This window comes from Microchirus variegatus (assembly GCF_963457635.1).
Source record: "Microchirus variegatus genome assembly, chromosome: 5".
NCBI lineage: Eukaryota > Metazoa > Chordata > Actinopteri > Pleuronectiformes > Soleidae > Microchirus > Microchirus variegatus.
In genome coordinates this window covers 19,095,499-19,239,677 of record NC_139806.1, presented here as the reverse complement: position 1 = coordinate 19,239,677, position 144,179 = coordinate 19,095,499, and the positions used below count along the sequence as shown (strand labels likewise).

At 39.8% G+C, this 144,179-nt stretch overlaps 8 protein-coding genes across 10 annotated transcripts in view; 3 read left to right on the top strand and 5 right to left on the bottom strand.

Moving 5' to 3' along the window:
• ube2v2 (ubiquitin-conjugating enzyme E2 variant 2) overlaps nucleotides 1–4,621 on the bottom strand; it is a 6,844-nt gene extending 2,223 nt beyond the window's left edge. The window contains exon 1 of the mRNA XM_083889076.1: nucleotides 4,576–4,621. Coding sequence (XP_083745202.1) covers nucleotides 4,576–4,591 — 16 coding nt within the window. The 5' untranslated portion in view covers nucleotides 4,592–4,621. The remainder of the gene's footprint in view (nucleotides 1–4,575) is intronic.
• Nucleotides 4,622–6,316: 1,695 nt separating this feature from the next.
• mcm4 (minichromosome maintenance complex component 4) lies at nucleotides 6,317–14,666 on the bottom strand (the record flags this gene model as incomplete). The annotated part of the gene is made up of 16 exons (XM_083889468.1): nucleotides 6,317–6,412; nucleotides 6,700–6,833; nucleotides 7,623–7,851; nucleotides 7,931–8,138; nucleotides 9,461–9,588; nucleotides 9,685–10,050; nucleotides 10,321–10,580; nucleotides 11,009–11,129; nucleotides 11,270–11,490; nucleotides 11,650–11,788; nucleotides 12,711–12,806; nucleotides 13,582–13,677; nucleotides 13,760–13,861; nucleotides 14,005–14,168; nucleotides 14,287–14,445; nucleotides 14,603–14,666. 16 exons carry the CDS (start codon nucleotides 14,664–14,666, stop codon nucleotides 6,317–6,319), a joined length of 2,583 nt encoding a protein of 860 aa, XP_083745594.1.
• A 6,238-nt stretch (nucleotides 14,667–20,904) lies between these two features.
• On the top strand, nucleotides 20,905–22,346 carry cebpd (CCAAT enhancer binding protein delta). The gene has a single exon (XM_083889088.1). It carries the CDS (start codon nucleotides 21,115–21,117, stop codon nucleotides 22,012–22,014), a length of 900 nt encoding a protein of 299 aa, XP_083745214.1. The 5' UTR covers nucleotides 20,905–21,114; the 3' UTR covers nucleotides 22,015–22,346.
• A 125-nt stretch (nucleotides 22,347–22,471) lies between these two features.
• spidr (scaffold protein involved in DNA repair) lies at nucleotides 22,472–58,810 on the bottom strand. Its single transcript, XM_083889249.1, has 20 exons — nucleotides 58,651–58,810; nucleotides 58,147–58,308; nucleotides 56,800–56,857; nucleotides 56,326–56,526; nucleotides 55,486–55,631; nucleotides 52,336–52,565; nucleotides 50,488–50,597; nucleotides 48,560–48,779; nucleotides 43,640–43,808; nucleotides 42,735–42,979; nucleotides 36,365–36,523; nucleotides 31,822–31,909; nucleotides 30,748–30,888; nucleotides 30,589–30,648; nucleotides 29,839–30,037; nucleotides 26,031–26,225; nucleotides 24,920–25,013; nucleotides 24,724–24,835; nucleotides 23,790–23,846; nucleotides 22,472–22,963 (listed from the first exon to the last, which is right to left on the bottom strand). The coding sequence occupies exons 1-20, from the start codon at nucleotides 58,663–58,665 to the stop codon at nucleotides 22,844–22,846; spliced, it is 2,781 nt and encodes a 926-aa protein (XP_083745375.1). The 5' UTR covers nucleotides 58,666–58,810; the 3' UTR covers nucleotides 22,472–22,843.
• A 515-nt stretch (nucleotides 58,811–59,325) lies between these two features.
• Nucleotides 59,326–66,373, bottom strand: mapre2 (microtubule-associated protein, RP/EB family, member 2). The gene is made up of 7 exons (XM_083889223.1): nucleotides 66,120–66,373; nucleotides 64,346–64,473; nucleotides 63,429–63,574; nucleotides 63,095–63,311; nucleotides 62,152–62,294; nucleotides 60,813–60,971; nucleotides 59,326–60,619 (listed from the first exon to the last, which is right to left on the bottom strand). Exons 1-7 carry the CDS (start codon nucleotides 66,239–66,241, stop codon nucleotides 60,542–60,544), a joined length of 993 nt encoding a protein of 330 aa, XP_083745349.1. The 5' UTR covers nucleotides 66,242–66,373; the 3' UTR covers nucleotides 59,326–60,541.
• Nucleotides 66,374–73,916: 7,543 nt separating this feature from the next.
• dtna (dystrobrevin, alpha) lies at nucleotides 73,917–95,184 on the bottom strand. Of its 3 annotated transcripts, none has more exons than XM_083890392.1 (23): nucleotides 95,015–95,184; nucleotides 90,720–90,787; nucleotides 89,853–89,933; nucleotides 89,540–89,753; nucleotides 89,140–89,225; nucleotides 88,499–88,653; nucleotides 88,292–88,397; nucleotides 87,659–87,825; nucleotides 87,295–87,419; nucleotides 86,096–86,179; nucleotides 85,692–85,760; nucleotides 82,365–82,460; nucleotides 81,184–81,265; nucleotides 80,772–80,866; nucleotides 79,896–80,009; nucleotides 79,641–79,737; nucleotides 77,740–77,763; nucleotides 76,982–77,141; nucleotides 76,138–76,227; nucleotides 75,949–76,048; nucleotides 75,302–75,419; nucleotides 75,170–75,208; nucleotides 73,917–75,071 (listed from the first exon to the last, which is right to left on the bottom strand). In XM_083890392.1, exons 2-22 carry the CDS (start codon nucleotides 90,784–90,786, stop codon nucleotides 75,191–75,193), a joined length of 2,148 nt encoding a protein of 715 aa, XP_083746518.1. In that variant the 5' UTR covers nucleotide 90,787; nucleotides 95,015–95,184; the 3' UTR covers nucleotides 73,917–75,071; nucleotides 75,170–75,190. The 3 variants fall into 3 exon arrangements, 2 of the variants coding, with proteins under 2 accessions (XP_083746518.1, XP_083746517.1); XM_083890391.1 differs by lacking the exon at nucleotides 95,015–95,184 and adding an exon at nucleotides 93,272–93,411; XR_014592842.1 differs by lacking the exons at nucleotides 73,917–75,071; nucleotides 75,170–75,208; nucleotides 75,302–75,419; ... (6 more) ...; nucleotides 80,772–80,866; nucleotides 95,015–95,184 and adding an exon at nucleotides 93,272–93,411 and having other exon boundaries at nucleotides 81,224–81,265; nucleotides 85,699–85,760.
• A 4,285-nt stretch (nucleotides 95,185–99,469) lies between these two features.
• Nucleotides 99,470–121,129, top strand: ccdc178 (coiled-coil domain containing 178; the record flags this gene model as incomplete). The annotated part of the gene is made up of 19 exons (XM_083889596.1): nucleotides 99,470–99,527; nucleotides 103,250–103,386; nucleotides 103,472–103,530; nucleotides 103,629–103,708; nucleotides 104,090–104,293; nucleotides 104,387–104,607; nucleotides 105,240–105,382; nucleotides 106,654–106,807; nucleotides 106,895–106,990; nucleotides 107,270–107,406; nucleotides 107,498–107,681; nucleotides 107,793–107,855; nucleotides 108,160–108,288; nucleotides 108,379–108,492; nucleotides 108,589–108,734; nucleotides 108,887–109,046; nucleotides 114,094–114,243; nucleotides 118,343–118,477; nucleotides 121,013–121,129. 19 exons carry the CDS (start codon nucleotides 99,470–99,472, stop codon nucleotides 121,127–121,129), a joined length of 2,487 nt encoding a protein of 828 aa, XP_083745722.1.
• Nucleotides 121,130–131,180: 10,051 nt separating this feature from the next.
• On the top strand, nucleotides 131,181–143,865 carry klhl14 (kelch-like family member 14; the record flags this gene model as incomplete). Its single annotated transcript, XM_083890116.1, has 8 exons — nucleotides 131,181–132,058; nucleotides 133,792–133,913; nucleotides 138,841–138,930; nucleotides 139,348–139,426; nucleotides 140,353–140,543; nucleotides 141,500–141,658; nucleotides 142,390–142,547; nucleotides 143,725–143,865. The coding sequence occupies 8 exons, from the start codon at nucleotides 131,181–131,183 to the stop codon at nucleotides 143,863–143,865; spliced, it is 1,818 nt and encodes a 605-aa protein (XP_083746242.1).
• Nucleotides 143,866–144,179: the final 314 nt, after the last annotated feature.

The window sequence follows — 144,179 nt, the reverse complement described above, 5'->3', positions numbered from 1 at the left end:
GCGTATTTATAAAGCTGCAGATTGTTGAAAACAGTTTAAACTTTCATGCTTTCAGGATATCAGATCATGTTCTTCTCTCTTACATGATTATAGTGACTGTTTTGATGAGGTGTACCCAAACTTAACTGTCAGCAAATTTAAAATTCTTCAAGTGTAAAAGCAACAATTTTCTGGTTAGACTGCTGACCAGAAGTCTAAAGGCCTGATACTGTGAATCTTACTAACGTCTGTCTCTTCCATAAACAAGTTGGTATGTGCCTTCATTTAAAATAGGTTGTTGGATAGCTTGTTTTGCTACTGTTAAAAGGTCATAGATCCATTGGCTTCATGATTTGGGAATTCTGGAACAAATAAGTTTAGTGAGTCATTACAGGTGGGCTAAGTGATTGTGATGTAAATAACTGACAAGGAAAGTGAACAGGAGCAACAATTATTTTCAAAATCAATTACTTGATGTGGATCCACAAAATGTCACCACATTCTGAAAAATGATCAGTGTTTCCCAAACCTCAAAATGATGTTCCCAAATGTCTCGTTTTGTCTACAAACCAACAATTACCCCTTTCAATAAGTTCTTTGTTGTATGGAACAAGAAAACCACAAAATATTCACATTTCAGATGCTGAACTCTTGTTCAGAGCTTGTAAAACAACAACAAAAAAAAAACTGATTAATAATCAATAGCCTTAGACGTCATCTTTGTATAAGCATCTTTTTTCTTTCTTTTTTTTACATGAAACAGGACTGCAGCATAATTATCCAAGCCTTCGGGAATTGTTGGTGCTCCAACTGTGCATCCTTTCATGAAAACTGATGCAGACACACATTCATCTCTCCATTCATAGAAAACCAATGCATCCAAATGACTAGCATCATGATCCATGTAAAAAACAAACAAAAAAACAGGACTGGCTGGTACAGGAATAATGACCTGGATTAATGCACTATATACTAGTTGCAACAGTATATATCAGTGTCTCACCTACCTGCTGGAAAACTAATTTGATATATTGCTCACATGATATTCTTTCTTTCTCTGCTGCTGCTGAATGTCAGAGCTTAATGAAATTCTGCACTCTTGACAGCAGGTTGAAAACAGTCATGAGATTTGAAGCACATGGGCCCGTCCTGCTGATTTTTAACAAATGATCCAGTTGTCTTATGACCAATGTCATAACAGCTGAGTTAATAATGACATAATTCTTAACTAGTCAAAAATGTTCAGCTAATGGAAAAATGTTCATGGAAGATGATTCAAATGTAAAGACACATCTTGACAGGCACTCATGGTGGTGTAAGTGATGAACCACTTATAGCTCATCGCTGAAGGAGTGGTGGCGGCTGAGGGGACAGCACTTAAGTTAAGGCTACTGCTATTCGTAATAATGATTATGCCGTCAAATTCACAGGGAAGCAAGTAATGGGAGCATTTGAAGAAGGCCACAAGCCTGAAGCTGCCCAAAGCCATATTACCTTGCCAGTGGGGCATTAATTTAACTTTTCCAGTTTCACATAACATTAAATCAAACTCTACATCCAAAAAAAAAATCAAAATCAAATAACCCTTCAAATCATTTCAGATTATCTGGTGTGCATTTTAAAAATTTTAGTTTGACCTCTCATGCCTCAAACGCTAGAGAAAGACAGTGATTATGGATTTCGTTTAGCTCAGCACATTGTAGCATAGGCATGATCTGCGAAAAATAAAAAATCAGCAAAACTGTAGTGAAGAAAGCTAGTGATACTGGAGCTCAAAGAATGCTTAAGAGGCTGAATGTGTTGGGGAAACTGTGTCATTGAATTTCTTAGACAGATATTGCAATTGCAAATTTTTTATATATATATATATATATTTTGCTGTCACTTCATTTCTCTTCCAATTGCTATTTTTTACGCATCTTTTATTGCTTTTTTTCAGCTACCTTTTGTGCTGTCAATTTAAATTGCACATATTCCAGATCAATTCAAAAAATGAACTACTTCAATTAAAGTATATCTCATCTTGAGATATACTTTAATTGAAGTAGTTCATTTTTTGCAATATTTTTTAACACGTCACCACAAAAACATTAAATACTAAATTGTATTGCAAGGATGATAAAGATATGAAGTGTTTCCTGCATGACTGAGTTACATTTCTAATTTGCATAGAAGATGGAACAGTGAAAAATAGAATTCAATTGCAGCCTTCGTAATTAGCTAATTGCATGTTTTCAAATTGAGTTTGTTTTGAAAATAATGAATGGTTTAGCTCTAATAGTTAAGATTATCAAATAAACAGCTTAGTGTTTTCTTGTTTGAACATTCAGTTTCCTAGAAGATAAGGACATTGTGAACATTTCCTGGACTTCTTTTTAACTGTTGTTGCTTTGATAACCAAAATACTACTAATCTTAATACAGTGCACAAGGCATTTTATGACTGAGTGTTAGGAGTGGCATTTTTCATTGTTAATTAACACCGAGCTAATAAAAACTATAACAAAGCTTTAAAATGTGAATTTTACATGAACCAAAACAGGTTGGATTCCCTGCCTAACACAGCCTATGTAATAACGGTCTACTACTACTACTTCATAGGGATCAGCTGTGTAATATTGTCCATCTGTGCTCAAGAGTCACCAATTCCTGCGGGGTTTCAATGTTTTCCCTTTGGACCAAAACATGGCTGACTCCTGCTTTGTAATACATCAACTATTATGGGTCACCCAAAAAAAACAAATTATATTGACACATTTTCAGAAAACTTATTGAAATAACATTTAAACCAGTTAAAATCACTACTTTTTGATTTTTGAGGTTTGGGAAGCACCAATCAAGTTTTTTTCTTTCCTTCTTTAATTTTTTACATTTTCTGGCATTTACCGGACCAAATAACTACTAGATTCAGAAGATACACATTAGCTACTTCTGTTAAAATCCTTGTTTGTATTCAGTTAAGCTAAACATGTCAGTTTCAGATTCAAAGAACTGGCATTTTACTATTACCATTAGGGCTGAAACACAATTACGTGATTTTAAATCGTTTAATAAATTGTTTACTAGATCATCAACTATTTTGTTGATTGATTAATCGGTTTACAAAATCATTAAAACAGAGTTATTTTTGAGAACATCATTTCCAGGTTTGAAAGACACTTCACACATCGTTAGTTGCGGCCCTAATTACCATTATAAAAATAAAAAATAAAGAAACATCATACTATTGTACATGACTAAAAAATAAAAGATGGATTTTGATTACATTTTTTGGACATGCAGGTTAGACCCATGACAGTGTGGTAAAAGGGTCATCAGCAGAGTCTAGTACTCTCAGTCCTATCTCTAGTTATTACAGTGAACTGCAAAGAAAAAGCACACAATGTACACATTGGAACTTCCATCAGAATGATGCATACGGTGCAAGTTAAATTCAATTACACACTGACATGCGCAACATTTGCAGAGCCATTGCTGTTTTTATTTCCTGGTCCTACTTTCACTTCATGTTATCTGTGACACTGAACCATGCTAGGTTAAAAATGAATCAGCAGCAGTTCGTAACCAGCTCGCCCTGAGATTCGATTGTGGTTAAAAAAAAACACTTCCCGTTTTTGACCGTGCAGTTACATCCTCTGACGTACATTGTTAACGCACACGGACCAAAATATATATTTCAATGTTCTTTCTATGATTTTGAGATAACAACGCTTCCCGTGGAGCAGTTAGACTGACACGAGCTCTCTGACTATTTGCTGAGCAAAGCATGGCAACTACATTACTCTCGCTGTAACATTATAGCAGTCGAGTGTGTTCCTCCGTCCCCCACCCAACAATATCAAACACCTGCCTCGGACAAAGACGACGACTTCTCACACGCATGTCTCTAAAATTTCGAGAGACAACACTCCGCTGCGTTTAGAAAATACCGTTAGCAAGTTGGTTGCTAATGAGAGCAGCGGGCTCTAATGCTATCGAGACGATTTCACCACGATCATGCTGGTCACCGCAGAGAAGCCATTTTACCGTTATTTTTTTATTATCAATATGTTAGTTTAAGTGGAAGCAAAAATACGATTCGAACAGATTACACTATTATTTAGATTATTTAGAGTAAATATACGGGGCTGCAGTGGGATCGACAGTCGCTGTCGCGCCGCACTGGAATATTCTAGCAACTAGCTTATTTGCTTTCGCAGCAAATAGAGCTATCACCGCATTCAGTAGTATACAATTGATATTATTAAACGGCTGATTATAGGTTCACGTCGCTTTGAGTTGGCTACGTGGTTAGCTTTAAAACACAAAGATGAATGTGACGTTAACAGCGCAGATGTCATTGTGCACACACTGAGGTATTTCAGCTAGCTCACAAAGACAAGCTAGCAGTCACAACGCCTTAGCCAACAACACGCTCCCTGTGATCATCGCCACTGTAGCGAAAGCACGTATTTGCGACAAATTAAAGAACTCCGAGCAATTGTGCGAACGCGTTGGGTTTGGTTAACGAGCACCCTCGTCGGTTCGGATGCGCACGAGGCCTCGGCTTCGCCCGCGCTCCGTTATTCAGTACATGTTAGTTTGAAGGCACACAAACCTGAGGAGGCCGCCATCTTCTTCTTCAGTCAAGTCCAGAAGAAGCACACACACGGGTGTGACGTCACAGCCGTGGATACCAAGCGGTGGATCACTGCACTGCGAGCTGCCCGCTGCTGCACTCCACACCCTTAATTAATAATTGCAAAAAGATATTTTGTGAATTTTTGCGAAATCGAGTTGCCTCCACAGAAAGTGCCAGTCCTCTGACTTTAATCTCAGAATTCTAACTTCCACCTAAGAACCCTGACTTTTGTTTCCCTCAGAATTCTGACTTTAATCTCAGAATTATAGCATTTTTATTGTTTCCCAAAAACGTTTAATTTGGCACTAGTCCTCTTCAATGCTAGTTTCTTCCTTCGCAATTTGCAAATATAGTTTTATCAAAAGATAAGTTGTACATTTTCATTATTTGTTTAATCCCTTAATTTGCAACGTTTCTCAGGGAATTTTGTTTTGCTTGTTTTGTCTGCCTCTTCTCGAGATGCCCCAATTAAGAAATTATTAGATTTTGGTGGTGATATATTTATTTTTGTTGGACATTTTCATTTTCATTAACAATTATATGATGTTATAGTAATCTCTGTTACTGTGTAGTTAAATTCTGGATTATGAGCATTCTTGCTTTTGCAGAAAGAAGACCTGGGTGTGTATGTGTGTGGTGGATTTCTCCAGGTTCTGCAGTTTCCTCCCACAGTCCAAAAACATGCAGATTTGGGGATTAGACTAATTGGACACTCTACATTGACCATAGGTGAGAGTGAATGACTGTAACCCTGCGATAGACTGGTGACATGTCCCCCTGCGTGACCCTCAAGTGGAGGATGAAGCAGTCGATGATGATAAATGAGGATCTATACAGGAAGCATGCGATTGTCTCCATAAATAATACATTAAAAGGACCTTCGTGAACACAACACTTGCAGAATAGGCCTTGAAGATTTGGCAACATCCAAAGGCACTGAATGAAAGACTGAGAACAGTCGTGTTTGTGAAAGCACCACATTGCTTCATTTCCACCAAGACTGCCGTTCCCCTAAATCCTCACCACCAACATCTACATTTTTTTGAATCCTTCAGCCATAACCTACATTCCCAGAATTTTTTTTCAAAATCAGTCGCTTATTGAAAACGAGAAGACAAACTTAGCCAAAAAAAAAACCTGACCTCCTTGAAAGAGGTAAACAAAGACCCTGGTGCACATCATAAGATGTGCTATCAAGTGAAAACATTAAATGATACACATAACCTGATTTAAAGTCACCCACACATAAAAATAACAACTTACCAAGCTTGAGTGAGCAACATTTTATTTTCTCTCTATTAACAAATGGCCAATGCAAGCTACAAGGACATTTCTAATCTGGTCATAGAAATATGGTACAAAAACAAAGACTTTCTATAACACAACAAAAACAACTTATTTAGATAACAAGAGCTTTTTACCTTCACAGAGAACTTCACATGAAGAGCATTCATTTGAAAACAGACAAACAATCACCTCAGTTAACAGCAAGGCAAACTTACATTTTCCACCTTTTTTTCCCCCAATCAAACCAACATTCAAGTTTGAATGAGTCATCTGGTGGTAACTGAATCATCCAGGATGTTTAAATGTCTTATAAACCCAGAAAACATTTGGTGGTTCAATAATACTTTTTTTTTTTCTTTTTACAGCAAAGCAGAACAACAAAAAAAAGATTTTTAAAATTAAAGACTGTACATAATTGCAGGGTGTGGCTTTAGGCAAGGAGACGAACAGTCTTTCCAGTAACTGTCAAGTAATCGTCGTCAGCTAAGGCTCGGAGCGCCTCATCAAACAGCTCCTTAGTGATTGCCTGAAAGTGACGTGACGGAGAAGAAGACGTTAGAGGAAGTGGTGACGTTGATGGAAACATGCAAAAAAAAAAAAAACATCTGCTCAAAAGTTCAAGTACTTTCACAGCTTTTTTTTTTGTTAAGACTAAATTAAATTTTATCCCCAACATTGCACAGCAGTTGTGGTAAATTCATTTTGTCATTGTTTAGTCACGTATTTTGCATTACTATAGAAAAACATTTAACAACTCTGCTTTTGCCTGGCAAAACTTGTCATTATTTCTCTTCATGCTAAATAAATACTCACAGTTTCAGACTGTCCTCTGAGATCATTGAGGAGCTGCTGGTACTTCATAGCAGGAGTCTTTCCCTTGGCCTGGATCAGTTTCTTCAAGGCTTGGGCGACGTCCTCTTTACGCTTGCGGGCAGTAGCACTCATACCTGTGAACGGAAATCAACACACTGACTGACATGCACTGCTTCCATTTGTAGATCCAGCCAGACCTGACAACATGAGTTGAATAATCTATAGACAAAAAAAATCTATCGAAGTAATCATTCAAGTGATTGTGTAAACACAACTAGCAGCCCTTTAGTGGTTTTTAACGTCTCCAGTGTCAGAGTTGTTTTCCTAGACTTCCATAGACTATATAATGAGCGGACTTAGTATTCTGGTTCTGTTCTGTAACCTTGAGATTTGCAATTTGACGGAGCTCTATGACAGCTTTTCACCAAGAAATTCTGGCATCACCTACAACCAGGCTCCTATTGGACAATGCAGCTGTCAATCACACCAATGTCCTTTCATATTTGCTGTACATCTAAATTTTATCTAAATGGGAATTTACAAAATTGACATCACATGCAGACCTAAAACTATTGATTGAGACCATTAACTCCTCTGGAAAATTCCCACTCAAACCGAGTTTGCCAGGAGTGGAATTGCGCCCTGGTGGCTCATTGCTACTTCCGTCCAGCTTCATGGGCTTCACTTTTCAAAGCTTTGTATATAATGTATACCTGTACCACAATAAATGCATTATATTGTTCTTGCTTGAACGTTCAAGACAGATTTCTTTGTCACCTACTTAATATATCAAATAAATGATCAGTTGCAGACTTGATTACAACAAGCAATGAAAGCTACTAATATTTTTCAAGCACACAATGAAAAACTAGTTGGGTTTATTTTCCCCCCACAGAGGTAGGCCCTTTGCCTGATATACATACCTGTTGTGAGGATTGAGATGTCAACAAAACCTGTCCTGGGGTCTGTTGCAGACTGTTTGAGGGCCTCGCGGTGAAGCCTCTTGGCCTCTTCGACATCAATGGTCTCCACCTTCTCAGAGAAGCGCACTTTGGCGTGGGCCTCCGCCAGACGAATCAGGGACTCCAGCTGCCTGGGGTAGGCTGACACCATGCCTCTACCACTGCCTATCTTCCTCATGTCCACATAAGCCTGCGTACCAACACGCGAGAGGTCAGCAATGTTTGACATAATGTTTATCAAGTGCGGGAAAGGAGGAGAACTAACAAACCTCAATGAGGGCCTGGCCTGCTTCCTCACTCAGTCTTGGATTAATGTATGTTCGTGCATATGCGATGTAGTCCCTCAACACTGCCATGTCGAGGAACTCCTCCTCCATCTGCTCCTCACTCTGGTAGTACAGGGACACCAGGTGGTGGGCCAGCCTGCGGTCATAAGCCTCATCTTGGGGATCCAGCATCAAGAAAATGAGATCAAACCTGGTGGAGCACAAGGTTAAAGGTCATGAAAATTGGGAGAGCAGGTCGACATTAGGATGTCCAACAAGTAATAACTTTAGAGCCCCATTAGTGTTAGCTGTGGTATGACAATAGTGTAAATGAAAATCGATGTGGTCTTCCGGTTTAGTTTGCCACCTGAGACCAGCCTGGAATTAACCCATTGATGGCGGGAAAGCATTGCTGCATGTCTACCATTGACGCCGGGAGCTGCGTAATTCTACCATTGACGCCAAGAAAGAAGATAAGTCAATTTTCAGGGGTGTATAAAAGGGTTCCTCGCGTCATTGTTTAGAAATTTCTTCGAGCAAACATGGAGGACTTTGACAGCGAAGAGATCTCTGAAGGCAGTGATTTTAAGGAGTTTCTCAACTTCGATGACATCATTGCTGATAACTTTGAACACGCTGAACAAATCGACCGAGATTTATGGTTAAGACATAATTATGTTTGAAGACGAGATGAGTTTGAAGGTTTTGAAAGTGACGGAAGACGGAGAATTACCACCGTAATTGACAGAGTGTTTTCAACCGCACACCAGGGGTGAAAGTGGATAAACCTGCAGATGCTGTAAGTACTATCACCGTCACATGTGAAGCAGACCGTTACAGTAATTACATGCTGTTCTTGTTCTTCATACTCCATCAGGAGTAAATCAAGGCACCGACACAAGTTTATATTACTTTATTTTCTTACTGTTTTTTAATTGAAAATAGTTATTCACTTTACTTTGACATTTTTTGTATCTAAATAAACTAAATTCCCCAGGAAAGCCACAGGTGTATGCTCTCAAATACGTTTTGAATTGTGTTCCTATCTGCTACAGAGGCTGAGAAATCAGTCATTCAGCTGGCATTGAAGCTCAGGGTTTAGAGGCATTTTTCCAGGCGTTTCAGGCCTTAATGGGTTAAGAGTACATTGAATAACCACCAGGCGAACTGTCCAGGCTGTGCTCCACCTATCGCCCTATGTCAGCTGAATGGCACAGCATGTGCGCCCGCGACCCTCCAGTGGAGGATAAAGTGGTAGAAAATGGATGGATGGAATAACCACCAGGGTGTGACAGATTACAAAAAGGGAAACATTGTCTTCTGCCTCACTTGATTTATAACACGAGTAACCATGTTCTCATTCAGTAATTTCAGTTAGTAAAGTTACTTTGAGTTCAGCATTTTTTCTGGAATTGCCATTTTTCAGCAAAGATGAAGCCACATCTCTTCTGTAGATGCTACATGGTGACAGTGACAGATCTCGCTTGATGACACATTAACAAAATAGTGATTGTCCCGAGTGACCGCACTCACCTGGACAGCAGCGTGTGAGGCAGCTGGATGTTCTCAATGGTCGTCTTCTTCGGGTTCCACTGAGACTCAACGGGGTTGGCGGCGGCCAACACTGCAGTGCGGGCGTTCAGCTGACAAATGATGCCAGCCTACAGACAGAAAAATATAACAGATTGAGATTCAGCATTCACATGCTGAGGTTTCCTCCACACCTTTATAAAAAAAAAAAGAAGTGTCAAACGTACCTTGGCAATGGAGAGGGTCTGTTGCTCCATGACCTCGTGCAGCACCGAGCGCGTGCTGTCGCTCATCTTGTCAAACTCGTCGATGCAGCAGATGCCGTTGTCGCTCAGCACCAGCGCTCCAGTCTGCAGCACCAGCTGCCTGGTCTCCGGGTCCTTCATCACATAGGCGGTGAGACCCACGGCGCTGGAGCCCTTCCCCGACGTGTACTGGCCACGAGGCACCAGGTTGAACACGTACTGCAGCAGCTGGGACTTGCTGGTGCCAGGGTCTCCACAGAGCAGGATGTTCACCTCGGCACGGAAGTGACCGCGGCCGGTCTGACTGAAGTCCTTGCGGGTGCCGCCGAACAACTGCAGCAAGATCCCCTGGGAGGAAGAGAGAAAATAAAGACTTTAAGAGATGCTAATTTCTTTATAGTTTATCCTTCCTGACAGTGGAAGATATTCTGTGTGATTCTATCTCATTTGAGATTCTCATCGTTAACAGCAGCTGTTCGAGGTTGCGCAGGAAATGTGAATGTACAGCACCAAGGAACCTGAAACTTGTTCTTCCTGTGTATACCCTACATTTAATGAACCAACTGTTGGCTTTTCCTAGAAATGTATGCCTTTTGGCTTGTGTCCATTCTCACACACCTTTTTGATGTCCTCGTGCTCATAGATGCTCGGCGCGAGGGCCGAGGAGAGGCGCTCGTAGACGTCCGGCTTGCCCGCCAGTTCCTTCAGGGTCTGCACTCTGTCCTCGGTGAAGAGCTTCTGCTCGGTCTCCTCGTTCAGACCGTGGAGACGCTTCTCGTCCGTCTTGCGGAAGTGGATGGCGTCTATGTGCGTCTTGTACACGGACTTGACGTTGCTCTGGCGCGGGTTCATGCGCATGGGGACGGCTCTGTAGATGCCTGCAGGGTCATTTGAGAAGGTGTGAGGGTTTCTATTGAGTGGAAGATTTGCTGGCCTATTACAAGTCCATTTGCAGATTTATTTTGTATTATTATTTCTACAGAAGGTTATTTTTTACATTTAAAAATAATATATGCTTGAACTGTATAATGGAAAAGCAACAAAAGTGAATGGCACTAACAAATTGGAGTCATTGTTACGCAACCACACACTGTGCCTTGAGCTGCTTTCATTAGCCACAGTGAAAATTAACAAACAGCCCTTTTTATTTAAAAATAACACTATATATTTTTTTTATTTTACAGCACTCCCCTAGTTTTCTGTTATTAAGATGTCAAATACTCAATTTGGGGAAACTTGATTGGACAAAACTGTGAGAGTAAAGTTAAGAGTTGCCATCACAGCACAGATATTTAGGAGAGCTTACCGGTGATGTTTATTCTGTCTCCTGGCTGCACTTTGTCAACCAGGTCATTATGACCGTAGACAATAGTTGTGTGAGGCGTCTGACCAGCCGGCATGTCTTCTGGAGACTCCTGAATTTTGATCTGTTGCACAAGAGGACCGCACAAATAAGCCGATGTCATGACTTCGACATGTGACCAATTACCATTTGACATATTCTGACATTAGGTGTCAGCTACTGTAAGCAATCTGCCCCCATTACCAACCCCCACCAAACTCTCACCATCTGTTTGTCTGAAAAGAGTGAGCGATTGTGAATGAGCGCCAGGCTGTGGGTGGTGTTGCAGTTGCGACACACAGCCGGCTCAGCGATGCGCCCACGATCCACCTCCACACGTGTGCTGTAGGCGCACACCTGGCACTGGAAGAACGCCTCCTGCATCTCTGGGATGAGCTGAGACGTGCGGATCACCATGCCACTGATAGTGATCAGCTGATCGATGTCTGCGGAGACAACACAAGGCATCGACGAAGTGTTAGTCTGAAGCGGATACCTCACATTTTATCAAAAGGAAGAAGGTGTGAATATCTTGGCCCTAATACGTGTGTGATTTGAGTTTGCAGGCATCTGGTCACATGGAGAAGGTGAATGTATCCACACACCTTCTGGGTTCAAGCTCCTCATGTTCCTGGTTTTTAGGGCGTTGTAGGGGCGGACTTGGATCTGGAATTCCAGGATGGAGTCTGGGAAACGCTCAAAGAAAAGCTCGTTGACTGCCATGTCGAAGGTTGGGATGACTTCCTGCGGAGGAAACGGATGAGTCGATTATTGGTTACAGCGTGTCACAGAAGTCACTGAAGAACAAGTTTCATTTGAACTTTCACAACATTGACAAATGGTGCTTCAAACTTGGGATGGGAATCTTCAGGTGCCTCATGATTCGAATACGATTCATGGGTCACAATTCGACTATAAAATGATGATCGACGCACTTTCAATCAATCCTTTGAAAGTCTTTGTCTCACTCACACTGCTCATTTGCAATAAGAAACAAGAGTTTAACTCATTTCCACTATCATCTATTAAACTAAATGAAATGTGTAAACTGGAAAGTTACAACTGCATTGCAGTGAAGTGACATCTTGAATGAAAATTCACATATTTAAGACCAAATATCAACTGAATTGTCTGTTGTAGTGACGTGGAAGCGCCATTCTACCGGACCCTCTTTCACCCGTGATTTTTGTTTCGGTTTTATTGTTGAGTGTCCCGATTGCCTACTCAATAAAATAGCGCCAGTGTATCTCGGCTCCATGCTTCTTTGTTATGTGCTCCCCAAGTGTCCTATTTTACGTTATTTAACATTTAGATAATCAGAATTTGGACATTTGCGAATGCATCTAATTGCTGAATTGATGTTTTCCCCACCCCTACTTCAAACTGATGTGTGCATCATCCTGTAGATAATGCTGACTGAAAGTCATGACCCTGATAGTAAGTTCACACGACAATCACAATGCAACATTTCACATGCGCACAAGGACAAAGGTAAATTATTTTAAACTCCCTCTTTGCGTCTTTCAACCCTAAATTGCAATTCAGTGGCGAACGTTTACGAACGTCAGCACTTAAATTTCTGTTCCTTTGAACTTCAGGAAAACTGGATGAATTCCCATGACGCAACAAGAATAATGTTTGGTTTGAAATAGCGTACGTGACTTACCTGTGGGTAACTGATGAGCTGCCTGTAGAGCTCTGCATCAAATGACTGCACATGCAGGCAGCTCACATTCAGCACTGGATCACCAACAACACTGATCTGTGAGACACAAAAGGCAACATTTTGTTAAAATAATAAAATATATATATATATATATATATATATGTAAAAAAAACACAATTTTCTCTCAACTATTATTTCCTGTCAGCTCTGTCTAATTAAAGCAAGAGTCCAAAAAGTAGGTAAAATAAAGGAAATGGATATAAACCAGTGTTTTGACTGGAATCATCTTATCAGGTATTTAGGAAAGCGTAGCTCTATTCTTTGAGTTTTAGCTTTCATATGCATGCAAACTGAGAGACAAATGCATAGTTTGGAGAAAATATTTTCACAATCTCCGTTCAGTGTTTGCAGGTTTTCTGGCTTGTATCTATGCGTCTCCTCTGTTTGACATCAGCTTGGAACATCATCACATTTGTTTACATGAGGCGAGTTGTGTCACGGCATCATACGCTTCAGCAACTTTATTTACCCGCACGATGTTGAGGAATAGCTCAAGTTCACCGTCTGTCCAAACAAACCATTCTCCTTTCCTGCGGTTGCGCTATCGTCGTTTGCCGACCAAAACAAACAGAGATATTTTTGTGTCTTGTGATTGGCCCACAGGGCAATTCAATTATGGTTCCATCGCCACCACTTGACATGCTTCTGACAGCACTAAACATGGGGTTTGGGGTTTTCATTTGGACAAAGATGTTATTGAGAACGTGGTGTGTGTGAACATGATTATTTTGAGAAAGAAAATCTCTGTTATTAAGAACAGTGGACCAGGTCACAGAGCATGATGACATGAACCCTTGTGTCAGTAAACTACCTCTTCCAGCTTCTGCATGTACAGCGGCTCATTCAGGTCCAGACCTGCGTTCTCATCTTCAGTGGAGGTCGGGTCAATGAACCTCTGCAGGAACCTCTGCAAGCAAAACAGTAACAGTACAAAACGTGAAGGTCTAGTGGACTTTGTAAAAAGCTTAAATCTGTGATTATATCCTTACCTGAAACTTCTCCTTGCAGGTGCCGACATTGACATCAGTGCCCCAGATCACCAGCCTCTGGCCTGCGTTTACTTCACTGGCAACTGCTCCCTCAGCACTCGGCTGAAAAACAAACATGAACAGTTTTTGTGGTTTGTTTCTTAGACTTGTTATTTCTTTACAGTGACAGTTTGTGTTTATTTATCCTGGCTTATGCAAAAATAATGAGACTAAACATCACTATAAACAGAGAATACTTGACTGACCGGCTCAGACTGAAGGTCGACTTGTGGAGCCTTCCGCACTGATCCCAGATCAGGGCGCTGTCTCGCTGGTGTGCCGCGCACTCCACTCCGAGGAGTCCCTTCCACTCTGGAGCTGGGGGTTCCATACATGAGAGGGGAGCTCATGTCCACTTCATTGGGCGCGACTGTTTGAAAAGAGGCCACAGTATTTCCGCAAAGTGTTAACCCAGATGATCGAAATGTGCCTACACCTGTGCTGGATTAAGATAAAACAGGCAGAATTAAGATAAAGTGCAGTCTTACCTGATGGTCTTGGGCTAGAGAACAAAGATGTGTCCTGTGGTGCTGAAGGACTGAGGACGTCTGTGGCTGGAGACATGGGCATCTGCATGAGGTCTCCAGTAGAGGAGTCCTGACCTCTGCGCTTTTGAGAGGGAGGCGAGATGGGGCCCTCGCTGCTGGCTGAGGTTAGACAACGCATCAGAAGTTAAACCAAATATTAGAGAAAGACAGCCCTTACAATATTAGTCATCTCAGATAGACATAATTGTTGAAAATCAAAAGCAAAATGTTGAATTCATCTTGGGTGTAAAACAAAATAAAAACACAATGAGCTTACGTGTGGAGGGGTTAGTGTTTCTGCCGCGCTTGCGGCCACCAGGAGTCGACGTTGGAGAAGACATTGTTGCCAAAAAAACCTATAAACAGCAAATGGATTCAAATCAACTGCTGTCAGTATAATCATTTGACATTGTAATACTCTGAAAAGAATATCACGAACAATTCAGACCTTTCTGTGCCCCACCTCTCCGCTGTCCCTTATTTTTCCCCTTTCACCCTAACCGACCGAGGCAGATGCTGCTGCACATCTTTGAGTCTGATTGTGCCAGAGATTTGTTCCCGTTAAAAAGAGGTTGTTTCTCTCCAGTGATGCCAAGTTGGTGGGTTTCTCATCTCTCTCTATAATATTGTTAAGTCTCCAACTTAGTATGTAAAGTGCCTTCAGATAATGTATGCTTTGATTTACCTGAGATTAGTTTCACTTTGAAAAGTGTATTATTAATATCATTATTATGCTTTATGATGCCTTTTTTTAAAAGGCAAGGTTCAGGTCAACCTTGACTTTATAACAGATTCACAGCATTAACCGCTCTATAGTTTGCGTCAAAGATGCATGAGTTACTTAAAACCTATATTTTTACTCTTGCCTTCCACCAGTGTTGCATTTTTAGTTTATTTTAAAGTTTTAAAAAGGGTTTTAATCTCTTGACTATAGCCTTTTCTCATTTTATTCCACCCTGTGTTGTATTTTACTGTTTACTGTTTAATGTTCATCTATTGTTTTAATTCAAAGTTAAAACAGGGTTTTGACTTTAGGCTATTTTAAATTAATTGTATTTTCCTTTTATTGTGAAGCACTTTGAGCTGCAATCAAGTTATGAAAGGTGCTATACAATTTACTACATTTGCATACAATAACAGAGGCACTTCGTTCTTTGTTTCATGGTATGTTTCCTGGCAGTTTAACTTTTCCTACACCTGAGGTCGTTTCCTTTACATGGTTACTGCGTCATATGGCCTGTAGATGAAAAGGGCAGAGGGACATACTACTACTACATACTACTGACATACGACGTACTACTTTGCTGCATAAGATGATATTTATGTTAATTCCCTTTCTCAGTGTAGGCTACATAAAGTGCAAATCCCTAATGAGAAAAAGACAAGTTAGGATGTATACTAGAGTCCCAGAGTTATGGATATAAGAATATTATATTCCTATAATTATGTTCATCCTGGCTTTTTTTTAACTTTCAGTTTGTCCATAGGTAATCGATCACCAGCGTGTCCTTGTTTCTTTTGTCAAAAACCGCTGGTCAGTTAACAATAACTTTTCCACCATTTGACATGTGGCTGCAGGAGGAAACAACAGACTCGAACTTCCGTGCACTGATCTATCGCTAACCGCTGAGCAGAAACACACAACAACGCGATGAGACACACGCGAGTAAACGTGTTCTTCAACCGACGCGTAAATTCAGCCACAGAATCCACAGTTTAATGAGGATTAAAGTCACTAAAGTCGCTTTGCTCTTACCTCTTCTTGTGTACGCGTTCGAGAGCTGCAGATGTGGCGCGAAACTGCGAGTGACGTTATTTTCGCGGGGAACTTTGGACCAATGGGAGACCAGAATGTTGCCTCTCTTTCCCGGTGAGTCGTCCACTGCAGAGGGGGGGATACATGTTGAATTTGTAACAGTGCGACTTTATTCAACATAATGACGTCTTTCAAAGGACATGAATACTTTCAAATAACAAAACAAAACGATATACGTTTATTTGTATGATAATTAACTTAAACTTATATTTGCTTTGCGTCATCTTAGTTTCGCTGTTACCCTGAGCTGATTTGGTTTGGCCCAGCAGTTTTCCCCCCGCCCCTGTCTTTATTGACAACGTTGAAGAAACAAAAACACAGAGAAAGCCTCATGTAATCATGTAACATAAACCAGTCAACCATCAGCTTGAGATAGAGAACGACCTCATGTTAATATTGAATTGCAACATTTTTGTTAATTTCTTAGTTTTTTTTATTTATTTATATTCGCAAATGTTATTATAATATAAACTGTACATCAGCAAATATCTTAATTATTATTATTTATGTACCTAAATGTAATCCCTTATTGTTTTGAATGATTAAGATATTATTATATGTTAGTTTAATATATTGTGTTGTGTGCCGGATGCCTTCACTGTAATATTGGAATTTAACAATCAAAAAAGTACATCTATCAATCCATACATCTAATATCACTTTAAAAATAAAACTGTATTAATTACATCTTTGAAATGAATAGTTATTCCCGTGGGAAAGTTTTTCTTTTAAATTGAATAAGAAGACTATTGTCATCGACAAGTGTGTTGTGATTTCAACCAGCAGGTATGTTAGTTGGCCACTGGGTGGCACAGTTTCCATTCAAGACGTGGCTAAGAAGAGGAAAAGTACAGCTCGCATTCCAAGAGGAACATTTCAAGTATTTCCGAGAAGTGTGTCAGTACATGTCAGTACATCATGTGTCTTATAGGGTGGGATTTTTCTAATGGACAATATTTTGGGATAAAATCACCAGCATCAGTTATTTTAATGATCTCAGGGAGATTTTAACCACCTTCACTGTAATCTCTGACCATATTTGCACATTATTTACCACATGTAGTTTTTACTATAAAGCAGCTTAAAGGGATACTTGAGTAAAAGTACAAGTGTCTTACCAGAAAATGGTAGGAGTTATATATATTATATTATAATATATTATATATTATATATATAAGTGTCAAAGGTAATTTTCTGATATATAATGTACTTAAGTTTCATATGTGTGTGTGTGTGTGTTTATAAAAGGTGAGGAGTCAGGGTTGAGCCATGGTGGATCAGTGGTAGGGTCAGTTGTCTTTCAACTGGAAGGTTGTGGGTAGTAACGAGTAACAAAGATAGTTAGAGGAAATGCAGTGGAGTAAAAGTAAGAGCTGCTAGAGATATAAATAAAGTACAGATACATGCATTTTGTACTTAAGTACAGTAACAAAGTATTTGTACTGTGTTACATTACAACATTGTAAAGAACAAATAAGTGTCCATCCATCCATCCCTAATGTATAATCTTGTTTCTTAAACTTACAGAGTAAATGAGTAACTTATTAACCACACTGATGCTCCACTCCTCCTACACAGTGACATTGTCACCTGGATATTCAGCTCTTACCTGCATGAGGCGTCTTAAAATCGATGAATCCTGAAGTGATGCTAATAGGAGGAAACATTGTGCTTCTTACTTGACCGTGTACATTTGGCGTTGTTGCTTTACGGTTAAAAATAGAGTGATTTTTTATAACATAATAGTTTGTGGTAGACTAAATAAAAAGAGGCATGGATGGACTGGTAAACTGTTCAGGATGCGAACCCGCTTTTGCCCCATGTCAGCTGGGATTGACTCCAGTGACATTCACACGGAGATTGTTTTGATTTGTGCCCACCATCACCAACTACAACACTAAAATACAGTGCATAACTGATCAATATTCCATTTTTTATCATTACATACAGACTTAACTATAATATAAAAATCCTACACTTTACTTCAGTTCGTATGTTTTACTTGAAGTACACATTCAGTGGAGGACTTTTAATTGTATTTGAGTATGCAACTGTTGCTTTTCAAACAAGCTGTAATAGTGACTCTTGTTATGGCAAACCTTTATTTCTACAAACACCTAATTGTGTCTCTCTTGTCACATCTGTGTGAAATTCATCAGCATAAATGCACCTTTAAATATTGACTGTATAAGCTTCACGGTATTTGAAAAACGTGCGAGAAAACATACAGGTTTGTAAAATTTGATTTAATACAATGTGTATTTTGGATTATTCTGACAGAATGATGGGGCATGAGATTGAACGGGTAGTGTGGAGGACTTTATAATAATAATAATAATAATAATAATAATATGTAGAACCTGGGACAGAAGACTAAAATCTTTAGTGTATATTACATTATCTGACAAACATTTCAGATTATTTCACAATTATTTGAGACAATGACCAAAGACCCCCATCCCCTCTGTGTCAGCCTCCAGGCAAAAGGAAATGTGTTTGTGGCCATTTCTGGCTCTTCATTTCTCACTGTGAATACTTTGTGTGCCTCCTTGGGGTCTTTTGTGTGTTTCTTTTTACGGTCATTCTGCGTCTTTGTGGAAATGTTGGGTCTCTTTGTGGTCATTTGGTGCCTCAGCTGAGGAGGGATAGCTAAGGTGTGCAAAGGAAAGAGAAGAGGAGGAGGCAATAACACAACACCACAGATGCCAACGGCTGTAAAACGCACACAAAAAAAGGACAGTTTATATAGAAATATCCTCTTAATGGTCATTCTGCGTCTTTGTGGTCGTTTCACATCTTCATAGAAATGATCGATTCCCTTTGCAACTATTTTATATACATTTTCATGTGTTTCCTGTTATTTGGGATGTGTTTCAGTCACATTTTTGCGTGTGGGACCTCTGAGCCCCTGGATCTGTGCCCCATGTGCCTTGTGTAACTAATAAAACCCTGGTCCTGCTCTGCCCTCTGGACTTCACTGTGGAAGTTGGTGAAAGGAGGCTGTTGACAAAGCTAAGACGCATCCTGGACAAGAGACCTCTCACCCCGACACAAGAATGTGGGAGCTTTGAGAATCTCACACAGCTCATTCAGCAGCAGAGTGAAGCACCCACAGTTACAGGAGCGCTTCCTGGGTATCAGTTAGTATCAGTATTGGTCAGATATAAATGTAAAAAAACGATTAAAAAAAATGGGGGGCAGAGGAGAGGTGTATAAGGTTGTATAAATGAGTGTGACACATTCTCATGTACACTGCATACTGCAAGCTATACATTGTATATCATGTTAATATCTTAATTATATTTTCTTGACCTCTTCCTGACCTCTGACCTCTGACCCTTCCCTGCTCTAACCAGTGAATTTCTCTGGTGTGGTGACAGTGAAGCCTAATCTAGATGTAAGACTCAAAGTGTTTATCGTCATGTGTAGAGTAAGAAAAAACACGTTTCTCTTTGCTGTCCACACAAATGCCGAACTAAAAAAAGTTCACTAACCTACTGATTTAAACGGTCGACCGTGGGTGTGAGAGCGAATGGTTGTTTTTGTTTCCATGTGTCCCTGTGATGGACTGGCGATCTGTCCAGGGTGAACCCCGCCTTTTGGCCTGTCAGCTGGGATTGGCACCAGCGCCTCCTGCAACCTTGATGTGGAGGTTAGAGCGGTAGAAGATAAGCGAGTGAGTGATTGAAACTCACCACCAGAACCTTAAATCACAAAAAAAAGATGGGCATAAGCCACATAAAATACATAATAGGCAGAGGCGCAGCTTGTGAACAGGCAAGGCAGGCAACTCCTCCGGGCCCCCGAGCTGATAGGGGGCCCCCCTGACACTCGGAGTCTGAAGGCTGTTTTTACTGAAATGTGCAGTGACCAGCCGCCTCCCCGTCCCCCTTAAAAAACAATGGGTGATTTGCAATGACATCTCAGTAGGAAACCTCCCTAAAGGGGCCCCACCTCACGTTAACCTGTATGAAGTTATCGTTCTGCAAGTTGGAAAATGAAGAGGATTATTTTACAGTGTAATGCATATCTTTTTTACTCAGTTTATATATGTTTTTTTCAGTTATTTACAGTATTTTATTGTTCTTTATATTTATATTGTTTTATAATGTGGGTTCTTTACAGTGTAATGTATTTTTTTTTACTAAGTTTATATAGTTTTTAAAAAAGCTATTTACAGTATTTTATTGTTCTTTACATCTATAGTTTCACATACTTTTTAATTACAAGGTTTTTCCATGTTATTTCATTCATTTCGGGAAGAAAAAAAATGAACTCATACATTTTTCGTTGGTGTCAGATTATTTATAGCATAATGGCGATGAACACTAGTTGGAAGGGCCCCCTGGGAATTTTTGCTTAGGGCCCCTACAGACTCTAGAATGGCCTCTGATAATAGGAATATAATGGTTTACTTCTACAAGGGAGATCTTGTATTTTGTGCTTTAACATTTTAATAGAGACGTTTCATGCTGGAGAAGCACCACAGTTTCACCAGGACGTTTATAGACTGACAAATATTGAAGACAAATCCAGAACAGTCTACAGCATGTAAACAGCTCTGAACCATTCATACTGTGATAGTAAAGAGTGGGTGGCAGGAGCAACACGCCCCTCTCTCCTCAAATGGGAAGTTAAGGGAGGCCACGTGACCTCCGTTTGGACTTGACTGGCTCCTGAGAGGGCGGCACGTGTGACGTCAGCGGGGGAAACGATACAAAACACTGTGCGAAACTTCACTCACTTCAGATGAGTGACAACAAGTGTGAAAGTGGGAGTAACTGACAGCAGCCTGACAGGCAGCGAGACATCACAGCGAATCCAAATCAGACTTTAGACTTCACGGCGCAGCAGCTGCAGAGTCACTGTGCTACACAGAGAGCTGTCACACCTGACTTAAAAAAAAAAAAAAAGGGTTTAAATAACACGTTTATCTCCTTCTCGCCCACCACGTGGACAAGTCACCAGAGTTCATGTGTGACATATACAACCTGGACACCCACTGCGCGTCTCCACAATGCAACATGAGTTGGGCGATGGAGCCTGCTAACTTCTACGAGTGCACCAAGCTGAGCAGCGGCCCGCAGCACGGCGGGCTCTGCAAGCCGGGCAGCAGGAGCTTCAGCGCGGCTGAGGAGAGCCAGACCATGGTGGAGCTGAACACCGCCCCGGCCATGTACGACGACGAGACCGCCATCGACTTCAGCCAGTACATCGAGTCGATGACAGCCGTGCCCAACCTGGAGCTGTGCAACGACGAGCTCTTCCTCGACCTGTTCAACAGCGTCAAGCAGGAGAAGACGGATTACTACAGCATGCAGAGCTCGTCCGTGCTGCCCAGCAACATGCAGCAGCTGACAGCCGCGTACGCAGCGGACAGGAGAGCTGACAGCGAGCTGGACAAGGGCGCCTTCTGCGCGCCCATCAAGCAGGAGCCCGACTGGAGCGACAGTGACGTGTCCTCGTCATTGCCTTCCCAGATCGAGAACTGCGCGCAGACTTCTGTCAGCCTCACCACGGGACAACCCACTCCCCCGACAACCCCGGAGCCTGGCTCCCAGGTCAGCTCGGCCAAGTCCTCCCCGCGGAAGATCGGCGGCAGGGAGAAAGGCAAGAAGTCGGTGGACCGGTTCAGCATGGAGTACCGACAGAGGCGAGAGAGGAATAACATTGCAGTGAGGAAAAGCAGGGACAAAGCCAAGAGGCGCAACGTAGAGATGCAGCACAAGCTGATGGAACTGGGCTCCGACAACGACAAGCTCCACAAAACCATCGAGCAGCTCACCAGAGAACTCACCGGCCTTAGAGATTTCTTTAAGCAGATGCCCAACTCCTCATACGCGGCTCTGTCCACGAGTGTGGAGATCCGGTGACAAACCTATGAACTAACTTCTGTGAACTAATTGCGCTTTTTTTTTAGGAGACATACCTCAAACTTTACCATCTGTACCAGATGTATTTTAAGCTTTCCATAATGGCACTGGAAAATATATGATGTTGCTGCCATATTTTTTGTGGGATTTTCTCTATTAAATTATTTTACCACTGCATTTATATGATACAATGATGATATACGTGATATGGTACATTTTTTTTATAATTCCAAACTTTGTATAAGAGCCAGAGCATGATCTTTTATATAGTTTGTATGAAACCGTGAAAAAAAACATTTTATTGTTAATGGAATATGCAATAAAATCATTGAAAAGAAGCAGAAATGTCCTGGTCTGAGTAGTTTTTGCATGTGTAGCCTCATAACATGTCTGAAAGCATAACAGGAAATAGAAATGTCAAGTCAGCAAAAAATATGTTTATTGACAGTGTCAGTAGCCTTAAATACAGAGGTAGATGATTTGGTCTGAAAGGGGGTTTTAAAGACACTTAAAGATGTGTTGTAACTCAAAAGTTGTCCTCTGAAAGTCAGATCCAAGTTGATGAACCACGTGGGCTGCTTTGACAGACTGCATGCCACTGGTCTACCCTTGGGCTGTCAACTCCTGGTGCACAGGATCACATATCATTAACACAAACAAGACCTTGTCTCCTTGCATGCAGCCTGTTGACTTCAGCAACAGCCTGAAGCTGTCACGGAGGCCTTGAGAAGGGGGCGGTGCACTAAACTGGCTCAGACCACGGCCTAGTGTGCATGCAGATCCTTGGAGCCTGAGGATTGATATCATTAGCTACTTGCCCTGACAGCCATTAGAGGCAGATCTCTTCCAGGCCGATCCAGGGGGCAGGTTTCTTGGTGATGACTCGGACGTAAACTGCAAGGGGGCCCACCTCTTTTCCCAGGACATTCTCCACATCGTAGCCTGGGAACTGAGACACACAGTCCATCAAAAAAAAAAAAAAAGAGAAAAACTGGTACCTGGTACATAAATCGTACGGTTTCACAAAATGTATTTATTATTTTTGACTATTTTAGGCTGAGAAAAAAACCTAAAAATTGTTTCAATTGCAGCTGCACAAGGAAACGTGAGCGTCTGATTCAAAAAGTGAAACTCACTCTCTGATTTGTCAGTTTAGGGCTGCGACAGAAACGTGTCGGTGCAAGATGGCAGCCTGCGTAAAGCACGGCTCTTGCCTTAAGTTCTGATAATTTTACTAAGGCTGTAAAAAAAAATAAAAATAATTATGACTACAATCAATATCTGCCAATAAACCCTCCTTAATGTTATACACGGGACCTTTAAGTGCACTTCAGGTTCTGATCATTGAATTCTAATTGGTCAGCATTGATACCACTCTCTAGGAAACACAAAAAAAATAACAACTTCAACTGCTGCTACTCACATATTATTACTTCCTTCATTGAGGAATCTTTACATTATTGTCTTTTACTATAAAACACTAAACATAAGACATTTAGAAAAATAGTAAGGTTTAGTCAAACCAAACCTAATGCAACTAATGCTTTACCACTTGTAGGCAAAATTAGAAAGATACGTTAACGTGAAGACTGTGTCTGTATTTTGAAGGCACATTCTTTCAGTTACATCAACGACCAGTATGACTCAGGGATTTTTTTTCAGCTTTATCTCTGTGACGTGCAGATGACTGTGCTTTCAGGACATATTGACAGATGATCAATGCACCGTGCAGTCCAGCCAAGCCTTATGTAACCGTTTGTAAAAGCAAAACCTACCTCATTACCCTCCAGCGCTGCAGCGTTAAGAATCGACATGATCGTCTTTTTCTGCAGCTGTTGAGTAGATCAGAGAGTGTGGAGTCGTTAATGTCTTTTTAATTAGAGCCCCGATGTTGAAAATGAGGAATAAAACCAAACTAAACTGCTGGTTCACACATTGAAAGGAGGACATTTTATCACTATAGAGTCATAGCAGGTTTTCTAACATAAAGACACTATTGTGCACTGGGACGTCTTATCAATGCAGTTTTAATGTGCAGAATATTCATGCAGGATCTTATCTTTACAAGTCAATAAAATCTGCGGAGTCACTGAAGGACAGCACTCAGGGAGCATGAGAGAGGATTCAGTGTTGTGTTCAAGGACACTCCTGCAGGTTTCAACAAGGTCTGAACTGAGCTTTCAGTAGCTGCACCACCCTCATAGCCTGCATTTGACTTTACATTTACCTCTATCTGTCTTAATGCAACAGCTAAACACGTTCAAAAATACTTATTGATGAGGGTGATGTGAGAAAATGGCTCTCGCATACGTACTGCAAATAGGAACCCTGACAGCAGCAGAGGTTGGTGGTGCGCTCAGATTAGCATAAACACAAGAAACAGCTGACCCAGCTTAGTCCTTTAACAAAATCCCCTAAATCTCAGTGATTAACACGTTACATTTCCTTTGTTTAATCCATGCAACAAAATGAAAATGTGAAAAGAGTCATAAACAAGGGTGAAGAGAGAACTGCTGGGGGGATTTTGTTGGATAGAGTGGGTCAAGCTGTTCCCCTTTATTTCCAATCTTGATGCTAAGCTTAACTAACAATTTTCTTTGTGTTGCTTTGTACTTATCAGGGGTACGAGTGTGTTATCAATCCTTTCATCTTTAAACTGAGGGAGGGGGGGCTAGTCATACTTAAAAATATCAAAAACAAATGTCTCACCTTAACCTTTAAAGTGCAATTGCTTAATGAAGAACTGAGAAACACTTCCAGTTGAATCTTTGTGTCGGGCTTGTTCACGACTAACTTACACGGAACGCAGTAGAGGTTCTGACTGTGGAAAGAAAATGACAAAATGAAGAGCTGACTTAATATAGTGATTAATATGAAGATGTTCTGATTTACTGTGAACACTTACTGCCTTTCAGCCGACATCTCCAAGTTGTCACTTCCACAGACATTGCAGACAGGCCAGGAATAAGCCGTGTCCTCATCTACACCAACGATCACCCCTGCGGACAGAAACAAACACGCTAAAATCAACATCGACATTCACTCTCACCATTAGAAATCATCCATATAAACCCGACTTTTCATTTACTCTTCAGCAACAACCTGCTTATGGTTTAAATTAGCTTTATTTATGCTTCTTACGGTTTTGAACTGGTGTTACGCCAAGTAAAAACATTCATGCCCAACTAGAAGAAACACTGATAAATGATCTAAACATAAAGTGTGTGCATGTGTCTGACAGGAGATAAACACATCCAGAACATTTTTTATCTGAGATTGCAGTGATAAATGCAGCAGAGACATTACTCCCTGCCTCTGCATCATTTCACCCGACACGCAGAGCTACTTTGTAAAAACACACATACGAGACCTTTTAATAAGACACTGAGTTTAACACGTTCTTCTCGTACCTTCTAGTCTGAGGCTTTTTCCATTGGTCATTTCCAGAAGATTCTGTTTGCACACGCGTACCAGAGATAATATGTTTGTTTTATTTTTTTCCAGCCACCTGACCAAACATTAACAGCCAGAGGGGCCAGAACCAAGAGGGTTCACAGTTTGATCTTTGCCCTCAACTGCAGCACAAACGCGACAGATGCAGATTATTCTCTGATTTAAGCCTCTCCGTTCTGCACCATTTTGACGAGGTTTCAAAGAATTTAGGGAAATAAATATTTCTGCAAATGAGTTAAAATCAGAAAAAGGCCTAGATTTAATCAATATTTTAATTACACTGTGAGAAGTGTAGTTTCTTTCACACATTTTTTTATCTTAATTTCACGAAAAATTATATAGGAATTGAAATGAATGCTATGATATTTCATGTGTTTTTATTTCCTTGAGCGCCAAACAATGCAATCCTGAGAACAGTGAATAAGAAACAGAAGAAAGTTTTTTTTCAAACCACATCGAGACCTCTTGCTGAGCTGTAAAGTTATATATGAAAAAAACAAGCTCTTTTCTTTCCCCGAGTAAAAAAAAATCTTCAGGGCACAGTGACAAGGGGAGAAACTGACCTGTGAGAGTACAGAGGGAGTTGGGCGTGGTTTCTAGACTCAGGGGATCCAGTCTCACAGGTTGGGGCAAGGTCTTTGCCTGAGGCTCGGTCGACAACTGAGAGAGTATCTCCGGCCTGGTTGTGGACTGGAGGCTGCCTACAAGCTCTGCAGAGGAAACCTCAATGACCGAATGCTCGTCACACAGGAGGACACCTAGGTGTTAGAAAGGAAAATACAGGTGTATAAACACTCAACAGTCGCGTCTGTGAATTCTACTTTGATGAACAAGATTCTAAAACATGAACTACAGCGTAAACTCAAAGCTTTATCAGACACAGTCTACTGATATGTTTTCTGAATAATAATGAATTCTTAGAAATAAAAGTGCTAAGTAGACCCATATAAGGTTCTTCGGCTTGTCCTCATAGGGGAACCCTTTTCGGCTCCAGGTAGAACCTTTTCATAAATTCCATTCTTACTGGAACCATTAGCGCTACCAAGAACCCTTGAAAAACCCTTTATTCAGGAAAGGGTTTTTCAGAAGCAAATGGTTCCAGGTAGAACCTCAGCCATTGTAGAAGGACCCTTTTGGAACCCTTATTTCTAAGAGTGTAGGGTCAACAATTAATCAGTGCAGCTTTAGCAAAACACCATCTAGGATAAAGATCTTTATAAACAAACATTTTGGCTCCTAACAACATTGGTGTCAACCTCTTTAAATGTGTAAGGATTCTAATGGCCATCACAGAAAAGTTCATTTCACTGCCCATGGCTTTGGCAAGATTACTTTTGCTTGTTTTGCATTTTTAATAAATCATTTCATATCCAAATAGTTTGGGTATGTCAAAAAACGAATAGTTAATTAATAGTTACAGTTGTTACTTCGGTATGAAGTTGATAAATGCACAGAAAGACATTTAGTGGACCCTGACAATGTCAGTCAAAGGGTGACCATAACTCTTTGTGTATACATTATTATCAGTTATTCATTTGATCCAATTAGAAATCTGTGTAAACTTCTAAAAACTAGCTATGGTCAGAAATGTGTTTGTGAGGTCAGACTGACCTTGAATTTTGACCATTAAATTCTCAAGAGTACTGCAGCATCAGTGCGTCATAAACACAAGATGAAACTCAAGATAAAGACAAGTGTCTGTCTGTCTCAAAACCAGAGGATTTGTGGTGATAAACATGGCAGGACAAAAGAAAACAACAACAACAAGTTTCCTTGCACAAATGTGTATTCCCTTTTCTTTTGGAGTTTTCCCAGGACTTTTTTTTTCTGACATATTGGATAATTTTACCTCGTTGGGCCTCGACTTCTTTAAATGAAAACATGTGAGAAGTTTAGGGGAGAGATGTCTCTGTAGAGATATCTGAGACATGACAAAGGGCCCCATTCAGCCCCACTATTTGTGAGGAACCACAAATTTGCTGTGAACCACTGGTTTAATCTTCATTGTACAAACTTATTGTAATTATGGTAATTTTATAGTTTGCCTACCAACTGTTAAATTACTACTTGACCAGTGGTACTTTTCAATTTAAGTTTTAGATGTCGATGACAAGTTTCCCACTGTCCTTGTTTTTATCCCGAGGATAAAAACGCAGGCTTGGTTTGCTGCACCATTTAACTTACTAACACCACACACATCCACACACACAATAATGACTTCTGCCCAACTTTAAACACATTACAGTTATTTTTAACTACTATTTTAATTTAATATCCTATTTTTGAGGGGCCTCTTTTTTATTGTTCGCCATGTGTTGGTTGATAAAACACTCCCCACATTGTTTCTCTTCAATAACTGCTCAAATTATCCAATATTTCACAAAAATCCTAAGGTTAGAGAAGAATAACACATTTCTGTTGCACAGCTGCATTTTATTTTCTTTCTTACCTCATTAATCATCTCATGACCCCCCTCAGATTTATCTGGTGAACATTTGGAGGGGTCTAACCCCAAGGGTGTGGACAACTGGACTAAGGCCCAGTCCTAAATACCCCCCTTGGTCTTACCCCTAGAAGGGATTGAAATGTTTATATTACTCCTTTTGAAAAGAATCATGGGATTTTTTTTTTTGCTCTGGAGTCTTTATCTGAAAACACATTGGAGGGATAGATGGCCACTATTCCTCAGACTCCAAAAGAAACAGGATACCCACGATGTAGCAGTGTGAAAACGATGTTATAGTGCTCGGTGTAGGTCCACCTTTAACAGCTACAACAGATAAATTGTGCTTTTACTGCAGAAATATTTAAAATGCAGGGACCTAGATGTAAGTACTTATCTCACAAAGCCTAGCTACCACGTTTATGAAGTAATGGTGTAAAAGTCAGCGGAGTAGCGGAGTAGAAATATGGCGTTTTTTCACGAGGGCGGCTCGACTTGCCTCGGCCTTGCACAGCTATTTTGCGTTTTCCATTAGCGATAGTACCTGCTCAGGCAGAGCTTCCAAGCGAGCTGAGCTGATACTATGCGCGACGTCGTCAGACTGCCGGCCACTGATTGGTCAGAGTGCCGCCACAGGAAGAGGCACAAGAAACAAGCGAACAATGCTGAACTGTAGATCAGTTAAAAAGAATATAAACAATCGTGGAAACGTGTGTTGACATCTAACATTTAGCAAGGAAAAGAATCTCATCATTTACCAGAGGAGTCTGATGTATCTATGGCCAGCACTCCTGAAAGCTTGTGATCGCGAGTGGCGAGACTGTGTCAGACAGAGTCATGCAGGAAGTATTGAACAAATCTTTTCAATCAACTGATTTAAATGATTCTGTAACATCGAAAACAGCTGCTTTACAAGTGACTTGTCACTAGTTTGTGTGTGTCGCGGATAAAACAAAGTCACGGCAGTTTCATGCAGCCGTGTTGTGATGACCCCGCCCACGTTGAGGAGGAACTATAATGTAATGGAAATGCGACCAAACCGTGTAGCGTCCAGCTGAGGAGGTACTATGTAGTGGAAAAACGCCAATAATTTAGCATATTACAGGTGCTCCACAATTACTATGAAGGAATTACATAATGGTGACACATGTACACAGATTAGTCCTGTAAAATAGACAACATAAAAGGTCCAGTGTGTAAGAATTCATATACCAGAAAGCATGGCAACCTTTGTTTGCATAGTGGCCTCCCACTGAAAAATGCTGTTTGGGCTGCTGTAGAAACATGGCAGCCTGCATGAATACATATAACAAAAACTAAATTATTTTAAAATAAGTACTAAAGGAAATGTAATAATTGTGGTTAATAGGGATGTCACTTTTTTCCAAAAATGTCTCCCCCAATACTCCACAAATGTTTTCTTTACTTTATTTAAGATTTTAATCATTTTTACATTACAATTAATTTGTTACATTATTAACTAGTGTTAGAGAATGAATGGCATAGAGCAGTCAGTCAGTAGAGTGGAAAGAAATAAACACTCCACACTAAAATGTAATAATGTTAGATCCAGTCAGCATTTGTCAATGCGAACATTTCTGATATTAATTGACAGAAACACAGATCTTGAGTGTGGCTCTCTTACACATTTACATTATTACCCATGGATGAGCCTCTAGCACTGCGAACGCTGTGTGTTTGTACACAGGTGCTGTCTTGCATATATTGCGTTCAAACGCGTATAAACAGTTTGAACATGATTTTTTTAAACCCACATTCGAAAATATAAATTTGAATTTCGTACAAAAAGTGACAGCCCGAGTGGTTAGTTTATTTGATTTTTACAAGTAAAACTGAAATGTAACACACTGGACCTTCAGTAGTAGTTAAATGGCATATCACAATAAGTCATGTTATATTTTATCTACCATGTTCCTTGATGGCATCTCTGAATGACACATGACAAGTAGCGGGGGAGTGAAGTGCTTCGAGGACAGAGGAAGTGAGCACACAGGAAGTGCCCACACGCAGGGTGACTGTTCGCCTGCACGGTCTGTCAGGCTGCTCCTCCTGAAGACTTGGATCTGTCAGCACCAGCCAAACCTCACCCTGGCCTACATCACAGCTCTGATGTTTGAAACAAGGCAAACAAAGAAATTAAATTAAAAACACACACACAGACCGAGGAATACTTAGAAAGCCAGAATGACCTAGAAAATAAGCGTTTAATGGAAACAGAACATAACAAAACCTCACAAAGCTGCAACTAGATGCACAGCGATTTTTCTGAAAACAGCTTTGATGAGTTAAGTCACTCTGCAACAAGCTGCACACAACGCTGATTTACTACAACAGCTCTGAAACGAGTATCTATGTTTCAGTATCGTAAACATGTCACAAAGTCCACCAACTTGTCCTGAGCCACTATCTCACCCTGGTCAAAGTTTAAAGGTTGAACCAATCAATGATGAGGAACACAGGGGCCTGACACAGATTGTCTTACACACAGCGATATGAAAACTGCTTAACGTCAGAGCTGAAATCTTATCAGTTTGTTGGTTCAAATGATCTGTAAAGCAGCTCCAGAAGACACTATTTATTCAGAATGTTTGGTTAAAGTCAAATTAAATCAGTGGTTTTTCTGATATAAGACAAAGCCAAAAAAGAAAATACAATACCTGCACTTTCTTGTATATCACAGTGGCAACAAAACTGCAGCGACCAGGTTTCACCTCACTCTGAAAAAGAAAAACGAATGTTTGAGATCCAACTACTGAAGTCTTAATCTTGCAAAGTTTATAAACGTGTACATGTGTGTGCTCTGAGAAAATGTTCACCTGCACTATGTCTCGTAAGGTTTGTCTTTTGGGGGGAACATACAGTGTGGACACGCTCTGTACCTCAGTGGGTTCCACAGAGCTTTCCCGACCCGACAGCAGGTAGCAGAAACTCGGAGCTGGACCTGCAGCTCTGACCTCCTGCAAACGGTGAACACTTTTAAATGCTTGATGTAGATATTCTTGTCAATAGGTCATTATTGCCTCAAAGAGCTGTGAGTTCTCCTCAGATCTTCAGATGGAACATGTTTCTATGGCTGCTCTGAGAGTGCAGTTTACTGCTTACTACCGTCCTTATTTTTGAAGGAAAATCACCTTTTTTCAATGAATATGACATTAAATGAATCAGAATTACACATACATTGTTAATGGGGTAAACAACTATTCTAGCTGCAAAAATCTGGGTTTTAATGGGATATGTACATGGGTGTGTAGAGGCCCATTTCCAGAAACCATCTCTCCAGTGTTCTAACGCTGAAAACAGTTTTGCTGGTTCTTTGACAAAAGGGCAAAATTATTATTTTGAATAAACATCATTATTTCTAATCTTATCAATGTCTTGACTGTATTTTCTATTCATTTTGCAATTCTTTTGATTAATAAAAGTGTGACTTTTAATGAAAAACACAAGGAAATTGTATAGGTGACCCCAAACTTTTGAACGGTGGTGTATGAGTCTCTGTGCACATCTTGATTTCTTAGAAGCGTCGTGTTTTGCACCCTGTTGAACATTGTCTCCAAGTAAAAAATGGCCAATCACGGCTTTGTGGGTGGGGCTAAGAATAAGCTACATGAGGTGTGAATGAGACTGAAGCAGTTGTACAAGTTGATATACAGACATAGAAAAACTCTTAAAAGACTTATTTCCTTTGTTCTGTAAAATGTCAAAAATAGTGATAAATGTGCATCCCTTGTTTGGTCTGATTTTCTTACATTTTACACACCAAATTATATTTAATTAATTTGTCCAAAAAAATCAGCAGCTTAAAAAAATTATAGAAATGAAGTCATATTCCCAAACCAATCTAAGGCTTCGAGGAAGCTATATGAATTCTTATGTACTTATGAACTTACCGTGGACGTGCTTGGAGTATTTCCATGATCTCTGAGAGGAAGCACTGGAGGCCAAAGACTGTCAATCAAGCTGAAAAGCCTCGAGCGCCTAAGAGTCAGACACAGAGTAGAATGATCTCCGAGCAGCTGTACACGTCTCATTGTACACATTTTTACCACAAAAACAAACCTAGTTATTTTATGTTCAGGAAGCCAGTCACAATTTTTGTGAGGTGACAGTGATCTTCACCTACCACCACCTAAATCTAGTAACATATTTGCGCGAAATGTGAAAGGATTCCCTGCAAGTGTTAACTGCGATAGCGCATTCACAACGCAACACACAAAAACAACTAGATTGTCGACCAATAGTTTGTTCTCAAGTCCAACTGAATGTTTGTGCCAAATCTGAAAACAATAGCACAACCCTGGCTCTCTGTCAACTGGAGTGAAAAGATAATTAATGTTATTGGTAAAATCTGTGTTTGTCCTTTTTCATGTGAAAAAGGTCGACTACGCCAGATTTATTCAAGACATGCTTGAGCATTACATACACATGTTGTACGAGTTAAACTCATTGACAGTTTAGTAATATAAAAGACTTTCAATCATTTCTATCCAAAAGCCCATGATCACAGAATTTGACAGACATCCAAACAACAAAGCCGCTTGTGCCCTAAGACATTTGCACAGTACTACTATATGTAGTAAGTACATAGTGGACATATGAATGGACATCCTGAAAATACAATGCCTCCAGCCTTCTACTACCAGCGGGCAATGAGGAAGGAAACAGAGTGAGAAGGGGGAGGGTAAGAAGGAGAAACTGTTGAATCAGGGACAACAGACAGAAAGTTTCAAAACCAGTTTCACTTCCACTGAAAACATGAATCTGATAGGATAGTGCTTGTTCTAACATCACCTAGAATTTACTGGGAGCATGCTCGGGCTGGCAGAGCATATACATGCAAAAACAGTTTTCACGCAAGCCAAGTTTAGCAATACTGAAAGCTGGGAAAAGTGTTCACACCCTATGGAAATCCCTTTACTATTATGGTGCAAATTTACCCCGGTTTAGAAAACCAATAACATGCCAGTTTAAATCACAATGCGTCATTTGCTACCTTTAATCTACATAATGACAGAGCGGAGTTATGTCTCATGATGTTCTGTTTATATTAAACGGATTCTGGTAAGAGGGATTTTAAAAATGTAAAAAGAGAACAAAGTCGCAGCTCTGTCAGAGCATGTCAATCTTCTGATTCATTGTCTCTGTCTTAAGTCATGCATGTTGTTGAGGGTGGCTGGTCAATAGTTAGTTATTCATCCATGTAGGCGCTGTCATATCAGCTTGTGGTTAACAACCTGTTAGTCAGCCTGTAATCACAGGGCTTTTTGTGTGGAACTGGTTCTGCAGCCCATTCAAGTCCAGTGACGCCCGCTCCAGGAAGAGTAACAGCAAAGTGACAGGACTCATTCTGCACACTTTGATAGTGAACTGACATGGCAAACAAGTGCGTTTGTTTCACAGTTGAGGGTTTGAACTGGTTAAATAAACTAACTGGCCACTTTATTAGGTTCAAAGGACACCTAATAAAGTGGCAGGAGTGGCACACGCAGTGGTCTCTGCTGCTGTAGCTTATCTGCTTTAAGGTTTGACAAATTGTGCCTTCGGAGAAGGTCTTCTGCCTACCTTCAATATAAGAAGTGGTTCTTTAAGATACTCTTGTGAATGTCTATCTTTGGCCCTTTTAACATTTTTGAAGCAGTCAGGCCAGTTTCCTCTGACCTCTGGCATCGACAAAGTATTTTCACACAAAGAGAGTTCCATGGGCACACATCCAAAATCTATCTTTCCATGTCAGTAATAATGACGGGGAGGAACTCACACAGGTGACTGAGTGCCTTCTGATCATTTGATTAGAGATGAGATTTGGCAAACAAGTCACATTTTTTTATTTAGCCAAGACAAAGCCCTATTGAGATCAGGGACCTCTTTGAAAAGCAGAGGCCTCAAACTTCCGACTGCGGGCCACATGCGGGCCCCCTATCAATTTAATACAGCCCGCCACTTAATATCAAGTTATAATGACTCATTTTTGTATGTTCATTTCTGCATTCATTTTGCAACTACTTATCGTTCCATATCAAAACAAACACTTTTATTTTGAAAGTATGTGAAATATCAACATAAATATGCTTTCCATGTCTTTCTCTGAAGAAGTTTGATTTTTTTTTCCCACTACTGACCAAACTACACACTCAGTGCCCGCAGCTCATTTGAGACCCCTGTTTTAAAGGGAGACCTGGCGAAATGACAGGCAACTCTAGGAGTTGTGAGAATGTTTTTGACACATTACCTTGACAGGCAGCTAAGGAAACTGATCTTTTTGACTGAACCAGGTGTCACTCACATTGAACTGGTCATGAACCTGTATTTGTACCCTTTTCCTTGATTATAATTATCAATATTATTTTTTGCACATATACATTTAAGTTCTAACAATTGGATAAAAATACTATTTAATAGCCACAACCATCAGAGATGGGATGGCAGGGTGAAATCAGCATGGGTGTAATACCACTCTACAATCCAACAACAACAAATCCCCAGTGGGACATCTTTGCACTTCACGTCATTTATAGTTATTGTTAACAATGCTGGGTTAATTATTGTGATCAACCAACACCAATGGACGATGCATTTGTGTATTGGCCATCCTAATAACAGGGCTGGGAACTATTATTAAGAAATGCTTAGAAGTCTGGTTGCTTCTAAGAAACTGGACGTAAAATATGAATGACTGATTTGTCACCACCAGCCCCACGTTTTTTTCCACTTGAGCTATTAAGGCAGCTCATGTGTGAGCCCTGAACATAGCCCATCAGTCAGTCTGACCACAGACAACTTCCAGAGACATTATAGGCTGTGGGAGTATTGAAAATACCAAGGATGTAAACATACCCCCAGCCTGGCTCTAAATGTTCCAGTGTCACTGCTTCTAATCTGGGATCCTGACTATGGAAACTCACATGGGACATAGAGTGTGCACCTCGGGATCACTTTACATGTAAACACAGTGGTACTGCTGGCAGGACAGCATAACAGATTCACACAGCATTAATGTGAGGATTTGTTGCACCATCTAATGCTGAAGATTCACACATAAGGCACCAAAATCATGTATCACCTATTACGCAAATCTCGCCAGCTATCATAGAAGAGGCCAACACACAACTTCATTCGATAAATTAATTCCCCACTAGTATTTGAATACTGGAATAAAAACCGTTAATCAATTTAATGGCAACTTTAAAACCCTTGATATGAGCACCTGACTTTTAAATTGCAGTGGCTGGCCTCCACACTACTCTGAAGTTCTCATATGTGTTGGACACGTCTTCATTTAGAAATTCTTTTGGTCATGTTTTAGTGTGGATTCACAAGGGAATGCACTGTATAATGAATTACAATACAAGCGATACTTAAAGTCACAGTTCCACCCCGTCCTCAGCCCAAGCAAAGATACCCTGCAGTCTACAATGTTTTATCCTCATTTGTAGTATCTGTGGAGGAGACAGACTGCCTCCTGTTTACACTGGCACACCAATGAACAACAAGTCTGTTAACAACAAGTGTGTTACCTGTGGTATGTTACATCCACCAAGGAAGTTAGGTATTTGCCAGCAGTGTCTGTCTGTTCGTGAGCAGTATAAAGCAAGGTTAATCCTCCTATGACCAAGTTAATCTCGCAAAAACTGTTCAGTGAGTGAGTGCTTCTTGCCCATTCTGCTACTTCTTCCAAGATACATTTTACTTTCGATATTTGGCAGTTATTCAACCGTTTAGGAATTATGGTATTGAGAAGCTGACGTCACAAACGTGCGACACGCTAGTGAAAATCCTGTGATTGGACGCTCGTTCTGCAGAAGTCCTGAGGGCTACTGCAATGACAAGTATATAGGGGCACAAAGCTAAAATTTCTTTACTTTCCGGTATCCACCCATCCATCTTCTACCCATTTACCCTCCATGAGGGTCACGGGGGTGCTGTGCCAATCTCAGCTGACATAGGCCGAAAGGCGGCGTCACACCCTGGACAGATCGCCAGTCCATAGATTTTTGAATTTTCTAAAGTTTTCAACAGTCTAGGAGTTACGGTAATGAGAAGTACGCATGCCAAATCCTGTCGGCGCCGACAGGATTGGAAACAGAAGGGTTAAGGACAGATTTGAATTAAGTGCTCTATATTTTATGACCCAAGGAAGAAAGAATTGCATTTTGGGGGTGATTTCTTCATAAAGAGTAAAAAGATACGTATGGATGGAGATCATTTTAGACTTAAGTGTGAGCGTCTCAGTGATTCCACACACCTCATGACACTTTAGCAGCTTGTCATATAAGGACCTGTGTATCACAGGTATTTACCCTGGATTGGTGTCTAAAATGGTGGAGGAGTGAGATCAGATAATCTCCCATACAGCAGAAACCCACATTCAAACTTGGTATTGGTGGCTCTTTCCTAATTTACAGAACGGAGCACAAAGGGGAATTGGGATCTTACTTTTCTCGAGTGACCCGCTGAACCACTTTAATGCCTCTCAGGACACAGGTCTTCCCCTGCCACTTCTGGCAATAATGGAGGACGTCATCCTTGCAGGGCAGGAGGTGAAGCTGGACTACACTAAACATACCGCAACTGTCCTGGACAAGCACACACAGCCTGGAAAAACACAAAGACACAATAAGCAGAGACAATTAGAATATGTAATCAATTACATTTTTTAACAAGTAATCTTAGAAACGCTGTAATACTTCTCTACCAAGATGTACACAGAATAGCATGCTGAGTGTGGATGGGTGGTCTCAAACAATGGAAAAATAATGCAAAGAAAAACCTGCAGGTTAATGGCAACAAAGCAAACTCTGCTGGAATAAAGAAATTTTTTCGGGGTCCAAATGTTTGTGTGAAATCTGTGCAAGTCACAACGCTGCCTTTATCCTGGTTGCACCTGTACAAGAGTCACAACACATTAGTCAATCAAAATAATAACAAATGATTCAACTACTCATATGCATGGATACAAATTAGGGCTGTAACGATACACAAACTCAAGATTCGATTTGTATCACGATTTTTGACCCACGATTCGATACATTCCACGATTTTATTTAAACAACATTTACTTAAATAGCAACTTAATGTAACAATTAATAACACATATTTTGGAACACTGTGAACAGATTTGAACATACATAAATAAATAACCAAAGATTTCTCTCTTTTCTGTAACAAAATACAAAGTAAATGATCAATCAGACTGGGATTTGTCCCCAAAGCATGCTGGGAAGTGTAGTTCTTCATGAGAAGCAGTTTTGTTCCAGTCGAAATAACTTGTTTTGATAAACAGCAAAGGTAAGACAACATTTCCGCTTGTATTTATTGAAAGTCAATTGTTGTTTTGCTCTTATTTTGGGGCTGGATCCGTGAATCTTGTTCATAGAGTGATAAAAATGGTACCGTTAGAATCTGTGAAATCTCCGCTGTTTACATAATCACGCTGGCGCTCCGGTGCTGCTTTTCAATGTGTGCGCTGTAACATTTTTTTTTCGCTCCTGCGGGTTTGATCCATCGGTGTTTTAACTGTGTTTGGTGAACATAAGAAGGGTTTATATGAGCTTTTAGCTGAGTTTCTGACCTTTCTGTGGGTATGCAGCATGTCTGTGTTAGACGTGGTTTTATGACGCTGCTTCTGACGATGCCCCAGTAGCAGAGACATCAGTAAAGAAGAGATTAACACGATTAAAAAAAAAAAAAAAGCGTTAATGATGACTGTAATTAATTAATTACAATTAACGCGATAATTTGTCACCCCTAATAAAAATAAGTTTGGTAGCACTAACAGCTCATATCATGTGGCTGAAATAAGTGGGAGTTAAAAAGGCGTTTCGCGATTTTTCTCACGCCACGAGACAGGTTTGTGGCTCTGAGTATCACGATTTCGATTTCGATACGCACATCGTTACAGCCCTAATACAAATATTTGTGGTGAACCAAAAGAAAAAGTCATTTGTAGATAAAAGATATTCAAAAACAGGCATTAAACACCACTGGTATCAATGGTACACTGAACAATGCACAGTTAAGACTTGACATTTTTAGGTGTTAATACTAGTGGCTGGTTTGACAAGGCTGCTGCTGACAGAAAAGACCTTTGGCCTACAAAGTTGTAAGGCCGCTGCACTCCCAGAGCACACAACTACTACAGGCTCTAGTCTCAGTCAGTCAAGCCCAGACACAGCCCAGTACCAGCCCCGAGAGTAAACAGTGGAGTTCATATCCCTGGTTCAACAAACAACTTCCAGGGAAGAAAATGAGAAAGAAAAAAAAAAACGGAGGGAGGAGGATTGTCATCATGCATGTGCATGCATGCACATATCCCATCCCAGACATTGGGAACGTTCTGAGACATTTTCAACCACCTGATTTGGCCTATAAATGTCTTGTGTTGGTAAACATTAGGTCTGTCTGTGTTTGTTTTGAGAGACCTGGAAATAGATATCTAAATAACATTCCTCTCATAACTTCTGGTGGTATGTAAGCCAAAGTTTCAACCAAGATTACTCCCAGTTGTTTGTTTAATTCTCAACCCAAAATCAGAACTATACAACATCTACTCCGAAAGAAAAAAAAAATCTGATTTTCTGAAAGTGACCAGTTAACACAAGTGCAAAAGTTCAAAGTGCAATGTGAACAGACCCCCGCCCCCTTCTGCATAGATGGTATCTCAGCAAAGACCAATCACTTGGTGACAAGTCGAACACAACGTCAAAACGCACAATCGCATTCTTCACATTCTCTAAAGTCAAAAATATCACACTTGCTACGTTTTGAGTGAGTAAAGCTCCAGTCCTAACATGAAAAATGTCACAGAAATCTTTTAACAATGAACCAAAACTAACGAATCACTGGCATTTGTGATTTCTGAATTGTTGAGAAGTTCAGGAAAAAAAAGGGTGGGGTGGACAAGTGTGGTACCATCACCGATTACAACCTCAATCTAAAACTTGGTTTTGACTGATGTCAAAGAATTAACAGCACAGTACCAATATTTTGTCAATTTCTGACAACTGATTTAATAATCTATTGGGTAATAAACTTAAGAAAGCCATATGTCACCACTGTTAATGCAACTGTTCACTTTCTATAAAGCGAAGGAAAATAATGACTAAAACTGTATTCATATCTTCACAAATAAACGCTGATAGTATACTGCTTACTTTGTGAGCTTTACCAATAACTAGGGCTAAATCAGTATTTCAAGATCTGACTTGGCCTGAAATAAAAGTGGATTAATGTTAATTTTGTGATATATATATATCTTTATAAATATCTATGACTTTCCCGTTTGGTGCCACTTGTCTGAACTTGAAAACACTTCAGGGTGAATGCTGATAAGACCAATCACGTTAACAGATGAAGAGATAGAAGGGTGATGAGACTTGTGGTGGTAGCAGCTTGACATAAACATCCACAGCTCCTTCCAGTCCCTCCTCTTAGCTGCTCACAGCCTCACTTCCTCAAACGACTAACCCCCTCACTCCCAACAATCCTCTGCCATTGGCTGGTTGTAGTCAGTGGCCTTTTTCAGGAATTTGTTATTGTGAGTGATCACAGAAAATTCTCAGCAACTCAGTTTTCCTTCCAGGAACTACGATACACTGGGTCTGTTCAAACACACACACACACGCTCACACTCACACTCACACTCACTCACACACACACTCACACTCACACGCACTCACACACTCACTCACTCACATACTCACACACATACAGTGTTACCTTGCAAGCCCACACACATGAACATTACTTGGCAACATGCTAAGTAAGCGACTCACACATTAAGAATACAGCAGAGGGGCCTCATTGGTGTGGGGTGGACAGGCGGGATTCCTTCCTATGTGTTGTGCACCAATCAGTGCAGGCAAAGCAATAAACACGCTTGTAACAGGATCCTTGCAGCACATTGTGTTCCTTCTCCAGCGAGAAAAAAAAACAAAAAAAAACAACTAGCCTCTTCTCACTTCCTACAAACAGTTAATCTTCTTGTTTATTCTACTCTGAATTTACGGGAACTTAACATCTTCTTCAGGCATAAATATCATACTGGCCTCACTCCCTTGTGTGTTAACACAGAGGCTAAACAACAAAAGGATCAAATAAGCATGCTGACCAGGGAAGTGAGTCATACGGGCAGGGGACACAACATGAGAGGTACAAACTGTCCTTGTCTTGACACAGAATGAAGGCAATGGGTTGCGAAGTAAACTGCAGTGCTCTCTCCAAAGCAGACAAGCACACTGGAAAAGTACTATAACAACACAATGTACTGTGGTTATTTCTGTGCAGCCACTCAGACCAAACCCTCTCATGTGAAGGCACATCAGTGATTGTGGTCTTGGCATTTATAGTTATATTGTTTGTACTTTTCTATAGCATACAAAAACAAGATGGTAAAACTATTGTATATGTAGAGAAGGACAGACCGTAAAAAATGGCGATTTTGTTGTCAGGGTCCTCCAGATATATTGGACTCGAGCCCACATGATCGCCTCCTAAACCTCTGCCCCACCATCATTTCACTATCAACCAAGCCTGTTGAATCTGGTTGAGATCAAGAGAAACAACACAGAGGGGTGGGAGAGTTTCCGGTCAGAGGACGACGTTTGTTTACCAGACGAAGAGGCAGCGTGGCAGCAGCAAGTGTCATATTACAACTGTTGCTCATTTAGTCAGTTTGCTTGTCAGCTGACTGGGGCTCTCCTCCCTTAACCACAGCGTGCCCCCACCACCACCACAGCCCCCACCACTCTGAGAAACTATTGCTTTTTATTACTCAGCAAAGGAGAAAAACAATAAGCGTGGGGAGAGCCAGGAAACTTACTGGATTTGCTTCAAAAAGAACATTCACTTACTCATTAACTATAACAAGACCACTCAAGTAAACCTCTAAGTCATGTCAATAACACAGCGCACATGAAACAGCTTGAATTGAATACAAGGTGCACTTGTTTTATATTGAAATCTTTTTTGAAATGAGACTTATAACTTGTAAATTCATTAGGGGCGACGGTAGCTCAAAGGTACAGCGAGTCGTCTTTCAACTCAAAGGTTGTGGGTTGTAGTCTGCCGATGTGTAAATAAATACAGACCATCTTCTATCTATAAATCAAGTTGCGTGTGTGTCTGCCTGTCTGTCTGTGGGCATATCTCACTGACCGTTAGTCAGATCGCCCTAAGATTTTGTATATGTGGTTCAGCATGGCCCAATGGTGTGCATCCTTGATTTTCCTTGAGAAAATTTACTGTTCGCTGATTTATCACACTACACCAGGAAGGGGCGCCTTCAGAACACACTAGCGCTATCAGTCCGAAAAACCGTAAGTCCGAGAAGTCCGTGAAAAGTTCTATTCTTGGCTCCACAGTGCAGCACAGAGTTCTACACAAACTTCCAGCCTCCGAGGATTTATCTGTCCAGTGGATACATGTTATATATGACGGCAATGTGCCTGCTAGAGCCTGCAAATGATCACTTTTCCAAATGCTAACTGCTGTTAGCTCCCAGTAGCCTCTGTGGCTGATGTAATTTTCTGTCCCTTAAGTTTCGTTTTACATTTTTTTTTAAGGTGAACCTAAATAAGGTGGATGCTACTAAACAGAGCGATCTGAACAGGGCTGTGCAGTGCCCGTAAGAAGTATGTATTCCTGCACAATATTTTCTTTGTCTAGTAAGATGAGTGGAAGAAGGGGGAAACAATCAAATGCCCAAAAGCATGCTGCCAACTAGTGGTCGGAGGCTAAAAATACAACGCAAAACCACTATCAGAAAACCTCTGTCAACAGCATTTCCATCGAAACATAGTTTCAAAGATTTGATCATTCTTATGGCATAAAATATCACAACATTTACGTGTATCAATATTTTCATACATACCTAATGTCGACCCCATTTTATCAATCCCACTAAAATTGTTTGGTTCAATACTTTTTAGAGCAATCCTACAAACAGCCCTGCAAACCCTCTATGGTCACCACAGTCCTGATAATTCATTGGAAACACGGGATAAATTAGTTTAGCCGCAAAATCCTTGTAGAACAAAATGTGTTGTAAAAGGAGAGCAGTACATATCTGGACTTGTTATGACTGCAAATGAGCAAATCATTTCTGTTGGATGCTTTTTTTGTTTCGAAATGTTCATGAAAATGTCAGGAATTCATACAAAAACAATTTCCCCTTTATCAGATCCTCAATCAGAAAGTTAATGGGTTCTTCCTTGGGTCTTCCTCCACCCAGATTTCTTTTATGTGAATATAATACAATATCCTGGCTTCATCTTCACATCATTGACTAAAGCTAAAACAAATCATCTCCTGTCCATCTATTAAGTATTTGCATTGTTTGGACTAAAATGAATGACATCAGTTAAAAAAAAAGACTCTATGCAGGTGTTCTTTGGAACGATATGGTAGAAGAAAAGAAAGGAGGAGCATGAGTCGGCATCATTTCAACTCCGGGCTTGCTGGTGCACGAGATTCTGAAAACATCATGCTGTCTTTCATGAGAATTTGGCTAGAATCACTCACAACAGGGCTGGATCCAATTAGAAGTATTTGTGTCCTTTGTCAAGCAATGCCATATGGCTGGAGACAGCATGAGCACTTTGTGGGGCCTGCTGCTCTGAGAACAATACACATTCTGCCACCAAGGGGAAGCATGTGAGGCCTGGGACCAAGGAAACTAGCATGCAATCTCAACAAAAAGAGCAATGTATATCGTGGGAGAGAAACACACACACACAGCAGATGAAGTGCCTTGCTGGCATTGAGTGACAAACCAAAGGCCTCACTGGGCCAGCGTGCTCAACAGTACCTGGTTTTCCCTCTCTCTGCGGGAGGAGGAGCTGCGGATGACCTGGAGGGAACTCTGGGTTTGACGATGGACACAGCAGAGCAGTCAGGCACAGGACTGGAGAAAACCCTCTGGACCACCACCTCTATGTCCTGCCCTACAGAGCCGGCCTGACCCAGTCCCTCTATGGCTTCAAGGAGAGAAACGCTGTGTCCTGCCAAATCCCTCCACCCTGCAAATCTGCTCAGAGTACTTGGAAGAGCAACCTGGAGAGGAGAGAAGATGATATTGAGATGATACTTTACACAAATTATATTTGGCATCTGAAATAATTAAATGGCTAAATGGAAATTATAGCTGCAGTTCCATAGCCTTCCCACTCAAACCACAGAGAACTCTATAAAATTAGACTTATTCCCATGGGCATGTCAATGTATTACGTATTTCAATATCAACAAAAATCGCAAATTCGATTTACAATTTTTTAACATTTTATTTTAAATCTGCTTTAGCACAATGGTGTGACAGAATATGTTTATGTTTTGTGGTCATTACCAGAATCACCTTGGCTTATTTGTATTTACTCAAAGTAGAAGTGGGGGTTTAAACATACATGAAAAGCAGCAACTGAATTCAGACACAGAGGTTATTATGCTATGAATTGGAACAATACAAAGGAACAGAACAAACCCTTCTGTTCAGAGAGTCGCAGATGTGATTTAATAACTACGACCTGAAAAGTAAAACAACCTTCCAGTGTTCCAAGTTAATGTTTATTGACATTGACAGCTAAATCAAAATCTCATCTTCTGGCCAGAAGCCAAACTGTCATGCAAACAACATAGTGAAGCTGTCATCACATTTCAGCTGAAGATTGGTGTCATTTTTCTGTCTCGTGTTGATTGATGCATTGAAAGCATACACACCTCCACCAGTCCAAATGTTTTACCCAAATAATAGGGCATGCATTTGTCTGTTGGGAACAGGCTTCTTGAGACTGGCATGGCGGCAGGTTTGGAATCACAGAACACCTTCTGGCTGAAGTGTGTGCTGAGAATAATATCATAGGTGAAGCCCTCCATAGAAAGTCTTTGCCTGACAGAGAGAAAGATCATCAGTTTTAACTTGGAATATAGGTATTCAAGAACTTTTTTGATAAAAGTGCATGATAAAAATGATATTTAGATGTTGGGGAATGTTAACCTATCTGTACGTGCACAAACTCTGATTTTACATTAAACAGAATCAGTTGCTGGATAAACGTAGGAGGGTTGGCGGCTCCATGCTGTTAGAATGTCAAACTCAGATAAGGTACCAACCACCTCTGCAGGTTTTTTCACTGTGCACCACCCAGCACAGAGTACATGTTCAAATGCATGTACCTCATCTGAGGCAACTTCAAATACACACCACATGTAACTGTCCTCTTTCACAGAGGTGAAACACAATTTTCCATGTAATTGAGGTTCTTAAAAGGCTGCACCTTGCAGACCGGCAAGGCTAGATTTAAAAGTGACGTCATATGTGGAAAAGTACTTCAGCACCCGGTGCAATCAAACAGGTTGAGAGTTTGCTGATTAAAAACACAAATCACAAGCAGGGAGTCTGAAGTGTGACCTGAAGCGCTCTTGTGCTACTCTTTAATTTAAACGTTTCAACCTTGGACCTCTCTCACCGGTGATTGCAAAGAAGATGCTCACTTTATTTTTTAAAACCTTAAGGAACCTTTCAGGTCTGATACTTTACAGCAGCCAGATGTTATGGCACTTTGTTTGCTGTTTAGTTTATTACTTTTTGCACATGTTAAATGAATAATCATGTGATGATGGCTTATCACTGACTCAGAGCCAAATGCACTCTGTGACTGGAATTGCTGTACATGTCACAGCTCGTCGTAGACCTGTGGTGATAGTCAAACCAGATAAATAAAAAACACAGATAAGTGCGGGAAAACCCATTGTGTTTGGATTCATTAAAGCAGTTAAGAGTATTATTTAAAAAAAAAAAAAAAAAAACATTTTTATATAGTTCCGATAAACTATGTGTTAAACTGAGAAATCATACCATTTCTATGAATATAAACGATTATGTATGAATATCATACAAATCAATCTGGTCTCTATTAATGAATAACTATTAGCTATAAAATTGTAATATACTGTATTAAAGACACATTTGAATAGAAGAAGCTGGACATAGTGACAACTAAATCACAGCCACCTTATACAAATAAATCAACATCTCTTTGACACCATCTCAATAAAAAAATAGAATTTATAGTTTAACCTCAAAGACAGATTTATTGCAGTGTTATCGCCTGTGACTGCATTAAACTCACTGCACATAAGGTTCCTGTAACCTGTAACCCGTACATCCACTACATAAGAGTTTAATTCCCCAAACAGGTTGGGGCATAAGTGTGACTCATCCATAGCTCACGCAAAAGAAAATGAATCCACCGTTACGGTGACAGTCAATAATTTTGTGTCAATTGTCAAATAAGGACATCGTAAAATTTGCTGGCACTGTACAGTCATCAATTATCTTTTACACCACAGCCTTCAGTCAAAAAATAATTATGGTTATTGATAAATACATGATAGAGCTAAAGCATGGGACTTTAACACACAAGTGAATGTCTGTTACTCTGAGTAATGAGTTCACATGAGTGGACTGAGATCAGCAGCACTGTGTAAATCTCCATTTATTACACTTCACCTGAATTTTTGAATGTCTGATCTGCGTAAACATTACCACACTGATCCACAGGTAGTGATATTATTATTATTTTTCAACCAGTCGGTTACAGAGAACTGAATTATTTTCAACACAGATCCCTAAAACAAAGACAAACAGTACATGAATCGACTATTGGCCAACGTGTAATTTTAAACCTCAGTATAAGCCCAGAATTTTAAATTGATCCATCATTACATCCAATAATATAACAATAGTCCACTGACGCTGCATTATTTTTGCAATATTAAATATTTGAAGTACATTTTAAATGAAGCACTTTTAAAAATTGAGTCATTTCATTGTGTGGTTTTATTTTTCTACTTTGCAAACAGGTGTTTCCAACCACAACCTCACCTCACAAAAGACCCAGAGCTAACACTCCTGTTATGATTAAGTTTGTTGGTAACTGTTATCAGTCCAATATCTCAGCAGAGATCGGCAATCGCCAAAAGCTATACTTCATTGTTAGTAGAGCAGAACGTACTGTTCGCAGGGACACGTACGTTTGTACAGGAAGTGTGGCCCTGAAGTGAACAGGTGAGTGGGCAGCTGTCATCATCAGACAGGTAGCCAGGTTAAGGAGTGGCCCTGGCTGCTGGCGTCACAGCTCATCAGTGAATAATCCCTGCAGGTATTTCCGCTCAGTCCCCAGCCCACTCACAACAAGGTGTGGGAGGTGGGAGGAGTCAACCTACTCACTGCCGGAACTATGGGGGAGGTTGAACCTCTGACTGTCACACAGTAAAATCAGAAGAGGAATTTTACCAGCTAAACTGATGCTCTAAATTCTGTGTTTTTCCACTTTGGGCCGTTCTGTAGCTGTTAAATTTGGATAAACTAATAATCTCTTTGGAGGATTTCTAGCTTGTCATCAGCTCTTCTTGGTTGTGACAGTTGATTTCTGATTTCTGATTTTTTATCGAGTTAAAAACTAGTGAATGATTTAAAATGTAGACCAAATGCTGTAACGTCTGTAAGTAATTTTCACTAACAAAGAAGATGAAAAGAGGCATGTTCACTTTCTCCAAAATAATTAATGGGTGTTTATGATGAGGGAGGGGCTCTCAACTCTATCGTGTGCTTTCAGGAATACAACACAACATGGAACGAGAGGTGCTAAACCCAAAGATACTCTCAAAACCACCATGTGTTTTCAATCTCAGCCCTCTGGCTCCCTCCACACTCTTCTCCCAAATGCTCCAGAAAATAATCCAACAGTGTTTTTTCCCCAGCTTGCTGGAAATGACCTAACGATTGCCAGGAAGAGGAATGTGAAGCATTCCCTGGAGCTGTTTGTGACGTCAGAGCACAGAGGAGGCCCCTGCACTTCCGCCAGCCTGGATATTCCAGAGCACACTCAGCCCAAACTCCCAACAGCTGGAGTCAACTGTTGCTGCCTCGCTCCAACTCCATAACAATCCCAAAAACACTCACAACCCCCCTGCAAGCCTCTCTGCTCCTTACGTGAGGAGATGTTCTTCACATCTGGGCTGTTGTTGCTTACTGATGTGAGCTGAGAACTTCATGTCCGTACTTAAAACCCCAAACAACTTCGACTGTTACAGAATTATTTTAAAACAATGAAGTTATTCTCAAAACCTCCTTAGCATTACTATACATTTCTTTTTGCAGTAAATCAGCTTTGTGTAACAAAAGTTCTTGATCACCTGTCATGAGGTGAAATAAAAAAAACGCAGAAATGTTAGAATAGGTTTCACTGACCACAGTATGAACTATGCTACCCTGATCATATCTCATCATAGTTGAATCAGTCTTTTGAAAGCATTTTTCTGTGGGCTTTTTTTTATTCAGTTTCGGGCAATTTACAGTATGTTATTGTATACTTGGGCTTGTCAGACTCGGCGATAAATAAAGGAAATACAGACGTTAAGAATTGAAGACGGCAAATGATCCGTCTTACTTTATCTTACAAATCAGTTTTCTGGCAGTCAGTGCGAGACAGGGGTGCCAATTTTAAGCCCTGCTAACGGCCCTGAAGCTCCAAACATCCATTAATTTGTGAATGAATGCCCAGAATAAAAATTAAAATACAAATAATAATAATAATAAAAAAAACATATTTATATACATATATTTTTTTCATTTTAAGATCCTATCTTGAATGAACTGGTGCTGTCGGAGTGAAGGCCTTGATTTGAATAATATGATGTTGACGTATATACATTTGCATCCAATCTAATATTTCAACCTCCATCTGAAATCTTTGATAAGAATCTATGAATACACATATACACAAACGTAACAGCTTCACACAAAACATGTCTCTTTAACTGGCATGTAAAATCTATTGATGCATTGCAGGTTTAAAGTTAAGGCCTTAAAAAAGATCGGCATATGCATCATTCGACACAATCAAGGTCAAACATCCAAGTGAAGTAGAACAAATGCATGTTTGAGTAAAAAGAGATTTAATAGTAAATGGCTGAGAACAAAAATAAAAAAAAAGGCATCTGTGTCTAAAAATATGGCTCAATGATGCACCGGATAAATAATTACCACAACACCTCCTTAAATGATGTAACAATATAAAAAGACTCATTATGCTTCATCAGCAGTTTACCCGTTCACTCGCGAGTAAATGCACCTGCTACTTTGCCACTGCCACTGGTTAGTTTACTAGCTGAGATATCTTTGTCTCACAAATGTGTCTTCCATGGATGCAAAAACACACATATAAGCTCTAGCACTTTAGTTAACTTTCCTAAAGATGAGAAAATTAAGTAGACAAGAATCAAAAGAAGACCAGATTCCTGCTGTGAGGTTGCAGGTAGCGACTGATAGAGATGAAAAGGGAGACGAGGTTTATGCGCAGAATGTTGTTAAAACTGTGGCCAAAATGGTGAAAATGTTGCTTCACTAGATGCTTATAGAACAGATGATCTGATACTGCTGCGTTTAGGTTGATATTCTGTGTGTTATCTGTGAGTAAAGAGATATTTTCTTTTATAATTTTACTGCAATGTGTGATTTTTGTAGGTGTTAAAGTGCTTAATCTGCCTCAGTGAAACAGAAACAAGGACTTGTATGCTGCATCCTTCATCTGAAAACAGTTTAAAAGAAATGTGACACATATTGCATTCTCTCACCATGGCGGGTATATGTGGATAATATCTCTGGATGCAGGAATCAGCTGCGCTGCAGTCTCTCTGTTGAATAACACCAGCACACGAGCGCTGTCCTCAGGGACAGCGTTACTGTGTTGGTGGCCCTCTCCATGAGGCTGGTGGGGCTCACAGAGCGCCAGTTGCATGCTGCACTCCTTCCGAACCTCCAGCACCTCCAGCATTAGCACACCAGGCCTGTCCACTGGAGAGCAGAGCAACAACAACACAGATGTTCAGTGTGCATCTGCAAACTGTATGGGTTTGCTTACAGAGAGAGCCCGTGCTCTCACGGACTCTAGCTCTCTGTGGGAAGCATTATGCATTGTTGGAGTAATCCACTTTTAGAAACAGAACAATTTGAACTACATTGCTGTGAAGCTGTTAGTGACTCAGGCTGAGGTGCAAATAAAACTGAAAGCCCACTGGGCAAATGTGCAAATTCTTGGAATTGTACCACTGCTGTGAGAGTACTTTTGGCTCCAAAATAAAGTAGTCTGAGATAAATACGATGAATAAAGTTGACAGAGATAAATTAAGACAATGCCCCAAAGTTATAAATCAAACTGAGATAAGAAACCAACTTGGCTGTATGCAAATTCCAGGCGAATTGTGATAAGTGAAGCACGTGAACGCAGTTGAATATCAGTGTATGTTAATGCCTGCATGTGGCTGGAGGGGGAAATATTAATATAATAAGCATCAATCACATCAAAGGGATCGCTAGAGAGCTATTAAGTTTGAATGCGCATTTGTCCAAACATGAATGTTCAATGCTTCAATTGTGCTCGGCGTATTCAGGTCCCAGATTACAAAATCAGCAGAACAAACTCAGGCAGCAGGCCAAAACGTGGATAGTACAACAGTCCTCCTCTTGACCTATAATGATCTGAAGCTAGAGAACTATGTCAAGAAACAGATCAGATCTCCAACAAGTTCATGTGCAAGGACTTGCATCACCCACCAAAATTACTATAACAGAGTTTAACAGCTGTAATAGAACACTCTAGCGTCTCAGTTATTACTAAAAAGGTGCTTGAAGAAACACATCCTGAAAGTCTGGTGACGCACACAAATACATGCTTTTTCTTCTTGAGGAAAATGATTTGATTGTAAATGGATCAAAAGCTCAACACAAACAGAACAAGGGATCTTTAAAAGTCGTAGTATTTTCATCCTCTCGTCAAGTCCTTACACACCTTACACGACTCATTGGCCCCGTTCAGATCTTATATTGACATCCATCTTGAGTGATCTGTACACATGCGGACAACGCCGAGTATAACTCGTTCACACCTGCCGTTAAAACACACCCTGAGTGCCTCTACTAAGACCACATTTGATCGCCCTTTTATCAAATATACACTGCCATGTCTGTTTGAAAGAATACATTTTATCACAAGTCTGACGGTGTTTGTGTGTACACGTGAGAAACTAAGAGCGAGAACAGAGACCAGAAAAGCTCTTCTCACACTTGTGTGAAAATACCACAGACCAATCAACATCAGCTGAAAAGGTGGTCACAATGGGGGACAAATGCACCCTGAAAGTTTTTTTCTTTTTACTTTTCCACAATCAACGGTCACATTTATGTACCGCCTTGGCTCCCATTATAAGATACTCAGCATCGAGAGAACAGAAGGGTTTGGCTTGTTTCACCACGGAAAAAAAAAGAACTACCGTAGGTAAACAGTTTCCTGTCGCCCACATATACTTTGTTCATGACCTACAGCAAGCACTTCCTCTGTATGACCTCTCCATGTGATCACAAAAAACTCACAACTGCCTAGAAAGAGGGCATCATCCCACTCACAAATCAAAGTTCATTCACTTGAAGAGTTCCTTATAGATCTCGGTGTGTGAGTGTGTGTGTGTGTATACACTCTGTGTGAGGTTGGTCTCGTATGAATCACCTGTTGCCGTTGTTGTTGATGATGTGTCAGAAATGTACTGATGCCTCCACAGGCTAACAGCTGACCTCTGTCTGCTCTGGAGTTGATTCAGCCTCTCAGCAAGACCGCCCCTTTACAGCAGATAGGCAGACAGATGCAGATGTTATATGATGAACCCACACGAGACATACAACCTGAACAAAGGCAATGTGCAAAACTGTTTATTTCAAAGAAATTCAACTTTTTCCCTGATGCAGGCAGCAAGCTGTCAAAGACAACAGATAGCCATCTGTTAGCATCAGAGGACACGGAGATGGCAATGACATTTAGCACCCACATTATGACGCCAGGTGTCCCTTTCATCGTCACTTCTGGTCTGGAATCTTTGCCGCCAAAGTTTGACAATCAAGTCTGGCAACAAGCACCATGTGCTGCTGTCTAATTTGTCTGCTTATAGCACGAAGCAACGCAACACAGCTCAATGTGCAAACTTCCTGGTCACTTTCTTTTGCTTCACAAGAGTAATCAATTCAACTATACATAAACAACACTGTAGCGCTGTAGGGGATGTTGAACTGGGCTCATTTTTATTGAAAATGTGCTTCTAATTTCCTTCCTCCATTATTTGTAAAAATGTGTGGGGGAACATTATAAAGAGTTCAGTTCAACACTACTGCAACCTCAATAACAAACATATCATTAAATTACTACACAACATGTTCATAATTAGTGAATGCCAGTTGCTGTCGGTTCAAGGTTGCCATTTGTTGTGGTTTCCTCATGCGACCACGTTTATCTCACCTCCTGTATCTGCCATTTATAAATTTTTACCAGTAAAGTGAAATGTGGAAAAGTGTGAGGGAGTCACATGATCATGCATTTATAAGCAGATTTCATTTGCTTAATGTATTTCCACTGCACTCATTCACATCTACCTTTTTATCAAAACACCACATTTTTCTTCCTCAAGCATTACACATTTAGTGTGATTTACAAGACCTTTTCAAATGTTATGTTTCCATTCAGCAACTACATGATAGATAAATGCAAAATCTATATATGCCTGAGCTGTATTAGATTTCACAGGCGTACCGAATAAAATGGCTACTGAATGTGTGACACCTACATGAGATAGTGTGGCACTTTATCAGGCAGGTCGGATATTGGCCAGACACACATGATTGTTACACCTCATTAGGTACAGTTTATTTATTTAATGCCATAATAAAATGATATCACTCACACAATTTAATCTTATCAGGCAGCTGACTCAAAGTTTTTTTTTTCACAAAGCACACCCTGTCTTCATGTTACCTGAACCCAATCAGTTCATAGAGTTATATTTGGGGAAAGGCACCATTAGTATGCAATTAAGAGTTGAAGTCCGCAAAGTCTGCAAAAAGTACTATTCTTGGCTCCACAGTGCAGCATAGAGTTCTACACAAACTTCCAGCCTCAGAGGATTTATCTGTCCAGTGGATACATGTTATATATGACAGCAATGTGCCTGTTAGATCCTGCAAATGATCACTTTTCCAAATGCTAACTGCTGTTAGCTCCCAGTAGCCTCTGTGGCTGATGTCATTTCCTGTCCCTTAAGTTTCGTTTTACTTTTTTTTAAGGTGGACCTAAAGAGATACTACTAAACCAAGCGTTCTGAAAAGGGCTGTTTTGGCAGGGTGATTGAACTGCTGTGGTGCTTCATCCTTATGGCATTTTGACCAAAGCATGTCACAGACATGTTCATTAGGACACCATGGAACTAGAATAACTTGGAGAAATAGGGTATAATATGGGACCTTTATTAAAGAAGCAGACTGGATGGGCACATCCCTAATAAGACTAAAGAAAAAAAGGAATAAATCAAACCTTTGAAACTTTCTTTTCTTTTTCGCAGAGTCTTCAGGGGTCTTTAACTGTCGGACAAGAGGTTTCTGAGGTGTTTGCAGCATCGCCTGAGCAGATCTGACCCAGTCACTGACTGACCTTCTGCTGCCCTCAACAGTTTGGAGAGGAGAGCTCTCCAGCCTGCTCGGGGTCACTGAGTCACCAATGATTTCCCCATCAGACACATAGCCTGAGATCTCCAGCTCTGCCACCTAAGGATAAAGTATAACAATAATAAGTACGAGGAACAAAAGTTAAAATAACACTGCACACTGACAATGACTTTCGCCAAGTTTCATTCATGAATGAAAAACGAGTTTTGCGTGTGGCTTCCTCAGGTTCATTCAGCTCGTCAGCAACCAGAGAAACCCAAGAGCAAAACTCATTTACTATGAATAAAAATAAAAATAATTCAGTGGGCATTTTTCCTCCCACATTTGATCCACATATTCTTGTTCCTGCAACCAACCTGACTGTTGCCTGGTTGTGCAGGGAGAGTTTTCATGATCATAATAATAATTATCATAATAATCATAATTGTCATCATAACAATAATGACAGTAATAATAATACACCCAGTTTTCAACCATCAACCATCATATCCCAAGTATATTGTTAATATGACCTCAGTATTCAGTTGATTACCAAGGAATCAACAAAGATCAAATACAAATCAATAAACTCAGTGATGCTGTGTGTGGTTATGGTACACTGACACACTGGCAGGCTGACTAATAACAACACGATACGGTAACAGAGCAATCTTTTTTGCTGTATCACTGCACACTACACCTGAGGGAATCAGTTCACATGGAAAAATCCATGAGAAACCTGAGTTCTTGTCATGTGCTGACAAGACCAGCATACCAGGCTCTGTCAGCCAACACGCTGTCTTATTTGAATCAACTTGACCCTGCTAGGCGGCGTGCCAGCAGACGTCACACTCCAACCAGCCACAGAGAAAAAGGAACACTATGTTCCTGGCTCCGGCTCAAAAATGTCCTCACCCGGCACTAAAAGCATTGTAAGTGCACTGCTCTGTGCAGCCTCTTCCACTCTCATGTTTACCTGAACAAACAGTAGTAAAATTATGTTTATGGTCCTGCTCTGATGGTACAGCCCATATCCAGCAAAAAACCTGACGTGATGGTGGAGTCTGTTCTTCAGGGACTTGGACTGAGCACTTGGGAAGTGGCCCTAACTCACAACTCCACCTATCCACTAACAGTGTTAGCACAATAACACGGAGATCTGGCAGACATATGTCAAGTGACTCAGCCATGCATTTATCTAGAGTAATAAACTGACCTGAACTGCGATCCTCCCCCTCTGTAGCCTGTTAAATCCAGTTTGATTTACATTTGGCGCTACAGGACTATTGAATAAGCAAATTCAAACTAGGTTAATCAATTTTACTCATCTAATTAAATCAAAATCTGTGTTTATAATAAAATAAAGCCCTAGAATATGATGATGGACCAACATAAACACAAAATTGTGATCGTGAATACACGCTAATCAAGCTGCCTACAAAATAACCCATATATAAACTTTAGTGCAACCAGTCATTTAGTGGGCCTCTGACCTCCAGCGTCCTGTTGGGTGATCTCAAATCTTTTCTGACACCAGAAAGCTGATAGCAGCAAATAAACTGTGACAAAAGGAAGTAGCTGGGTCTGTGGGGGTGATGTTTATCTGTTGACATGCTTCCTCTGCACAAACTGCCTGCAAAACCAAGGCAGTGGTTACTTCAATTCATCCCGCCTTTTAATTACATGATTAATAATGTTTAATCAGCGCTGTGCTGTACCGTACTGTACTGAGATGACTCAGATGATTACACACATTCTCTTCATTGATGTTTTTTCATGAAGCACAATCTCGAAAGACACCTCAGCGATCTGGCAACTTGTTAGATCAATTACATGTTGATGTGTACGTGTACGTGTGTATGCGCGTGCTGCGATAACCCTTTGTGCTGTGTGGTCTTAGACCCAAGCACACCACTCCTTTTACATTCTCTCAAAGCGAGCCCTGCCTTTCACAAACACTGCTCCTGAATTACTTCTGAGAAGAAGTCAACAGAGAAGGCCACAAAAGATTAAATACAAAGATAACACATATATTACTAATTATATAATCAGAAGAATTGTGTTGGCTACAATACTTTCCTGACTTGTATAAAAGGCCAAATTACTTTCACTTTAAATTCTAGTCTAAGATGACAGTCGAAATGGCCTTTAGCTTTCCAAGAGCCCTCAGCTACATCCTTGAATCACTTGATTTGTCATGTTAAAAGCACAAATTCCCCCATTTAGGGAGGACTAAATAATTCAACATATTTTGAGAGTCAATAATATAGCATCGACTGTGATATTTAGCTCGTAACACAGTTGAATTTCAGAGGTTCAAATGAAGCTGCTGTCTCTACAAATGATGAAACATGTCTTCATCTCGAATCTTCATCGTGTGTTGATAGCTGCCACAGATAAATGAACGAGATATTCACTCAGCGGTTTATTGCTACCTCTATGTTGTGAACTTTGACAGTTTGGAACTTGAATCTACAATGTGCTCAGTACAGCTGCTGGTTCGAGCCTGTCAGGTTATTTGAGGACATTAAAACATGAGTGCAATACACCATCTGGTGGAGAAAGGGTAAAACAATAGAAGTAAAACAAATCCAAGTAGGTATAATGCAATAATAAATAAAGTAATACATTTAATTCAATTTAATTAATTTCATTATCAAGACATGAAAAACATACTATATAAAATGACAAATATAATTTTAAATTTCAGATAAAAAAATATGAAACCTAATAGTATGAAAGCTAAAAATACAACTCCTCATGTTTAATATACACAATGAACATAATGTCACATTGCCATTCACAGCTCGTGCACTGGCAGCTAACATTAATTTTACATCTCAGCTATATGGACAGAGAAATTAACTGGATAGAGCTTAAGAAAGTGTATGGCCCCACCTAGTGTCCTTTAGCAGAAATAACACCACTGGCACACCATTGAAAGGAGCTGTCTTCAGACAGACCAATGTGTTCATTAGGTGTTCTACACGCCAGATTAAATAATTCAGAGTTTCTAGCAGAATAAATGAATCTCACTTACATTTGTTGATTTGGGAATCAATTTCTTCAGTTCATCAGATTCAGAGGATTCAGACTCACACTCAGATATTTGTTGTCCACTGTCCTTTTCAACGTCCTTGTCAGACTCGTCCACATTACTGTCCGAGTCTATAACAGGGAGGTCATCTAAGGGAAAAAAAAGAGAAAAAGAAAAAACACATATTGCTTGGCTATTATCACATGATCAAAGTTCCTCATAGGATGAAAAGAAGGATGACATCAATAAATTGTAAAAGTTGTGAAAACCAGGGAAAATGCTAATAAGAAGACAGTAACTATCGACTACCTCTTCTTACAAATAAATGAGAAAATTAAAACTAGGGCTGTAAGGGCAGTGTTAAATGCAATTAATTAAGGGTCAAACATAATGTTTTTTTTACTCCTTAATCACACACATCATGAGAGAGAGAGAGAGGGAGAGAGAGGGAGAGGGAGGGAGAGAGAGAGAGAGAGAGAGAGAGAGAGAAAGAGAGAGAGAGAGAGAGAGAGAGAGAGAGAAGTAAGTTGGTCTGTCATAAACATGGACTTTGTCATAAAGTTAATTAAATAAATAAATGCAGGTGCAGCTTTGCTGAGAGAGAGTGTACAATCACTCTGCTGGTTCTCTGTGACACAGACTCATTTTACACTGCAAACACGTTTGTTTATCTGCCCGGCAAATTAAATTTGAACCATCATCACATTGTTTGTACTGTACATATGATACAGGTAGTCGTCACTCCCAGAAAGTGAAGACATTGTCATAAGTGTTTGCAATTTAACATGTGGATGATACCACTTTACTGCATCTCTGAGTCAGAAGACTGATATGTCTAATTACCTTTGTCAGAGCTGAGTATGCATAGTTCTCTGGAGTAAGACTGAATGGGAGCCGAAGGTCGATGAGGACGTTGTTGCTGCTGCAGTGCACTATCTCTGGTCAGATGCTGCTTCTGTGTCTCAGAGTCAGACTGTTCACCATCACTGGAGCTCCATGCGATGTGCACCGGGTCCTCAGTACAGTGAAGGCCATTGGTCTGCACTGGGAGAACACATAAATAAGGTAGAAATATTATAGATACAATGCAGAAAAGCTTAACAATAAGGAACTAAGACCTATGAGATAAGTCTATACGGCTGAGTAACCCTACACCTTTGGATACATATACAAATCCACACTGAGGAGAAGAGAAACGGTATTTTGAATTTTGTGTATGTCCTGTACATATAGAAAATTGGCAATAAAAGTTTTTGAATCTTTGCCAATAGTGTCTGAGCTTTACAGCCTTCATGGCCACTGTGTTGCATGAATTACCTAAGGCAGGTGACAACTTTCGTATTGCAGACAGAGTTCTTCCTGATGACTTGAGGTTCTGTGACAAAAACAAAAAATAATCAACACCACTGAACAAAATCTACAGCCTTTTACTACAAGACAGAATGTAATTTTCCATAGCCATCAAAGTATAATTGGAAACAAACCCTGAATCTGGTATCTTATTTTTGACTGGACTTCACAGATGTATATAAAAATAACTCCTGGAAATGTAATTATTCAATTAACACAATTTTAACTTTTAAATAGATTATTGAAGAGGTAAACACTCAAAGCCATTACATGATCAAAACCGTAAATAATATGATGGTCAATAATGTTGCAGCACAGTACAACTGTTACACAGTATATCATCGCCAGTTAATGTGTTTGATTTATTCTGTGGGTCCAGCATAGGACAAAGTGAGGTGCTCACACAGATGGATGGTGGCAAATTCTTGGGGGGAGCTGCCAAATAAATTTTGAATTATTGAATAATACAAAGTGAAATTCTGATTCATCACACATTATATGTAATAATTATCTTGGAAAATCAAACAAAACAATAAAATAATATCGCTGAAGAACATCATGACAATAAACAATCAAACAAATAAAAAACAAATAAAATAAATAAAACTCTGTTGGGTTTTAACTAAAGTTCATTTTCATAATTAATTAACCTGTCAATCATTTACTTGTTGATGTTAAAATGTTGATTAGGGTTTCCAAAACATTGAAATGATGATGTTCTCAAATGTTATATGCAGCAAAGAAATCAGAATATATTCACATTTAAAAACTCCATCCATCCATCCATTACCGCTTTATCCTCCACCAGAGGGTCGCAGGGGTGCTGTGCCTATCTCAGCTGACATTGGGCGATAGGCGGGGTACACCCTGGACAGTTTGCCATTTAAAAACTCATTTATGTGAATTATTATATTATAAAAATACTGAAACTGATCAATTCGATAATCAAAACAGTTGACGATTAATTCAGTAATCAATTATCAATAGATTCATCGGTATAGCCCTAAAACTGTGTCACTACATATTAAGAGAATTAATGGTGATTTGTCAAAAGTGGGACCCGTACAAAGAAATCGGGAACCACTTGTTACCAGAGAGACCCATAACCCATAAACAAAGATTCAGATGAATGACAGCCACATTAATGAATGAATGAAGTTACATTCATCACTTTAGGTAAATTCATAAATGTAACATTTGTTAAACAGCGGGCAACAGAAAATATTCAGCCATTTTAAAATTAAGTTGAAGACTTTTTTTAAAACTCAGATTACAACACCAGTGGAAACAGATAATGCACCACACGTTACCGACCTTTACCACAGGAGACTGCAGAAAGCTTTCTCCACACTTCTCCCAGCTCTTGGCTGAAGAGGCTGGTGACAGGGGTGAAGGCTCTTTCTTCATACGTGGAGCACCGTCAATGACATCATCCGGGAAAAGGACACACTGCAGATCCCTGGGATACTTTTTACGCTGCACAGAATCCACGAGAGTAAAGTTAACATTGCTTCATCCCATTAAATTAAACACTCGCTTTGAAATCTCATTCTAAAAATCAGCAGTGATGTTGAAAGTGGCGTCCATGGCCATTTTACCTGAATGTATTGTGTCAGATTAATTGTTATCGGTGCATAACTGTGTCGTTGTGCAGGCCTGTCAAGATACATTTGAATATACGTGTCTGACAGTGAAATTCCACTCAGATGTAGACTGAGGCATCAGCGGCTGACAACAAGTGTTGCTCAAGCAAACTAGCCACCGAGTTTAGCGATAAGTGGCTAGCACGTTAGCTAGCAAGCAAGCAGGTTTACTTACCTTTCTGTGAGACATGGCGACAAAACAAAGTTTACATCACAGCGGAAGTTCACATGGCAGCCAACTAAATCACTTTTATCAACCTATTCTGGCAAAGTGACTGTTCGCCGGCATTCCCCTCCTCATTACTGTGCACGTAAAGCTAACGAACATGCACAACTAAGTTGTTGCTGTTGCTCAATCAAAATGCAGACAGAGAGGGGTGTGTTTGATGATTTGACGGCGTGTACCGGAGGCGGGGTACTACTTGACTAGATTTGACTTTGTCTATTTGACATTGTATATTTCCAAACACTGGAAATACTTTATAGATTTAACTTAACTTTTAGGAAAGAATAACTTGCGAAATTGTTTCAGTGAAAAATGTCAAAAGTATGAAATAGAGTTCATTTATGTTTATTTGTTGAGTATTCTATTGTATCTTTGGTCCTTGACCTGTCAAATATAGTTAAATTAAAAAGTTAATTATATTTAGTATATTGTCAAAATCTGTGAACTAATTCTGACTGTCTGGAGTGACACGACAACCTCACATGGACTCAAAACATAATTTTTATTTCAGCAAATTCACCCAAATTGCAACATCTTTCAAATAGCAGGTTAAACATACAAAAGCTCACTTAACATACCGTTTGTTTTTTGTTTTTTTTTATTAAATATGTAAAAAGCCAGTCAAGTTATTCACAGATAAAATGCAAACATGCAACACAGTTTTTTGGGGAATGCATAATGAGTGGGACATGGAAAGAAAAACATTTACCATTCAATAATTATTGACAGTACAAGTTTACATTCCTTTTCATTTACACAATAATATAGGACTAAAGCATCATGGTGCACTGCCCGATTCAGTATTAGTAAATGCAATATTAAGAAAAAGAGTATACAATGTACTTACTGGAATATACTATGGCAAATTACTCAGTGAACCGACTCATCTCCCTAAGACCAGTGGTTGAAAGAAAAACCTCGGAACTAAACAAACAGCTGAAATCTGAACAAACCACAGGTTCCAGATGAGATTTAAAACTTAAAACGCTGCATCATGTTAAGAAGACTAGTCCACAATAACGATTCTTCCCTCCCTATGTTAAGGACAAATAAAACATTATTTTCTTAGCCTAACACCAAACTTGTATGGCGTGAGTATCAGTGTGGAGCGTACAGATTATTGGAAATGTTGTATTTTGCAAGGATAGCTGTCAAACAGTCATAAATTGGAATTATACACTACATTTTATCCACAATTCATCAACTGTATTGTCCTCCTTCATGAGGCTGCAATTCAAAATATTTCACTATTTCTAAGGCTTTACAATAATAAATATGGTGAAAGTCTATGGACAGATTGTCCAATACAGAGTCAAATGTCAGTGCAATGTATGGAAGGAGGTTAAATAAGAGCTACAATGAGCCCTTTTAGGGCTTTGCTTATTGCATTCTTGTGATTGGTATTGTTGATATGCAAAATAAAAACAAAATAAAAGTGGAAAAAGGACATAAGCTGGGGAAGTTAACACTTGCACTGACAGGTAACAGCTACCTGTCTAAATTTCAGCATTTCATCACATCTACTGCAGGATTTGAATTGACGTTTTCTTCCACGCACAGTCTTCGGAAAACGTCCGTGATGGTCTGAGCTTGTCTACTGGTGGAGGTCGTCACCACAAACCTGCCACAGCAGTTCACCAAAAGTCACAAAAACATTGAACAGTGAGCAAAAGGATACAAAAAAATAACAGCTGTAATGGTGCTTCTATTCAGGAGGTTGCTTCATGTGCTCAGTCTTGGAGAAGACAACAAAAAGAACCATGAGGAAAAATTAAAAATCCGTTCAACAGTTCTCACATATTAAAAACAGGGGTGTAACTGTAGTGAAGGATGGTGGCAGTCAGTATTCATCCTGTTCCTCCCCCTGACCTTGCTGGTCTACTTCCTGCCCGTCACCCTCAGCCTCCTCCGCTGTGTCCTATAAGACGAGAGAAAAAAAAAAGGACACATGTCAAATATTCTTTGTAGCAAACGCACGATTGCATGCCGATCTGTGATCTTATTTCTTTCAACTGCACAATAACTTTCACATGATTTCACCACCAGCAAATATGACACTTGCTCATGGTATATTTATCAGAAAACAAATGATTGACCACAGAATGACTGACCTGCTCCTCTGAGGCGTAAAGGATCTCCATTAGCCCCGCTACCAGCTCAGCATTTTCGTCAACATGTTCCTGGCACAACGTCTCCACATCCCGCAGCTTACTGAAGTAGTAGTCCCTCTCACTCACCACCCCTTTCAGTGTCGACTGTAAGTGGTTCACCTACGAAAACAAAAATCAATACATTATTATTACAACTTGTAATTATTGTATTACAGTCTATTCTCTGCTTTATCCCAACTGCATCAGAGCTGGGACAGACCGTTAAACTGGCCTGCAGACATACTGTAGACTCCAAACCAGCAGTCACCTGATATAATGGCATTCAATCTGCACCATGTGTGTCACCGTTTTCTATTACAGATAAATATATAGACTATCAAGACTAAAGCTACAGGCCCTAATTATCCGAGTTACTGGCCAACTAACGTTTTGAGAAGTCATAAGGTCAGTTGGACAATCACAGAGTCACACAGCATTGACTGAGATCAGCATGAGACCCACTCAAAGCACTATAAAATAAATTTAGCATTATGTAACTGAAGCAAGTTGTCTAGAGTGCACAACTCTTACATGACAGAATACTAGAGCTTTTATCATTCTATGGGCTGTAACTCAAGTCGTTTTGGGATCGTCTATTCATTGATTTAGTCATTTGTCAAGTAAATATGCTTCATCTTTGCTCATTACCACTACACAATGTTGCCACTTCTCTTCATATTAAAAAATATATATATATATATATTTCAGTTAATTCAGGAGGTTTTCACTGGCTGCAGGCCACACTACATAGGCAAACACCATCTTGGAGCTGTCTACATGTGCAGAATCATGTTGGAACAATTATAATAGACACACACAGCTTCTTCTTTACTGGACTGTGTGTGTGTAGCTCTGCATTTTAAAAGCTACTCAGCCATGTACAGTGCCTCTTGAATATATCTGCATGTCTAATGTTTCATTCCACAATGAATCGCAATAGATACGCAACTTAGTTTGACCATGTATTACGTCAAAGCAGTCACAAATCTCTATTAGCAGACCGACATAAATTCCAAAAGACAGACTAAGAAATATAGACAAGTATTATTATGCATTCCTTTTCAGCTGATCATGATTATGTGTTAATGCAAGACAGACAACACATTACTGACCAATAAGAAAGCCAAGCTGTATATATCTGTTAAAACTGTGCATGGAGTTAACAGTAACAATAATAGTCTAAGAGTGAAGTGGAAGGTAGAGGCCTAACTAGCATAGCTGACTGATAAATAAGTTGATGAAAATTGATAATAAGTAATACAAATAATTCTTGTCTGATTCTCCATAAACATATACCAACCTCCTCGGTGAGCTGTGTGACCTGTGCTTCCAGGTCTTTCTCCCCTTTGGCTGGAGTTGTTGTTGCAGGGACCTTTTTGGCTGAGGAGGGTCGAGATGTCGGTGTTGCAGATTTGGGGGTGGTAGCGGTTGACCTTGATGCTCCTGGAAGCAAATAAAAAGCTAATTACTCAGGGATAGAGCCGGGTATTGAACGTCAGTACAATCTGGTATCAACACACTACCTGATATTGAAAATGAGTTGTCATTCAATATCAAATGTCAGTGCCTAAGGAGTTAAACTCATCAGCATCAATGAGCCAATAAACATCTGGCAGGCTGTCTGAGAATGAGATCTGAAAGTGCTCGTGATTGGCTGTCTCACGACGTGCAGGAAGTTACAACCAGTGACGGAAGTCATTTACCTAAAGGAGAACAGGAAGACTGGGCTTAACATGTGTGTGTGAGAGAGGGTGTGTCTGTGTTGTGTTTAGAGGGTATGGTGCTTTTTTAATTTAACGAATGAAGTTTATGTCAAGAAGATTTGAAGTTCAGGGAATAAATATGAGAGCAGAAAGTCGCTCCACATTTGACTGCAAGAAACTTTTAATATAATGTGTATTTCTGTGGTTTTTGGTTTAAAAAAAATTGTTTAGGAATCAGTATCAAAGTCGTGATATCGATGCCATATATGCCAAAAAAAAAACTATCATCAGACCTACGAGTGACTGCTAAAATGTCTGAATTCCTGATTCAACATGGTTGAATAACACATTGGAGGTATAATGTAATTGCCCATCAGAAGAGTAAATCTAGAAGTGATGAGAATTTAGATCCAGTCATTAAGTTTTTTTTTTATGGATCCAGTATTCAGGGCACAAGCATTTATGTTGTAGCAACTTAAAATAAGTGTTTCTGAAAAAAAACTTTGACTAGATAGAAAAAGAAAATGACTTGAAGTGTACCTGCAGTGGGGGAGCTGGCTGCGTGGTGAGACTTCTTCGGCAGGTTAAAGATCTGCTCTCCAGGGTCAGGTGGTGGGATGGCATCCTGGCCCTGTCTGGCTGCAACTGGGTCATACTCTTTACCATCGTAATTGGCATCATAGAACTTCTTAAACCACTGGATGAAATCAAGATTGTCCTGAAATCTCCCTTTGACCAGCTTCTCTACAGGAATGATCTGTACACGGCGGAGGGGGGTAAATACAAAACATGTAACATCTTTTGTGAAACAGAATTTAAATTAATAATACTTAAGGAAAATAACATTCCAAGTATTTTTTTATGCAAAACTCACCTTGTCCACATTCATCCTTTTGAAGGACGCCTGCAACAGTTTAAAATTGTGGATGTACTCATGCTCCAGTTTGGCTTGAAACTTAACCTTCTTAAGACTGATGCAGCCAGGGAAGAGCAGGTCCATGAACTGGCAATAAGCAGCTCCTAAAAATGTAATAAAGAGTTAGTTGGGTGTATAACGTACAACACATTGACTCCACAGGCTTGGATTTATCACGTCTGTTTGTTTTAGCGTGACAAAAATCCCCTGGAATAACAAAAAGCCTGGGAGCCATTTCTGTGTCTAGACCACGGACATAGTTTCCTTAAAAAGAAAACTATTAATGCATGTTCTTGGCTGCACAGTTAATATTAACTGAAGTCTAACAGATAACTTTTATCCATTTGAAAACACCAGCTTAATGTGGCAAAGGGTAACCAGATCAGATTACACAATTCTGACTAGATAGCACACAAGAAGCAATTCAAACTGAAAAAAAGAACTTACACTTAAACCAAGTGTGAGTGTGCAAAGCTCTGTTTGTGTCTCCAGATAGTGGCTGAAATTGGATTTGGATTACTTGGTCACAGCAGGAGAGCACGGCAGGCTACACGTTTATTTATAGACAACTGCAAGAGGTGAGCTTGTTTCCACAAGTTGCTTTTACTGTCAGCTTACACAGAAAATGAATCGACTCCAAAAGATGTTATCTCCAAAACACGTTCCCTGTCTCAAACCGTCTCTTTGGAATAGACACTAAATTTGGTTGATAACCTGTGTTTCTGTTTTGAATGATGTTCACCTGGACTAAAGAGGATTATTGTTGGTTTTCTTGTACAACACTGTTCTACAAATAAAGACCAAAAGAAAATATACACAGGTAGAAGAGGGTACAGCATGTGATTGAGAGAGAAAGAGGTTTTGGTTGTTCTCACCTGAGGAGAGCTGCTCCACTTTCGTATAGTTTAAGCAGAGAATATCGTTTACCCAGGCAGTAATGTCATGCCTGCTCATAGTCTCCTGGGTAATTGAGGTAGAATATACGTTGACCGCCATCCCCCAACTGCAACAGAAAGATAATCACATTTAATAAACTTGCTCTAAGCAACGCTAAAAGAGGAGGGAGTTGAACAAATGAAAGCCTTGTGAAAAAACTAGCAAGTATTTTGAGCAGCTTTATTGATTTTTTATTAAAAACAACTTCACATCACATTAAGTGATTGTTTGATTGGATTGTTCAGTTTACCTTATGACACTGGAAGCCACCCAGCAATACTGCATTATTATATGATCTAGCCTTTATCCACATGGTCAGACTGAGCCATAGCTGTAAGCCCAAGTCAAATTAATTTATTAGCTCTTAATAGCAGAAACATCATTACACACATTAAATATGCCTAAGCAGCTAACCTAAGTAGTATTTTTCTTGTGTAGAGAAAATTGCACATATTCCACCCCATTCATTAACGAAATGATCATCTCTACCACTGCTTTTAAAACGTACAGTTATACATTTGTACAGAAGGGTATTAATTGTATATTATTTACATATAAAGAGTGTACGATCTATGGCTGGGCAAATATTCTGTGACTTGTACATCTTTCTTCAATTGCAATGTAGCAAATATTCACTGTACAGTATATTCACGTAATATTCGTGCATTTTATTATTACTATTTTTTACCTCAGATGTGCCATGCATTAACATGTTTTCTGTTCACAAAAAAAAATCACATTTAAAATTGACTGCTTTCTTCACCTTTCACTCAAGCAAAAATCAGCCCTTCATCACCTGACATTCATAATTGATCAACTGACGTTTATTGTGATGACCTATTTGGCCACATCCTCCAGATCTAGTGCAGTCATCCTTGAGGTGTTCTCCAAAAACACCACAACAGCACAGCCCTGTGCCTTAAATCACACCAATGAGGCATCAAATCTCCCTAAATCATTATCGCCTTCACATGAACTAGCACACACCAGGGCAGGCAGGATAATAATAACCCTTCATCATTAAATTTGGGCTATGGCAGCACTGCAGGAGCAGGGATTCTCTGAGAAGGGAGGAAGGAAAGTGGGCCAGAGGATCTCATGTCAACAAAGCGGATGTTCATATGTGCTGCTGCTAGCATGCTTTGTTAGCCGGGGCAGGGCTGGGCTGATGCCTGCACCCAAACAAAACAGGGGGTGATTTACAGGTTTGCGTGGCAAGTACCGGTGTGTTTGTGCATGAAATGGTCGGTCCGGACAGACACAGACTGTGACAGAAGAGGTGGTGGAATCACGTATAGCTGCGGGGCGCCATGTCACGATGGGAATATTCTAGCAACTGTCGGTGCACTCCTGTCATTTGACAAGCTGCACCGTTTCCACGGCTCCAAAAAAAATAATCTGCCCACACATGACAACACTACACAGCAGCACAACGACAGCTCCGTGTGCTACACGCCAGCACGAACCCAAGGTTTCATACGAAAAATGTACGCCATAATCACAGAGCTAACACGAGAGGAGAGTGGGGGACAGCAGGGGAAGAAGAAGAAGAAGAAGAGCGGATGGGAGCAAAGCTTAAACCGACACACGTCGAGGAGGAAGAGAAGGAGGAGGAGGAGGAGGCCAGAATGCAGGGTTCTGTCTGCACCATTTTTTAATGATCTTTTTTTTTTATTCTTACATGAAATCACATGCGGCATTTCACTAGTTTACCTGTAGGCGCGCTCTCCCCGCACTGTATTTTTCCTGTAAGGAATGATGTTGGTGCCGTTGTCCGGGACGATGTCGTTGTTATTCTCTCCATTTGGGGAAAGGGCTTGGGTGGGACCGGGCATTTGGGTCTCTAAAATGTCGAACAGATATTCTGTTCTCTGTCTGCCCAGGAAATAAAACAAAACACCCAAAAGCAAAGAAACAAGTGTCGATGCGAAATGATAAGAAAGTAGCGCACCTCCTGCGGGGCTCTTTGCCTCTCTATCTGCCTGCTTATTCTTCACAATCTCTCCCCTAGTAGTGACGTTGCTGCACCCTGCACCACGTGACCGCCGGGGCTGGCTGCCTGCTCCTAATGTTGGGCTATTTCAGTACACACACCGAATTACATTGATCACTTGTGTGCTTTTAACACAATCCTAGATGTAGGGCTGAACAATTACACGTTTTCAAACTGAAATGGCAAAATCTTAACGCCAATAGCAAAACACAAAGGCTGCACATTGAACAAATTCAGTCTTGATTGTACCGTTTTATGCCAATTACAATGTATACAGGTAAATGTGTGGCTGATTAACAGGTGCATTTTGTTTGAAACAATCTGCATTGATTATTAATTGAATAGCCACTTATTACCCATGTATGTGACCATGTTTATACATTTAATTGTCAAAAACTTGATAAATGCCATCAGTCCTCTAAAAAATCTTTTGATTGCATGTTTCATAGGTTTTTTTCATATGTAATTTTTTAGAAGTGTACTGTGGTGCAGACTGAATTGATAGACTTTAGTTCAATAATTATTTACATTTTCAGATTCAGATTCAGAGAGGAAGATAAGTGGCCATATACTGTACATCAGCCAGAAAAAGGCAATCAGCATGATCAAGTTCCCATCCTTGCATTAGTGTATAGCAGTTTCTAATTTGATTATGTTGTGTGTCAATCTCAATTTAGATTTGACTATACATTATAATATAATATAATATGCTTGTTGCAAAATAAATCACATACGTGATACGTGCAATTAGACACTGTACCAAAATTGTTCAGCCCTAGTTAAAAAGTAAACAAGCAGGCAGATTCTAAGAGATAAAAGTAGCGCTGATGAAAATGATGACGCACTGTATGTAATATAATGCTATTTTGATTACTAACCACAGGGTATGAAAGATACCGCTTCACTTTAAAACACCATATTTGATGTCTATCAGCAGTATATATACATATCATAAATGTTTTTTATATACACATTATATCATGGTATAGTAAGCAGCACTGCTACCATTGCTTTCAATATTGATTAATCCTTCAATTAAGAGTAACTCTATAAAAGAAAGTCATACGACTGACAAAGATATTCATCTATTTTACTATTGTAATTAAAATTGCAGCAAATAATAAGTGCACTGTAAACTGTGAGTTAATCGTTGTCACAAAATGTCAATCCTTCAACTGATAAATTGTTTGTCAATTTAAAATAAAATAAAAATAGTCTTGCAGTTTTTTTTAACAATCAAGCATGTTTTAAACTCGACAATTAATTGCTTTTCTCAACATCCCGGCCACATTTGCTAGTTCTAGACTCTCAATTTAACAGGATTTACTGCATTTTCTCTGTCTTATGTAAACAATTTTGGGCTGTGCTGAATTGTCAAAATGACTATTTCAATTGAATTGAATGAGAAAATAACACGTCAGTCAGTAAAAAAACACTATCTGTTGTTTAAGTGCTGCTCTTTTATCATGTAGGTGTCTGTATGTTGACACTTCTTTTTGCTGAATTGACATTCACATTTGTCAAGTTAGCGATAAATGCACATGGTTAGTAATCAAGGATAAGATGCATGATGGGGAAACAGCTCTGTAAACAACACTGGACTTCAACACCAGCTAATGCAATGCAGCTATGATGATTAACAGGAATTTTATGCAAGTATGTCCAGCTATATTTATTTATATAATATTTCTATTAATTACCAATGTTGTTTTACTGCCTTGATTTTTTTTCATGCTACATTTCTTATTCTGCCTATGACACGTTATTGTCTTAATGTGTTGTCACTTTAGTTGAAAACGGAGCTGAACCAAGTCTTTTATCAGTATTTGTTTAAATGTGAACACAGATAGAGAGGTGGGTGTACGTCATGAGATCAATACAACAATCATTCAGTCCACAGGTCAGCTCAGAGTCAGCTTGAACGTCTTTCAATTGAGATGTGTGACAATGAGTCCATCATGTAGATTTGTCAACTTGATTTTGCAGTTCTTCAAAGCTGACTGAAGCCCTACCTCAGTTGAATTGAAGGCATCTTTTGATTAATTATAATTATAATATAATAATAGATTGAAACAATTCAGTGTACACTTCCACCAATAAAAGGACAAGACAGTCAGAATAACCAAAACAATGTTTTCAGTTTTCTGCTTTTAAAATATGTGGATGTGAAATACAGAACTATTGGCTTTAGTCACTTGGCCCAACTAAAACTCTAGTGCCACCATCTGGCCAATGTTGATGTCAATTTTGCCTCTGATTTGGATATACAAATCAAAAAGACAATGAATAAAATAAAGTGAATTAAAGTTAGCCAGAAACAATAATCATACATTTTCCTTACGAGTAAAATATTTGATTTGCATTATTATCTATTTTATATATAATTATAGTGACCATAATTATCCTTATTCACACATCTAAGGCTATCTAACCAATCTGATTTATTTTACTAAAATTAATCACACCTAGGGCTGGGCGATGTAGCCAAAAAATAAAATCCCTGATTTTTTTATACCAGATCCAATTTTAGATTTTTATATATATATATATATTTTATTTTTTTTCAAACTACTAAATACAAAATAATGATTGTATTTATTAGTATAAATATGCAAATGAATGATGTTTTACACACACACACAAACACACAAACGAGTGTCTCGTTTTTTTGTAAAGCAGTTGTTTTCAGTGTCAATTAATTAAAAATATTTGTTCAGTACGTCCTCCATGACTGGAGCACAGACTGGACTGAAATACAGCAGCAGTGTAATGCCAGTCGCAGACTCCTCTGTTAAAAAATTTGATTTTCGACATTTCCCTGATAATTGTCGGAGATTAACCCACGTTAAAGTTGATTAATCGCCTAGCCACAATTACACCACCACAGCTCAGTTATGTCAGTCTACGTTGACCCTGAAGATTACACTTTTAAATGTGACAACACAAATTAACACTGCAATTTGCATTTAGATTTTTATTTGAGGCGTTTTTTACATAATGCGAAAACAAGAAATAAATCAAGGCAGTCGACAAGTTGTGGAATATCCATCTCTACTTTGTAGTAAAAAATGGAGGGAAATGTATACAGCATAACCAGCTACTTCACTGGGTCAAAAGTATTCTTAGGTCCTTACACAAATTCCTGCAGAGCCAAACACAAGTCACAGTTAAGAACTAATCTTATTAAGTGGTGAAATGATGGACTCTAAGGAACTCTCCTCTAGGAGCCAAAAGCATGCAGAACTACATTTCCACTACAGTAATGCTTAAGGGCATATTAGACTGGAAAGTGACAACTGCAGCTTATTGTTTCATTACAATCACTCAACCTGCAACACAACCTTCTTTTGCATCAGATGGCCAGCAGCTCTGTAACTTCATTGGCAGCAAGATCTTTGTGGATGTTAGCATGCCACTGCACAGTTGGGTGAAAAAGTCAAAGGCAGGTTGTCACTTACCAATCTGAAGGGCCTTGAAGTGCCACTAGGGTATAGAAGCATGCACGAGCTGCTTTTAAAATATGTTCAGAATGTGGAGACTAAGATTTGAATACATATAGCTCAGAGGGACATACTTGCTCTCTGAGCCCGTTTGTGCTCACAGATTCACCTGTAGAGGGATTCTCCTCCGAGGCACTCTTTAAAAAAAAGAAGGAAAAGAAAGGGAAAAGAAAAGAAACCTGAACATATTCTCTCCAACATTCAACATCAAAGGAATGGTTCAAGGAATTTAAAGAAGTCGCATTTTGTTCTTGCATTAGGCAAGTTTTGAGTAGGGTAACAGCAGGGTTTAGATTTATAAGGTGAGGTTTATCCCTAAAGTGGAAAAGGGTTATTTATTCATGCTTATGTTGTACATGTTTATACCTTTTAGTGTATTTTTAGTGCTTTCAAAAAGGAGTACACAATCATTTCATTCATCAGAAAATACACCAACAAGATGCAGTCAGTAGCCTTTCTTTGATTACCTATAGTTATGCACACAGACATGGCGTGGCTTCTTCACCTCTAACATGAATTAATTAATCAGCTGGTCAGTAAATGTTTAACTCAAAAATTCAACAATGACGAAAAAAAAAATCTAAAAAAGCAAACATTCTTTGGTTTGCTTTCCTTCCATAATAATGCGAGTATGCGGTAACATGACAGCCTTAATACATGATGTTTAGCTGTTAATGCTAAGCTTGTTCCATTAGAGGACAGACTACATACTGTAGCTGTCCTCCAATCTTTCTTCATTCATTCGAGCTGGTCGATCAAGTAAGTGGGTGAGAATGGATGGCAGCTCCACCAACACAGTGAATCCCTCAACATTCATAATATAACAAAGTCATTGCCCTGAGCTGAAGTGTGGACAGGTCATTAATGGTTCTAAAATATTAATCCCAGAAAGAACAAATCAGGGCGAGTATAAACACTTTGACAGGAACCACAAAACTAAAGAGGGCAGGAAGGACCAGGATCAGTGAGGAGGGAGCACTAATTCATCACATCTTCAAGTTTAAAATGACTCAACATGAGAGGAAAATTTCAATTGCCATTTAAAAAATGGAAACTTTAAAAATAGTAACAAGTTTTTAGGATTTTTTTTCTAGTTTTTTAGTTTTTAACGTGAAAAACATCCATCTTAAACAAGCTCATAATGAATCATGAGGTCCTGGAATGACAGAAAAAAGTGCAGCTCCCCCATGTGGCACTTACAAATAAATCACTAGGACTGTATGTTTCTGTACATGTTTGCCTATTTTCTGTTGAAAATATTATATCATATATTTACATTAACCTTTAATCTAAGGTGTTTTTGGTGTAGCATTACAGCACAACACAGTCCTGGCATATGTACAGTGTTTTGAATCATTTCAGGAGGTTCCGTGTGGACAGAGATATTTCCTGAAAAAATTTCGTCTTTACAGGGAACTTTTTGAAAATGGCAAAGTAAAAGATTGTACTTATGTGTTTCCATTCGGGTTCTTCAAAGGCGTGAATCAAAAATGCACGTAAAACCTACCTGGTCACATAAAATATTGTGGCGCAACAAGCAAAGCATTATTGGCAGAAGCCATTGTTTGTACCGGTGCGCTGACAACGAACAACGGCATTGAACGCCACATAACAGACTACAAACATGGAGGACAACAACGCAGGATGACATCCAGCAGCTCGTTTTTTTTCCCTGCTTGGTTTGTGGCTGTTTGTCTCGAAAAAGATGTCAAGCTTTGTATGAGACGAGACTGTGGGCGTTTAATAAACACCGATCACAAGGCAGTGGTGCTTTTCTGTCACCCAATCAGCTGACTGTCATGGGTCTAGCTCCACCTGTACCAGACTGTACCATTACTTTGGTACCCCAAGGGAAAGGTACATAAACATGGAATGGTAGGGGCCAGTTATGTTGGTACAATTGCTAATGTTAACACAAAATACGTACCGAACCGTTCCACCCTCTGTTTGGCAAACTGGGGGCCCCCAAACAGCATCTTGCATAGGACCCTCATAAAGCTAGAAACGGCCCTGGCAGAAGCTAAAAATATTATTAAATAATATAATAATGGAAATTCATCCAAATCGACGATCATGATTGCGTTTAACGCGATGCACGAGAATACGGAGAAATGTTCCATTCTCCGGAGTCTGGTCACCCCATCATCTCGTCTGTCATCACTACTATTGTTGCTAATGGGCGAGTAAGGAGGGATGAGACAATACTATGCAATCAATGTTCATTTCAGAGATTTATTTTTGAAGGAGCATGAGGTAATTCTACCCTATATGTGCTAATTTTACAGTATTTTTACAGTATTGTGTCAGTACTGTGAGGAGGCAGCTAGCTGCTGTGAATGAAGCTAACTCTCGTAAAGAGGGACAGTGATTTAAACACATGCTAGTTCCGTGGTCAGTGAAGAGAACAAAACAACAGTGTTTGAACGAGACAGACTCGTACTTATGTGACGTTAGAACGTCTAGTTCCGCTAACCGCCAAGTTACAGTAAGCTAATTTTACTGTCACATTGTTCCGTTCAGTGACAGCCGACATATGCCCTGACCCTGGGTAACATCACAAAACCACGTCAACACGCTCCAGGCTTTTTTTTTCAATGCACGTACACATATGGTTGCAGCTTTCAAATCGAACTCGACATTGGAATTGTTGAGCAAAGCAAACGGGACTCACCTGTAAACTGTGACCCGCAGATAGACAGAGGTAACTCAGGTTACAAGGTGTTAAAAAAAAGGGAAAGTAGCTGTTTTCCGGCCGAGTCACCCCACCTTAAACGTCCCAGACTTACTCACTACAACAGCGAGCTGAGACAGGACACCTGATTGGACAAGCTGTCAACAAAGTGGTAGCTGATTGGCCCGCGGGCGACATCTGTCGCGACATTGACCAATCACGTCTTGATGCGTTGATCACAGGGAAACGTCACACATTTTTCCGGCTTGACCGGTGTTATTTAATTTTTCCTTCATAAAATCTCAAAATGCATTATTTATTTTAAATTATATGTTCTTATAATTTTGTATATATATATATATATATTATATATATATTCTATTCGAATATTGTATTCCTTTTCTTTTTACTGTCGTGGAATATGTCCATGTATTTGTCATATTTAATTTAGACATTTTAATATTATATTTAGATGTTTGATGTATATTTTTAATTTCACCTCTATCTATCTATCTATCTATCTATCTATCTATCTATCTATCTATCTATCTATCTATCTATCTATCTATCTATCTATCTATCTATCTATCTATCTATCTATCTAGTAGCATATTATTCTAGTAGTCACCCTCATCTGCTTTAATGTATTTACATAGCTCTAGGTACAAAAATAAAGTAAAATTTGAGCATAATATAGAAGTAAGGTAACTAGTAGCATAACTCACAACATGTTGCAAGTAGCTTTTCAATGACTGTTGTTAGTTTGACTGAACCTGCACACAGCTGCATTCCCACTCTTCTAACACCAGGGCGCAGTCGTGCGCCTGGTAAAAGACATGAAGACGAGGCTTTGTATAAAATTCATCAATGATTGTAGCAACTGTGCTGAGAGTAGGTGCATCAATGACCACATAAAGAACATATTGTGGGACTATTTTTCACAATTTTGGAGCATTTATGTTAAGATATAATAATGGATGCTGTAGGTCTGTTATAAATACTGTTTTTGAATGTTGTAAATGTGGCCCCCTTGTTTATATATATTTAATACTGATAATAATGAAATCTCTTATCAGTTGATTCATATGCTGATAATACTGCCTGAGTCTGAGAGCAAAATCCTCTTCCTAATATCCACATGAATGTTAGATTCAGAGCTGGATGGCTGCTTTTATGTTACCTCAGATAGTGAGTCTGTGTGATGAATTATAGACAATAGGTTGAGGGCAGCCAACAGTGCATTTATGACAGATAATAAATGTGCACTGCCAAACCAAGCCAATTGAAGTGTGCCGTTCTGGAATGGAAAAAGAAAGAGAGAAGGAGTTCATAGGCAAAAATTGTGATATTGTGTCAACACTTTATTATGCATCACCACCATGCAAAATCACTGCTATGAACTTGCTCCAAAAAAAAAAAAATCAAAGTAGATATATTTCACACATTTATGATTTTAGATTGGCTTGCCACTTTCCTCAAAGTGACTGAGTAAAGTTTCGCGCACTCTCGGAAAATACATCAAGAGTGTGTATTTTTGTGTTGCAAGTCATCCACAGATTTGTGTGAGAGCACTGGTGCTAACAAAGGAAGCAAAGGCAAATGAGTGATGATCAAACCTTAATCCATAAACCCTTAATGGTAAATTCGTTCAATGTCTTTACCACCTATGAATTTGAACTCTCTGTTACATCTTTATTTAAATTATGTTCCAAGAAGCTTTTGATCTTGTCTTTAACTTACCTTTCATTAACCGTTTGTATGTAGTCAGTGTACATATTAGCAGATAAAATCCATTCCAAGCATCAGATAAAACAAGCTATACCTCATTTATCCCAGAAAACACATCTAGCATCGCTGCAGATCTCGTCATGTTGTTATCTACAAGTGGCATTGACACTTTGAACAAAGTCGCAGTCAGCTAAGGCATAGTGTAATAATAGAAATCTATTCATATTTGATCAGTAACAGTTGGCCTGCTCCAAAAAGAAAAGTCACAACAGGAAAAATAACGCAAAAGCCACTTGACAGCAACAATAATAAATCTATGGAATAGTGACACAGTCTGCCCGTCTAGGCCATTTACAAAAGATTGCAATAATTCCAACTCAAACACAATTCTACACATAAACCAGGTTCACTTCATTTAAACTTGGAGACATGAACATTTAAAATAATCAGAATAGTCACTGAATGTACATACCGCTTTGTTGTAAAATGATTACAACTCATATAAAAAGGACAAAATAAAGAAAAAAAATACCCCAAATCATGACGTTTTTATGGCACCTGTGGTATCATAGACTCATTAATTAATCTCTTTACATCAGCTCACAGTATTATTTTAAATATGTGGTTGGTTAAAAATATATATCTTTACATAAATGTATTCTGTGGTTGGATTTAACATTTTTTTTTTCAACTCAAGTTCCTTGTTTCTTCAGTGCTCTGTGGCGTTGGCCCATCCAGTGTCTTCTACTACTGTTGCGTTTCATATTGCTCACCTATAGAGAACACAAAACATGGCATTATATACAGAAAGTGCCTGACATTATCAGTAATAAAGGAACGTTTTGTGTGTTTACAACATGAATAAACTTACCAGTAACATGGGCTAACACAGTCACTGCTGCAGAGTCACCTGTACCACAGCACACACAGCGGGTTAGATTTTAAACAGAGAAGCAGGACTCACTAATGCAGTTATCTTTCTTTAATGTAGTTTCAGTCTCACCATGCATGTTTTGTCTGGCTCCTGCCGGTGCTTCATAAGCTCCCCCATCTTCAGCTCGTCCTCCAGCTGCTGCTCCAGGTCGTTCTCAAAGCTCTCTGCATCTGCAGCACTGGTCATCCTACACCACAGATCAGACAGTTTAATACTAGACCAAAGATGGATGTCGTACCAGATAATACAGGGTATAACGTTTATAAAATGGTTTCCAATTAACATGATTTAATTTCATACTGAAAACCATCCCACAGACTTGTTGTCTTTGAAAAGAACCTCGTTGAAAGAAATGGAGATGACTCCATCTAACAAAGCAACACTGCAAGGCAGCAAGCGATTATTTTATAAATTGATTATGAATCGATTTATTATGATGAATTAAAGCTTTCTGATTTTTCAACTTCTTAAATTTGTAATAAAATAAAGTAAAGTAATTTTGACATTTGAGAATATCATGTTTTCGATGTAAGGGAAGAAACAATCAACATTTTTCAACATTTTCTGACACTTTATGGAGCAAACACTAAGGTGAACTAAAGCAGTATCTCAGGTTATATCATATAGCAATATATCAAATGGAAGAGTGAAGACAAAGAGATTGTTTTCCTCATATTAATACAGCGATTATTGATGACACTGTATCTGGTTACAACCTTGTTTTATATGCGATGAAGGGATCTGAGGAGGTCGTTGCCAACAGGTCACTGCGTCCAAAGTCTGAATCCACAGTGCTCTCACTCTCACTTCCACCCTCTGTATAAACACAGAGACATGTAACGTCAGCTGTTACACAAACTTTCATGGACAAACAGGTGGTCAGCACTTTGGGAATTCATTCCAACCTGAATTGAGTTCCCTGACCAGTGACGACATTGTGTTGGTGATGGAGTCAGCAGCAATGAGCAGGTCATTTCTCAGATTTCTCCTCGGACCTTTAAAAATATACGACCAAAAAGATAAGTTTGAGTACAAAGAATGTTCATGTAGTAGGGCTGGGTATCAGATTACATTTGATTTTCAGTTTTGATTCGATTTGAAAGCAATATGCCTAGAGATATTTCAGCTTCCATACCAATTTTGCTTGATTGTGGAGATATGGAGATAGTAATGAGACTTTCACAAAACTAATGCTGCAAATCTCGAACCTGGTGCCTCATCAAAAACATTCATTTTTTAAATTAAAAGGTCAGATGAAGGGTTGAACACAGACACTGCGACTCAGCGTGCTGGCACAAGTGACCAACCTGGCCGAATCTGTCAAACATTCTAACATTCATACATGTTTTGATGGTGGGAGGGAAACATGCAAACTTGGGAAAATGCCCAAAGAACAAGCAGGAACTGAAGACCGTTGCAGTAGAGGCCTGGCAGAGCATCACCAGGGATGAAACCCAGTGTCTGGTGATGTCTATGCCATCCAGACTTCAGGCTGGAATTGACTGAAGTGTTAAACAATGAAAGTTTGATTTATGATTGTTTAGTTTGTCCCATTACTTTTGGTGCCCTAAAAAGTGGGATGCACATATAGAAAGTATTGTAATTCCTACACCTTTCAAAGTAAAGCTAAAAAGTGTGCCGTTAAAGCACATATTGTTCGTTTCATTTCAAATCCATGGTAGTGGTGTATAGAGCCAAAAAGAAGAGAATTGTGTTGATGTCCCAATATTTATGGACTGTATACGTTACCCTGAGCGAAGGCTTCCTGGACGTCCCCACCCACGCCCATGAGCGAGTCCTGAGGTGTGTGAGTCGGGGTCGTGCCAGCAGAGTCTGAGTGGATCGGTGTGGGGATTGAGCGGCTGATGGTGTGGCTGGGGGAAGAGCGCGGAGAGCCAGGGCCCTGAGTCTGCAACACAAACACGCACTTTCAGTGTTGTGACACTGCGTTGACTGAGGGAGAAAATCATGCTAAAATGGCAAGACAGTAAAAAAGAACATAATATATGATTATAAACGCAAACGCTATAAGCAGCATGTCACATGACTAATCTGTCTACTTCATTCTAGGAGCTTAAACCTCAAAGCACAGCTGCAACAATTCAGTTTAACGTTTTTTTTTAAAGGTTATCAAGAGGCCATTTTGTCCGACATGTGGACCACAAAAACTTTGCGAGCAACACACATTACGCGCATGTTAGAAATGTACAATATGCAGAGTCGTTAAGCTGAAACACAAAATTATTCAAATACTCGACATGCTGTTTAACTGAGTTTTCTCCCTAAACTGTTCCAATTATGCCCACAAACCAAACCACATGTGTTTTTTTTTGTCTGGTAAACAAAATCTTTCCAAAATATGTAAAAAATAGAAAAAAAAGAATTGAAGTAAATTCATCTCTTTGCTGTTATTGAAAAGATAAACATTTTAAGGTTCAAGTACTCAGTTCAAACATGCTTCCAAGTTTCACTCTCTTTCGTTGCCCTTGGGGTTTTCTAACACTTACAGCTTGTTTCCGTTCTTCCTCCAGCTGAAAAACAATATTTATGGCCCATGAAACAAGAGCAATTGTATTTCAGAGTATTTCTGAAAATAAATATAAATATATATATAAATATATTACACAGTACTGTGCAAAAGTTTCATGCACCACCAGCTCTGTTGTTTTTTCTGTCCGTCATATTCTGTGATCATGTGAATTTGGAATGAAGTGATGCGACTTAAAGCTGGACTTATAAATTAGCGAGCTGTCAATGAGTTTAACTCATGCAACATGTGTATGTAATGCTCAAGCATGTCTTGAATAAACCTGGCATAATAGACATTTTTTTTTTAACAGCATATATTTCTTTAACACAAAGAAATACATACACACAAACACAGGATTTACCAGTCACATTAATTAAGGTTCCACTCCAGTATTAACAGAGCTGTGTTATTGATCAGGTGTAAGGGTAGACCTAAATATTAAATTTTTTTTACAAAAAAACTGCATACATATTTTCTGGATGTGTTCCAGTAAAGTGAAATAGAAATAACTATCCTCTGTTGTCATTATAGCATTGTTAAAACATCAAATCTAATGGTGGCTTAAGATTTCTGCACAGTGCCGTATATATATAAATAAATCATTGCCCTATTCCCCCCAGGTTGTGATGAGCATGTGGCTTCCTCATTCAGCTTTAATGGATTAACATTGATCTTTTTAGGCTAATTGGATTGCTACCCCCACCCTACCCCAACTTCACTGATATAATAATTAGTTTATGTAGGCTTTGAGGCTCTCCTGTCTTGTTGATGGCACAATTATGATAATTTTTTACACAGATGGATAGACATATTGTCTTGTCAGGTATGATGGAGCATCATCCTAATCTATGTAATCTGTTCTTAACTTGTCTGGCAGTGTGAGATACATTAACATATTGATATTATTAATTCATTTTCGACCCCTTTATCCTCCACATGAGGGTCACAGGGGGGCTAGAGCCATTCGCACCTGACATAGGGTGAAAAGGCTGGGTACACCACTACAACCAGTTACTCTACGGTCAATTTAGAGCAGTGGTCAGCAATTGGTGGCCCGAGGTCCAAAACTGGCCCAGCAGCATCAGTATCTGGCCCAGAAGATGATTTAAGAAATCAGATCTTCAATTATTTTATCACATCTCACACGCATTTGTCTTCATAACAAGCTACAAGCTATTTTTTAGCATAAGGCAGCAAACGTGGGTTTTTTTTTCTGACTCAAAACGTTTTATGGCACTTTGCCTGATGGAGATAGAATGTTTTGACCCAATATTCAAATGCTTACAAAAAAAATTGTCCCTCTGCCACATTTACATACTTGTTGATGTATATCAATATACCAAAAATACTGTTATCCTATCCTAGTAGCCTATATTAATTGATTAAATGGTTAATTATCATTGATAGTTATGTGAATCCAAGTTCTTATGTTAAGAGTATGCTAGAGTATGCTAGAGCTTGGCGGGCAAAGATGGACGCCCTCTAATGGACATGTTTTTTTTGTTTTTTTTAGGTTTCCTCATCTGTAAAGTGCAGTGTTTGCGTTACATTAGCTGGAGTGATCAGCCACAGCTGGAAGAAACTGTAATACAAGGTACATTCATCATCTAACCATATTGCCGACCACCTGCATCCATGTGAAAAAAGAAAACATACAAGCTCTACATGTCCATGTAGTATTATATAAACATGCAAACTTGAACTGCAACATAATTGATTATGGCCAAGAAGCAAATGTTTAAAAAAAATAATGAATTACCACAAGCATATTGTTCCCCACTGGAAACAGAGTGTGTCTTCCTTCACTAATCACAAAGGCGACTTAATCTGTATGTGACTACTGTGCGGTGAGTGAGATGAGAGACATGTCTCTGGTACCTTGAGAAGCATCATTAGCTGCTCCAGCTGCACCATGAGTTCCCTGCGACTATCCTGGAGACTAGACATTCTTTGTTCAAGCTCATCTTTGCGTTGCCTAACAGGAGAAACAAGTTGTACAGTGTGATGATACCATAACAAAAACGGGAAAAGACGCGGTGAGCATCTGTTGTTCATTTGCCATTATAGATAATATAAGTTCTACTGCAGTAAAACCAAAACAATTAGTGTGTTGAATTGAGGAAGCAAATGTACCTGAGAAGACGAAGCTCAGCCAGCAGAGTGGGATTCTGCTGACCCTTGTCAGGAGGTGGCAGGGAAGCCTCCTCATGCTGGAGACGCAGACGCTGGATTTCCTGCAGGATTTCTCTGTGATTGGGGCACAGCCATGCAAATTCAGGAGCAAATTGGGAATTGGGAATTGCTGTGTTGTGGCCATTGATCAATACAAGACAAGGAATGAGAAGCATTTTTGCTATTATTTTAACTTTTGTTGATTTTTCTTTGAATATTGTTTTTTATTATTCTGCCTCTATTTGGTCTTCTTGAACAGGTCCTTTATCTGAACGCTTTGTCAAGCAAAACTATCAAACCTGAAGGAGGAAGCATTTGTGTATACAAAAGCAGTGCAGGGTTAGGTGGGAACAAGACATATTTATCTTATCAAACTGCTGTACAATTCACTTCTTAAACTTTTTGTAGGTGCGTCTGTGTTTTGAGTCAACTGTTTGCAGCCATCTCACTTTACTTACAAGTAATAATATTATAAACTATATATTTTTGTCATCGACTGGGGATGGGGATGGGGATGGATAGACCATTATTTTTTTGATTGCTTATTAACAGCCAATTAGTTAATGCAACTATTAATTATTATATCAGGAATATAACAATTCTACTCCAATGCGTGCCTGCTTCGTGGTGCATCTATTATAACATCAGTAATCATTTATTTACCTGACTGCAAATTTCTCAAAGCTCAATACAATGTGGATCCCACATAAGTGACAAAAATGATGTAGAAACATAGGTTAAAGCCCTGACAGATAACCCAGTTTAATACTGTATGTATCCCGGAAAGTGACAAAGACAAAAGGGCTGAACAGCTTCACCAAGGCAATCATCCCTGACCTGTTTTTGCTCTCAAGCTCAGCAATGAGCTGCCTCTGCTGTTTGTTGGCATCCAGAGAGCAGGGAAGGTCTGTGGGGATCCGCTGCTGTTGAGCCTGTTGGTGAAACCAAGCAAGAGACATCACGTGAGCTGGCTTTCCTTCAGGATGATGTCATCTGCTACCTTATTTAATATCTCAGAGGGGGAATGAAACGGTTAAGTCACCAGACATCCATCAAGATGTGTTCAGAGGATAAACTTGCACACGAGTCTGCTTAGAAATGATCACCACCCTTTTTCATCTCAGCAGTAAAATGGATGGAAACCCCCAAAAGGTAGAGAGTAGCAGCAAAGGTTAAACCCTTTTCTAATCACAGACGGGATTTTGACTCCAAAATAATGGGTGTAATATATATAGATATTTAATCTCACCGCAGCATCAGCAGCCAGTCGAGCAGCATAGCGGGCAATGAGACTGTGCTCTTCATCTTGATGGTTACTGCTCTCGAGCAAACTGATCAAGAGGAAAATAGAGATGGGAGTCACAACATAGCACAGTTAATGATACATGGTGAAAGCGATATTAAAAACGCAGCAAAAGAAATGCAAAAAAAATACACCCCCCCCACACACACACAAAAAAAGTAAATTTTGTTCAAGTCTGATTAATCAGAAAAGCTTCAGACAGCAGAGGCTCCAGAGAACACAGGTGGACAAAGATGTTAGATAGCACTTAACACCAGCCAAGTATTAGTGCACGCACAGAAAAACATGCAACACTATTTTAGTGTTGTTTATAAGCACCGTTATAAGCATCTGTGCATCAGAAAGAAGCAGATATTTCCATTAATATGCATCATTTACTGAATCAAATCAAAGCAATACAGCCTACAGTAGGCTGTGTATGTGTAGCAAAATATCATTTCAGATGAATTACTGTCTTTATCTATATACATCTTATTCTACAGACTGAATAGAAGATTTTTGGTTCTCACAGATAATAATTTTTAAATAGCTTTGTCGAGTAAAAAAGGGAATAATGATGTTTAGTATAATTCCCTCTGATATTGCAAATCATATCACAATCCTGTCACAGTAATCACAATTAGATATTTAATCTAATCAAACATATCAAATACTTTTTTAGAGATTTGCTGATGAAGTCAAATCTCACCAGCTAAAAGTGATTGTAAAGTACTGAATACCAAGAAACAAACTAAACTGCAATGAACATTTGGAGTAATGCAACATAATCTGACAAATTATAGATGATGTGCAAAGGCAACATGTACAATTGAGACAAATGTTAAAATCATTATGACAGTCCTTTGAAAGACTAAAATATGAAGAATTGTGTTTCAACTTGGAATCCAATCCAGCCCATTTAGGATACAGGTCAGTCATAGTAAACACTTACTGCTGAAGAGCAATGATGTGTTGATGGAAGCGTCAAATGTCATGGCATCTATTTAGCATAATTGTCTGACGCATGCAGCGTTAGGACTATGACACGTTCGGAGTTAGATCAGGGGAAGGACTGCGAGGGTCGGCAGCAGACCACGTAGTTTCCACTGGTGTTTGGCAAACACAGCGGCACACCAACACCAACTAACCAGGTTTTGGGGTTGTTTTGGAGTAGTTTCACATAGAGGCCAATCAGAACATGTTCGTCTGCAAGTCTATCAGCAACATCAAGGTTGTAGTTCAACCTGAAACAGTGCAGGGTTTCACAAAACATAGAACACAACGTTACACAGGTGAAAGCAAGAAGAGGCACGGGGGACAAGAGGGAAGAGAAAACTAAACGAGGAGAAGGGTGGCTGAAAAGAAGCCTTTCATGGGTGACTAGAGAGAAACAAGGCCATATTATGTTTGGGCTAGGACAAGCTCATGAACTCTATGAGCTACATGCACTCACTCAGTTCAACTCATACTTTTTGACTCAAACCCACACTCTAAATACATATCAAGCATGCACAGTCATCATTTTCAGTTAAGAGGCTTGGCACCTTTTTCATCTGTTATGTAGAAAATATGTCAACTAACATCATTGGACACTGCACCAGAATCAGTCAGAGAAACAGTCATGGGAATACAAGAGTAAAAGAAGTCAATGCATTCTACATATGACAAGTCCTATTATATTTCCTTTTTGGCTTAGGGACAGAGGGACAAGCTTAAGCCAAAGCGTTTGCAAACAGCCGCAGATTTAGGTGGATTAAGCATTGCTAACTAACATTTAAAATCATTTGTTTCTGGCCATGCAGCAAATAGAAAACAACAAATATGAAACTACTTTGCTTCTGCGACAAACTCGAGAGCCGTCCTTCAAACCACTGAACTTTTTGTTCAATGGCTGGTCCATAAACTTGTCTACAAACAGCTGAACACAATGAGGTTGTGAGAGTGAAATAAAAAAAATGAAACAAAACCATTTCAAACAATCAAATTAAGAGTCATTCTGTACTCAGGGATAATCTTTTTTTGTTTTAATACCCAGTCCTTTCATACATTGTCAGTAAAACATTAATTAATTAGTGCAGCTTTAACAAAGGCATGCAGCAGAAACTGGGCCTATGAAGAAAGGTTGGAGGCATATTGTGTGGGATTGAGGGATTTTTATCAAATTTAAAGGTCCCATATTATGCAAAATCAACCTTTTAATCATTTAAATCCTCATGTTTGGGACTCTGGAGGCCCTACCAGTCGCCAAAGTGTGAAAAAAGATGACTCACTCATGTTTTTGTGGTCCTCCTTGGTCTAAGTACAGGAGATAAAACACGCAACGTTGAGTTCCGCGCTCACTGGGACATCACAATGCGCTAAATTCCTTAAATCGTTGTCTCGCGGAGCTCTGCTTTGTCCGTAAAACACACGAGAGTGCTGGCGAGGGCAACAGTATCCGAAAACCGTAATTCCGTAAAAAGTTCTATTCTTGGCTCCACAGTGCAGCACAGAGTCCTACACAAACTTCCAGCCTCAGAGGATTTATCTGTCCAGTGGATACATGTTATTTATGACGGCAATGTGCCTGCTAGAGCCTGCAAATGATCACTTTTCCAAATGCTAACTGCTGTTAGCTCCCTTTAGCCTCTGTGGCTGATGTCATTTACTGTTCGTAAGTTTCAAGTCAAGTCAAGTCAAGTTTATTTATAAAGCACATTTAAAAACAACCTCAGTTGAACCAAAGTGCTGCACAGTTATTTGAATACAATATAATCACACACAATATGATAATAAATAAAAACAATAAAGGAATAGTAAGAGCTTAGTTTAAAACAAAAACTAAAATTAGAATTAAAAACAAATACAATAAAATAAAAAATAAAATAAATAAAATAGGAAAGCCAAGGATTCTCGTCTAGCTGGGACTGAACGCCAGGGTAAAAAGATAGGTTTTTAGTAGTGTTTTAAAGTGCTCAACAGACTGTGCAGCTCTAACCTGGAAAGGTAGGCTGTTCCACAGCTTGGGGGCCGCCACTGAGAAGGCTCTGTCCCCACGAGTAGAGAGTCTGGACCGAGGTACTGCCAGAAGCAGCTGGTTTGTTGACCTAAGTGAGCTCTGATAAATAAGATGGTACCAGACCATTCAAACACTTAAAAACAATTAATAAAACCTTGAACTGGATCCTAAAATGAACAGGCAGCCAGTGCAAAGATGCAAGGACAGGACTGATATGATCACGCCGTTTCTTTCCAGTCAGCAGGCGGGCGGCTGCGTTTTGGACCACCTGTAAACGGCGCAGTGCTGACTGGTCGAGACCAACAAACAAAGAGTTGCAGTAGTCTAACCGTGAAGTAATAAAAGTGTGAATGACTTTCTCGAGATCATTCCTGGGGAGATAAGACTTTACTTTTGCTAATAATCTTAGCTGGAAGAAGCTTGTTTTCACAATGGAGCTGATCTGTTTCTCGAACCTAAAGTCACTGTCCAAAATAACACCAAGGTTCCTTGCATATGGGTGACAGTAAGGCTTCAGGGTGCCTATGGCACTGTCATAGCCATCTAAGAGGTTTCGTTTTTCTTTTCTTTTTTTAAGGTGGACCTAAAGAGATACTACTAAACAGAGCGTTCTGAACAGAGCTGTTTTGGCAGAGTGATTGAACTGCGGTGGTGCTTCATCCTTATGGTATTTTGACCAAAGCATGTCACAGACATGTTCATTAGGACACCAGGGAACTAGGTCAACTTGGAGAAATAGGATATAATATGGGACCTTTAAATATCACAATCTTCCAACAGAAGTACAGTAATAAATGTCTAGATTGCCCCTTTAACTGTTGAACTCGTGCACTTTCATAAAAGTTGTACATTAGGAACATAATCAAGTCATCTCATCAGTAACTAGCCAGCACCTTAAAGCCCTTTACTATACATTTTCTCAGCCTGCAGTGTCAGACACTCTGACACGCACATGGAGAAAATAAGCTCCAATTGCTCATCACTCATCATATTCTGTATGTTTTTATATATGTAATGAAAGGGAGTAGTGTTCGCTGATGAAACACTGTCCACATCACATACGCAGGTGCAGAGCAGAACATAGACTTTGTCGTTACAAGAGAAATCCGCGACGGACAAAAAGGTTAAACCCACTGCATCTAAACAGAGTTTAACATTTATCATAAGAAAAATTATTCTGGGAATTTATAGAGTTTAGGTGCAATAACTTCAGCGCACATTATGTTTGAAATGCAGCAGTCAGACTTGTCCACTTTTATGTGACTGAAAAGATTGTGACAGGCACTCTAAACGAATGGCCTTTGAAATAGCCCCTAGTGTACAACACTGTGAGCCCCTCTCCAAGAAAACCAGTTTGCCAATAGTCTCCTTAGAACGATAAGCACTCGAGGTAATGCCCTGTTATTATTATCTATATTAGTGCACGCATGCATTTGAGCTACAAAAGCATTCATATGTGCACACCTGTGTCACTTACCCTTTACCTTTCAACAGATGTGGAGCAGCCTCAGTCAAGGGCTTTCTCTGCTCAATGTCTTTATACTCGCTGTAAGGCAAGTCATTTACATTCAGAGCCACAGAAAGACGTGGCGACACACACACACACACACACGCGCACGCACGCACGCACACACACACACACACACACACACACACACACACACACACACACACACACACACACACACACACACACACACACACACACACACACACACACACACACACACACACACACACACACACACACACACACACACACACACACTGGGATAAACTAAAGACAGTGTGAGTCACATGGGGCCTTCGGGGACCATGGTAAACTGAAAAGAGCTGTTGTAAAATCCAGGACGTCCATTGTTCCGCCTGTTGTATACTCACTTTTTGGTGGAGTACGGGTTCCCTGATGTAGGCATGGAGTGGGAGAATGAGTAGTCATTGGTGATGTTTACAGGTCTAGGAGGCCTGTGGAGGAAAATAAATATTAGTTTTCCAAATACTACTATTAAAACAAATTGCCTTTTTAAAAAAAATTTCCATTGTTGTTTATTTCAGCTGGATTATTTGTGGTCGCCTTTGGACTACAGTACATATCTTTCTGTACATGTAACAGAATGGGGGCAACAAAATGGGAGTACAATTAGTAAGGATGTGGTCAACAATGAAAACATGCAATGGCTTGAGGAACTGATGACTGGATCAACAAATGCAGCAACTGCTCTTAGGGAAACCAGTAATAGACACTGACAGTTCACTGCGGGGGGGATGGTACTGTGATTAGCGCAAGGAGTACAAAGGACGGGGAACTGAAAAGCATGTTTCTGGTTTGTCAAATAATCAAAAAATGGACAAACTCACCACGTGTCTCTATTTTGAGGAGAGTAAAGAACAAAGAAAGGAATGGAAATCATTTATTACAACTGAGCTTCACTAATTGTAAAAACCAAAACAAAACAAAAAAGTACAGCAGCAAACACATTTGACAAAATGTTCACAACTAAATGAAAGTGACAGGAATCAAAACATCTCATCACAGTTGTCTGCAGTACAGAGTGTAGTGGTGCAGTGGAAAATATCTCACTGAAATCATATTATTTTATGAAATAATCATATAGACAAATAACTCTACTTAGCTTTAAATTCCAATAAGTGTCTGACTAGAAAAGTGGCTGCTGAATTCTAAAGGGTTTTTGAATATTGAGACTATTGAATTCAAAGGTTAAGATATCTTGAAAGTGATAGGATAAACACACAAACCAGTTGTGAACGTATTAGCAGCATAAGTAGCTTTATGTTCCATATCTAATTTAGCCATTACAAGACTGTGTGCTGCATAGTCTGAGCTGGTGTGGGCTTTGGGCTCATTATTTACAAGAAAACACAAAGCACTGCAGATTACAATCCTTCCCTCAGCCATAATTAAGCCTCATTGATCAGGTGAACCGATAGTTACAGACTTACAGGCAGCTACAGGATGAATATCAGCTGAAATTCTGTATTTCAAAGTGATTCTCTCTGACTGCAGAGCCACATTCCTATGTTTCTGTGTTGTGCGGAAAACAGAAGGGAGATGAACTCACACAATATGAGCTAGGTTGAGAGGTTTCTCTGGCGTTTCGAGAAACATGGGGTGAAGAGGCTCTCTGTTGGATGCACAGCTCAGTGACTTACTGAGTGCGCGGGATAACTTCTTAGCAGGGGATTTCTGGGGGAGAAACACAGCAGTGAGGCACAGATTCTGGGCAACACGGAAGACGCAAATTTTCTTTTTCAGAGCACGTGGCGTCGTGGCAGCTTCTCCGTCACCTGTGCCCAACCTTTTTGTCGAACGTGCTCGAAATTGTGGTGAAGCAGAGCGAGAATAGCCACAGTGACTGGTCCAGTGCAGACACACCTCCCTCTGCCCGCCCCTCTCCTCCTTCCTTCCTCCCACCCCCACCTTACCCATGACGTATACTCCTTCATTTGGTGCTGGTTGCTATGGGAACCACTGGCATGCCCCCTCCAGAAGCAGTCCTGACAGAGCTGGTAATTATGACATTGCTGGCAGCGGTAGCGGAAGCCCATCATACTCTCAGTATGGCAGTAGGAGCACTCGACCGGGTGAAAGACTGCAGGGAGGAGAGGAGGGGAGGGGTCAGAGACACACGCACGTACAAACACATGCACACAATCAGACGTGATGACAAACCCAGGTATTCTGCACAACACAGCAAGTAGAGGATTAATTCACGTTCATTTACGCACAGATGTGCTGGGATATCAAGCCTGTTTTTTTTCTGATTTGATTTTAAACAAATACACAACAATCAACCCAGGGCAGCATCAAGGCGTATAGGTCACACTGTTCCTTTCCGCTAACATGGAGGTGGTTGGAGATGACGAGTGCATCACAAACAAGCATAAACACACTCTCATGCACATGCTCTAAGGTTCCTATTTACTAGGTGTGTGTTTTGTGGTGGGTGTCTGCGTGACAGATTGTGGTGACTGCAGATTATGACGCGAAGCTGAACTTTACATCCTCCCAGACCTGATGGTTTTTCCCGTTCCTAAACCTTCCGCATGCCCGCTTACCGTTCTCCACGTTGGCGAGCCGATGCATGAGCGGCAACCAAACCAGACACTGAGGGGGCGGGTCTGACATCAACGTATCGAGGAATGTGTTGAGCGAGACCTTTTTCTGTTGACGTTCAGCACAGAGGAGACTCACTCACACTGCTAATGCTAAGGCAATCACAGAATCCAATTCATATTATAGCGCTGTGGTTAAAGAGCCCTCACCTGCTGTGCAAAGCACGTTCTTGCTGCTTGTTCTGTGTAACCAAATGAAGGCCCCTCAAAAACCGCCATCGGTAATTTGAGAACCTCCCTCAGAAATTGGTCAAACTGTGTGTACGCCATTATTCCAGCAGAATCTGATATCTGTGAAAAAATATCTGCAAACAAACGCGGGGAGAGATTATACAAATGAATCAAACTAATTGCCACCACAGTCGGCTAATTATGCGTTACACAATGCAATTATCCCACTTATTTGGGAAAACAAATCAAAGTAAAGCAGTTATTCAAATCACATGGTATAATACACCATCCACATGGCCCTCCCTATTTCTTTCATGATCTTTTGTTAGAGCACCCGCAGATTTAGTGGATTATGTAATAAATTGCATCTCTCAGATGATGAATAATGAATTCTCCATTGATCAGCCAGCACTGCTTCTTTTATGAGCAATAGGTTTAGAGTAAACATATACAGAAAATAGAACAATAAGCTTGTATAATAAATAGCAATACATTACTTAAAGTAGAGACTGTATGAACTTTACAAAGTGAATTAGCTGATTTATTGCCGGGAAAGGGGTTGATTTTATTTCATTTTTCACAATTAAAAACAAAATGAAAGGATTTGTTGTGCTGCTTACATCTTAATTTGTCCAGAATTTTCCCACCACAGATGGTTGCAAGTGCCATCTTCACAACGAAGACAGATATCTTGCCATGGCCCTCCCTAAAAAGGAGGAAACACATTTTACATCATGGTCATTTAGCTGTAAAGGTCTGTGTAATGCTGTGAGAACAATACAAGGAATTCAACTGTGTTTGTGAAAGATACAACCTTAAAAGGGCAAACTTGGAGTGATCTTCAAATGTGTTTAACTTGGCTCTTACCCTCACAAAAATATTCACTCTGCACCAGCAGGTTGTAACAGTATTATTCAATTAAACATGACTTCACGTTTGCAAACACTCTAACATTACATTAGGTCACGTCAAACGCTCAGACGTGTAATTACACAGATTATCATGTGATGGGCTGCTCACGGGTCATAGGATGCCAGCAGGAAGTTCAGCAGCAGGCCGATGGACTGATCCATGTTGATCTGGTGAGTGGTGGGCATGCGTTTGTTCAGCTGGTGAAAAATAGTGGACAGCACCATCTCCAGACGAGCCACAGAGACCTCGGCGTTGAGGTCCATGGTGTTGAGCCCGTTCTCTCGAAAAGCCTCAATGACATTCCAAATATCAACCAGATGCACTGGAGAGCAAACAGGGAAAATGGGATATCATCATGTTTTTTTTTTTTAATGAGGCAAACAAATGAGGTGCACTCAGACGTACTTAGCGCGATACTCACAATTGCATTTCTTCTGCACAAATCTGAGTTTGCAGGCTGTTCTGTATGTAGATAATCGTATGGAATCCAAATCCTGAGCCCCTGTGTATAAGAATGTATCATTACATAAGGTCAGACATCAGGCAACTCCAAGACTATTCAATACATCAAAAAGAAAAAAATGCAATATTATTCATATTTGTCATATTATGAAATCTAACCGTCACACTTCACCATTTATATTAAGAGGAAACTTTGAAAAGCATGTGTCTGTCCAAATTGTGGAATGTCACTTGTCAATTTAATATAAGGAACACACTGAATATTTATTTTCTTGTTATACAGCCATGGGAAACCACAAAATATATTTAAGATCTGCTATAAATAAGTCTGACAGCGTAGAACTGGAGCAGAGCTAAAAACAGTCACTATATTAATGTAAATTTAGACTAAAATTTAGATTTAAAACCGACACGGATACTTTTATAATGAAACTACTTTAATAAAATAAAAACATTTTAAGAAATAGATAAACTCAAGTGTTCGAGATTAAATTAGGATTCAATAGAATAGAATCTCCATTAAAGTAGCACTTGAGTTTACATATTTCATGCCAATACATCAACTGTAAATGAAATAAACGAAATGAAAACATGTAAAAACAAAAAACATAACAAACAAACCTAAAAGCGCAATTTTCACTTTGTGTGAAATAGTGAAAGTGGACGAGGTCACAGTCAGTGCCTGTCTGCCAGTGTTAAAAATCAAACTAGTGAAGAAAAGAAAACGTGTTACATGAAAGTCGCAGCGAGTAATTTGCCATCTTTACGGTCAGCGTGTAAAACAGGCCTGCATAAATCACACCGAGCTGTGTCCTGGAGCACTTACTCATCTCGACAAACAGTTGCCTTCTATCTGCCATGTTGTCACTTCTCCGTCTGGAATCTTCAATCATTCTGGTCAGGAAGAGGGGAAAGTCATGTCAGAGACTGTGTGTATCCCAAATTTGTTTCAATTGAGGCATATTATTGTTCTACCACTGAAAATGTGCTTCCTATTGAACATGTGCTACATTCTGTTTACAATGTAATGAGTGTAATACAGCTCAGATAACATAGTAGATAGACTGTAACAATATTATGTCCATTGGGCATAATGCCACTTACACCTCTACTGTGATATTTCATGTTAAATGACACATTATTACTAATAAAAATGACAGAAATAAGAGTAATAACAAGTAACTTCACAGACTTTAGTTTGGTTGGGCTGGTCAGTTTTTTACCATTTTTAACTATTCAACATTGACTGATTAATATCAGCAGAGTAGTATTTATTTGTTTTTATCCAATGTTATGTTGTTTTCTTTTACAACGTGCACTGCGATTCAATAAGTGTATATTTTAACTGAGCAATTTTCTGTATCATTTCTATTGTTATTATTCAGAGCTAGGATCTCTGGGGGCCCTGGGTAAAGAGGGCAATTGGGGCCCTCTTTGAACCCGTCACCACTTGGGGCCCGAGACAATTGCCTACCCTGTTGCTTACAAATCTGCATCATACATCAACCATAGGCTCAGTCGACCTCTAGAAATAACAGTTCCTGGCAAGCAGAGAAGATTTAAAGATCACCACACAATATTTAGGATGATTCATTGACAGACTTTTACAACTTTCTGTAAGTATGTCTTACAATAAGCCTTTTATTTGTGCAAATGGGCAAAGGCCCTACAAAGGCCTCCATCTTGTGTCCATTTAACAATCTGCAGTCTCACCATTAGATGTCACTAATTCTTCTTCACTGGACCTTTAAACAAGGTAAACACACAACAAAAGAGTTTCTTTAACTATTGCTCCTGAGGCTGGACAAAGGAACTTCACAATATGTATATACAGAGGGAAGAAAAACTACACTAAACTGCTTTAACTTGGTGAATCAAACATCTGAAAAAGGCCCTTCTGTACCAAGTCATGGTTGCTAAACTATCATTGGACAACCGCTATTTGAAGGAGGACTGACTAATATGAAGGCTTCCAAAAGCATTAAAGTGGAAAAAAAGGGGCACCACAACTCATTGTGCCCAATGAGAAATTATTGGACCATTCGGTCCACATGACAGGTTACTTTAGCTGTGTGTGTGTGTGTGTGGGGGGGGGGGTACTTAAGTAAGCAAAGGACAAGACTTTCAAAGGGCTAAAGCAGCATAGAATGCTCACACCACGCCTCACTGCACAATGTCCGAGGCAATCTAATACACCTAGTCATGTGGTTGGTTGCCATGGCAGCAAAGATCCCAGCCACTCCATTCGTAAAAACATAGCGGTAAACCGCCCACCCCAACACACACACACACACACACACACACACACACACACACACACACACACACACACACACACACACACACACACACACCACACATAACACCTCCCACTGCAGACAAGCAAAGTTTGCAGAGGAAAGTTTTGTGCACGAGTTAATATCTTGTGAGATAACGCTCAGTGGGATGATAGTTGAGAACTCAGTGGCACTTCTTGGGCGAGTGGCTCGAAAAGCACTTTTTTTTTCTGTGAGACAATCGTTCAGGCATGTTATTTCAAATTACTCTGACAGTAATTGGTAGACCTGAATATTATGCTGCAGCTGCCTGTGGTGCAGAAATTAAAATTAGCCTGGTGTTAAAAAGCAAACAACAGCATGATTTTTCTTTCCCTTTTTGCAATCTGATTTCAGGAAATGCAAGCAAGTCCATTACGCCACTCTATGCATCCGTGAAATCCAGTTTAAAGATCCAGTTTGTGAAGGTGAAATTGTGTTCATTTAAATTAGAGCACAATCACCTGATTGTGTGAACTGTTATTTTTTATTCACTCCTTTTATATTTATATGAGCACCATTTTTTACCGGCCCACAATGGACAATTTGATTTTTTTTTATTTTCATTTTGATGCTTGCTAAGGGCTACATGACTCCTCCAACACTTTTGGAAAGGAAAGGTGAGCTGTGATATTCAGCTACAGCATGCAGTGTTACCAATAAATGTGTCCTACATTTTATACACTGTACCTTTAAGAGGGAAAAATATGTATATATAAATATATATATATATATATATATATTAATCTACAACTGTAAACAGCAGTGTTAGATGTAAACACAGCGATGTCCACAGCGAGGAGTCCACTGTCTTCCTGAAAGTAATGGATATGCGAGGCCATTCATCACCTCCACACTGAATGAATGAGAAAGTGTACAAATATATGATATTTTACAGATTAACATCAATATCCTTCTCCACGTCACAAGCAAACACCTCCTGACTTCCAGCTCTGTGACCTTCTTTAATCTGACTGATACGATCTACTGCAGATATTAAACCAGCTGAAACATACAGAGGTTCTATGCCGGCGTAGGGAGCAAGAAGATCGACATACTCTACCTTTCATAAAGCACCATGGTTGAGCTGCTTTCCCTTTCCTGAGCTGAGTTGACTCTCCTCCTAGAAACAATTGTCCGCAGCTTCCAACTGACAAGGAATCATTAAAACAAGAGTGGTCTGAAAGCACGGGCCTGACTGATGATATCTGAAATTAGAAACTATCAGCGAGGATACAGCCTGCACTGCCTCTATCTTTAACTACAAATGAGAAGGCTCTACATTCTTGCACAGCTTTGCTGGCTCTCCAGTTGCAGACCCCAAACCTCAGTGCTGGCATGTGCCCAGCACACATAACTCTTTCTCTTTCTGTGGCACTGTCACACTGACAACATTAAATAAATAACTTCCCCTCTAACCCTCTAAAAAAAAAGAGCAAATCATCATTTACAACCAACATCACAGTCAGAGGCAGTCATAACTGGTCAGGCAGAGAACAGCCAAATCCAAAATATGAGTCTCACAGTTATGACTCACTCTATCTTTGGACCTCACTTCCAGAGCATTACAGGCCGGGGCGATAAGAATTTCCCTTATTAGTCAGTTATTTATGTTGTGAATCTATTTCTGTCGCCGCAACACAACAGAGAGGCCGGTGAATGTATATCCTCCCACGTGTACACGGAACAGATTGTCACACAACATGTCCAAACACAAGCGCTTGTGCTTGAGTTACAGAGAAATCTGTGTTTGGCTCCGTACAGTTCATCGCAGCTGTTGCCACTGATTGGGCCAGAGTTATTTTTACATCATAAGACTATAAACAACCACGGCATCCAAATATTCCAATCCCAGCCAGTGACAGGGATGAAAAAAAGAAAAGAAAAGCTGCACCATTGACTTAAAGTAAGTCAGCTGCTGTGTTTCTTCGGTGCTGTAGTAAAAGCTGTGGAGGTAGTGAGTGGTACCAGTCAGTGATGTGTGCTGTCTGCACAGGGCCATGTGCTCTCTGTCGCCTGCTGATGATCGCCATGGTTTCAGCGACAAAAAGGCCAAAAACTCTGCATCCACCTACAAATTTGCAGTTGTCAGCACTGTTTTTTAAATCTCTGTGACACTGCTATTACCTCAGCTGAGGAGGTCATGTTTCTGACCACACTGACAACATAAAAGGATAGACTTGGATAACTTTTTCAGGAGACGTACTGTAGGTCGCGGTCCAAGGAATAAAGTATTAGATTTTGGTCATGATCCAGATTGAGGGGTATATTTGACACTGTGGGAAACTGGCCCGACAGAGGTTTGCTTTCTCGTGTAGAGTTTAATTTTGAAGCATAACAAAGAAAATAGGTGGAAATGCAGTATATTTACATTTGCATACGTGGGATGTCATTACATTTAAACCAGAAGTCCAAAGAAATAGATGTAGGACTGTCATGTGTAAAAACATCACAATTCCAGCACAACATTGTCAAAAGGAAACAATGAAGGCAGACAGGCAAGAGGCACCTTTATGCTTTAGCATCACCTGTCACTGACTGACACCTGTATGGACCAGAAACAAAGGTCTCACTGTTACAAGTAATCACTCTGCATATATATACACGACTATATTGCATCCTCTCCGTGATTCAATCCTCATTTTCATCGTCAAAACGTGTAAGTACACTCATTTCAACCAGAGTGACTGACAAAGTAGGATAAGGTCGCTCCTGTTCGGCTCAGCAGCCGCTGTAGCAGCAGCAGCAGCAGCAGCAGCAGCTCCATACACAGCTGCAGCCTCGGCGCACTTGCAATGAGACTCACCAGAATTTGTATCGGGGCATGTTGTCATGCAACATCGCAGTTCTCAGCCCTTCAGGAATCGGACTGCCTGGCTCGGTGGACCGTGTCCTTGCGGCGCTACTTCTTCTTTGGTGTGGGCTGCAGCGGCATCGTTGCACGAAGCTGGCCGCTCCTCCTGAGCCGCTCGCTCTCCTGCAGGAAGCTCGTGTCGTGGAAATTTTTCGGGCAGCGGCGGCGCACTGGCTGAGCTCAAACACACACGCACACACACACACACGCACACACAGCCGCTGCTTTACCTCCAGTGTGTGGCCTTTGCGATGACGTAATGCGGGATCTCTCCGCTTGCGTCAGTGTGCTCCGGCTGCAAAGTGCTCGCTGCAAACACAAATAATCAATCAATAAATAAACTCGTAGGAAGAATTCACGCAGATGCGTATATAGATCATATAAAAGGATTGAGACATAAACGCAGTCATTTCCTGTTGTACAGCTATTTATGATTATGACGTCATGTCATTAAAAGGAGTCGTGTTTCAGCTAATTGTGTGGATGGAAAACAAAGGCATGCATTCTTTAAGAGTTAATTTAATCAATTTCAAAATATTTGCCCCTCAGAACAATTTAAAGGAACAGTGTCAGATATTTTGGAGGGTTTAAGGTGCATTATGTAAAAAATCTAAAGCAACTGGCCATAAAATCCTCCTAATATGTCACAGAGACTCAGGAATAATGTTCATATGACAAACTGAACTCACCAACAACAACAGTACAATCAAAGTATTTGCATTAAAAAATATATTTTGCAGACTGCAAATAATTTTTTGGCCTGTGGCGCCACCAACCGCCGTCTACCAATCGTTGCAGTCAGTAGAGTCTCAGCTGTCCACGGGTTGCCAGTTACGTCAGAAAAGGGAACCTAAAAGACCTTGGTATTTTGAATTTGAATGTAGTAACCGTTTTTGGCCACATTCTTACATATGGCACCTTTAATCAGTGGAAATTGAAAAAAAAAAAAAAAAAACCTTTGTGGTTTTAGTATCCTTAGAATAACAAGTTGTACTGCATGTAAGGGCCTTGCTTTACTGAGGCTGCCATCTTGTGCCGCCAGTGTGTGTTTCATGTTGAGGTGGAAAATCAATGCATGAACCAACAAAATAATAAAGATGAGACTACAGAGAGAGTGAGTGTAGAGAGTCGTTATAAAGCCTGTAGTATACTTCCACGTATGTGCTGCACAAAGTGCTGAAGTGTGAGTCGTATATCGCAGACTCGGGTATTCTCGTGCTTCAGGGTCCTGTAGTATCCCACTTCACCATCAGGTGCAGGTATAAGTCTGGACACAGTGTTTAGGACACATTCCCACCACAGAAGAAGAGGACGATGCTACATCTTCCTCTGACACGTTTGGATACAGGCAGGGGATGCAAAGGCCACCATAGTTCCTTAATGTGCTTGGGAAAGGAGTTTTTTCATTGTTAACAATTGTCTCACTGTTAGATGTCACTAAAGAAACTGAATACCCACAGTTTGTACAAGTGTATATAGCGTTAAAATAAAAACTGTTTTGTCTTGTCGCCTTATTTCATATGAACATCATCGTCAAGAGCCTTGCTTCACCAAAGCTGCCATATTGCACAACCGGGTTTCGACAGCAGTCAAATCAGCCATAGTGTCCATTTCATATTTTGAAGGAGAAAACAACTAAACAAAGAATTACATCCTTTTTGGTATGTGAAGGCCACCGTAGTTCCTCAAAGCACTTGATAACAAAAGATGAGAGTGAAGGAGTTGTTTGTGATTTCTCATTTTGGTATGTTATAATGAGCAGCCTCACAATTAGATGCAAATATACATATTTATACAGTAGAATTAGAATTCATTCATCAAGTGACCAGTTCTTAAACTGTTACTGTTCACCATGATGAACGTAAACCCAAACGTCTTCCTCTTAGCAGCTGAAACTCATCACAATAGAGTACTCTTTTTTTACTTGGGTATTTCACTTTTTGTTTGCTATGCTACCACCATATTTCCAAGGGGAACACTGTCCTAGTGAATTGTTCCTTTTGGGTCTAAGAGGATTCTCCTTATTCTTTAGCCAAATAAACTTAACCCCCCTTGGATTAGCTGTACCACACATTATCACAAAGCTGAGGAAATGACTGTTTTCCCTTTCTCAGCACACGAGCAAACTGACGTCTTTGATGAGCTTTTCACATGAAAATGATGATGCTACACCACATTTGACGATCATCATGCAGGCCTTTTTTCCCACAGCAGATATTTTATCACATTGCAGTGGGGAAATGAATGACGGCTGAATTCCATTTCGCTGCTTCAGTTTCATGTTCCTGGTATATTGTGCATGCTAGCTCACCGTCACGCTGAGACACCTGAACTGCAGAGCCATTATGAATGTTATCAGTAACATCTGAGCTTTCACTACCATGGTATGTCAAAATGTCTGATGTGAAGTCTTAAGAATATGATGCAGTGGTGAACTTTACATTAAATCTCAATAGTGAGTGTATGCAGATATACACACTGGCTGATAGGAATCTATAAAGCTCTTCTTGGATTCTTTGCACACTCTTCTGCAAAGAACCAAAAGCCACTTTGTCCTTAGTTTGTGTAACGTTCTCCATCTATTTGTTCCTCGTGTTAGAACCTCTGCGTGGAACACTCTCCAGACTGATCTGTCTGATCCGAACTCCCTTGGAGCCTTTTCCTCGATCTTATTAGACAGACAACAAGAAACCATTAAACACTGTGTGTTTTTAAATGATTACTGTGACCTCAACTCCTGCACTTTGAATGTCAAGCTTCCTTTGCACTGTTAAATTAGTGTTTTGTCTAAATTGTTTGTAGCCTGTGTCCTAAATCTGTGCTACTTACCTAAGATGTGTGCTGCTGAGACCTCAGCCAGGTCACCCTTGGAAATGAGATTTTGATCTCAACTGGGTTTGATTAAATAAAGGTTAAATAAAATAAAAATACATGATGTAACTAATGATGATAATTCCCAAACTATATATTTATAAATGGGAATAAAGACAAGAAGCCATTTATATGCATGGCTGCCATCTTGTGCCAACATGTTTACACAGTAGCTCAATGGACAAAATAGCCAGAGTGTGCATTTTTAAGTGGAAGTTTCATATGCAAATGATGGATAAAAATATCCTTTTCTGTTATATGAAGGCCACTGATGATTTGTTCCTCTGTTTGTTGCAATCAGGAGTTTCAACACTAGAGGCCTGATTTACTAAAGCTTTGCGGTTATGCACATACCTCTGCACCCCTGCTGGAGCATAATCCTCTGAGAAATCTGTAAACAAAAATACTTTTTGTAAATCAGGAAATTACGCCTTTCCAGAGCATGTTCAACTACGGTGAAGTAAGTAGTTTATAGTGCCATCTAGAGGAGAGGCTGAAATTTACAACAAAGAACTGCTCCTCTGTTCACCCATCTCCCTTCCCTGAGCGCTACGGTATCCGCAGCTGGTCAAATGTCGTCCTCGTTGTCTTTCTCCGTGTCAGCAGATGAGGTTCGTGAGGCGAGGGAGAGGGCGAGCTACCGCGGCCGTAGCAAAACGAAGCGGAGAGAGAGGAGGCGGGACTTCCGCTACAAGTAAAGCGACGCTTGATTTGTTCTCTCGCGTTTGTCCTTACAGGCTCCGGTAGAAACATGGCGTCTCGCTGCTAACAGTGGCTATGCAGTAGCGGCCCGCGACCATGTTATTTTACATGACTTTTTGAAACACTACGAAAATGAAACAAAAACTATTATACAGCGACTAGACAATGCAGGAGCACATAATATGTATAAAAGAGTGGATTTTGGGTTATATAAACCCATAAATACTACACAGTGTCCCTTTAAGCTTGTGCACACAATTTACAACAATTCTTACATACTGCACCTTTAAGTCAACATATTTGAATCGTTAATACTTGTTTTGATTGTGTGGTATCAATACTGATTCGAATCTGATTCTCCTTTTCACTATCAGTGCTTCAAACACATTTGATTCTAACTGTTGTATACGCAGCCACTATCATTCTATTCTATTCTATTCTTAATGCATCGTCTCATTAAACCAATAGGAATCACCTCACTGAACCATTCCAACACAAACGCACCAACATTCACTGTTGCTCTTGAACGCATCTCACTCTCTCGGAGCGCAGCCCACTGTTTCCTAGCAACCAGCACATGAGATTGACAGAAACTTCAGCTGATTCATGTGAAAGGAAACTTTGACAAAAGGCAACTTTTTTTTGTCTCAGGATAAGCTGCAGCGTTAGCGCACAACTGGTTTGAAGACGGCAGACGGTTAGAAGAAGGCAGGGGGGAAAAGTAAGGTGACAGACAGCCATTTTCTTCTTCTTCTTCTTCATTGCTTTCACTTTCTGCCATGACAACGACCCCCCGTCGATGGTTGTATCATTAATAACAGCAAAGCTGCAGCGATGCCCGACGTGGAACCTCTCAGATATCCATCCAGGGAGGGAAGGCCGAGTCAACAAGGTGAGAAATGGAACTAGTTAGTTCATTTATGTTTTTTTTTTTTTTTTTTTTTATATCCAATTCTTCTTTTATAAACTTTACTTCAGCTGTCACGTTTGATTCTGAGCGAGAATCAAGTTTAAGTGATGTAATACTTAAACAAACCGAACTAAACTATGAAAAGTGTCACTATGATTATCATTATTATTACTATTATTAATGATGATGGATGATAATAATGATAGTCATTAAAAAGTTATTTATGAAACACAAACAATGTTATGCGAGAGCAAGAATGAGGCAATAAATGTTAGAATGCTAGACCCAAAACCATAGCTTTAGGCAAAAAGTATGAGAATTGTTCCAATTGTTTCCATAATGGAATTAATTAAAACATGAAAACACACTGTGTCCCTGCTATTTGTCCACAAATGTATTTATTTATTTATTTCAAACAGGCGCGTGCAAGGTCCTCTCACGTCACTGCGACTCCTTTCAAACAGCCCTTGTATAAATCCAGGTGATGATTTATTCATCTGAGCTATTTTAAAGTCCACAGTCAAATCTGTAAATATTCTAACAGATTATGGAGCAGTTCTGTCAGTTCAAGTTCAATGTCGTCGTTTTTATGCATTAATCAAAGAAATGATGGACACTCTAAAAACCACAACAGTGGACTGTTACTGCTGTTGTGATGATGATACTGAATGGCATTAGAGACATGTAACTCTAATCTCTAATGTCACGGGCTAAATGGTAGATGATTGGCCCTCACACTCACATGGGTCTGCTCTGTGTCTACAATACACCCTGTCATTATATAGAGCTAATTCAGCCCGCCACTGGTGTATTCCCTTACACTGCGTTCCCCCAACTTTGTTCCTCCACCTGGGTCTTTCACTGTGTATTATTCATTTGAACTGCTCATGCAACAGATGGCCTTTATTCCTGGTTTGTCCCTGTAGTTTTTCTTTCTCTTCTGCTCTTGTGTTGGTCTGAGTCAACTCACGCACGGGCCATTCTTCTAATTAATGGAGAATAATGGGCGTGTCTGTCAAATCAGGTGGGCAAGCTTTAACTAGATCCAAATATAGGGTTTTTAAATTGATCAGAGTGCATATTTGTCTGCATGTCTTTTATAATTTGGGTTGTAGCTGCACCATAGGAGCCATTTTTGTTCTTATTATTTTGGTTAACCTTCCTCAGTTGTTTCTGACGGCATGATAAAGAGTCCTGGGATACCACTTTTTTGTGTCCAATACCGATGCTGATATCACAAACTCGAGTATCTACCGATATTAGTCCAAAACAGTAATTTTAGACCATTTATGAAATATGAAGCTGTTAATACATTTGTGCTGAGTCATTTCAACAACATAATCCTCTAACTGTGTAACCTATATTGTAATAAACAACCCAAAAAAGCTAAAAAATGGTTTTGCTGAACATTGTTTTACAGTCTGTGAACAGTGAAGCAATGCTACATATCTGATCTTTGGATTGCATTGGATTTTACATTTTTATCTGTCTGATATCTGATCTAGCGATTTTGACCAATATCAGACAGATACCGATTCCCATCCCGAGTTGTTACATAACTAAATGGTTTGAAATCACCAATCTTTTCTCACACAGCAGACACAGTGTTCTTATCTGAATGACAAATGGCTCACTACGGCTGCAACAATTAATCGATTATCGATTTTTAAAAAATAATAAAGTTTCGCTTTCTGATTTTTCAGCTTCTTAAATGTGGATATTTTCTGGATTCTTTACTCCATTATGTTAAGACTGGCACTGGCACACAAAAGCAGGACTCAATAGCATGACAAAAACAGTTGACATTTCAAAGCAAAATCCCTTTACTTATCTCAGAAGGCTGGTTCGGTACACAAAGATCAAACAGTTCAGGCTAACAAATCCAAAAAGGGCAAGGCAAAGGCGGAAGTCAGTAAACATGCGATAGTCCAGAAAAACAGGAAAACAGATCACGATGAATTGCAAGAAAGCTGAAACATTTGACGAACTAGCAAAGGAAGGAGACACCGAGACAGGTGAATCTAATGAGGGCAGACAATCAAGACTGGAGGCAGGAAGTGAAGCGATCTGAAACGAGAGGAGAGGTACGTTTCACAATAAAACAGGAAACAGACAGAAAGAAACAAAAATCATGACCTTAAGGGGAATGTCAAGATTTTACAGACCAAACAAGTAATTAGTCAAATAATTGACAGATTAATTGATTATGAAAACAACTATTTGTTGCCAGAGTCACTATAGTGTCCTATTGACAGAAAACTGTACTAAAGAGGCCTAATCAACTACCCACACATGAAACGCTGCCCAGTAAAGACTGCCAGACCACACCAAATGTCACTGTCTTGGCATAAAATGCCATTTTTCCCCCCCTGATCTTAGATGTGGAACCAATGGATGCTTCGTATGAACACTAATCTGTTTATCCAGGTGGGAGATGAAGATGAGGAGATTTGAGTCCCTGTCCAACAATGGTGTCAGAGCTCTCCAAGACTCAAGCCGGGAATCTTTATTGAATCTCTCATTTCTTTCTTGTCTATAATAACAGCTAAAAATGTCTCTAAAGTGATTATGAAAAACACAATGTAACCCCTGTCTTGCATTTGTCTTTAAACATGTTAATCGTAATCATTACAATATAATAGCACAAATCACCTACTATTTTGGTCGAGACATGACAATTTAAAATTCAAATAATGTCGTTGTTAATAAGCACAAATAATAGTTTGCATTTGTTTGAATTTGTCAAACATATTCAGCGAAGTACATTTTATGATGATACGTAAAATAGTATCCACAGTAAACCTTTTATGCAGCGAGACAACTCCAGCAAAACAGTTGACCCTGAAAATAAAGTAGTAGAAAACCCAACAAATGAAAAAGATGAAATGAAATTGACTGTTTTCTGTTCATCATCTCTCTCTTTCTCTCACCGGTTGTCTCATAGACCTTGCAGTGATAAAAAAAAAAAAAAAGCATAACACTATCTTACCTAATAATATACACAGCGTTCAGTGTATGAATGAGGAGTGGGAATCTGTATATCTATTTTATTGTTAATTCTACAGTGTTGTTTGTCGTAAAAAGAACTGATGCTATGTTATCCTGGTGTTAATTTGACTCTCTGTGACTCTATCACAAATGATATAATGTAGAAAAGAATACATTAACACAATATATAGTGAACATTTTATGCCTCCAACATGCTGTTTTCGGTAAACCTAATAAAGGTAAAAGTGATATTGTCGTGTATACTGTGGATTCAACTGCACCACTCCACTGTATGTTTTCCCTCTCTTTCAGCCAGATGGCGTCCTTTCACCACCAAGAAATGTGCCCTTGGGTTTGTCTTGAGATGCTCAAATTTGTTGTCCCTGCTCTTTCACTGATGTATTACAGTCTATGCAAAGTGAATCTAAGAGAAAGGAAAGAAACAAAGATTATTATTGTTCATTGTCAAAAACATATTTTTTTTTAATTACTTTTCATTGTAAAGTTAATGAAGTAGGATGATTATTTGCTCCAAGAAAATTCAGGTTTATGTTTTTTCCATTGATGGATAATTTGTTAGAGTGTGTGTGTGTTTTTTTTCTCCTCATAAATAATATATTTCAGGAGAATTGTGCCATACGGCAAATTGGAGTGGTGTCTTCTAATTTCCTCCTCGAAAAGCAATTGTTTCCTAAGTTTTGTTTCTGTTCCTCCAGATCAAGCAGATCTCGCGGTCGTTTGCTCTGGTCGACGTCGCACGTGTGCTTTGCTCAACAGTCCCTCGCCATATGTCAACAATGCTATTTACCATATGCACGAGCTCAAGATGGCTGTGGAGAATTGGTGTCAACAGGTAAAGCGATAGCAGATGTGATCAAGCCTTAACATCCTCATCAGAGCAAAACTCAACCATAAAATGCCCTTTTGTTTTGATCTAGTGCGGGAAATATCAAGCACACATCGACCAGGAGAAGCAGCAATACAGCAAAACTTTAAGGTGAAATATAAACAATTTTTTTAATTTCCTGTCATTTGTTGTGTTAACTGTAACAGCAAAAATGATAATGACAGTCAACTCCAAATGCTTTTTAACAGATTTCAGCCCAGGGACTCAGACACTGAGGCGGTGATGACTACAGAGTTGTTTGTTGAAGGCTTTGCAATTAGTGCGCGAGGTACATAAATAATGTTTTTCAGTCATTTCCAAATGATTTTCTCTCAATTATCGTTCTACCATAGAAAAGCAAACACTGGCCCTAATGCTCATGCAGATAATAGAGCAGCACATTAAGTAGAAAAACTCCTAGTTTTGGATAATGTTTCATTTCTTGTAGCAGTTGCTGTGACAATAAAGTCCTGGTTACTCTCACATATCTTACCTCAGTAATAACAAATTGTAGGCTATAGATTTGCAAATAAGATTCCATGGATGAGGACTTTCTTAACCTTTCCTTTATAGATGGTCATTTTATTATAGGACAGTGTTGCATCTTTTTTTTTTATTAAACTGAAATACAATACAGTTTGCTAATCTCGTTAAGTTTTCCGTCCTCCAGGAAGTACGACATTATCGCCACTATTGAAGAAAATAAATGACGTCCTTGGAGAGGTTATGTGTCTGATTGAGCGTCTGGAGGCTGATCGTCAGAATGCTGAGGAAGCCCTCCACAAAGAGAAGAGGAGAAAAACATTCTTGGAGAAGAAATTTGGCACCATTTCACTGTGGAAGCAACAAGAGCATTCTTCTGTTGTCCAAAAAGGTCAGGGACTGTAAGATGGTTTGTTGTCTCATTGTGGAGCTGTTTCTTGTGAATTATTGCCACACAAACTTCAATATTCAATATTTTCTCTAGCACGAGAGTCTTGCACGAGGGACATCACTGAACTGAAAATGAAGTTGAAGCTGGAAAAGGGAAAACTTCACCAGGTCCAAGGGAAACTGTCAGACACTGAGAGGTTGAACCAGCGTTTACACGAGGACGTCAACTTTGACCAAAAACGGATTCCCATCGTGAAAGAAAACCTGGACCTTCAGAACAAACTCATAAATCAACTCAACATGGCACAAGCTGAGGTAACTTTTAATCTGACTCTGACTGAATTTAGTTGTGCAGGATTGTAATCTTTAACCATTCCAAACAAGGTTAATATGCAATATATACTAGTATAGATTCATACAAACTAGTTTCTGCATCGCTGACTGGCGTCATCTCTTTTGCCCTTTTATAACTTATTTTTATAACTAACTTTTCATAAACATGTGCAAAGGAAAGTATCCATGTCATGTCCACTGTCTATTCTATGCAACACTTTGAATTGATATCTAATATTTATTTAACAACTGACTGCCTCTGCCATTAAATTTGGCACAGACCTCCATTGTTCCCAGACAGTGAATCCTAACTAATTTAATAACTCCTTGACATTTAATTTTGATTTCCTATTTAAAATTTATCGAATTTTTCACAACATTTGTCAAAATTTAATGACCTTTGGCTGTAATTTGAGCTTAATGTTTTCATGCAAATACTGTTGGAAGTGACGGGCAACGGGTCAACTTGATGCTTGCTCATTGGAAAACCAGGCTGTTACAATACATTAAATGTCCTTTAATCGCATCAGTCAAGTTATCTGATTACGTTAATCCAAGGCTTTCAATACTCAAAAATAAGCCTATGACCCCCCCCTTCCTTCTTTGATATTAAGGCTGATGAAGTTTACTCCAAAACTCAAAGTGATCTCCTCGTGGTCCAGAAGGAGTTACAAAAGATGGAAGAGGATGCCAACAATGAAAAAATATCATTGGACCATGCACTGATGGTGATGAAGAATCAGCTGGCTGACAGACTGTGAGTGTGTGTCCTCACTGTTGTGAGAGAAAGAAAAAGAAAAGCAAAACAGGTTTACTATCAAAGTAGTACAGCTGAGTAGACAGGAGACATCTTTCATCAATGTCTGAATTGCTTTCATCAATTTAAATCACAAGTAATGTCAGCCAAGATGCATCTACTGTATACAGTTTACTCAGTAGCTTTCACTTCAAAGGTTTATTTATTTATTTTTTATACATATAAAAACAAAAGTGTCACACACTCTGTTTTGTATTGAGTAAAAGAAGCCAGGACTGGAGTGCATAAAATAAACAAAAAACACCAGTCAGACACATGTGGAGCCCCGGAATTTTACATATATTTACATATATATAAGTTTACATACATATAACATGCGAAAGTAGTGATCTATGTATATATATATATGTATACAAATATTTATATATATAAACAAGGGATAAAAATGTCACATACCTTTTCCCTGGCATATCACACAGAAGGAAGGGAGGAGGTAACACGGGAGACACAGGTGCACCCACAAAATGGACAATAGGGAAACACAACTAAAAACAGTAGTTCCACATAGTGTACAAAATAATAATTTGCACTGCTACATAAGTATGCAGTCATTTTTCATTACTTTTTTAAAAATTATGTTTCAACTTTGAATGATAACTGGCATGAAACACACTTTGAATGGAAATGTGAGGTGGTGGATATTCAGCTGCAACTGGCAACCGCTACATTCTACAAACTGTACCTTCAAAATACACAGTATATTATACTGACATCTGTCCAGTTTATGTGTAATGACATTTCAGACACATATTTCTGGACTGATAAACACATACATTTATCCTGACAAACATTTCATCAACTGTTATTACAGGGTTTTGTATTTAAATGTATGTCACGGTCGCCGAGAACCACTTGTTTCTGTTTGGTTGGCAGGTGTCTGCTAATAATATATATATATAAAAAAAAAAACAAGAAAAAAACAGGACAGTTTAATCAGTGTTCTGTATCAGTGCACAAGCCAAAGTATATTACTGCATGTATCCATAGCAACCCAGCCATTTGTTAAACTGTCTATACAAAAGGATGTAGGTGTCCTGATTTCCACAAAATAATGGATTTGGAATTGTTTTAACAATGGTGCTTTAAATGTGTTATTTGATCAGGTCATAAAACTATATTCTTCATACATCAATGTTTATATCGTGTACCATGTTGGTTGTGAGGTCATCGCTGTCATACGGAGATTAATATCTAAGCATTCTTATTTTCAGGGAAGATTTAAACCAGTTGAAGATGCTCGAGGAAGGTGTATGTGCTGAAATAGATGAAGCTGAGAAGACCGTTGCTCTTACAGAAGAAAAGTGTGCTCTCATAAAGCAACACATCCCAGAGATGATGGAGTCTGAGAGATCTGAAAAAGACCGGGTCAATAATATTTTCTATATTCCTTTCTAAAAGTTATCCCCCAACATTAGTTAAATTAATGTTTTTTCCCCCCCTCTTTCATTACAGATTTTCCATCTGAAACCTGAAATTGAAAACGCAGTCCAAAAGAATAAGAAACTAAAAGAGAAAATAATTGCTCTGCAAGAAGATATTGAGAGATCTGTAAGTATTTTCCCAGTAGCATGAAAAAAGTCTCAGTGGCACAGTTAGTGTACGTCTCTTTGTAACGTTGCCGCTGCCTTTCTGCTTAACATACAGCGGCGCATGTGTGTCTTGAGAGTTCATTGGTTAAAGCATAGCGTGCAACTGCAATGGTTGTGATTGGACTCTCAGCGGAGTTATGCATGCTAATAATGTTTCCATCCGTGGCACAGTGAGGTGTTTTCACAGTGAAGTGCGTCCACTCAGTGGCGCATATATTGAACGTTGTGGTCTCCACAGAAACTTAATGGGGAGGCAGAGGTTCCCTGCATAGAAGAGCAGTTCCGTTCAAAAAGTAATGCTGCTGCAGCTCTCCGCAAAGAAAACACGGAGTATGGAGAGAAAGTTGAGCATTACAAGATGCAGATTTTTGAGAGGTGCACTTTTGCAATATTTAGTACATAGTACTACAAACATACAGTAGTAGTGTGTTGTGTGTTTACCGTGACTTTACTGTGTGATTGTTAGTGAGAAAGCAGTGGCACAGATGTGCACGGAGACGAAGCAGATGTTCCAGAAAATCATTGACAGCGATGAGCAGTGGGAAAAGGCCAAGGAGGAAGTGACCCACATTGTAGCCCAGCACAGTGTCATTCAGGCTAAGCTGGAGCAGCAGGAGCAGCTCACCTTCCTGGAGGAACAGAGAGCCAGGGTCAGTGGCAGAATGCAATGTTTGTACATGTTCTAAAAATACTAAATGTGAGACACTATAGCTGCTTTCCCCCGGTGTTACACAGTGCCTTTTTTATTCTTTGCTCCACAGAAAGAGATTGAAGACCTGAAGAAAGACCTGACAGGTCACATAACTGTGCTTGAGCTGCTGAAGGTGAATTCATGAGGTGTTTCAGATTCATCACTCTGAGAACAGGGGAGCAAAAAAAAACGTCACTGCAAAACTGAAATGCAGATTTAAATTGAAAAGCTGCAAACTTTTGTCATTTTCTGCAGATTGTAGACGCTTATGGCAACAGTGTGTTGTCATGGAGACAAACTCAGTGCCAATAAAAACAGAGCAGTTGTCATAAAGGCAGTTTACATGCATGTGTGTCATCAATGGGATATTTTTTTTACATTTTACATTGTTTTTACCACGTTCACGTTGTAGGATACATTTTTTTTTTTTGCATCAGCTTCAGTGTGAAGACATTAAGGAGGAAATGAAACGACAGAAGAGAAGCTCAGAACTCTCCAAACAAAAACTTCAGAAAGATTTTGAAGACGCGCTTTCAGCAACAAAAGCCCTAGAGACGAAAATCGAGGTATACCAATAAAGCGTGATAGTAATTCTGAACGCAGCATTGTGTGTTAAGCTATCGTCTGCATGTGTGATCTTGTTTTGGTTTGTTAAGAAAATCAGGAAAGTGACAGAAACTTTGGAAAAGATTCAGCTTGAGCACAAGAACGCGTTACTCGACCTCGAGAAGGAGAAAGAACGCAGACGTGATCAACTGAAAGCTGCACAGGTCAGGAGTTCGCTATGTCACATTTACTCAGCATCAAGCGATCCATATTCGCTATTTATCAGGGACTGCAGTAATAATGCTGCTCTTTGTTAACAGGATTTACACACTGCAACTATAAAGAGATATGAGGACACTCAGGACAGGATCAGTGACCTCATAAGGAAGACCAAAGAATACCAAGATGCTTCAGATCAAATGGAACAAATAGTTGAAAGCATGCCAGAAATCATAGCAGAACTTCAGTAAGATTTTCTTTTATTCAGCAATGATTTGTTGTATTTTTTTTTTTTTTTTTTAGCATTTCATTGATTGAAAATAATTTTAATCTAAAAATCTATTTTAATCTATTTATGGAGGCATAATTTCATTGTACACGTTTGATTTCTCCTCGCAGAAGTGCGTTTGATGTGGTGGATTTCCAAAACAAATCAGCTGCTCTCATAATGAGCACCTTGCAGTCTGATATTAATAACTGCCAACGACAAACACAGCGTTCCATGCAGACACACACTGCTCACGTTAGAGCAAGGAAAAAGCAAATGGAAGAAACCAAGGTAAGAAAATGTTGTTTCGGTGTAACACCCTGTGTGAATACATGCCTTTTTTTGTGTGTGATATAATGTGGCGTCAGAGGCAAAGCTGTAAAACACATCTCATTGTTTATTTGTTTGTGGATTAGTGTCAGCACATTGCTTGTCACAATACTTCTCTTAAGATGCAGAGAAAAGAGCTGTGTGCAATTAAAATTACAAGCCATGGCCATCTTGTTTAAGTGCTTTTCCCACAAATGACAACTCACTGTTGTTATAGTCTTTTGTCTGGACGAATTTGATGATGCGTGTCGCGATGAGAGGCTTTGCCTGTTTTGTTACCTGTGGGCCAACATTATCAATTGCAATTTTCAACATATGGATACATTTCACAATATCAAGCAAGCATGTAATCAGGATTTTCTGTTTTTTATATTAATGTCACAAATGGGCTCTTTTGAAAGCGTGAATATTCTGTGCACAAAATGGCATGTGTTTGAACACTCCTTTGTAAGAGAAGCCCCTGTTTATTGTAGGTTTTCATCTGCAGGATTATCAGCCCCAGCCAGAGCCTCTTTGCTGATGGGGGTTTCACATGGCTTATCTAATGTGAAATCGCCATGTGGTATATAGTTTCATTAAACGGTGATCAAGAATGCATTAGTTCAAAACAAGAAAAGGCAATGGAGCTTAAGCCGCCATGCATCCAAGTGCAGCAACTTTAAAGAAGTTGTTGGTGTGAGACAGTTTAAGAATTAGAAGTCTTCCTCATAGACAACTCCCATTAGCCGGATAAAAATTAGCCATGCAAACAAACGGGTTTAGTCTTTTCACTCTATGAAATAAGATGATAAAAACAACAATACTGCTCAGCGGATACAAAGATCAGAGTCGGAAGTTGTGGAGAAATTGGTCACTTTAGTCGTTGGCACTGATATAAAGAACACATAATGTCTGCATTAGCATAACATAATAAGCAGAGAGCACATTCAGAGGCAGCAGTGCATGAAGCAGAATGGCCAGACACTCAGATATGAGACTTCCTGTAAAGATACTGACCTGACACTAAAATCCCTTCTGTAGGGAAACCTCTCCTGGATGCAGCTCCTCTCTAAAACACAAACCTGTACAGGTTAGTATAACAATCAGACATTTTAAAGGGGTCATATTATATCCTATTTATCCAAGTTAACCTAGTTCCCTGGTGTCCTAATGAACATGTCTGTTACATGGTTTGGTCAAAATACCATAAGGATGAAGCACCACAGCAGTTCAATCACCCTGCTAAAACAGCCCTGTTCAGAACGCTCTGTTTAGTAGTATCTCTTTAGGTCCACCTTAAAATAAAAATCAAATGAGACTTAAAGGTGAAGTAAGTAGTTTATAGTGCCATCTAGACGAGAGGCTGAAATTTACAACAAAGAACTGCTCCTCTGCTCACCCCCTCCCTTCCCTGAGCGCTACGGTATCCTCAGCCGGTCAAATGTCGTCCTCGTCGTCTTTCTCCGTGTCAGCAGATGAGGTTCGTGAGGCGAGGGAGAGGGCGAGCTACCACGGCCGTAGCAGACGAAGTGGAGAGAGTGGAGGCGGGACTTCCGCTACAAGTAAAGTGACGCTTGATTTGTTCTCTCGCGCTTGTCCTTACAGGCTCCCGTAGAAACATGGCGTCGTGGCAATGCAGTAGCGGCCCGCGACCATGTTATTTTACATGACTTTTTGAAACACTACGAAAATGAAACAAAGAATATTATACAGCGACTAGACAATGCAGGAGCACATAATATGTATACAAAAGTGGATTTTGGATCATATAAACCCATAAATACTACACAGTGTCCCTTTAAGGGACAGGAAATGACATCAGCCACAGAGGCTACTGGAAGCTAACAGCAGTTAGCATTTGGAAAAGTGATCATTTGCAGGCTCTAGCAGGCACATTGCAGTCATATATGTAAATGTATCAACTGGACAGAAAAATCCTCTGAAGCTGGAAGTTTGTGTAGGACTCTGTGCTGCACTGTGGAGCCAAGAACAGAACTTTTCGCAGACTTCCGGTTTTCGGATACCGTTGCCCTCGCCAGCACTCTCACGTGTTTTACGGACAAAGCCGGAGCTCTGCGAGACAACAATTCCAGGAATTTAGTACATTGTGACGTGAGGGACATCGCATGTTTTATCTCCTGTACTTGGACTGAGGAGGACCACAAAAACATGAGCGAGTCATCTTTTCTCACACTTTGCCGACTGATAGGGCCTCCAGAGTCCCAAATATAAGGATTTAAATGATTAAAAAGTTGATTTCGCATAATATGTCCCCTTTCAAGTCAAGTGTGTGGTTTTTTTTTTTACCGAAATCGAATATAATACCCTTAAGTACAAGTGTATAATCCCTTTAAAATAAAACATGTTAGGGTTTGTTAGCTTTACAATAAGCCTATTGTATGCACTGTCAGCATGGGCCTTGCTTTAGAGAGGCCTCCATGTTGCTCCATCATGTTTCTACAGAAGCCTGAACAGACAAAACCAGAACCAAAAGCAGAAACTTAGTGTGCAAACAAAGAAGAATTACATAATTTCTGTAAAACTGTAGTAACACTGTAGTTCCCTGACACCGAGGTTAGCCTAAGAGTCCTCTAATGGTTACAATCTTCACTCTCATCATTAGATGTCACTAATTCTTACATACAGAACCTTTAATTTGACTGTATTAGGTTGGTGTAAGGGTATTAATATGAGGTATGTTAGGGCAGCATTTTAATATGTGGTTATCTCTATTAAACCCACACACATCTGCTTTCATACATGCATCTGCTTTTTTTTTTTTGATTTGATCACGGCTTGTCGTTCGGTGAGGACAAAGTAAACAATGCAAAATGCCGACGCAATCAGTTTCTTATGGGCAATGAAGTGTAATTTGTTCCATTTACACTTCACAACAGCGTCAGATGGGCTTTGTCAGTGCTGCATGGAGTAATTAAACCTGAAATCAATAGCAGGCATTTGTCATGTTTACAGCCCCTCTTTCTGCTGGGTTAAACTCATCACTTTAGTGCTGTTCTGTTTTACTGCAGAGACACACTTCATTATGTCTGCAGGTAGTGTTGAGATATTCACCAATCACATATCCAGTACTCGGGGAAACGCTGCTCAAATGAAGAGGGGGACAAGCAGAGAGACACATACTCACTGTGATTTATTTGCTTGATTTCACCGAAAAAAAACAGTCCATTGCTGATGTGTGTCTGGTTATTATCATAGTGGTCTAATTAACAGCACAGTGTACAGTACGCACACATGGCAGGTCAGTGGTAAAAGTACTGCAAGTAAATAGCCTGTGTGCTGTCATGATGTTATTGTGTTACTTTTGATATTTTTTCGTTTTTAACACTATATGGACTTTATTTTCTTTCAACAAATGCATGTATTTTCTATTGTTTACATTTCAGAGGTGGGGGACTCGCTTGACTAACGTTGATGAAAGACTCGACTTGACTTAGAGTTGACCCACATGACTTCGGACTCAAAGTCTTAAGTCTAAGGGACTGAAGTGGAATATTTACATTTTCTCAAATATTGAGGAGTTACTGTTACATTTTGTTTTTGAAACACGGAAAATGTTGGTAGTCTGCTTTCGCGGCCTTGGGTACAAACCTGGCAACCGAGACCGACACCAATGCCACTATGTGACATTTCACTGAACACATCAGGTAAGAGGGGAAGTCAGGTTGCGTTAATCTAACGCTGGTTAATTTCAAAAGCTGATTATGATTAGTGTCCGCAATGTGCTGCTTTTTAGCCTAATATCTGGAATACATTCCCATGATTTAATGTAGGCCTAATGTCAGTATTATTTGATTAATTTTCATTTTATTGATGTTACTGATATCCTCCACAAAACATTGTATGAGTTTCTGTTACAGATAAAACTACTTTTAACATAATTTAAATATTTAAATGTGGAATATCTTCTATATTCATAGCAGGGACTCGACTTGACTTGCTTCATTCTTGCATGAATGTCTTTGGACTTGCTTGACACTTGAAGGTTAAGACATAAGCCTTCATGTGTGTGACTTGCTCCCATCTCTCGTGACTATATTGCCCTGTGGTATCATGCATATCTGTTTTAGAAGTAGCTGTGTCTGACTACGAACACATTGGTCACACCGATATAAAGCTATCAGTGTGTAGCAGCAGTATTTAATTTACATATTTTTTTTACATCAGTGTTACTGACGAGGGCAAACAGTTTTGGACAACTCCATGTTGTTTGTAACTCTGTGTTGAAACGTATCAGTATGGACACAAAGGCAAATAAATGCATTATGTCATAAACTACGGACAAAGTTTCACTGTTTCACAAAACCAGTGTTTCCAAATCTTCCCACTTTCTGACTATTTCACAGCATATATATATATATAATTCTCAATAAACACCTAATATTATTTTAATTAGATAAATCAGCAATTTCCAGCAGATATAAGTTTATAAGTTTATTAAATGAATTACAGCTCTATTTTATGCATGCATTATTTCATAAATCTTGAGTAAACGGCTCGAAGAAATTGGGCAAATTCATTTGGTGAATAAATCTCACCACGACCCAGCTGTGTGTCTTGACCCAGTCTCTGTATATGTCTAAACAAACCTCTATAAAAACACGACACAGTGAGAGCCTCCTATTTCCAGTCCTTGTCATTTTTTTTAGTACACTAGTGACGTCTAATGATACCCCAGTCAGATACACCAGATCGTTATCATTGTGTGATTGATGCACGTTAGTGTAAATATGGTCTCTGGGTTAATGTCAATATAAATATGAGTTATATTCATTCAGTCCCAGCAGACTGCTGAGTCATGTTTTTAGCACCACAGTAATCGATGCAGTCAGGTGCTCAGAGTTTTAAAAAAAACCAAAGACTAAGTGACACTGTAGTGTAGTTCTGATAATAATGTGCCATCAACCAGTGTATGTTTCTATGGTGGTTATTTAGAAGCTATGGTGAACATATTGTTTACTGACACTGTTGTACTTAAACTTTTTGATTTCATGCATGTGTGTGTGTATAGGAAGCACTGGAAATTGCACTGAAGGAGAACAAACAGCTGGCAACTGAGTACAAAGGTCTTAAGAAGATTCTCATGGAGGCCAAACAAGAGGCAGCATCAGCACTGAGCAGCAAAAACCATGAACAGAAATGTTTTCTTTATTACACACAGGTAATGTACCAATTGCTATAATTGTAGATAATGGCACCACGTTTGTTTTAATATGTGTCATGACTTCAAATCTGTGCTGTTAAAGGCGATGTATGTAAAAAAAAAAGCTGTAAATACCAGTGGTGGTTGCTCTGAAATGTTGCCCATTATGTACTGTGTTGAATTTACATTTCAAAACTAAATGTGCACTAAAGCATGATTGGCAAGTGTTTCTGAACTAGTTCAGAATCAGCTGTTGATCACAGATGACAGATCATCTTACGTGATTTTCGCATCAGTTCAGATTCATCTGTTTTCTATGGGGCGGCACAGAATACTTTGTTTTCACCTCCGTGAGCTCGACTGTGATGCGGCCAAATACGGCAAAAACGTCACTTCCAGGGAAGCTCAGCTTCTCTGGGAGTCAATGGAGCAGTGGGCGGGAGCGCTGGGCTTCTGCATGATGATTGGAGGAATTGCCTCCAGTTTTTGATTGACAGTGTTGCAGAAACATACACAGACAGTCCTATGTGGATTTTGCGAGGGAAGTGTGTAGACAAATAGCTGGTCGTTGTGTGTTATTTGTTCTGTGATATAGACAATTTTCATTTGTACATATACACTGTGACTAAAAACAATATTATAGCATTTCAGTTAAACTTAATTATCACATTGTCGTGATCTACAGAATTTATGATTCTCCCACCACTATATGTGTTCATACATATACATATGCAATTGTCCCACTGTCCATTTAAAAAAAAAAAAAAATAATTAAACCTGTTTGCTTAATTTTAACTTGTCGGCAACAGGCAGGGATTGACAATAAAAGTGTGTTTGCTGTAGAGCAGCAGTGGAAAATTGTCACGAGACAAGACAAGGCGAAGTTACCGACAGTAAAAACATTTAGAACATTACGTACTTAAATATCCATCCTTCAGCCGGCTATATTTGAACATATCTCCACTGCAGACACTTGATTTTTCTTCTTGTCTGATTGAGATGTTTTTGAAAGTGGTAGTGAGGCTTTTTAAGGTTCCAAGTCTTAGCACCGAGCTGCTCTCTGCTGGCGCCCTGTATGCTGAAGTGTCACTGGTCAAAGGTGGTGGGTGGTGCAACAGACCAAAACTCCAACATTTGTCCACACCATGGTCATTTTAGGTCTTAATTTAATACATTTTGTACACATAGTCTAACCTTTAACCATGCATTTTTCCCCCCGTCATGTTCCATGTTATTCTCCGTAGCACAAGATGACTCTTCTTTGCATGGGCAGTAATTTAAAGAGGGTTTCAGCTTGGGGACCAGCGAGGAGGTTACTGCAGCAATCTAATAATGATTAGATAACTTGAGTGGAGGAGGATGATGGATGTGACATAATGTAATGATAACTATGTAGTTTTGCCACCAAGGGGAGTAAAGCAAGAGGTTGATGGTACATGCACATTTTTTTTTCTGATTCTAGTTTCTTTAAGGTGATCAGAGGTGAAATGCTTCATTATCATTGTGTTACAAATGTGCCTCTGCTCACCACTGCAGTTGTTAAGATCAGACTAAAAGACTAAAAAAAAGCATCAGAGGTGTTGACTAACTGAGGGAGACACCTCAGCAGCATTTTATTCTCTAATCTTTATAGTTTCTGACATGGTTTCAGTGGAATAGATCCACACATGACAACCATAACACCAGAAAGAAGCCACATTGCTCCTGCAATGAAAAAAAAAATACATATTATTTATCCCCCCACCCCCCGCCCCAGAATGGCTAATACCTTTACTTGAGCAATTCCTCATCTAACTGCATGAATGTTATCAAGTGAGAAATGCATGCAAAAATAAAATCCTGTGGACAGGATTTTCCACGCTCATGATCAAAGCCTGATTTTCTTTTACTCTGGATTCAGCCTTCACCATTTTTGTTTGTTTCAACTCTGCACTTCTACAGCAGCAGCCTCTCGGCAAGTGTTTCATGCCTAAATTTAGTTTCTTTATAACAAGCTTATAATCAACAATGTTTCTGAAAACGTTGAGGCAGGCCTATCACATTTAATCTGATTTATACAGGAGGATTCCAGTGCTCTCTTCTTTCCTCTTTAAATATCCCAAGTGTCCTTATAATGTTTGCACATACAGTGTATATTTCAGTTTGTACACATAATACACAACATAGTTGCCCTGCACAACTTATCCTTAACGTTGTTAAGACCATTTGATAGATCAGAGATCACAAGTGTCATCATAAGTGTGTAATCTCTTTTATTTCATCCACCTAAGACACACAATGCAACCCATGGTTTAAATATATACAAAATAAACATGAAAAATATACTACATTATGTAATAAAGATTACATATCTTATCTTACATATTCAATTACTTCTATGAATATGGTATTTTTCTTTGCTTTTGTCTCAAGAGATACAGAAACCATACAAAATAATGAAAGATAACTGAACATTACATGACAGTATGGTATTAATCATTTTTAATAACTAATATGGTAATTCTTATTTCCAATGCACATTCCAGCTTGGTAGTAACAATGAAAATAGTGTGGCAATATGTAGATAATATTACAGTCATGTCATTTACATTCCCCATGATCATTACCATGCTGTGACTTGCTGGTTACAATAGAAATAAGCTTGCATTACCATAATATTACTCTCTATTAAACTGACCAACACACTATTACCACATTGTTACTGTCCTGTGATGTAAAGTGTCATTTTTCATTGTATTTTCCGAACCTTTGTGACACAACCAGGAGTACCAGTACACCTGTACAAGCCACAGGTGTACTTGTACTGGACTGAACTGCCCAACAGTGAGACAGTAAAATGCTTTGAATACAGTAATATATCAGTAATAACAATCCAGCAGGATGATGCTCTACATTGTGACATTTTCACCAGAAGTTATTTTTCAGTGTAACTACTTACTTACTGAAGGATTGTGTCACTTGACTGTCTTGATAGAAGGAAATGGAAAGCACCATTAGACACAAACACACTAAATGAACTATGTACGTATGCTAATAAACAGTTGGGATAAGCACACTGTATATTACTTGCGGCTTTATTATAACAGAAATTCAGATGCAGATAATTTAACTTATCTAAAGTTACACAAATATAGAACCTTTTTATATTTTCCGTGGAACAAGTATGTTCTCTTTATTAATTAGCAAATAAAGACCCACTGTACTGTAAAGACGACTGTAGTTTAGAGCTGCCAGGTTTTTTTTAATTTTAGGAAAGCCATATAAAAGGAGGTACATTAAGTATTCGTCTAAATTCAACAAGTATGAATCAAATTTGCTTATTTCTCTCTCTAAAAAAAAGAAAAAAACCCATAATCTATCTATCCATCATCTAATAGCACTTTCCTTTATGCACCTCTTATTAAAATGCTCTTGAATGTACTGTACATGTAAGCGCTGCTTTGTTTATGTGGAGGCTTTCATGTCTTGGCTTTTAACAGGGCGCACCATAAAGAGCATTCTTGTTATTGTCTTTCCTTCAGGAGCTGATGACTGAGCTAATTCGCTTTAGTTTTCAATGCACTGGGGAACACATTGCCGAGCAATGATAAGCTTTGTAGGGAGAGTGGAGAGATGGAGGGGGAAGAAGGGAAGAAAAGCAATGGCATCTATCAGAATTTAAACCTCTTTGCTTGAAACTGTGTTCAAATAATAAAGCAAGCAGCATGTCTTTCCGAGAGACTAGGAATAATTTCTGGTTTCAGTGGGGGGTTCATGACTCTGTGTGTATGTGTAAAATATGTCTTGAGGGGATTGGTATAAAGTTAAACTGGGTGAAGTAGAAATATTTTACTCATCAGCTTTGCAGTCACAGAGTTTGCCTCGGCTAGAACAAAACTGCTGAAGCATTTAGAGAAAATTAACCCCCCATCCTGGCAGCCAGATGTGACTGGATTCTGATGAGTGCACACGAGTGGGCAGAGAAACCAAGAGACTGTGAAATTCCTGTCAGGCCCGTGTACTGCAGAATGGGCTATTGACTGCTTTCTCTATTCCCCTCCATCATTCTTCTTGAACACTGCCATTAATTTCCTCTCCTGCCTTACCAATTCCTTTTCTCTGCCTTCTCTCCCCCTAGCTCTCTTTGTTGCAGAAGAGGATGCACAAAGCTTTGGTGAAATACTTCAAACAACGCAACCTCTACAGCCAGGCTGAACTGGATCGGTGCCAGGCTCTCTCTCAAGAGACCAACCAGAAAATAAAAACAGCCCAGGTATTTGTACGTATACATGTAAAACAGGCAGGAAACTGCACAAGCCATCACTTTTCATTTGAAAGGCCCTTTATTCAACATTTATCCTTGTCTACGTGTTCTGCCGGATGGGAGCATACAGCACTCCTTTGCATAAGACTGTAACTTTGTGCTATACTCAGTTGTGTTTGAGCCTCATCCGGCTCGGCAGTCGCCTTGTGTCTTCTTTGCAAAGCGACGGCAGTCAAGCACACACCTACTGAGGCTATGGTGGAGTTAAAGATGCCAGTCCTACATTACAGTCTATACATTCACTCATGAGATCACAGACTGATGTGATGGATGATGTGTCTTTGCGAGTGCCTATGCAGTGACCCCTTGTCTTGGCTTAGCTCTGCCTCTCTAGATAACTCTATATATACACACACAACACATTGTGTTTGGTCACATTGCATTAACGTCTGGACCTGTTTTCTATTTAGGGAGGGCACTTTTTGACTTTAACATCTATTTCAGAGTGAGTGAAATGCAAATGGTCGATGTCTGTATTGCAGCTTCTTTTCTTTTTTTTTGGCGGAGAGAGTAACCTTCTGTCTGCCTCGGAGACGAGTCGCAGCCTATTCTGCAAGGTTGAGAAGTAAGGATCTTCAATTAGAGGATAATCGGTGTCTAATCTCTGCTGTGACGTGAGATGAGGTCAAAGCGGACAGAGGGACAGTGATGAATCTTTATGAAATGTTCTGTCCAGCATTACAGCAGCAGTTGAAGCATGCAACCATAATATGGATCTTTAATATGCGCAGGGCATCCTAACTTCCGTCTTTGTTTTTGTTGTTAAATTTGTTGTTTGCCAGAAGGAAAAATATAAATAATCTTTCTGACTTTATCACACGCTGGAGGCAAAATATGCTCAAAAATTTGCTTAGAGGTTTTCCAGGGAGTACCTAGTGCAAATACTATTAAGTGGCCCCCCTCTCAGTTCCTCCTCCTGTGGTGGCTGACATGTTTTTTGATAGGTCTGCTCCACACATTACAGGGAGCGGCCATGTCTCGTCAGCCCAGCCTCTAAAGGCCCCGGCAGATCACAGCTCAAGGCAGGGAGGAGTGGGGCACAGGGGGGAGGAGCTATCACCGAGCTGCAGAGTGTGAAGGACAAAAGAGCTGGTGTAGTCAAGCGCACCACACCGTCACCCGTCACAGCTCAGCACTGGGTCCATCAGAGCAGGCAGCATTCACTTTAAACAGGCTCCTCATGAGCAGTCCGGCTCGGGGTCTACACACACAGACCCCATTTTGAGTCAAAAGGAAAAAAAAAGAGAAAACCTTTAAGAGGTTATGAGCATGCGTAAACACACAATGTGCATGATTACCTAAATATGGAAACCTTGAATGTGATCCATGAAGTAGCGCACCAACAGTTTGTTCTGGCATAGTGAGGACGAGCCATTTCGAGTCAGAGAGGACGACATGAGACTCAGTTACACTCCACTAAAATATAAACTTTTTTTGTTTTTGCTCCCACTTTCTGTGAATTGAAGTAAAATATGTACGATTTATTTTTATATGTCTAACCTTGAATATAAGGTGTATCGCTCACTAAAACAGATTTTAATAACCAAAAATGACAGAAAAGAAGCCTTTTGTTTGCATGCGGGAAATCCTACATCTTTTACTTCAACTCATGGAAAATGCTCGCACAGACCTTGTTCATGATGCGCAGATTATCAGTATCAGTTTGTAAGAAATAAATGAATACATCAACAGAAGGGATGCCAAATGTAAGTGGAGTTAAACCGGGGTGAATCCTGATGAGGCCTGTACTAATCCATCATATCCACTTAACCTCACAAGCAGAACATAAGCGAGGTCAGGTTAGCACTTTCACGGCTAAGGCGTGCTAGATCCAGAAGCCAAGTGGCAGTTTGCTCAAAAGTATCTTGAGGGGAGGAAGGCCGGGGAACCCTAGGGTGGGTGGATGGGTGGGTGGGTGTTAGTGGTCGGGGGGCGTGGAGCTGGGGGGGGGGGGAGAGCGGGCTGTCATCCTGTTACACTCCTGCCAGAACTGGCAGTTCAGCTTTGTGTTCTTGGAGTTTACACTAGGGATGGCATAATTGACAATGGCTAACAGCAGAGAGCAGTGCAGAGCCTTGTTGAATGGCCAGTAATGATTGGAGCAGACGCCCACTGCCCCAGTCCCAGGGGACAGTAATCCAAGATCCTGTTTCTGATATAATTGTTAGTCAGAGAATTTCTGCATGGCTAGGCCGGTTCAGATTCCCAAGCTGGTTGACAGTGCCAGGCAGTTTAATAGAAAAACTGGATGCTGAGGTTTTTAAAACAGAAGAGCACTGAACCTGGACATGGTTCACCAGGAGCCCCTTCTTCTTCCTTCCACACAAAAAAAAAATAAGCACAAGATGGTACCTTTCCTCTCACAACTGTGGGATGTGCGCGGACTCAAGACATTTATTGCCTTTTAACAAAAACTGCACTTTCTTAATTAGGCTCTTTCCATTTCTCTCTCTCTGTGTGTGTGTGTGCCATGTTTTCAAACAGGAGGAGTTGTCAGAAGAAATCCAGCTCATCTCTGCCTTCCTGCATTCCTTGACAGATGACTCTACTACCAGTCATGATGTCGGGGTGAACAAACAAGCCAGTCCAGATGCTGCTTGATCGAGATGAGTAGATGCCCTCACTTCACATAGCACTGTTATTGGACATTCACCTGTACCAGACAACTTACTTACCCTAGCACGCTTCACTATTCCCCCCTCTTCACTCGCAGCAAATCCATAACAATGAAACAGGTGACTTTCATGCTGCTGTCAGGACTGATCTAATTTTAGCTGGGTGAATGATTGCAATTGGCTTTGCCTCATCAGATAATTAATCTATGTCACCATTAATTGGAAAAGAGAATAATTACAGGCAGTGTTGACAGAAATTCTACGCTTCTCCAGATTCCGAGATCTAATTACAACTAGTGAAACCCTATGACCTTAACTAGCACTTAGTGCACCTTGTCCACCTTGACCATGGCCATGAAGACCACTGTCTGTGAGGAGAAGACCCTGTTTTTGTAATCACGCCGTGTGCTCCTCCACTCCCTCCTCTCGCTCCACATTCCCTGAAAGCTGTCTCCCTCAATCACTTTTCAATATTCAATCTTAATTTTGTGGAAGTTTAGCATTTTCAATGAGCTGGAGATGAATGATTAATGAATAAATTTAAATGCTTCATTTTGTCCATGGATCATTAGTTAAGTCCTTTGTGGGAAGGACCTGAGAAAGGAGTGAAAATTATTGAGACATTAGCCTGAAGCAATCCAGGGGTAAATAGTGTGCACAAAAGGATGTTGTGTGTGCACTATCCACTGGCTTTTCTAAAGAACCCCGGGGAAACACTGTTTTCAATTTGGAATCTTAACCGAATCACATCTAGTACTTGTGGAAAATTGATTTTTTGTTTCATCATGTTGTGTACAATGTCATACTAATGGCAGACGACGCTAATGTCTGCTCTATATAGACTTTCAAAAGTTACGTGAAACTGTTTTCGAGCGGAACAGAACTTTGTCTAAATATGAGCAGATTAATTAACATTCTCATGGTGGCATGTATATATTGTTTATATTTAAATGTGATTAAATAATGAAATAAAATACACTGCATGGGCAGCAAAAATACAACCGAATAGAAATAGCAAAGTTGCTTTATACACGCAAGAAAAAAAAATCAGTGTTTGAAAATACATCAATGTTTATATGATTGAAGATACTTGATTTATCACAAAAGGAAACAAATATTGAATTAACATTGGTCATATAGTTCTAAAGATTTGAAAACGATATATATATATGTATAAAAGAAAATGTGACATTGACATTCTTTACGTTCCAGTGTTGTTAGAGGTGCTTTTAGACTGCTCTTCTCTCTGTGCCTGGTTAATAGAGACGCTGTTATTTTGTTGATTTGCTGGATGCCTCTCCTACTAGTAGAGACAGAAGGGGGCAGCATGGACAACACAACCCTGAACACACTTTATTGAGCGCAACATGGTCCACTTTGTCATCTTAGTGGGGTTGTATCATTTAATCAGATTAAAGATCAGTGTTTCTTTGTCAACTATATGGAAAAGGGAGAGACAGATGTATAGATGTCATATAGTACTATATATATATATATAGTACAATATTGCATTGTGACACATGCACTCTAAGGCGATGCCTCATATTGACTGCTCATAAAGCAATGATGCCCCTCGATCTCTGAGAGCACCTTGAAGAGAAAAATGTTCCGTCTGTCTCATATTCTTTAGTGACTACGTGGCAATATCTCAAAAGAAAGAGCCTCCCCAACGCATTAATCTGCGCTCCTAGCATCCAATCAATCCCCTAAATAAATGAAAGAGAGCTACAGCTAGACGTCATCACATTCATCTGCAGGCGAGCCTCAGAGTGGACACACACACCGACCTGCTGCAACTTTAAAGAGGGTGAACTGTGGCAACGCAGATGAGGGCCAGAAGATTAGTTTTTGCATTTACAGTGAAACGCATTGTGTGCCGTTGTATTCTTTGATACTTTATATGCTTTTATCCATAGTTTTGTAAAGAGGGCATACAGTGTTTTTCAATAAACATGCTGGGGAAATCTGATTTACAGGCAGCATGATTCTCAGCCTGGCAACACCATGCAGGCGATGGGCCCGTTTCGTTTGGATTCACTCCAGTGATCGCTTGTGATTGTTGATGTGAAGCCAAGTGAGTCAGAGCAACGTTCTGTAGCTTACCAAAAATTCTGCCTCAGGATTTTTTCAAAGAAGAAGAAGAAGAAGAAGAAGAAGAAAGAATAAAAAAAAACAACAACAACAAAAAAGTGGAAAATGGAGGTGACCACTCCAACTGTCCTGCCTTTGTTCATGAGAAAGTGAAGAGTTGAGCAATGGAGCTGATGGAGTCAAGGAAGGAATGTGAGTGGCGAGAGAGAAAGAGGTGCTACTGTGTCTAAAATATCAATGAGGGGCGATGCTGCCAGGTTTTGCAAAACACAAGAGGAAACAGCACTTCTGTTAACATAGAAAGCACCAGTCAGTTCTGCACTGGTGACCATTAATATCTTTTATCTCACAGGATATTTTTCTCCTTTTGATGCAATCACTTTAAACATTATCTGCTGTTTATTCCCAACAGAATTCACACACTACAGCAAAGTTATTGGGGAGTATGTTGCTTTAAAGTTGAGGCAACTACAGCATCTGTCACTCAGTCATACTGTACGGCTTAACAATACACTGGAACAGTGTTTGCCCAGGTGATTCTTCAGTGCGGAACTCCGCCGAAAACATGCCAAACAAACCCATCAGTATAACAATGCATGTTCCTCGTGTTTTCACACTCATTTGATTCCAAAGATATTTATCTTAACAGGATAATAATTTGTGAAAGTCTCTGACATTTGTGGCTAGCTAGCATGATAATAAATCCGTGGCTTGGAACATTTTTTAGTTAATTAGAGTCAATCAATCCAAACTTTTCTCACTTACCGGTGTGAAACCAGAGTATAATGAGCAGAAATCAGCATGGTGATTGGAAAACACAAATTACAGCTGTTAAAGAGAAACTCATCCGCTTTTCTTCTGTTGATGCCAGTGCCTGCTGCGAGGATTTAAAATTAGCATGGCATTCCTTTAATGGATGTTTGGGGGGAAATGTGTGCCTCTATAATTAAAAAAAACCTGTTAATATCCTCACAGGCTAAAATAAGAGGGGGTTAGTATTATTACATGACAACTCTTTAAAAGAATTGGTCAGTTAAGTGTTAAAGTAAAAAAATAAAATTAAAATAAACAACGTCCGTATTTATTCAATTTTATCACGAGACTAATGTTCTTTCGGAAAATATACACCTAAATCTCCTGACACCACTTACATACAGTATATATACTATTTATATATGTTAGTGATGCTGTTTTCCTGTTAATCTGTATTATGAGGAAATAAAGTAACCCTACATAATGGTGTGTGACCATAGCAGCACTGCTGCCTCAGTAAGATTATGTGGCATATTAATGAACTTTCCTGATAAATATGGGACAGTGTGTGCTGTTACAGCCTGTGTACTATATCTCTGTGGTCAGGACTACATCCATATTACTCGTGACATATTCCCTTGCACCTTATAGTCATGGTGTAATGATGTGAGTAATAACCCGATAATGTTAACAGCACTCGACATAAGGACCCTTTTCTGATCTAGGCTCCCAGACAGTGGCATGATTTGACCCGGCTGCTCGCGGTCGTGATGTATATGACCTCACTGCTGGATGTAATTTCCTCTCAAGAGTTCTTGGGAGAGAGAAAGAGGCAGAGAGAGAGAGAGAGAGAGAGAGAGAAAGAGAGCTTATGTTGTTGAGCTCATGTCGTCGAGGCTGGTACCAGCAGCTTGCCATTGTATTAATTATTGTCAGGGAATCCAAGGGGTGTAGATAATACAGAATGCACTGGTTGGTCCCATTTGTTTCACTTGTCAGTGGAGTGAATAATTGGGAGTGCTGACCATATTAGACACAGAGAATTTTTTCGAAAAGATACGACTCAAACAGTCGCGACACAAAAGTGCGGCTCGGAAATTAAAAAGCTTAATGTCGGAAAATTTCAAATCAGTATGGAATAATTTGCTGCCTCGCCCTTTGCCAAAAGAGTTCACTGAAGTTCAACTTGAATTTACTTCAGATGCGACTGTGAATGAAATGTATAGTTTAGAATTAATGGACAATAGTAACTGAGTATGGTTAGAACATTTTTACCAGACTGGTAACACTTTACATAACGGTAGGTGTGACAAGATAGTAATAGTTTGTTAATTAGAATATTCAACCTGATAATAACAATGGTAATAGTTACTATTGATTATGAAGTTGAAATGCATATTTTCCCATTGTTATTATCAAGCTTTTTACTTAGTATTACTGTAGAAACCAGATAATATTGCCATGTTAATACTTCCTTATTAAAATTATAATCATAACATTACCATATTGTTACTCTAATGTGTTTAGTGGTGGTCCAACATGGTACCCTCCTTAAAAAAAAAACACCTTTTCCTGACATGAATATAAATTCTGTGGTAATAAAAACAACATTCCATACATTCAGGTGGTTGTGCACTCAAAAAAAAAAACCATCATTATAATTATTCCATATTCCATTTCCACCAAATTTCTCACCTAAATCTTGACACGTGTGACCTTTAAACCTTTATATTCCATTTGCTAAACACAAAACTTGCTTTTCAGAACCGTGTCAGATATTTTGAACCCCAACTTTAAAGACACGAGAGCACTGATACAGTTTTAGTAGAAGGGTTTTGCTAATACAATGGGGCTCATCTTGCAATTCTCCCAAGAAATAACTATCAGTCCTGCTACAGCAGCTTCAGCGTCCCTAGGTGACCGCGCCACTGAGCTTGTGCTCGCTCCATCGCATCCCACTCCACGCCTGCTGCCACCCTGAAGGTAGATGCATCACGCTGGGGAGACTGCGCAACAGCATCCCCATCCCACCCCCACCCCCCCCCAGCCCTCTCTCCCTCCAGCCCCCACACCTCTACCACAGCACACTGGCCTCCTGCGGCCTTCACACGACTCCTGATGTCCACCACAGCCCCAGTCCCAACATTTCAGACTCTCCCCTCAGGTGAGTCTCCACATCGCCATCACACCGCCTCCCACCTGAGCAGCACAACTGGTATCCTTTTGTCATTTGAGAACGCCACACACATGAGTACTGTACACACACACACACACACACACACACACTCCCGTGCTCACTCTGGAGGGGACACCGCCTGTTCCTCTCTGCTCACCTCCCGGCTGCCGGCTGACTCTCTGAGCCGTGTCTGTGGTGGCTACACCATGTGTGGGGATCTGGGGGTTTAAAACAGCAGGCCTCCCATACTCCCTGAATGGCAAATATAAGTGCTTCCACTTTATTACACAGCGGATGTTTTATGAATCATCGCTGACTAAGTTTGATCTGAGATGACAAGCAATTGCTAATCAGTCCAATAATCAGAATATATGTCTGACAAAAATGTTTTAATCGAGTTAAGTTTCTGTTTTTTTTTTTCTTAATTCATCACGATAAAGACAAGTCGAACTGTTGAAATAAAAAGAAAATGTTGCACTTGGTATACATGAAATCCTCCCATATAGAATGTTTAGATTACGACAAACCGAAACAAGCATTGCTACAGACAGTTGAAGTCAGAGTTTACTGAGATTCTGTCACAGCCCCAATCAAAACCCCATAAAACACTGTCAGAAGCAGTCATTTCACATTCCATCAACATTTCACACATTATCTGTAAACTGTTGTGAGATCACGTTAAATACAGGGAGGCAGATGTTGAATTAAAAGAATCCTGCTTGTGTTAAAACATACTGTGGACTGGAATTAGAGGGAGGGCTGGTCTTTTCCTTTAAATGTAACTACTGAAAGCTTTATAATGTGTGATATTGTACAATATTAATTCTGTCTTATTTCAGTGGCTCCATGCAGATCTTTTCTTCCTTTTTTAAAAAGAGTTTTATTCTAACAAGGAAAGGGCTTTAAAAATAAAAAAAAAATACATTATTATTATTAAAAAAAACACAAATTCCAGCTTTGACTTTTAGAGGATGCTTTACCACACCACACTTAGTTAACAAAAATATTTTACAAACAAGATGATATCACCCTCTCCATGATATTAATATGATATGTTCTCTGATCTGTAAACAGCTGGTTATCTTGCTTTTCCATGATAAGAAAAAGTGCTGAGGATTTACGCTTGGTGAGCACATTTGGGCTGAATCTTTCACACGTCACAAATTGCAGATGGGAAGCAGTGATCTTGAACAGCCGATCACATTTCCGTGACCATCTGACACCTTCCATTTAGGAAAATAATACTTTCTATCTTAGCATACCCCCTCTGCAGCAGCCAGCAAAGAGGAATTATGCCTGGTAGACTTTGGTATTCACAACTTTGGAGCTTCTCGTTGTTTTTCTGTCATTGCACTGATTAAATTAAATGTTTGCTCTTTAATCGGTTTTTTTCTTCTTCTTCCAAGGCTGTAATAATGGCTACAGTTCATTTTTCTTTGCTTTTTTCTTTTTTGGGGGGAGGTTCTTTTGTGCACAAAATTGCAGCGCTGTAAACAATAAAGAAAATGTAGTATACCGTGAGCACGGCAAAGAAAGTTGTGTAGTATCCGAGGTTAAAAGAACAATCTTACTGCATCACTGCACCGTTTGGAGAGGAAGACTGGGATCTTTGTGAACCTTTAATCTGGCTGGAAACTGATAACGTGTCCGTGTGAAACGCCATTCTTTTTAAATGTCATTTAAGTGTTGTTATTTACTTTAATAATGTCTCTCCTTGTGTTTCTACAATATTAAGATGCGGGGGAAAAAAAACATGTTTTTAGTGGTAGATATGGTATCTGAGTTATATGACAGATAAATATGAGTCGGGTTAACTGGTACAGAGGGTTGTAAATCACTGTAGTGTGATTCTTTGTCTCAAAGGGTTTAATTAGTCTAGAATTCCTCTCTTATCTGATGACCCCCCCCCCTCCCCTCCCCCTCCCTCCCTCCTTTTGCACACTGCAACAACTTACAACCATAAACGCCCTGCAATCTGAAGACCAGTGGCCTCAGGAGACTGAGTTGCTACAAAGAGCTGAAAGAGTTAGAAATGGTCATTTTATTGCGTTAGAATAGCTCGCTGGAGACTCGGGTAATGTAGTGCTAACGCAGAGCTGCTAACGATAACAGTGTGTGACTCCGGCGTGAAATACAGTGAACTGCTGTGATGCCTTGTAGTGGCAAGTGCCTGGAAAGTGAGAGGCCACACAATTCTAATATCCGTCATCAATACATAAACTGCTTTCTCGGTGGTTTCAAAGAAAACCACTAATTAATGCTTGAGCCTTAAAGTTTTCCTTGAGTGGCGATAATTATTGGAGAATGCAACGCCGCTAATCAGTCGTCTCACACGTTAGCAGGACGGCAAGTTATGCCCAACGATGTTGGAAAAAGCTGCCTATATGTGGCCTGTTTTTGCTTCAAGTACAAGTATGGTGTGGCTCTATTTCATAGAACATGAACAAACCCATTTATCCTTATCTGTCATTTCATAACTTGTGAGGTATCTGTCACTTCTGGTCCCATGGGAGTCCTGCATGCAAGTTTTTTTTTTTTTTACTCTAACTGAGCTCTTTATTTAATTGACAGTTTATTCTGTCCTAATAAGTCATATCTAAAATTGTTTGATTGGCAGTTGTTTCCTTTCCATCCTGCAATTATCTAATAATCAGGATTACATTCCCTAACTCCCTGATGTGCAAGGCCATACTCTTCATTTAATTGCATTTGAATGTGTCTTGATAGAGGTTTTTAAAATGTTATATGTGCATTTATCTGAGAAGAGTCTGAGGTAAATAAAGCAACTGGACATGTGAGACTCAATAATGTGTCATAACTTTCAGTTTATTACTTGCTTGCGATGCAGTTGTTGATACTCATAGGGTCAGGTGGACATTCATGTAGAATAAGATGCTTTTTTTTTTTTTTTTAAACCATGCTTGGTAAACGTAGTTCGGGGATGTGAAATCTAAATCTACAAACTGGACTTTCACATAGCTCCACCATGCACACTACTGTGCACTGATGGATGTTGTATTAGGTTTCAGCCCTTTTGTGTTTACAGGCCTGCAGCTGGGCCTGCAGGTCATGAAACAATGAACTGCACCAGATGAGATAATTGTGCATCCGAACACTGTATATATACACTGTGTGCAACTTCATTTTTCTGCATGTTGTTTGGTAACTTTCCATCACTTTGGTTGTGTGTGTGTGTGTGTTAGAGTTTTTTTTCTGGGGGTGGAGGGGTTGTTGTGGGGGGGTAGGTTTTATGTGCTTTAATTAAACATGATAAACATTGTAAGGACATGATGTAGTATTTATAATACACTCTATGCAACAACTTGAGTTTGTGCACCTTCTTTTGAAGGACTAGCAGGAGCAGAATGAGATGAGGGGTTATTTTGGCGATGGAGATTAAGGCAGGGGCTTTTTGTCATTTGTGCGAGACAAGCCATTCATCCATCCAGTTCACAGCCAAAAAAAGGCTGGTCCCAGAAATTAGCAGTTTCAGCTCAGCAGCAAAGTCGTCGGGCTGTGAAGGCAGAGAGAAATTGACTAATTAGCAATGCGCACTAAAACTTGACGGTTCTCTCTATAACAGCGAGGGAAAGACTCGGTTTTCTCCCCCCTTTCTCTTTTCTTTCTTCCATAGATGTTTGAAATCGCAGTCATTTACGCTCGACAGTTTTTACAATAGCCTTGAGCCATAATTTTGCGAGTCTCTCCAGCATCCATACCCCTGCATGGTCTCTCTCCACCGGCCATGCACGACCGTTTCTCTCCCCAACCGTGGATTTCCTATTACTCTCGTTACGACTCACTGAGCCCCAGGCCCAAGGATAATGATGTGTTGTTTCTTGGTAGCATAATTTGTCACACGTATATTTCTTCTTCTTCTTCTCTTGCAGAAAGCACAGCTCCCTCTCACACACTCACACACTTCTTGTTAATTCAGAAGAACAAATGATCAACGTCAACAAATAACCTGAAATAGTGACTTTAAGAGTTGGGAGTCAATGGTTATTTTAAGGCACCGCCAGCGACTATAGACTTTTAAAAGGAGAAAGGACATTTCTTACAAAAGGAGAACAAAGGAAAATTATTGGAAACCTGAAGCTTACTTTCTGTGGGTGTTTTTTCGGTGAAGAGCTGAAGTCAGGTAAGTTTCTCAGGCAAACTGCTCACATCATTTAGTTGTGACAGGCGCTTTTAGTGAATCTGGCGACAACGTTGCTACACGCTTGTGCCAAGTTTGCGCACATTACGCACCTTAAAAATAGCTTTTGTGTCCGCTACTGGAAACATTAGGCATGCATGTTACATGTAACTTCTGCATTTCTCGGGAATATTTTTTTGATACTCACGTCGGCGTAACTCTCAGGTAGACTAAAAGAGAAAACGTGCTGCTGCTGCTGCTCGGCTTGCAGTCAGACAAACTAATTGCTTTTGTACGACTCCGTAAATCTGTGCCATGTGTAATGTCCTCATTGTGGGGGTGTGCAGGAAGATAGGAGAGGGGATAAGTGTTGGCTGAATGCTGCATGTTGTCCGTCTCTTTTTCCTCCCCTCATCCGCTCAACTTCAGCCGGCGCCACCGAGCTGCAGCAGCATCTCCGTCCGTATCCTCCTGCTTTTTGTTTTGACTGCGCCCTTCACACCTCAGCCTCCATTAAGATCATCTGGTGCTCGGGTTGAGAATGAATAAGAGTGGCACGCTGTGGGAACTACTGCGTTTTTGTTTGCTGCTTTACGACCACAGCGCAAAGTTGAGAGCGGCTGCAGCCGCGGCAGTGGCGGCGGTGGTGGCGCTGGTGGATGTCGATTGTCGCCGCCTGACATGGCACCGGTTCTACCCTGCTGGATGGACGCGCGATCTATTCAATAACTTATTCAAGAAATCGTTTATTCCTATTGTGACAGTTGACTGAACGCATCCATAGGGCTGCTGCATGTAGTGTTGTGCAAATAAATGACCTGAGGTAAATGGCTTGCATGGTTTATTTGTTGCCTAGGTGGCGTTCACAGTCAGGAAGTCATGTCCAGATCGGGTGATAGAACATCCACCTTTGACCCAACACACAGTGACACCCTGCTGCACGGGCTCAATCTCTTATGGAGGAAACAGCTTTTCTGTGATGTGACTCTCACTGCCCAGGGACAGCAGTTCCACTGCCACAAAGCTGTGCTGGCGTCCTGCTCCCAGTATTTCAGATCCCTCTTCTCCTCCCATAATGTGATCAACAATGAGGGGAGCAAAGGGGACCAGGGCAGCAGTGGGACCCCATCATCTTCTCCTGATGACAAGCTGGTGACCCCCAGTGCCAGGGCCATCAACAACCTGGTACTCCAAGGCTGCTCCTCCATTGGACTGCGATTAGTGCTGGAGTACCTCTACACTGCCAATGTGACTCTTTCCCTGGACACAGTGGAAGAGGTGCTGTCAGTCAGCAAGATCCTCAACATCCCCCAGATTACTAAGCTCAGCGTGCAGTTCCTCAACGACCAGATCTCCGTGCAGAACTATAAGCAGATCTGCAAGATTGCAGCGCTCCATGGACTGGATGAGACCAAGAAGCTGGCCAACAAGTACCTGGTGGAGGATGTGCTTCTGCTGAACTTTGAGGAGATGTGTGCCATGCTAGATGCTCTGCCACCCCCGGTGGAGTCAGAGCTGGCTCTCTTCCAGATGTCAGTCCTCTGGCTGGAGCATGACCGGGAGACTCGCATGCACTACGCACCAGACCTTATGAAGAGGCTGCGTTTCGCCCTCATACCTGCCCCAGAGCTGGTGGAGAGGGTGCAGTCTGTTGACTTCATGAGGAGTGACCCTGTGTGCCAGAAACTACTCCTGGATGCCATGAACTACCACCTGATGCCCTTCAGGCAGCACTGCAGGCAGACTATGGCCAGCAGGTAAGCACAATACAAACACAAACACACACATCCAAGGTGGATGTAAGGTGATTAAATTACATTCCCACTCACTCATGGTTTGGTCAGTGCGGGTGGTCAGTTAGAAGTGTGAGCCAGTCTGAGGCACAGGTGATGAGAACAGAGGGGGGGGGGTTCTTCCTGTAAAATATTACCCAGCAGTCACAAGGGTTGATGCTACTACACTGTATTCATAATTACAATGTTACCTTATGTTTTGGTGAAGGAGAAAAAAAAAATCCCCTCTTTTATTTCCTCACACATCTGTGTAATTGCTCTCTAATCTGTGCAGACAAGACGCAACAAACCAGATAAAAGTTATGAATTTGATTTGTGGGAACTCTCGTGAATTCAATTTTGAAACGATATAATTAGATTTAGACCAGAATTACATGGTAATTACGTAACAATTATGATGTAAGTACAAGGCCCACCCTGGTATTGACGTCACACAAAAACAGAATTAGAACACAGTCAATGGAAATTCGGTGTATATCCATGTGGGTTATAGATAAAAAAGTGTTGCATAACATTTTTTCTTTTTTAAACGGCAGTGTTTGTTATTCAGGTTAGATGCTCGTGTCTCACTCGGTCACGGATGGTTTGCTTTCCTGTTTGTCCCGATGAGCACTTTGAGGGGCTTGTATGTGTTGTCACTAAGTTGACTGGTTGGTGCTGTTGTCAGCTTACTGTGGCTTGTTGGTCAAGCCAGAAAATGTTTTCACTATTCAGATATTTCAGATCAAATTAAATGTCAAAGTAGAACTATTTCACATTTACCTCTTTCTCTATTATCCCACTAACATATCTATTCCCACATATGGACCTAAATGAGCAGGGAATCAGGAATCCTCATAATTAGTTTCACATGCCACTGTTTCTCTCCTCTCAATTAATCATTATTATCTATGTCCAGGGGCTCATTTGCATATGAATAACCCCCAAACACTTCTGAGTGGGCCAGTAGCAGGAAGAACCTACCGAGACAATGGTGATTTAGCCATGCATTAAAAAGTAAAATATGAAACTGGGGAAAAACGTGTCTGGATATAAAGGCCAGCTACTCTTAATCTTTTTACAGTATATTGTGATTAATTGGTGGACTTACGTTGAAATCCATTAGGAGCCCGATAATGGTCATTAATGTAGAGTAAAGTGTGCAGCTTTGAGGTTATACATCATATACAAACAGTAGGAAATATCTCACGACTGGCTCAGCGATGTCACATGAATCACCGCAGCCAATGAAACGGAGACGTCGTATAGGCAGGTTTATGTAGTCAATTGTGCCGTTAGCCTCCAGCATGGCACCCTGCAGGATTGTCCTCGCTTCACAGCTAATTGAAAAGATATACTTAGAGTGCAATAATTGTTCAATAACACATCAAAAGGATAAGTGCAGTGGAGAGCAAATTTTTTTTGGTTTTGGTTAATTATAATGAACATGGACACACATTGCCTAATTGTATAGTCACAACTTCTGGAGTTGTGGTCGGACAAGGGTGCAATATCTATTTAATCATGCATTTATTTTATTTTTTACACTAAGTGAGCAATTAAAACACACTCTGTTAATAATGTCAAATGAATCATGCAAATTAAGGAATCAGAGGTTGCAGGTTTGTGTTTTTTTTGTTTTATGTCAAGGTTTGATACCTGTTTTCTTTCTCCTCTTTCCAACACTTGTCAACACACGCGCACTTTTGACATTACAGAATCCGTTCCAGTAAGAGAATGCTGTTACTGGTGGGTGGTTTGCCTCCTGGACCCGATCGTCTCCCCAGCAATTTGGTCCAGTACTATGACGACGAGAAAAAGACATGGAAGATCCTCACAAGTGAGTACCAAAAGCTTTGCTCCCTCCTTTTTTCTTTCCTCTTTTAACCTGGGGCATCGTGTGTTAGTGGATTTTATGATGAGAAGTAGTTGTTCCTATGGATGACTTTAACACAGGTTAATTTCCAACAGAAAATGAGTGGAAGGAGTTCCCTAAATCCTTCAGGTAATAATGTATCACTATCACTTTTAATATAAGTTTTGAATCAGAGCGTGACTTTACAGCACTGTGGAGCTTCATGCCCGGTTTCTCTTGTTTTTGCTGAAATATGCTGGCAGGATGCATGATGAGATTTACTTGAGTGTAATGATCTATTGTGGCAGAGGCAGCGTTATAATGAATGACATCTTATCGCCATAGCATTTAAATTTTAGCTTGATTATTTGCTCACATTCATCAATGCACAACATCGAATTACACCAATCCATACTCATACAACAGCACGGGATTAACCTGTTGACCCAGTGTCACTATTGATATCAGGTTTGTAACAGGTGAAGCAAATGCCAACAGATAAGGTCAGGAAGACAGCAGCTGTAATATTCATACAAATAATCAATAGATAGGTGATTGTAATGGGCTCAACAAAAAAATTATAATGGTAATAAAAGAAAATAAAGACGTATCCCGAAACCTGTAGGGGGGTTTTGTCAGGATGTATTATTATATCGATTTCATGATATTATAATGAAAACAAGATGTCACAATTTCACAAAAAATAATTCTTCTGTTAAAAAGCAAAACAATATCTATGGGGAACACATCTTAATCTTTGTGAATTTAGAAACACATCCCGACACAACACACCTATACCTTTCCCTGTCTTCTCTCTGTCTTCCCTGACCTTTTGAGGCTCACCACTATGTTGCCATATTGCAAAGGTCAAACGAGAGCTAATAGGAAACTATATTTGTCCTTTGCATCATCATTGCTGGACATATCGAGTTTTTGTCCTTTTGTTTGGGCTGGAGTGATATCTCGGCAGCCTCTTTCCATTTATACACATTATAGGTCTGTTTTCTGTCAGCTCGGCACTGTGCAGTTTATTTTCTCACTGTGTGGCACGAGCTCTTAATTCAGGTGTGATGTTTCTGTTGTTGGGTCTTAAATTCAGCAGCAGCCTCTTTACTGGAGCTGGTTCCTTTTTGTGCTCAAATAACATTTGTTGGCAGTCATCTTGTTTTTGTTTTACACTCCTGTTTGTCTAAATCATTTGGGGTGCATTCCATTAAAAGGAGGCATGCATACACAACAGCCTGAAGCTCACTGGTGTTTATATTGTCATTTTCTCATTAAAGTCACACTCCTGGGTATAAACTGCAGAAAGCAAAAGGTCAATAGGGATTTCCATCACTCAAAACTAAAAAGTTAACACTCAAATGGTCCGTGGCCAAGTGGAAGGACAAAACTGCAAAATCATCCCTTAACACATCAATGGCCATCTGATGTAGCCTCCACACAATGGACGTGGAATAGAAGATTATTAACATTCAATCATAACTTTTCAATGAGGCGAAACCTGAGAGGGACAGCCTTTGATTAAGACATTCATCAACACAATTTGGGGAGAATCTGATCTCTCTCAGTGTGAGAAATATCTGCTGCTGCTCCTGCCGGGTGATTCTAGTGGAAAGTTTGCCATCTAGTGTACCCACGGCAGCGTGGACAAACACAAGACAAAGGCAGGCACTGGCTCAGCCACAAACCCGAGGACTGTTCTCTCTTCCTCTCCTTTACCACGTCCCGATATTAAAATGTCACACTCAGAAATGGACGTCGTCCACACAGCGTGGCCTGGAACAAAGGAACGCAGCTCAGTGGGACGCAATTGTAATGGTGGTAAAAGCACGTCAGAGCTGGAGCAGCAGTGGTGCATTAGCTGTGGAGTCATTCAACCGACCCCAAATGTGCCTCTATGCAGAGGTTTCTGACTCCCTCTAGTGAGCCCTGCAGCTCACTGTAGACTGGAGTGATGGCGTCCATCTCATGGAGGACGTGCTCATCCTGCCCTCGTATGGCTGCTCACCTCTGGGCTTAGTGGAAGATTTAGGGTAAAAATATGCAGTTTGATTTCATACTCTTTCTCAGATTCTAATTCAGAATTTAGAGAAATATAAAAAATATATCATGTTGTATTTCACACAAGTCCACACTTAGTATAGCCCTATATTTATTTATACCACTGCTCACCTGTATCTGTGGCACCTGTAGAAGCAAATGTCCTCATACTGTCGCCTGCAACATACTGTAAAGCAATAATCTCCTTTTCACGTGGGCACGAGATGGTTTTTAGTATGAGTGCAAGTCGCTAGACATCAAATAAAAAGCAGCCCATCCGTGTCCTATACACTGCTGACTGAACGATAATGTAAATAGCATGTAAGGGAATTTGCCAGTCATATGGCACTTGTCTTTGAGGTGCACCAGAGGCAAACAGCCTAATCCCCCCCTCATTCAAGATAAATCTGTGTTTAGCGCATGTGGTATTAGTTCCCTTCTGAGACTCCCCTCCCATGGAGAGGACCGGCACATGTCAGCCCGCCAGAGTGAGATTGCAGGGGGAGACCAATAGGAAAGAAATGAGATTCAAGGCTGTCTAATTTTGCTGCAACTGTGATCCATCAGGCGGTGGAGAGGTGACAGTGGAAATGACTGATGGAGACAGACAGGTGGGCTTTAACATTCCACTGATTTGTGCTCAAAAAGCACCGGGCCTGAGATTTATTGAGTGAACACGATCATGTTCATTATGACTGTCACCTAAGACCATTTCTCTACATCTCAATGGGGTCACTTCTTCACCAAAAAAAAAAAAAAAAAAAAGATGGAGGAGAAGGTGGGGAGCACAAAAACAAGGGAATACACACAAGGGAATATTATCCATGAGGGGTCCTGCTCCATCTGAGGGCCCAGAGCAGTTTATGATAACTTTTGCAAAGATGATGTACACTATCTGCTCATTGGTATTATGGGATGTAGTTGATTAATAGATGCTGTGGCATAATGCAAGATAAAATGAGTGGGGGAAACCTAAAATCAGGACCAGATGTCATACAAGAATAGAGATACTATTTTGAAGACATTTTAATAACATTAACCTTTTTATTATGAGTAATACATATTAAAGTAGACCTTCATCAGGGATCGGCAAGTTTTTTAAACAGTTAAAGGGACTGTTTCACATTTTTCATCTGTAAAAACTTGACAAATGTTGCTAAGATATTGAACATTTATTTGCCCCTGGTCTTGACATCACCCATAAGAATCTGAAGTTCTGTTTTGAAGTTTTGAAGCCTCCAAAATCATGCCATATTGAGGTTTGGCAAAGTTCAGAGGTGTCACTCTTATTGGACAATTCCAGCTGTCAGCCACACTGGTGTCCACTCATATGCTCTGTACTTTAGTTATGAATTGTTTTCTAAATGGAGACAGAATTTAAATGTCGAAGAAAGGCTGAAACTAACAGTGGAGAGCATTATCTTCTCAGGGAAAAAGTTTTCTGATGTTATAAAGCAAGTGAGAGGTGGAAGCTCATTTTCCCCATTGACTTCTGTTCAAACTAAGTTCTTTTTGCAAACAGTAGAGTCGCCCCCTGGAGGCTTTTCAGTATATTCTTACTTGCTGATTGACTAAGCTGAGGTAACCGGAAGACTGTGTCCATTTTATATATGTGTATAAATTAAATTAAATTTTTAATTAATTTAAGAATAAAAATTCATTGATAAAGTTGTTTGTTTTAGGACAAATGTAACTTTTCCTGTCAGCACACACACACACACACACACACACACACACACACACACACACACACACACACACACACACACACACACACACACACACACACACACACACACACACACATTCAGGTGCCAGCTTATTTGATACATTTAGCTCTAACGTCATAAATCATCCTTCATAAAGGTTTTAATGTTCAGTTTTTATTGCAGTTGTTTAAGAGAGGCGCTCACTCGACTGTGGGATGATTTCGGAGGATGTAGTTTGTGATGACGCTCAAACTCTGCTGCATTATACAAAGTTGTGTCTGTTACTTAGCCCGCGCTCATTAGTATGAAGAGGACGGACAAACTAATAGCCACATCTGTCCACATGTGATTGTTCAGTTTAGTGTCATCACAAACGCAGCCTGACAATAAGACAATAAAGATGAATCAGAAAAAAAAAACCCAGTTTCAATAAAAATGAAACATTATATCCGTCATTAAGGCAGGATTTGTTGCAGGACTGTTGTTTTAGACTCCATTACTTTTAGCAATGTTTATCTAATAAACTGACAGGTACACGTGTCGTTGAATTTGTGCGATGCAAATGTAATGATCAAATAAACTAAGGTGTTAGAATTAAATCTACAATATGTGGATCAATGGGCTCTTATTTTATTCAACCCTTTAACACCTAAGCCTCAAAATATCCATCTGGACTTTTTTTTTGTTGCTTATTTTAACCGTAAAAGAGTCCGAAAATTATCCTGTGAGTGAGTGCTTTTGCCCAGATTTCCAGAATAACTTTCAGTATCTGGCTGTTATATATAATTTGCTGCATGCTAAAAGAGTGCGTATAAAACATATTCAAAGTAACGTTTGTTTGAGTTTTTGTCTCAATGTCTAAAAATGGGAATTATGTATAGGTGTTTTTCCAACTCTCGCCTCTCTGGTGACAAAGACGCTGATTACCGTAAAAAATTACCGTGAAATTACCGTAATAACCACATGTTTGCTTTGATTTGTTGGAAACAAACGTGTCGTCTGCGATGTGATTCATTAGATTAAGTCTGAGGGTCGTGGCATTAATATTGTATTAAACAATTATAGCCTTTGATTGGATGTACATTCATTTCTATATACACACTTTAATCTACAGCTGATTTATGAGAACATAACATAACATATTTTCATGTGTCTCCTAGTAATGCCTTACAACAGTGCCCATCACTGCGTGGTGGAGGTGGAGAACTTCCTGATGCTGCTGGGTGGAGAGGACCAGTGGAACCCAAACGGTAGTGTAACACTTTCACACACTTTCCCACTGACTTCACACAGCAACAAATTGCCAGTGTTTACTCCATGTTGTGAGCAGTTTGAGCTGTGGAAACACATCAGAGTAAATGTAGCACTTTCACAGTGTTTCAAACACTCATTCTGCAACCAGGTCAGCTCTAAGTGGACACACAACACTCCAGTCAATAATAGGCACAGGGTTAAAAATACAAACAAAAACAAAAAACAGTTATTAAGAGTAAAATGAATAAAATACAACAGCACATTTTCAGTGATGGAATCATGAGGGGTTTATTTAGCAACAAACATTATCAGAGAACATTCAAGACTTTGGCAAAGACTTGCGCTAATTTAACGTGAACTTAATGTCACTATAAAGTACTTTCTTTAATATTGGTTTGTATCCGTGTTTGCAGGAAAGCACAGTACTCATTTTGTCAGCCGCTATGACCCCAGATTTAACAGTTGGATACAGTTACCCCCCATGCAAGAAAGGTGAGCCTATTTTTATTTTGATGTGGTTTTGTCTATTCATGCATTCATACTGTATGTACATTCTAAAGAGTTCCTTCTACAAGGGCTGAGGTTCTACCTGGAACCATTTGCTTCTGAAAAACCCTTTCCCCAAGAAATGGTTTTTCAAGGGTTCTTGGTAACGCTAATGGTTCCAGTAAGAACCACTTTGATCCAGAGAACCCTTTAAAACCCCTTTCCTGAATAAACAGTTTAAAAAGGGTTCTTGGTGGAACCCTCCAAAAGGGTTCCAAGTGGAATCTTTATTAAAAAAGGTTCTACCTGGAGCCAAAAAGTGTCTCCTATGAGGACAAACCAAAGAACCATATATGGTTCTACTTAGCACTTTTATTTCTAAGAGTGTATGGATTTATGTTGTATTTTCCATTGGATCAGTGCTTTTGTTCAATGTTCTCCAAATGCAAGGTTTTCAATGGGCAGTAAACAGTAGGTATAAGCATTTGGGAGCATTAAGGGATTTTTAGTCTTAGTAAACTAAGCATTGTTTGTAAATCTGGATTAAATTTTTTTAATGAATGTTTTAAATTGAGTACATATTAAGGCCTGATTGTTGAAAATGGAGAGACATAAGAAATGTAGGCAAAGATGTTTCAAATTGTGCACAGTTAAATCAACAGTATTTAGAGTAACTGAAAAAACATTTCTAATAATAAATAAATGCATGTCAAATGTAAAAGTGAGCCCAACCATTGCTGTGGTGTTTAACAGCTGGTCACACCTGGCAAACATGTAACTCTTGTGTTTCTAATTCGCACCTCAACTGTAAAACTAAAGAGAGATAGCGTCTTAATTATGATGTTTTTCCCCCAAAATAATGTCCTTTTCTCTCTGAAAATCTCGTCATTGCCGCTTTAATGATGTTGTTCTCTTTGACACTCGCTCCTCAGGAGAGCCAGTTTCTTCGCCTGCCGCCTGGAGAAGCACCTGTACGTGATTGGCGGTCGGAACGAGACGGGCTACCTCTCCAGTGTGGAGTCCTACAACCTGGAGACTAACGAGTGGAACTATGTGTCGTCCCTGCCTCAGCCGCTGGCTGCCCACGCAGGAGCTATACATAATGGCAAGATCTACATATCAGGTCAGAAGACAAGAAGAGACGCTGATGCTCGCTCACATTTATTATCCTTTTGAAAAAAAAAAAAATGTGCATCACACAGCCTCTGTTTATCCACCGAAAAGTCATTGTTCTTTCTTGTCTTTATTGTCATACTAATTCCATCTATTTTCATATGAAAATGTTGGACTTTTTACATGATTACATGTGTTTTAACAGCTGTACTAATTACTTGTTACATAGTAGTGGTTGTGACGTCACCCATAAGAATCTGACCTCCCATTTTGAAGCGTTGAGGTTCATGTTAAGGTTTTTCAAGCCAGGCTCCGATTGGACAATACCAGCTGTCAATCACTCTGGTGTCCGCTCACATGTGCGTCATCGTTTTCCCTCTAAATGGGAACACGATTTACAAAATGCTGTAACCAATGGAGTGGCTATACATATCAGTACACTGTTATTTTTCTTACCATTATTGTAGAGCGTGCTAATCTGTGACATCTTTATGTTTTCGCCAAAGATTTATCACACAAATGCAGAGAGTCATTAATCAATATCCTCCCCCCTTCCAAAAGCTGACTATCAGTGAATCACTGGTGAACTTTATGACGTGACTAGTGTGCTGGATTATTCACCACGGCGGTGATTACAGTGTAAAACTGAAAGAAGGGAACAAAGGCGCCAGCTCTGTGCTTGAATAGAGCTGACTGGAGGAGGCACCATTAACTATGACGCACTATTAAAATAAAAATGTTAAGCCAGCAACAAAGGTTCTGGTTTGAAAAGAGCCAATAAGCTTTTCTTTAAGCATGTGTTTCTGTATAGTATTAATATATGCAGACAGATCTGTGAGTATTCAAGTAAATATATCTATCTAATATAATATATTATGTAAATAATAAATCAAAGCATTACTGTTGCAGTGCCGCATGTATTTCAGCACAATTTTATAGACAGGATTGTGTGGTTACTTGTTGCAGGAGGAGTTCACAATGGAGAGTATGTGTCCTGGCTCTACTGTTATGACCCCATAATGGATGTGTGGGCTCGGAAACAGGATATGAACACAAAGCGTGCTATTCATGCCCTGGCAGGAATGAATGACCGCCTATATGCTATTGGTGGAAACCATTTGAAAGGTAAGTGCTCCAGCGTTTCAGGGAATCAACAGAAATAAGGGTTCAGATTGATCTTTTTGTTGGTTTGTTTTGTGTTTAGTCCTAAACGGTGTAAATAGAGATGCTGATATCACTTCCCAGGTACATTTGAAAAGCAGGATCATGTATATTTCATCAAAAAAAAGGCTTCAGGAGTCTCTGAGAGACAAATAGAAAAGAAAAATATGTTTTGATCCAGATGAAAATGTTTAAGACTGTATTTAAAGGTTCATTTTGTAACATTTAGGAGTGGTTATTGGCAGACAGTTAATATACGACCCTTAAGTATGTTGGAATATCACTTAAAAAATAAAAGCCATTTGTTTTTTGAAGCCTGAAGAGAAAAAAAAAATATGTTACATTAACAACAGTTCAGGCACAGGCCTTGCTTTATGCAGGCCGTTTACACAAGTAGAAGCTTACTGAGCAAAAATGGAGGTAAATAGCTCTGGCCACATAAACCTAATGCACAAACCAATGAGGAAATAGTGGAAGAGTGGTCACAGTTGTAGAAGAGTGTTTATATAATTTCTGGTATGCAAAGGTCGTCAGATATCCCTGATGTACATGGGAAAAGAAGCAGTGAGCATATATTTTTGAGCTTTTATAGTCAAACAACTGATTTACTTCCGTAACACAGACCCAACATGATAGGACATGTTCAGATGCACAAACTGCATTACTCTAACACAGTTGTCCTCATGCTCTCACAGGTTTCTCACATCTAGACGTGATGTTGGTAGAATGTTATGACCCCAAAGCTGACCAGTGGAACATCCTGCAGACACCCATCCTGGAGGGCCGTAGTGGCCCGGGCTGTGCTGTTCTGGATGAGAGCATCTACCTCGTGGGAGGTTACAGCTGGAGCATGGTACTTTATTTTTGATTTTTTTTATAGTACACGTTTTGACATGATTATGACTTCCCTGGTTTTTCAGGTCTCGCTAATGTCACTCACACAGAAAATGAAATAACCTTCTTCTCCATGTATATCTCAGGCTCTGTGTATAAATCAAAAATATAAAATATAACTGTATCGTTCCAAATCACAACCTACGTCATCTACAGACACTTTACATAACAAAAAACAACATTCACTCATTCAGAAATGTGACTCCTCTTGGATTAATCCAAAGTATCACATCCAGTTTTCTCACAATCAGGATAATGTGCGATCCAGGTTTCTAAACAGATATTAACCCTGCTACTTCAATCACACTTATTACCCGAATGGTGGTGAAAACAACGCAGTTCTGTTTTATCCAAGTGTTGCACATATTTTATCTTACTGTGAGAAAATCTGCTAATTTATTACACATTTCCCTCCACTTTTCCACACCATTATGTGAATATTAGGAGTTGGTTCATCAGGATAAACAGCTGGTGGTGTTAATCCTCCACACTGGTGCCAGCAGTGTTATGGTGTGGTTAGAAGTGCAACAATAAAAACCTAAAACATGATGAAAATATGGCATTCTTGTTCATTTAGAAATGTTAACCACTTAACTCTAAACTGAATCTTCAGTGAGCACTTCAGTCACATGTTTCACGTACTATATATCATGATTTATTCTCCGTTTTATTGTCAGCATTCCAAATCCAGTGTTTTTTCATCAGGACTTACTCGGCAAGGCTTTAGTGTGTGTCCTAATACGTGACATTTTCATTCACAGTTACAAACTTTGTAATTTATTAAAACAGCTTGCTACTTTAATTTTAGACAGCTATTTTTAGGTGTGGATGAATATACATCATTATTGTACTGCATCAGGCCGGTGAATGTGACACTAAATCAAAAAACATTAAGAGCCCATGCCGCCTTGTAATGAAGCCTCACGTCTCCCACTGCAACAATGTGGCTCACTTCAAAACCATTAAGCTTTGCATGGAACAAAGTATAAAAAAAAAATCTGCAGACTTTTACATTAAATTTTCCCCTTCTTTTTGATCACATGCTTGATTTTTTTTCTCCCCCTATGCCCCCCAGTTACAAATCCAAACAGCATTAAGAGTAATGACGAGAATGACTTTATTTTTGTTTCCCTCAGGGAGCCTATAAGTCTTCTACCATCTGCTACAGCCCAGAGAAAGGAACATGGACAGAGTTGGAGGGAGAGGTGGCGGAGCCTTTAGCGGGCCCAGCCTGTTCCACCGTCATTCTGCCCGCCTGCCTTCCTTTTAACAAATGACAACTAATCCAACCAAGGGACGGTGAGGGCAAGAAGCTGCCGAGAGACTGGGGGGAGGACCATCAATAAGCAAAACAGTTGTCAACCATTTTGTGACGAACCCTCCGGTGAGATGACAAGGGAGTGTATAAATTATTTTTTTACAGGTTTGACCAAGAGCACTTTCGTTATTCCCTACTGAAGGTTTGGAAGAAAAAAAAAAAAAAAAGAAACAGAAAAGAATATTGTGTAACTCATGTATTTAAACTCATCGGTGTTATGAGAAATGGTCAATTTCATATTTGATTTTTTTCTTTCAACTGATAGTGAGTGTT

Excerpts from the sequence above, each read along its gene's own strand:
- mapre2 (XM_083889223.1), bottom strand. The coding sequence starts at position 66,241 with ATGCCCGGTCCCACCCAAGCCCTTTCCCCAAATGGAGAGAATAACAAC. Across the intron at positions 63,575-64,345 it reads AGTGGAGCAGCTCTCCTCAG|GAGCTGCTTATTGCCAGTTC; the intron begins GTGAGAACAACC and ends TTACATTTTTAG. Across the intron at positions 63,312-63,428 it reads AAAGGATGAATGTGGACAAG|ATCATTCCTGTAGAGAAGCT; the intron begins GTGAGTTTTGCA and ends CGCCGTGTACAG.
- dtna (XM_083890391.1), bottom strand. Across the intron at positions 88,654-89,139 it reads AATTCTGGACAAATTAAGAT|ATATTTTTTCACAGATATCA; the intron begins GTAAGCAGCACA and ends GTTTGTTTGCAG. Across the intron at positions 80,010-80,771 it reads GAGCTTGAGAGCAAAAACAG|AGAAATCCTGCAGGAAATCC; the intron begins GTCAGGGATGAT and ends CCCCAATCACAG.
- spidr (XM_083889249.1), bottom strand. Across the intron at positions 43,809-48,559 it reads ATCCACATATACCCGCCATG|GCAAAGACTTTCTATGGAGG; the intron begins GTGAGAGAATGC and ends TCTCTCTGTCAG. Across the intron at positions 30,649-30,747 it reads CCTTACGAGACATAGTGCAG|AGTGAGGTGAAACCTGGTCG; the intron begins GTGAACATTTTC and ends TTTCTTTTTCAG.
- cebpd (XM_083889088.1), top strand. The coding sequence starts at position 21,115 with ATGTGTGACATATACAACCTGGACACCCACTGCGCGTCTCCACAATGC.